Source organism: Adiantum capillus-veneris, chromosome 2 (assembly GCF_014529385.1).
Source record: "Adiantum capillus-veneris isolate H3 chromosome 2, ASM1452938v2, whole genome shotgun sequence".
Classification (NCBI taxonomy): domain Eukaryota; kingdom Viridiplantae; phylum Streptophyta; class Polypodiopsida; order Polypodiales; family Pteridaceae; genus Adiantum; species Adiantum capillus-veneris.
Window position 1 is genome coordinate 47,360,735 of NC_140932.1, and position 144,179 is coordinate 47,504,913.

Here is a 144,179-nt window from a genome sequence, read left to right on the forward strand (position 1 = left end):
CCAGATGTCAGACACAGTGTTTCCCACATAAGTTCAACCTCACAAGAACTACAGGCCGTTAGCTATACCCAGTATCATTCGGGAAGAGAGTGAGGGTAGGACATCTGAAAGTGGACACACACCTTTCCTACTAGAGAGAATGTTTGGTGAGGGAATGCCCAACCCCCTTGAGGAAGTGGAGATTCCATCTTCACCATTCTCTTGTCAGGGTCCTACGTCCCACAAGATGCCATTAAATGTTGCCAAATTGATGGATTTCATGTCTTCAGAAGTTAGAACCACCATCATGTCCAAACTATACAAAGACCCCGAGCTAGTCTCAGCTCTTCGAGCCTTCCTCAATGGAGAATTACAGGTCGGATTACCACAGTTTGCACATATGAACAAACCTAACTCGATAATGAATGATGAGGAACATTTAGCACCACCATCTGGCCTAGCGAGACATGAATCTGTAATTGAAGTACCCGTTAATAAGTTGGGGCAATACTTTGAAGGTGATGAATCTAATGCTACTCTGCCAATCACTGCTAAAGGATTAACGGTAAAGGGAGTCCTTGACGGTGGTGCGGGAGTCAGCATGGTGACAAAGAGTTGTTGGGAGTCTATGGGGTGACCTCACCTTGAAGCCACAAGCGTAGTGGTAAAAATGGCTAATGGATCTATTGTTACGCCTATTGGAATGCTTAAGGATCTCAGGATCAAGGTCTTGGGACACAAGGTAAGGCAGACTTTCATTGTTATGGATTTTTCTAAGCATCCTATGTCATTTGAGATGATCTTATGGCGTCCATTCATGAGGGAAGCAAAAATGGTGCATGACTGGTCCAAAAACCACGTCTACTTACAGTTCCAAGACTCTATCATTCGAGTTGATCTTTTAAGTGGTCGAACGCATCCTCTAGGAAATCAATTCATCATTGATAATCGATCAAACACAACAATTCACTCATCTCCATTACAGTATTGTTACACATGTAACGAAGACACGGATATTGGGGAGAACTCTCCTTATATGGATATCCTACCCGGATTGGCTGAGTCCGACAATGTCAATTGGGTACACCTAGTGGCAACTATAGATACATGGGGAGCTAGAGGAACAACCTGGGTAACACCAGATGGGGAAGAGATACCACACATTGCACCAGTAAACATGTTAGGTGTAGCGCATGTAACATCCGATGATAAGAAAGAGGCACACCTACTTGAGAGTGAAACCGATGATTTCTCAAAGGCTTCAGGCCAATACACATCGGAAACGGAATCTGAGAAAGAAATGGATTCAAAACCTGAGAAACTGAACACTCAAGGCCTAGTACGACCATCTATGGTAATTCATATGAGAGCGAAGAAGATACAAGCAAAGACCTATTAGGCGAGTCGAGTTCAAACATTTACCAAAATCAAAACCTTAACAAGAAACAAAGGTCATATAAGAGACGACGATATCGAGCAAATGTGAGAGCTAGGATAAACAAGGAAAGATCTACTGCAGAATGGCTTAGCTATCTAGGGGCATGTGATGCTCATCGAAAGCTAGTAGACAATTGGGGTGAACATCTCCAGAGTGTCATGTGGTGCAGCCCGCGACCCATTGACCTCGCTCAATTGGAGGTTACAAAGCTGAAATTGAGTCGAACTATAAGAAGACGTTAAAACCGAGAGTTAGCACAACAACAAAAAGGCAGAACTAAAAGAAAGGTCTCCGTCAGGACAAGAGCCTGTTGATTTACATACGGCTCCTGAACGTTTTAAATCTTATACCACGGGGGAGCGAAAGGTTGTGTATGCCAAAGCCCAACGAATACCTACCAATGGAAGCAGTGGAGTCTATGATGGTCTAGCGGTAGTTAAAGAGATAGAATTAGCAGAACCAGGTGAGGAGTCTAAACCAGTCTTTATTGCTCAAGACCTTACCGAAACTGAAGAGGCTGTACTTAAGGAGCTTCTCAAGGAATACAAGGATATCTTTGCTTGGACATATCATGACATGAAGGGCGTTCCACCTTCTGTGGTATAACATACAATTCCCATGATCAACACTGTTAAACCCGTCCAGCAACGACCCTATCCAATGAATCCTAAGTATGCCAAAATTGTACAAAAGGAGATTGAAAAACTTATCCAATGTGGATTCATATACCCTATTGAGCACTCAGAATGGGTTTCTCCAATAGTCATTGTGGAAAAAAAGAATGGGAAACTAAGAGTGTGCGTGGAAAGCTACTAGGAGAGATCATTATCCCTTGCCATATTCAGAACATGTGCTTGAAAGAGTTGCGGGCAAGGAAGCTTATAGCTTTTTAGATGGGTACTCTGGTTACAATCAAATCACAATTGCATTAGAGGACCAAGCTAAAACTGCTTTTATCACAGAGTTAAGAGTGTTTGCATTTCGTGTTATGGCTTTTGGCTTAACGAATGCCCCTGCTACATTCCAACGATTAATAAACAATGCGTTTAAAGAATTTCTAAGGGAGTTTTGTGAAGCTTTCCTAGACGACCTTTGTGTTTATTCTTCTTGGAGAAGCATTTGTTATATCTACGAAAAATATTTGAAAGGTGCAGATTTTATCGCATCTCATTGAACCCTTTCAAATGCCAATTTTGGGTTAAGCATGGAGTCATTCTAGGGCATATAGTGTCCATGAACGGGATATCCACAGATGAAAGTAAGATTAAAGCCATTGCCGATTTGCCACCACCTACTAACCATAAAGGAGTTCAAATATTTATGGGCCATGTTGGTTATTATCGAAGGTTTATTTTAAACTTTGCCAAGATAGCGCGTCCATTGTACAAGCTTCTTATCGAGTTTCACTGGACGGAAGAATGTCATCAATCTTATGAGTTATTAAAGAAGGCCCTAACAAGTGCTCCAATCTTGCGAACACCTGATTGGAATGTACCTTTTCATGTGCATATTGATGCATCAAATTTTTCTATTGGGTGTGTTCTAACTCAACCAGGAGAACATAAATTGGACTACCCTATTAGCTTTGCAAGTCGCCATTTAAATGATGCCGAGATGAACTACACTACTACAGAGCGCGAAGGTCTAGCTATGATTTACGTAGTAAAGAAATTTCGCTATTACCTTCTTGCTACCAAGTTTGTGTTTTATGTTGATCATCAAGCATTGCTATATTTGGTAAACAAGCCGTGTTCCACAGGTCGAATTACACGATGGTTGTTAATTCTTCTTGAGTTTGACTTCACCGTTGTTGTGAGGCCTGGGAGGAAACATGTCATGGCGGATCATTTATCTCGTATCCCTAATGGCGAAGCTCCTACGGGGGTTGATGATGAATTGCATGATACTCCTTTGTTCATTGTTGAGACAATGCCTGAATGGAGTGAAAAGATTGTTAACTTCTTAGTTAATGGTTTTCCACCCAAAGAACTGCGAAAAGATATAGCTCGAAAATTAATCAAGGAATGCGAACCCTATTGCTTACTGGCTGGAACTCTCTATAAGAGAGGAAAAGATGATGTTCTTAGACACTGTGCCCGCGAGGATGAGTATTTATATATTCTACAAGAGGCACACATGGGCGTAGCTAGTGGTCACTTTTCAAGAAAGTCAGGCTATTGGTGGCCCACTCACTCTGTTTAAGGATGCATCACTTTTTGCAAAGGGATGTGATGAATGCCAACGCTTCAACAAGCCACAAAGAAGGGATAGGATGCCTCTACATCCCATCAAGGTAACCCAACCATTTGAAAAGTGGGGCTTAGACTTTGTAGGACCGATTAGTCCGGCTGCACATAACACGCAATCACGATATATCATTGTCGCTACCGACTATATAACCAAATGGGCTGAAGCAAAAGCAACACGAAAGGCGGATGCAAAAACAACAGCTAAGTTCCTCTTTGAGAACATTATCACACGTTTTGGATGCCCCTTTGAACTTGTGAGTGACAGTGGAACTCATTTTATAAATGAAGTAATAAAAGAACTCGCATCAAACTTCATGATATCCCACCACAAGTCTACACCCTATTATCCCCAAGCAAATGGCCAAGCTGAGAGTACCAACAAAACTCTCATCTCCATTTTGACAAAGACAATTGAGGCTCATCGCACTGATTGGGACCTAAAGCTTACATTAGCTTTATGGGCTTATCGTACTGCATATAAAGTTGTTATTAATTGCACACCGTTTAAGATGGTGTATGGCCAAGAAGCAGTTATGCCATGGGAGTTTGTCATTCCTAGTCTTCGAGTAGCTTCTCAAGAAGGTTGGGATGGTAACCCCTTAGTGGAGCGATTATATATCCTGGAAAGGCTAGATGAAGAAAGGCAATTAGCTGTGCAAAATGCTCTAGTGGAGAAGGATAGGAGAAAGAAGTGGTTTGATAGCCATTTAAAGGATAAAGACATCAAGGTTGGTGATAAAGTTCTTATGTACGGGGTACGTAATGAAAAGAAGAAATTGAAATACGCTGGTAAGGGACCATATCGAGTGTGTGAAATTACTCCGCAAGGTACCATTCGTGTGGAGACTCTAGATGGAGTTGAAACCATTGGATTTCTTAATGGGAGTAAATTCAAAAGATATTATGATCCTCTAAGCCAGGAAGAGTTGCAAGCCATCCATCAAAAGAAGGCTGCCAAGGAACAAGCAGAGCTTTAAAAAATCCAAGCAAGAGTTGAGGCTCGAGAACGACAACAACGCCAATGAGAGGCTAATCTGGGAATCACGCAAGCATTTTTTGAGGACACAAATGACGTCTCATTAGAATGTGAGCCACCCCTACGATACCCAATTGAGCTAAATAGCCCCTATGGGAAAGTACTATACAATGCCTTATTAGATACAGGAGCTAAACACAATTTGTTATCCTATGGAGTTTGGTGTCAATTAGGGAAACCGACCCTATCCCCAAGTACGATGCAAGTCAAGGACATTAATAAAAAGAAAAATGCTATTCTTGGAGTCCTTCAGACCCCTGTTGTCTATGACAATGGAAGCATAGTGCAGAGGTTAGTCATGCCCGTAGGATCTATGGAAGGCAACGTAAACCTGGGACGCACGTGGATGTTGGCAACCAAATGCACTATTGATTGGGATACTGGTAGTGTCACGACGCGACCACCGACTCTTATCCCTATCATTCAAGAAAAGTCACCTACGTTGAAAACTCTAGCAAAGTTGAAGGATAGCCAACATTCACAAGCCAAGGTGGTTAACTCGTCTTTGCCGGCTACCCATGAATCTAGCACTTCAACACTTGTAGTTGCAGCAAGCAGTAATATTGCAAGTACTCAACCTGCACGACCTAAGAGTACATATCAATGGGTCCCCAAGGCCTTACTTCCAACTACCTCAACCCTCCCATCCATTCCAAGAAAACATTTCCCGGGAAAACCAAGAGCGCGCCCTAGGAGAGTCAAGACCAAATCACGATGGATTCCAAAACAACTATTAGAAGCCCAAGGCTACTATGATGGAAATGAGCAAATTTGGGTACCTAAACGTAAAATGTGTCCTTCCCTATCGACAACAAACCCCTATGAGTCAAACAGTGTAACGCTAAAGCCAATGGCAGACCGTGGGAAGGGAAAGATCACAGAATGCTACACACCTAGTCCAGAGCTAGTTTGGGCTCCAAGGCAAAACCAATTTATTCCACCTAGCTCAGGAAGGGGGGAGTTCCATAAAGCTTCTAGCTCCTCATGTAATACATCCATAGAGGTAAAAGCTTCTACACAGCCTCCATCTATAGTAGTGGACCTCCATGAAGCTACAAAAGAATCCACACCTCCCAGTGTTCAAGAATCACCTGATGAACCACTTCAAGTTCGATCCTGGGAGAGTACCTTACCACCCTTGCAACTTGACGAGGCACCTAGGGTAATAGAAAACTACTGGCAAAAATCCTCACCTATTACCAACTGGAACAATTGGTTTCAAAGGGTGACGACATCATTTCAAACGGTATGATCTACCCAAGGAAGAGGGGAGTGTTTGTGGACATCCATCATTCACTTGCTTCCCTCTCAACCTTTCTCCCTTACCTCTTAATCTCCGATCTTAGGGAATGTATATATAAAGCCTTATACTCACAAAAACAAGATAAAAAAGTAAAAGAGCAAGAGCCATAACACAAATCATAAAGACAAATTATGCACAAGAACACGACCCTTGTAATATTTGCACTCTAACCATCATCTATTTGCGTGTACAGATATGGCTAGTACGCTAGAGTCATCCACTCCTGCCTTGGGTGAGAGGTACCCTCGTTACTTTTCACAAATATTTCACATGGTCTTTCCAGTGCTTGCATGTGAATGGGATTTGATAGGTACGCTAGCATGTGAGAGGAATTTTGAGGAGTTAGAATGGCTGATACGTCTCTTGACCACGTCTGATCCATACTTAGTAGAGAGCGTTTCTCCCATTGCACAAGCCTACCCTTTTGACCAAGATGACTATAGGCGTCTAGTGACCTTCTTAGTAAACATGGGCACCTATGATGAAGAAGAAAATTTACACGATTACACGGATGGCACATATGGTCTCTTGGATGATGACTTTGTTTATCTCGACGACGAAGATAGGGGTTTAGCCTTAGGGTTTCCCCCCAACCTCTACAATATCCTATTCCCTTGACTCTCTAGGGGGAGTGCAAATAATTAGGTTAGGGTTCCTTATGTTTCTTGTTGTGTTCAATAAGTGTTGGTACCTTTTTCCACTAATGTGCCTCCTGGAGGTATTCCTTTTGTTTCCTAGTGTGTACAGGAGCGTGTTGCTATTGGTAGGATTTGGACCTTCATGGAATCTTTATCTCAATTCACTCTTCAAATCAAGCGCGACCATCGACACAAACAGGTGTTTCTTATCCATTAGCATTGCCCCTTATCTTTTTTGCATCTATGATTGTCAGCTTTAATTGTGATTGGTAGCCTAATATTCACCGCATTTGCTTAGTATCAAACATTTAATTCAATGTAGTTTTTTGTCATAATCACTTGTCTAGGTTTAAAAATCAAGCAGTCCGACAAACTAGTTTGACCAAGTTAGGTGTTAGAAATCTTCTCTTAATACCATGGGGAATGCCTTCCTAATAATTAATGGTTACTTAGGTTCTTAATCCGATTTAGGCAGCATTGTGTGAAATGTACTAGGGCTTTCTAGTGGGCTTGACCCTATTGACCTTTACCTTAAGTATTATAAAGGGAGTTTACTAGTGTGATGAGTCTGGGGAGGTGTATTAGTGTTATATGACCCCCCAAAGTTACAAAATTAAAATGCTGAAAAAGAAAAAACAAAAAATCAAAGTGCCACACTGTAAAATCTTAAGCTGGAAGATAAATCTCAGCTTGATTTGGTACTTCACTCACATGTATTGCCTATGGTACTAGAGCCCTAGAGGTTCCCAGTATGGGCGCTTTTACTTGAAAAGCAAAAAACCCAAGGCATACAAAATAAGCACACACATCAAAATTGAATCACTATGAAAAGACTTTGGGGGGTCAAAGAAAAAGTAATCAGCCAAGCGATGATTTCATGAGAAATTCCTTTTATGGTAGCTTAACTACAAGGTCTTCTAGATATAGCCTCTAGTCAGCCCTTGAACATGAATACTTGGCTCTCGCGATTAAACAACTTAATTGACCACAGAAAATTAAGAAGCTTACCCATGGTATTAATATTCGATCTCTAGTTCCTTTCGACTGTCAAATTAGCGACCCCAGACTTGTTTAATTTTTTACCTTTACATCTATTTATGCATTTGATTACATTGCAATTTAATGTTCATTGCTGACAAATTGTTTGAAATTCTTTTACCAATCAATTTGTCTACCTAAAACTGCATATGCTTTTTAATCACTTATGAGAATGCAATTACTGTGCCAATGTTGTTTGATTTTGCAGTGACTGAAGAAGGCTAAGGACATTCATCTCAAATGCTCTTCCACCTCGACGAACGAGCTTCAACTCAATAGCTTCCGAGGACGGAATCTACATCAGGAAGGGGGGCATGTTAACCCTCACGGCTCACGGACACCCCATCACCTACGACAGACGTGTATTATGTATTTGGTAGAGTCAGGTACCGGGCTTGTCGGACCAATAGGAAAAGGGTAAGAGTGATCGCCGATGAGAGGCGCACTCTAACTGGGACATTCAAGGGATTAGTTGGCTAAGCATGGGCGCCCAAGTGTGAATGGGGTGAGCTCATATAAAAGCCAACTAAACCTAAAATTCACTCATTCTCTCATTTGTGCAATAGAAGAGTGCTCTTGCTCCATCTCCATCTCCATCTTCTTCTTCTTCACCTCCTCGTGTGTGTGTGTGTGTATGTGAGAGAGAGAGAGAGGGAGAGTGTGTGTGCAATCAAGCATTACGAAGGCACGACGGCGGCGAAGCGGTTGAGCGCGGCACGACTGCAGCTTCTTCTTCATCGCGGCGAGGAATCCACCACGAAGGCAAGCGTAGAGCGGTGAGTGACACACCCTTTGCTCTCTTGAGCTTGCTAGATTAGTCTTTTTGTGTTCTTGGAGCCATTTGTGGATCGCACACGGTGTATCGGCAAGTCCCTTGCTTCGACAGTGCGGCAAGGAGTGCACACATGCATGCACTTGTGTATTATACATACATGTATGCATCTACCATGCATCTACATATGTATGTGTGCATTAATACTATACATACAAACTTGTATCTACCATGCATGTATGTTGAATGCATATCTACATGCATATAGGAATATATGCATGGTGCACTACAGTTTATATGCATGTATGTTGAATGCATACTATTACATACATATAGGTTTATTTGCATAGTGCACCATACAAGTATGCATGCCGCATCTAGAATGCATATCTACATACATGAATATGCGTCTACATGCATGCATGTCTGTATGTGTTCACAACAAATGTACAACAATGTTTGGTTTTTAATCAGACAGCTACTTGAGCATTGATCAAAAGGTGGAATAGTCCATACAAGTATTCTATCAATCCACATCATGTACACATATATTAAAGATGCATATTAATATCACCTTATCTTGCTTTCAAGATGTTTTTTCAAGCATTTCTCCATTAACACACACTCTCTATCTTACATGCAAGCAACCCACAGCCATAGGAACAACTTGGGAGCTAACTCAATGTACTCTCTCTCTCTCTCTCTCTCTCTCTCTCTCTCTCTCTCTCTCTCTCTCTCTCTCTCTCTCTCTCTCTCTCTCTCTCTCTCTCTCTCTCTCTCGCGCGCGCTGAGAGAGGAAACCGTACTCACACTTACATGCTTGAGCCTATTCCCATGTTCGCGATACGCACTATCGCAGCAATTCGGCTTAGCTCCCATTTCCTTCGATGCGAGATAGGGCGTTGGGGCAATGGAGAAGAGTCAAATCGATTGTGCACATTATGCTCACTGCAAGTTTGAGAGTCTGAGTACCACACACTACTAGAGTGCTCAGCTTTTGATCACATCCGAACTTGCTTCTCTCACATTTTCAGCCATAACTTAGACCTACACACTTTCCTCTCCCAGCCAAAGTGTGGGCTCTCCATTGCGACTCTCATCACTACAATTTTGGAGCATCGAGAGTCACTCATCAGCCATACACATACTACATCACATGTAACTTTGGTCCCATAGGTCATATTTGACCTCGGAGGACGATAATAAAATAAAATCTATCTCTCTCTCTCTCTCTCTCTCTCTCTCTCTAAGAACCATACAAATCACTTAGAATCCACACTTGACTCTTTTTAAAGTATGTGTGTGTGTGTGTGTGTGTGTGTGTGTGTGTGTGTGTGTGTGTGTGTGTGTGTGTGAGAGAGAGAGAGAGAGAGAGAGAGACAGAGAGAGAAATCCTATCCAAAAATCTGATTGTGTTTGTATATGTGTGTGAGCATGTTTTGTGTGTGTGTGTGTGTGTGTGTGTTGTGTGTGTGTGTGTGTGTGTGGTGTGTGTGTGTGTGTGTGTGTGTGTGAGAGAGAGAGAGAGAGAGAGAGAGAGATGCTTATCATCAGATAGCTGCACTGCCATCTGCATAGAACCAAGACTCCAATGCTAAACTTTGATAGAGTTGATAGCGACCTCAGAGAAGCAACGCTTCTTCAATGGATTCTGTGAGTTTAATTGTGTGAAGCATTGAGTGACTTAATGAATTGAATCAACCATTGAGCATCTACAGAGAATCCTTTCTGCATGGATGTTGGGGTCTTCATACAAGAGTTACCAATGCTGCAATGCGAATTGATTTACTCATCTTCATGAGAAAAAAGAAACAGGAGATACTCCCACGTTGGATTTTCTATAGGTTAATGCATTCAACCACTTGATATGATTACTGGCCCGGTTATTGTTAGTTGGAGCTGTCTTTTCATAAAATAGAGACTTAAAAGATATCATCACACGACCATTTTAAATGAGAACTTCCACGATAAAAGCTTTCTTTGATACTATTTCTCTTTATATTAAATCACCTTCTCTCGTATTTTCCAAATTTTAAGGAAGAGAGAGAATGATCTTATAAGGCCCTTTTGTGAGTCTATTTTTTTCCTAATGTTTCTCCACTTGGGGTGGATATCCTCTGAGCCTTCTGCCTACATATCCTTGTATAGTCTTTCCTTAACCTGTAGTAGCTCCACTTTGATCAATGTGTAGGGTAGTGTTGCTGATGCCACCCAGCATTGATTTGGTTGGGAGTGAGTTGAGTTATATTTATTGAGTGAAGAAATCTCAACTCCCAATCCATTGTTGCTTTCCATTCAACATCTATTTCTTGGACAATCTGCTCTTGCTCCCTCAGTGCATCTTCCTCAGCTTTAGAAAGCTAGACCATTGGCACTTGCTCGGTTTCAGCGAGTGGTACTTGAAAATCCAACTCTCCTGCTAGTGGCTGTGTTTCCATATCAGCAAAAGAAACTAAGAGTACGTTGATGGTTGGTTGTTTAGAGGTTCCTACTTCATCCTGAGTTTCTGGATGTCCCTCTCTTAGCAACTGATTGACTCTCTTTAATTTATCTATTTATTTGAGTAATTGCTCTTCTCTTTTGACCCGCATCAATGCAAGGTCTCGTCTTTGCGTTTGCTCTAGCTTCAGCTCTAGCTCAAGGTCCTTGTTCCTTTTTTCTAAAGTCTTGTAGACTTCATCAGTTTCCTTGATTGAGGTGACGGTAGGGTTTTCTCTTATCTCTCTTAAAAATGTTGCTTGATCATTGATTCGTTGCTCGGAGTACTGCAAAGAAGCATTAGCTACATCAAGCTGTACTTGGATCTTTTGTACTAATAGAGTAGTGAATAGAATTTCATTCGTTACTTCTGTCAGTTGTTGATCTTTGCTTTTGCTTGCATCGGATAATTTAGTCAAAAGCTCTCCCAGCTCTTCCATCTCTTTTTGTTGTTTCTCCTTTGCAATTTGGTGTTCTTCTACTTCATTTTTTAGCTCTTTGATCTGTCTTTAAAGATCTCTAATGATGTTCATTCGGTCATCCAGCTCTCCTTGTAGAGCATCAATGATGAGTTCAAGCTCCTTAGCCTTAGCGCTGCGGCTAAGTGTTGTTGTTCGCATCTTATTTGTCATCAATTGAATTTGCTTGGCATATTCATTCACTTGCATGATGACTTCATCATTTGTTTCCAAATCTTCAGGCTCTACCTAGGGTTGTTTAGAGGTTTGGGCCGTTTCAATTTGTGGCTCTTTGGTTGGTGTTGTGGCTTCTGCTTGTGGCCGTGGAGGTGGTTTTACTTCTCCTTCTTGAGGTTTTGTGGATGCCTCGGCTTCTTTTGCTTCTTGAGTCTTCATGGATACCTCGGTTGATTATGGTTACAATGCTGTAGAAGGTACAACTTCAATCTTTTCTACTCCCTTAGGCTGTTCAAAATTGGCCTCTTCCTGTTGCTTCTCTTTTCCCTTTGCAGCCTCACCTTCATTGGGTTTAGCAGTTGGTGAAGGGCTTGGAATTGGCATGGGATGGTCTTCTTGCTCCGTAGTGGGTGAAGTGGGTCTTCGAGACATCTCCTCGTGGTCATGATGTGACTCACTTTGTTTAGCAGCTTCTGCTTGTCTCTGTTGCTCAAACGTTTCTTCATTTGATTTCCTTTGAGCCTCTTGAGCTTCCTTCAGCTTTAGAGCTTCAGCTTCTGCATACATCCACTCAAGGAAATCTTTGGGATCCTCTGGTCCTCTCCTTGCAGGGTTCTTGGTTCTTCGTTCCCTTATATCTCTTGGACTCCATCTTTCAGGGTCCTCAGCTCTACAGCTTGGCAGCTCCTTTCGTATGTTTCTTTCAAATCTCGCCTTCTTTTGTTGCGGTTCCTCTTGGTTAGCTGCTACTGCTTTCTTTTTCATTGCTTCAATCCTTGCTCATCTTTCTTTGTTGTCAAAGCTTTCACTGCTATGAGCTTCATTGGAACTTTCTACATATTTCTCATCTGACTTGTACACTCTCTTTATTATTCAAGTGGTACTTGGAGAAGGTTGAGTGGACACGATCCATGTGTTCTGATTTGGGACTGGCGGCAAATTGTTGGTCATTCCAATAGCGTGATATGCTATTCTTGTTAGCACTTCTGGAGCACCCAGATATGTGATCTTTCCCTCTTTCTTTGTGCCCTTCAGTGTTGTAAGCACATATTGCGCATGATCAATTTCCTGCCTGGTTGTAGACTTCAATACTTGAGTGAAAGTAGTCGCAACCGCATGGTTTGGAGTTGTGTACCGTGGTGGTCTCTTTGATAGGAAGTGGAAATGTTGATGGTAGAGGCGAGTTTCCTCCTCCACTTGCCTTTGGATGAGATCAAAAAAGGTGGCAGCAACAGTATCTTTGGTAAAAGTACCTGCTGTCTTTGTATCTCTGGCCAGCATCATCATACCTTCTGTTGGAAGCTTCAGTGCCTTAGCCACTATTTCTTTAGTGATTACCACTTCTACCATTTGACCTTGTTGATCAGTGATTTGGGCTGACCCATCTTCTTTGATTGTGGATGGTAATTCATGTGCCATATTTAGGCCTTTAAACTCTAAAACAGTAGATATAAAGAGATTTTGAGGTTTTGAGATCCAAACTTACTCAAACTTGATTTGTGGACTTGGGACATCATGTTCTTTGGTCCCATAAGGTTAACACTGCAAATTGCATCCATTTTGGTAAAAAAGTATATATTATTAACTTTTTCATCAAATTGTACATTTTTTATTGCAACTTGGTTCTAGGCATGATGTAGAATTTGTGTATGAGATATGGGACGATTTGGCTCAAAAAATATGACCGTTAACTCAAAATTTGGATTGAAAAGACTTTAGTGCGTTTTTTGACAATTTCAAAGTTTTTCTTGATCATTTTGGCTCATACTTGACATGTCGCATGTAATAGATGTGTAAAAGTGATAGGTGAAGTGAAGAGATCAATTTCAAGCCAAATAAGAATAAAAGTAAATAATCGTGATTATTTACAACAGTCACTTTTTTTGCAAGGATTGAGAATTTGATGACGTGAACATATTCAATACATCTAAAACAAGTCCTAAAATGAATTTGGTAAAGTTCGGTCGTGTCGGCATCACTTTGTGCTCTTGTCGACTCTAAAATCACCAATTTTTGTGACTAGATGGCATGTGGAGTTGGTTAGTCCGCTACATAGTCCTGATGCTACTCATCCAATGTTGGCCCATTTGGAGTCACTTCGACTTCATATGTCAAATTTGATGCTTTGTAGCCTTCAAGCTATTTTTTGCTGTTTGAGAGCTTGCCTTTACTGTTTCCATGAAACCATCTAGGTACATTGTGTAGACCCAGTCTATAAGCTGCCTGTGGAGTCAGAATCCAATTCTAGCATATGGAAAAAACCTAGATTATCTACTTGGGACCACTGCCAAATGGTCATATGGTGATATGAAAGTGTTCTATTATATAGGGGCATGCTACAGTTGAAGTCTCGTCCTATTCGATTGAGCTGACAGGCCGTTATGGTCAGTTTTGTGTCGTGGGACTTCGTGCACTATTGGGTTTCTAGGGTTTTTTCTTGAGCCTAGAATTGCTACCCAGTCATATATAATTTTTTATTGATAAGTTTAGAACTTACCCCGCATGTCTCGTGTGAGACGGCGCTATAAATGGACAATTATAGACTCCAGAAATTGTGCGCGAAGAAGGCAGAAAGCTCTCCCCTCCAAGAGTGACTAGTGGAAATGAGGTGATTTTGGGCTACCTTGGATATCTATACTCGGACTTCCCAAACTATTTTTTTTCCAATTTCCCTTGTTAGTCCTAATAGGCCATGAAATCTATGTTAGACTCAAAAATTTCTTCAATCGGATTTCGTTAGCTCATTCTGCAAGAATTTGCAAAAGTAGGCCTTGGTAGCCTAATTTAGGCTTCCCGCTTTCATCTGTCGATTCTATTGAATTTTTTTTGCCTAACCACCTTGTCCTTCTGATCATTTTTGTATCTTCAGTTTCTCCATCTGAGATCATTTGTTGTTTATTATTAATTTTTAACCTCTTTATTGAAAAAATCAAGAAAATTAATAAAATGCGGTAAAAAAGAAAAGTGAAAAATCAATAAATAAGAAAATCCATTGATAAACACTGCAATATTGTTTTCTGGTGGATTTTTCCATTTTTAAGTCCCAATATCACGAAAAATGATAAAAATAACCAAAAAATGATATTTTTTATGAATTTCTGATAGTATATACACTATTTACACTCATTAAGGAGATGTTATTAGTTAAAATTCCCCTGTTGATGATTTATTAAGGGCATTATTAGGTAATTTTGCAAAAAATCACACGTTAACGTCAAACTTTTCCTCCCTCTTCAAACATTGCCCTTAATTACTTAGTTCCCTTCCATCCCTCCTAGATGGTGTACTCTGGGACGACTGTGTGCATGGGTTGAACAATTGTGTCTATGCATAGCCTTGGTTGTCTCTATCATGCTACAAAGATCAATGCAATTCAAACCATTATGTTGTGCAAGAGTTAGGTTTTGAGTAATTAACTCAAGGGTTTCTGAGGTGATCGAGGTTTTTTGTTGTTGTCTCCCAAAGCAAATCTTGTAGCTTGTGTGCTCTTTTCTTTATTATACCGTCAGGATGCTTTGGCACGCTAATTTCCTAAGCTGGCTGTATCAACGATGATGGTTGTTCAGCTTTAAGTTGCCATTGTTATCTTGTTTTTTCTTCAATAAAATGTCGTGGTTGAGTGTTTTGAGACTTAACTCTCCACTGCTTCATCGTTTGTACAGATTGCAGAGAAGATAAGTGCTCTTTTTTCCTCCAAATCCATCTTGTTTTAGGTTCCCTGCTCATAGATTTTGTGTTTTGAACCTTGAAACCATCTTTGGTACATTAGATGATGTTTTGGGCACCCAAATTTGAAACGGCTTGTCCTTAAGTTGTGCTTTTGGTACCCAGATATACGTGACTCCTTGCATGCTACTTGTGGAATTTGCTTGTCGATAGGATGGAGAAGATTGATTGCTTCAAGGTTTGTTCTGCCGGTAATCTCTTTTCCATTCTTCTTTGCTTGGTGAAATTGGAACAATGAGTTGTCTGCCTTTAGGTGATAGCTTGAGTTGATTGGTATCCCAATCTGGTACTGCCTTGTACGTCCACATCCATGAGATTCCAAGGATCATTGTTTCATTCATGTGTTTATCCGGTAAGCATACAACCTGATGAGGGCATGAACATCCATGTACTACCACATTTAAGTTGACTACTCCCAAAGTCGGTGTTGGGTTCTTGTTGCATCGTTTAATAGCCGATATTCCTATTGTCAAAGAGTGATCTTTTGCTTTCTTGTACATGGAATAACTGACTGTATTTACTCGAGCTCCTGTATTGACCAACAAATTTGTGCTATGATTCAGTTTAACTTTGATGCGAAGGTCCATTCCATCTAGTCATTCATCATCTATTGACACTGCATCCTTCTGTAGTTCCAATGGTTGTTCATCTAGTTCCATAGTAGGTATTTGTTGATTTTTGAGAGGAGCTTTCCTTTTTAGTACTCAAAGCCGAGCTTCCTCTTGGGCTTCATCAATAACCTACTGTCGTTTTATCTTTCTTTGCTTTGTTGCATGCATCTTTTCTTGCAATTCATTGATTAATGGAAAATTTCACTTCTTTAAATGGTATCCACTAATCCAAATAGCCATTGGTTCACCATCTAGGGTGGACAACTTAGTTGCTCCACTTGGAGATACGTCTTCAATGATAAACGGTCCGTTTCTTTTTTTCTTAAACTTGGGAATGTGTTGCTTAAGGGAATATATTAAAACTAAGTCTCCTTTTTTGAAGATTTTTGTAACTAGATGGGAATCAAAAAAACTGTTTTTGTTTCCGCTTTTGTGCATAGATGTGAGCTACAGCTGTTAGCCTTTGTTCATCAAGCTTTTCTAAATCTTCAAGCCTCTCTGTCAATTCATGTCCAGTCCACTCAAGATTCTTAGCTACCCTTAGTGTTGGCAATAGAAATTCTGTTACCATAAACAAGATTAAAGGGTGTAGCATTTAAAGCTGTCTTGAATGAAACTCTATAAGACCACAGAGCGGCATGGAGATTCATTTCCCAATCAGTCTGTCGTGAACTAAGAACTTTAGTCAATACAAAGCTAAGAATTTTGTTTGTATGCTCAGATTGTCTATCTGCTTGTGGGTGATAGGGAGCTGATTTTTTATGGATGACCATAAATTAATTAAGCAAATACTCAATTACCTCATTGAGGAAATTAGTTGCCCTATCACTGATAATTTCTATTGGTAGTCCATATCTTGCTAACACATTCTCATACAAGAATGCGATTGTGGTTCTGGCATCATTCTTTTGGGTTGCCTTAGCCTCTACCCACTTGGTCAAATAGTTCGTAGCTACAATGATATATTGAGCTTGGGTTCTATAAGCAGGTTGTTGTATTAGCCCAACCTTTGCAAAATCTCTAGCCCCCATCATTGGTCTTAAAGGCATGCTATCTACACGGTTTTCATTTTTGCTCATTGACATGCAATCACACCTTCAACATATTCTTTTGGCATCATGCTAAAGTGTTTGGCCACCATATGCCTGCCATTAATATTTCTCTTGCGGTGGTTTCACTAGAAAAGTGACCTCCAGCTAATCCAGCATGTGCTTGTTCTATAATGGGAATATATGCTTCTTCGTTTGCATAAATACGCAGATGTTGATCCTTTCTTCTTTGATACAACTGGTTTCCAATAAGAGCATAGTCCTTTACTTTAGTTTCATTGCTCTTTGGTAGTGTTTACTCATATCCGCAGGAAATGTTTAGCTTGATAAGTAAGCAAATAGATAGTTACTCCACTTAAGAACGAGTGATATTTGGAACAATGCCACATGAGGTATGGGTGCTTGTTTCTGGCATTGAGGGCCTCTTTTACAAATGAGTGAGCATCACTCCTCATGGTTGGCCAACATACTCCAAGTCTCAAGATCCATTGCATAGTTTGGTCTTCCACAAAGTGTAGTCCCACTATGGTAATATGTGCTTGACTTAGGTATTGGGTTTTCTCCTTTGGATTAATACACAAAAGCAATATTCCATCTTGATTTCTTTTATACAAACTTCCAGCTAGTAATTGATACATAGCTGATTGCTCAATTAATCTGGTTGTAATAGGAAGTGGTATTTGCAAATCCACTTGAGCTATGGTCATCAATGATACCATATTTTTGACCATCGGGATATCATTTCCACGGAGAATAGATATGCATTTGGTATCATCGTCTACTTCCTTTGGTGGTTCTCCTGATATAATCCTTGACAAATGATCTACTCTTTGGTGAGTGGTACCCTCTTTCACAACTACAGTGAAATCAAATTCCAAAAGAATGATGAACCATCTCAATATTCTTCATGTGTTGCATGGCTTGTTGACCAAGTACAATAAGGCTTGGTGGTCCACAAAGAACACAAATTTGTTAGCTAACAGGTAATGTCTGTACTTTTTTATGGCATAGATCATTCCTAATCCTTCTCTTTCGATGGTTGTATAGTTTTTCTCTATCATATTCAATTGTCTACTAGTATAAGAAATATGAAAATCAATTTTTCCGTCTCTTGGTTGAGCTAGTATGCATCTCATGGAAAAATTAGAAGCATCTACATCTATGTGGAATATATTATTCCAATCTGGTGCTTTCAATATTGGGGCTGAAGTGAGAGCTTGCTTAACCTTCATGAAGGATTCTTCACACTCATCAGTCCATTCAAATAGTGTAATCAAGTTGTACATGGGTTTTGCAATTATAGCATACATGTAAATCAATTCTCGGTAATATCAACAATGTCTCATGAAAGATTGAACCCCTTTGACTGTTGTTGTCAATATTGGCAATTCAGCAATAACATGAATTTTTATCCATATTAGTAGCTATGCCATTTGTACACACTATATGTCCAAGAATTTTTCCTTGTCTGCCCATAAATGTGCACTTTTTTAGGATTTAAGAAAATCCTATAAAGTCTACATTTTTTGAAGACCTTTTTGAGGTGTTCAAAATGATTGGGTTGGATTGACGAATATACACATAGATCATCCATATATACTTCCAAGAAATTCCAAAGATATTCCTTAAAAGCATGGCTCATCAATCTTTGAAAGGTGGCTAGAGCATTAGTTAACCCAAAAGGCATAACCGGATAGGAAAAAATACCCCATTCAGTTGCAAAGACAGTTTTATGTTGATCTTTGGGGTCAACCAAAAGTTGATTGTATCCCAAAAAGCCATCTAGAAAGATTTAAGCTTCTTTTTCTACGACTCATTCTAGAACATGCTCAGTGATTGGAGGAGGAAAGTTGTCTCTAATGGTGGCTGCATTAACTTTCTTGATATTGACACACACCCTTAATTTTCCATTTTTCTTGGGTACCACCACTATTGGAGACACCCAATCTGTGTGTTCAATTTCATAAATGAATTCGGCTTCCTTTAGCTTTTCTATCTCTTCTTTGATCTTTCTAGCAAATGTCTCATTATAAGTTTATGGCCTCTGTCTACTTGCTTTTGCATCATCATGGTATGTTGACAGATTTCTAGATCAACACCCTTAAGATCCTTATAAGACCAACAAAGATATCTCAGTATTCTTTCATTTAGCTTAACAAAAGCTCTTCTTCTTCTTCTGTCAAGTTGTTTGCAATGTAGGCAAGTCTAGGCTCTTCTTCTGGTTCGGCTAGATCTATCTTTTTTGCATTTTCAGGTCCTTCGTAGGACTCGCTCTATTTTTGTAGTTCCCAAACAGGTTTTTTGACTATGATTTTTCTATCTTAGAGAGTATATTTCTTGTAATGGGGTGGAACACACATTACATATTTACCTTCCTCCTCAGTGATTTCCATTTCACTTCTATATATCTCCTTTAGATATTTCTTCAACTCTTGATACTTCTTTCTCCGTTCAACTCGTGTCATGGTTGAATCCTTGTCCTGGTATTTAGGTTTTGCTTGATTTTCCCTTCTTGTTTTTCTCAATGTTTTTCTAGATCAACACCCTTGAGATCCTTATAAGACCAACAAAGATATCTCAGTATTCTTTCATTTATCTTAACAAAAGCTCTTCTTCTTCTTTTGTCAAGTCGTTTGCAATGTAGGCAAGTCTAGGCTCTTCTTCTGGTTCGGCTAGATCTATCTTTTCTGCATTTTCAGGTCCTTCATAGGACTCGCTCTGTTTTTGTAGTTCCCAAACAGGTTGTTTGACTATGATTTTTCTATCTTAGAGAGTATATTTCTTGTAATGGGGTGGAACACACATTACATATTTACCTTCCTCCTCAGTGATTTCCATTTCACTTCTTTATATCTCCTTTAGAGATTTCTTCAACTCTTGATACTTCTTTCTCCATTCAACTCGTGTCATGGTTGAATCCTTGTCCTGGTATTTAGGTTTTGCTTGATTTTCCCTTCTTGTTTTTCTCAATGTTTTTTATATTTCTTGCTTTTCGTTTAAAGTATATCTACCAATGATTTTGTCCTTGACACAATCATGTGCATCTATCTGCATCAGAAACTGTGTTCTACTGGTGGAGGCTGATGGCATAGGTCTAGATTTCAAGTTTCTCGTGTCCCTTTTTCTTCTATACCATTTTTGTCTTCTCGGTTTCTGGTTTGGAAAGTCAAAAAACTTTTCCTCCCCTCCTTTCATGGGTAGTTTAGCTCTCACATGTTCTTTTTCCGACCCTAAATCATCTGAGGTACTTGAATGTTCTTCTCGCTCATCTATCGCAGCATAGTAGAGGTCCGAAAAGACTTGTTAAGCCTTCATCAAGTCCTTGGATTCTTGAATTTTGTCTTCAATGTGAAGGTTTGAGATCATTTGTATGGGAATTATGTCATAGCCATCATCATTGAAAAATTGGGTAGGCATAGACGTATTTACACATACATCCATTGTTGCTAAAATTTGCATCCACTCAAATGGCTCAAACAAATGCTCTGAAAAGGATTTAGGTACATAGGCTTCATCAATGTAATCCCTTTCTTAGATACATTCTTCTTGTTTTATGTAAGAACTAGGGATGCAAGACCATAGGATCCTCCTCCCAACCCCCCATTATATAGGCGGGCTCCTAGACCCTTGCCCTAGATGGATCTCCTGTCCACACTGTCTAGCCCACCCCCTGACCGTAGTCCATGACCGCCCTAGTCCTTAGGTTTGGACCTTGCCCCTACGGAACCCTTGTCTTGACATTTTAAGCTCCCATTTTTTGAGGCTCCGCACATCCAAATAGGTGTGTCCTTGTTCAACCAAGATGGAATCTTAGTCTCAGCCAAAGAGACCGAGTCAAATTCTTGTATTGGTGTTTTCATGAAATCTCTATAAGTGTGATCTTTTAGATTAACTCTTGTTATTGATCCCACTTGCTTCAAGTACAGATAATTGTGTCCCCAATCTTGGATGAGTTGTACTTGTTGCATGAAAGGTCTTCCCAAGATGATTTCATAATTGAGTTTCTTTCCAAAGTCCACTATTGCAAAAGTATGTTGATAATCAATCCCAAGGAATTAACTATCACCTTTTCAAGCAATCCTAATGGTAATGGTTGGTCTTCCCCATGATTCCCATACTGCTTTCGTGGCTATGGTCATGGCTGCCCCACTATCTAGTATTGCCATGGTTTCTATATCATTATATCTCACTGGAAGGGTTGTGTTTCCTTGTTCCCCTTTGTAGTATTCTCCGACTTTGTTCATTGGAATGGATCGAATCTCTTTGTTATCCACTTCATGTTTTAGTTTTTTAAAATTTTTCATGATTAGCCTTGTTATCTCTACCTTCTCTAGAGTTTCTTGTAGATCATTCCATAGATATGGTTTGATTTTTAACAGTTCTCCTAAAGTAAGAGTGCATTGAATGGGTGTAGACATGATTGAATGGATGTTATCTACCTCTAGAGTCTGTTCCCCTCTTTTTATCTGAGTGGTTTGACACACTATGGATTCATCTTTGTCATCTCCCAAGTAAGAGAGTAGTGTTTTCAGAGTCATTGGTTTAGACATTCCTGAAGCTTTAGAGCTGCAATCCCCATACAAGGATTGTACTTCCACATCCATATCACAAGGTAGATTGTCTAACCAAACTTCCTCTATAGGAGCTAACTTCAGTGTTAGGCTCCCATCATTAATCTCTCTAAATGTTTTCCATAAGTTTCCTTGCCAGTCTTCTTCTACGAATGGAATTCCATCTAAGGCATCTTCACTATCATGCACTATGAGTTCTAGTTCTTTAGTTTCAAGGTGGGGTTCTACCACCACTTTGGATATCTCTTTACTGGTTTCTACCACAAGCTCCTCAGGTTTTTCCATACCCTCGAGATTGGGTTTTTGTTTTTCCAGCATCTCTTGAGTAATTCTTACCAGATTTTGATAAGCTTCAAGCTTAGCTGCTTCCATATTTGGAGAAGCACAGTTTTTTCATCTGTTTTTCATGTTTTGTCCTGCTTTAAGTCTCACTTGTAAGCTTCCAAGATTGCATTGATTGGCTCAAAAATTATGTCTGCCAAAATTGATCCTCCATTTTTCACTGTGGTTTCCTTGATTTCACTTCTAGTTTCTTTCGCTTTCTCTTGGAATAGTTTCTTAGCTTTCTCCTCGATTTCAGTCCTTTGTTTCTGTTTTCTCATCTCATACCTTAGGCTTCTGCTTCTCTTGGTCTTTTGAGAGGAAGTTTTAGTCTTCTCTGAATCATCACAGGAGTTATGTTTCTTTTTCTTATCCTGGGCTCTGGTGATTACCTTGATTGGAACAATAGGTTCACTCTCCAATGAGCTACTAGGTATTACTTGGACTACGTTCACTACTTCTTTACCTTTGTTTAAAGGATTTTTTGGACAATCTTTAAAGTGTCCTCCCTGTTTGCAACATTGCATACAAAAAGCTTCAACTGGCTTAATGTTCTTGTCAGGCTCTCGGCATTCATTTTTCTAGTGATCATTTGCACCACAGTTATGACAGTTTCCAGTTCTTGGCTTAATCATGGGTCTTACCATCGGAGGTCTAACACCTTGATTAGCTACATAGTACATCGGTTCAAGCTTTGGTATAGTATAAGTTGCAGGTTCTTCCATTGGTGGTGGATGTGAATTATACCACTCTCCCTCTACCATTACTATAGATGGGATAGGCTCAACATAGGATGTAACAGGCACTAGTCCTTGTTCATCTATGACTCCCTCTGAATGCATGTACTTTACAGGCACTGCATTATGTCTTGGATATGGAGGTTTTTGATCCAACACGGGTTGAGGTCTTTCCATACCCATTGATGGTCTTTGAGCTAGGGCCATATTAGGCTGATATTTGTACATGGCTTGTCCTTGTGGCCTCATAGGCACGTATTGAACATTCCCATCATACTTTGGTCTGTAATAGGACTCATCGGTCTCATGATTGGTCCATTTACCCTCGATTGCATACCATTTTTGCGGCCTAATTGGTTGTCCCTATTGAAGTATCCCTTGCCCTGGTTCCCCTCATAGGTGCTTTTTGTATGTTATTCATTCATCCTTTTGAGCATGTCTTCTATGGCTGTAAGCGATACTGTAGCAGCAGTTCCCACTTGATCTGGTTTGGTGGATGTTGTTTTCTCACTTATATTATCCTTAGGGATATCTTCTTCATTGAAAATATCACAATTGTCTCCTAAGTCGATAGCATCTGACACACACTCTTCTAGGGTCATATGTTTCTTGCTATACAATATAGCATGAAGTTCTTTGTTTAGCAGTCCCTCTAGAAACAATGATACTAATCTTTCTTCTGCAGGTATTTTTATTTCTAGGTATCTTGCAATGTATTGTTTCATTCTAGTTGCATAATCCCTAACAGACTCACCTTCTTTCTGTTTTGAAGCTATAGATGTGAGCTAGCGTATTATGTTTGATTCCGTTTTAGAACATGCAGCTACAAATCTGTGACCTTGGTGGAATGTTTTGGAACCATGTCAGTGCTTTTCCTTCTAATGTCATTCCAAATACCTCAAATTGAGTATGGAAGTCAAATATGCGTTCTACTCTTAGCACTTGTTTAAAGCTTGCTAAGTGGTCAAATGGATCCCTAGATCCACTGTATTTTCTGACCCATTTTTGAAAATTAGTTGGTCTGACACGTCTTTTTAGTTCAACTCCCGATCTCTTGGCAATTGGTCATGTCCCAAGTCCTTCAAACCAGAGTCTATTGGAAATAGTGACTCATGTAGCCCTGGACTGGCTTTAGTGTCACCTCGTCTTCTTTGTGATGAGGTAGTTTTGGGGTTTTTTAACATTACTTGGCCCAATATCCAGTCTCTTATGGAGTACCCTTGGTATTTGGTTTGTTCCACCTCCTCAAGACTCGTCATAACAAAGTTATTGTTATAAAAATCCCTCAATAAGTAGTTGGTAGATCTGTTGAACCCTTGTGTTTGATTTTGAAGATATAGATGATCTTCATGGGTGTTAACTGTCTTGATTTGGCATGAGAAGTCCATAGAAGATCTTTGATGTTTCTATCCTCCCAACAATAGACTCCGATCCTAGGATTATCCGTGCTAAGCCGTTTCAAAGGCTTCAAATCAACTTGATCATATCCCTCAAATTCTAAAGTCGGTGGTCCTTCTTTTGCTGCCATATCTGGAATTATGGTATTTACTTATAACCCCCATTTTTCTATCACATCAGGGTTTTCAACGTGTAAATACCAAGTTCCATTTTTATCCATATACATTTTTCCTTGTTTGTTTGCTCAATTTTCTCTTCAAACTCTATGTCATTGTCATCAATTTTAATAGCATACTCTTCATTAGGATCCAAGAGAACCTAAGCTCCATGGTGATTAGTCTTATAAAAGGTGAGTATGTGCTTATAACGCACTGTCGTTACAGTTTCTAAATGAGTCGAATAGGAAAACATTTCAGATGTTGATTCTAAAAAAGTATCGAAGACTTCTTCAAAGATAGTGTCCAAGTGATCGCCTTGAGTCACACTCTCTTTAGTGGATACTCTACTAGAGATCTCTCCAAATATGCCTCGGTTAGCTAGTATACAACTAGATCTAAGGTTCATATAGACTTGTGAAGCCCTGGATAGAGTACTTACCGTCAGATTGACTTGTTATCAGCTTCTTCCACTTGACTTGATTGCACTTCTATCAAGCTTTCAATTCCTTGTTTGTAACCTAATTCAGGTATCAGTTTTAATCAAGTTAGCCATTCTTTCACAAAGAGTGTACAATTTTTAATAACTATTGTGACTGGTCTATGTGTATCTTTTCAGTTCGAGCTAAGTGAGTCAGCAATTGAGACTTCCAGATTCTACTTTTGCAAAAATCGAAAGACTAATCTGCAACCTGGAAACTGAGTGAGCATGTACCAATTTGGATCCGATTGAAACCAAAATTGACAGTGGCCTTGTATTATGTTGTTCTAACACTATACAAGCTCAAAAGTCCAAATTGGTGTCTCTGTGCATCAGAAGTAAATAATCGCAATTATTTACTTTTCTTAATTTTTTACACTTTTTGGCTTGTTTTGCCAAGTACTCAACTTTTTAAGGTCTATGGACAAGTTTCACTTAGTTTGAGAAAACTTTGTTCAAGTTATCAACTATTTCATGTCCATAGACTCAGTTTTTAAAAATCTGGCTTAAGTCTCACTTTTGTGATCCAAATTTCACCAAATTTGACTTGTGTGGTCTACTTGATATGCTTGACCTTGTGGTATACTCAAATGTGCAAAAATGTCCAATTTTGTGCAAATGTAAATAATCACGATTATTTACTCCTGTTATTTTTATGAAATTTTTTGCCACAATCTGGGCAGAGAATGGTTAAGAAGCTCAACTAAGCTCCCTAGCCCAGTTTCATCAAGTTTGGATAGTCTCTGTTCAAATGGTCAACAGTTTTATGCTTGCAGACTGACTTTGCAAATTTGGCCACAATTTTCACTCCATTGATCCAAATCTTATCAAATTTAATTTGTGGGCTTAATATAACATGCTAAAACTAGTGGTATGCTGGGTTGGTCAAAAAAGTTGAAAAATGGGACAAAAGTAAATAATCACGATTATTTACTTCAAGCAATTTTTTGCATCTTTTTGGTCAACAAAGCATGTACACTTGTTTAACACATCAATATAAGCCTATGAGTCAAGTTTCACTGAGTTCGAACAAGATTTTCCCAATTTACACTCAAGTTCTTGACATAATCAGTACAGATTTTAGTTTTTTACCATGATTTTGATCAGTTTGGTGATCCAAATTCTATTGTCCTTTACAAAAAATGTTTGTACATATGAATAGAGTCTCTGGTACCAACCTTGGTCACTTTTGAGCTGAAAGTAAATAATCATGATTATTTACTTTAGACCTAAAATGAGCACTTTTTTAACTTTTTCACTAGACAGTCTTTTTATGATCTATTTTAAGCCTCTGAGTCAAGTCAAAACTTAATTTGTCCTAAAATGTCAAGAAAAAGTAAATAATTTGAGTTTTTGCAAACTCTTGAAATTTTACCTCAAATGCATCCTTAACTGTGCCCCACTGGTCCATACAACTTTTTAAGCATAATCTCCAGTCGGATTCAATGGTAGAGAGTCTTTTGGTGCTATTTCTAGTTGTATACTTAAAATTCTGCAACTTCACATAAACAACTCACAATTGATTCTTTTGGATAGAGCAATGTTCTGAGATTCCACTTCGGATTCTACTAGCCCTACTCCTAGGTTCTACCGCAATGGGGTTGTGGAAAGTGTCCACAAACACTTGTTTTCTTGTTTTTTATGATTTCCTGAGCCTTGTTCTTAAGACTTGTCTCGTCCATCAATTATTCTCAAAATCCTAATCTAATCCTATAATCCTAAAAGGTACTTAGCAAGTACAACCTACTTCCAAGCTACCTCTACACAGCAAAAGACGACAACCTTAAGCTATACGGTTTAGAAAAGAAAGTTTTGACTCTAGGTGGTCCTAAAGGAATTTATTGGATAACTTCACAATACGCTCATGTTTTTCACTAGTTTAGGTCTCTTCGATCCCCGGTAGCGGCGCCAAATGTGGGACGGGTGTCTAACCTCACTCCTATCTTACTGCAGACAAAGCGAGAACCACAAATATAATTGTCAATCCATGGGACGAAGCTGACTGGACTAGTGCATAGAGTCTACAAGAGGTTTTCAATCTCTTGGAAAACAATAAACAACACACATATAACTCAAGCTACACTCGAATGATAGAAACCACCCGAAGCTAGTCGCTAATCAACAAACAAATCATAACCGTTATAGCATCAAACGACATCAAAACGTTACAAAACTTCTAAGACATGTTTATAAGACCTAAGCACACATGCTTATGGTCTCATATTTCACTTTAGTTCAAGTGAAAAAATCATGATTATTAACAGTAGTAGTGAGTTTTTGACCTAGTCGTTTTCGACCCAGAATGTATCTAAATGCTTAACAATGATGGCTTAGAAACCCACCTATACTTATTTTATGATTTTGAACTTCAATTCCTACTTATGATGAGATTATTCCGCGGGTCGACAATGTCAAAAGCTACGGATTACCATGAAATGCTTACGTCAATGCATAGAGCTCTTACCTGCGGTTGCAACGAAATTGACGGCACTGCAATGTGATAATTGGGAAGGGAGTAGGAAGTGCGAGAAGGAGAGAAGTGAGCGTTGTTATCTCATGCTGTGATTCATTATCCAAAACTTACAAAATACTTACAAAAATTGGCTTTTATACCGTAGCCAAGGTTTTTGTAGTCAAAACTAATAGTCTGGGAGCTTTAACTAAAGATAAGCTGGTACAATCTGGAAGCTTGTAGTCCCAGCTCCTCAATTACACTACTAATCTGGAAAGTAGGAGTTACAAAATTCTTGATTTATCAAAATAATAAATGTTTTTACAATAAAAGCTCCGAAAAATGTTATCCGAGTTAGCTTGCTGCTAACAAGCCACTTCTCACGGTTCTTTAGTGAGTGGAAAATCACATATTCCTAATGCTTTTGTTGGGAGGAATGCGTTTGGGGATTCTAGTGAAAAGGGAAAAAAGAAGATGTATTTACATTATTGCAAGGCCAATTGTCACTTGATTAAGCAATGTCCTAAATTGAAGGCAAAAGAGGTCAAAAAGAAAGAGATTGGTTCCACTACAAGTGCAACTAATGTAGAATCTTTTGTGAAAGAAGATTGTGATGTTGGTGTAGATGCAAAATGAAAATTTAGTGTAAAAAGCACTTATGATCCTTCTGTCCATGATGCATGTATGTCAGTTGCTACAGATTCACATGTGATAGTGGTGATACAAATCACATTACCTACATCGGGACTTGTTTGCCTCTCTCAAGGCTGTCCCTCAAGGGAATACAATCACTTATGCCAGCAATGCCTCTTATCCAATCCAAGGAGTTGGAAAGATTGTGTTGAGTGTTGCGAATGCTAGTTATTTCAAACTTGTTGATACATTCTATGTACCTAGGATCAAGAAGAATCTTTTGTTTGTATCTGCACTTGCTAGACTTGGTCCTGTTGTGAAATTTGTGGACAACAGATATACTATTCATGATCTCAGTTTTGGTGATGAAATTGTTGCATCTAGCATTTTGTACCATGGGTTATATAAGCTGACTTTGTATGACAAGTGTAGACAAAATTTTGCAAATGCATTTGTAGATTTGAAGGCTATTTCAGATGCAACATTTTGGCATGCACATTTTGGGCATCTGAATTTTATCAGTTTGTTGCGTTTGTAAAAATTTGAAATGGTTTCTTCTTTACCGCTTCTTGGAGCATCATCACTCTAGAGCACCATCACGTCGTTCTACTCCTTCAACGTCTCCCTGTGTTTCGGAGCATTCAACACGCCCTGAAGCTTCGATGTCGACGAGACAATCTTCACACTTGTCTAGGCACCGACACTCTAGTGTTGGTGGCAGTGGTTGTTGTGGGGATGCCACCGCTGATGCCTTGGCACTGCCTCGTGTTCAACGAGGATCTTTACCTTCCCCTTCTTTGCCCACCCCACACCAACCACACGGCATCGCCATCTACGCCAGGTTTTGCGAGCCTGATGGCCGTTCCTGGGTACACACCACTACCTACTCCTCCGAGAGTCACCCCAGTCGACACTCCTCACTTCAGGGCCCAGACTCTAGTGGAGACATCTGACGTCTGTATCCCCATCAAAATGCCGCTAGAGACCCCTGTCTCAGGACACCCAGTTTCACACATCACAGGCGAGAGGGCTTGCCTTACTCCGTTGACTTTAGCAGCGGCATCATCTTGGATGATGAAGGCAAGAAGGTGATATTGCACATGCGTGGTCTTTGCTCTCCGGTGTTTAAACACTACATACTAAACACCTGAATTGAAGTACCAAGTGAATTAAAATATAGATTCATTAGCATGCTGCATGACGAATTTCCTGTGTCAACATAGGATGACCGCTTCAATGAAGACATGTTGAAGGTTCAAATGCACAAATATTGCAAGCACAAGCGTTATGAAGTGCAAAAAGCAATAAATGATGGGTGGAACAGACAAGATTGGCTGGCCAAAGAAGATTGGAAGAATGCGAAGCGAGCAACGTGCGAGAATCCTGACAAGTGAAAGTAAGAAAAGGAGGCAACCAAAGCGTGAGTAGAGGCAGGGAGCTCGCACCACTTGGGGAGTGGTGGATGGTCATCATTTGAGGCCGATTTTGTAAGTTTTTTATAATTATTCTTTAGGTTTGATAGTTTAGGGTTTAGGGGTTTTTAAATTCTAACATAATGGATTCTTTGTATGTTTTGAACAGTGGTCGATGACATGACGTTGTCGAGAAATTTGCGGTCTTGCCAGGAAAGCACCGGGCTTATGGCTGTGAGAGTTTGTGAGAGAACTCAACAAAAACTATATGAAGGAGTTAAACCATGGATGCATGAAGACTAGGGTTTGGAAAGAAGTGCAATCAAAGAAGACTCACTCTTTCTCTCTTGCACTCACACACACACAAAGAAAGAACGCAAAAGAGAATGTCAAAACAATACGAAGATGAAAACATCAAGGCTATGGTCATATCGTATCATGGGTAATATGAAAGGGTTAATGGATGAGTTAATGGCATTCAATCTTGGCTGACCAAATAGGCTACGAATTGTTCTTTGGAATTGTAGTTTTGTGCTTACCATAATATATATATTTTGCCTAGTGATTGGGATTAATTGTGTGTACAAATCCTCTTGGTTCATAGCAAGATAACTACGCTTACATCAAAAGAAAAATTATAGTCTATGAGAGGTAGTATGATGGGATCCGGTGATAGAAGTATTTCATTGAGCCTTTCAGGGCCGAAGAGAAACACTATACGTTGTTGAAAGTGTATTTTACGGCTAATCCATACGTTAATTCTAATAGATCGTACAGAGTGAAAGCGATAGAAATGATCATCATGTGGGTTATTCATCTAGGATAGTATGTGAGAAATGTAGATACGAGAGAAGTGAAGAGATGAGAAGTTTCCCTCCCAAGCCCTATTCTTGCTCGTAGGCAATAAGGATACTGCGGGGAGAGATGTACCTGTAGCAAAGAGAACCTAGAGAGGATGAATTACTAAGAATGAGAGAGATAGGTTTGGTTAAGGAGATGAGATTAGGTACATATATATATGTTGGATTAGAGATGAAAATGAAAACAACAAGAAATCAAGAAAACATCAATGTAGAACACATCTTACTTGAAACCCTTCGGCACCATTATTGATGGGAGAGAGAAGAAGAGGGGAGAATTCAACGTTGATTGATACGCCAAGTACAACACCTTCTTTGATTATAGTTGATCCTCCAAGGATGGCGTACAAGAATGGCTAGTTTTCCTCTAGGAGAAAGTGTAGGCTTGGGCTTATGTTAATGGGGCTAAGTACAATTAGGCATTACTACTCACTCCCTCAAGAATTCCTCTCATCAATGGCTTGAATGCTTGAGTTCCTTCCAAGGAAGAAGAGGTCCCCTTTTATAGGTGAAGGGAACCCACAAGGGTTTACACAAGAAGAGAGGAGCCAGTGTGAACAGGAATTGGAAAAGTTGGAAATGAGCTGTCCCTGCATGATGTGGGCAGACTGGGGTCCAGTATTTTGATCATATCTCCTCAACCGTAGCTCCAAATAAAAAAGTAAAAATATGGGCAGAAACTTCAGCTCATTAGCTATGATTTTCATTTTAAAATCATTCTCCAATTCGGATTGGAACCTTGTGTAAAAAATTCATCAAAATAGGGTCCATTTCTGGCAGCAAAAGTCTTCATGTGGTCCCCTTAGCCTAGACTTTCATTTGATTCCAAAGGACACCTCATGCCATATGAAATCATGACATTGCTCCTTGACAAAGTTTTGTAATCATGCTTGAAATAATGCATTAAAATAAGTGTATCTTTGAAATCATGCCACCTAGTGTCCCACTAGGATTTGATTCTCTCCTAGTAGCTATTTAAAAAGAAATATAAGAAAAGTATAAAAAATACATAGAATATATATATATTGGAGTTTACCCTAGATATAGGCTCTAGCTAGGGTGTGAGATGATAATGAAATAGTAGAAATAAAGAATCAATGTTTTTTTTGCCCCAAGTTAAAGAGGCGGAGCTATTGACACTTTTCCCATAGTATTTTTTTGATGGTAAAGTAAGAATACATTACCCTTGAGATAAATAATAAGATGAGATAGAAAGCTTATTTTTATACTTACATATGCATATGTACATTATAGGAAATATAATTATGTATCTAAAAAAAATACAAGATAGATTTTGTAGCATGCGTTCCCACTATGTACGTGTCACAGCACGACATCCACCCCCTCTAAACCTGCACATCCTCTGGTATGTGCCACATTGTCTCTTTGTAAGATTGTACATCTTCCTTGTCTTCTTCTTCACTGGATGATTCCAGGGCTTCATGTTCACTTTGATCTTCACCTGTGTTTCTCTCTTCTTCCTCATCCATATCTTCGAGATCATTGTCTCCTCTTCTCTTAAACATTTTAATCCTTTTTCCTGCAATGGGAATCTTTACTTCTGTACCATCTAGTTCAGACAAGCTGTAAGTAGCATTTTCATGCACATGCTTTACAACATACGGTCCAAACCATCTTTTTGAGAACTTACGCATGACTGTATGCTGGTTATCAAGGCTACTATCATACACTAAAACCCAGTCACCTTTGTCAATTGCTTTGCTCCTGAGTCGATGTCGCTTATCAAAATAGTCCTTGTTTTTCAACCTTGCATTTTTGAGTCGTTCTTTTGCAGCTTCAATGTCTCCAGGTCTTCTCTCTAGCTGCCTTATACGCAGTGCAAGGAGATCTTCCCTACTAAGCCCCTCTTGCCAAGGTAGTACATTCCATGTAGGAATTGTATCTTCAATCGGCATCACTGGCTTTTGACCATACATTAGCTCCGCAGGCATGTAGCCAGTTACTGAGCTATGTGTTGTACGATCAGCCCATAAAGCATATGGTAACAGTTTTGGCCACTCACCAATTCTTCCTTCGCAAGCCTTGGCCAAAGCTTTGATGATTGGAGGATGCCCTCTTTCACTCTTTCCATTGCCTTCAGGGTTGTAAGCTGTAGTAAGAGAAAGCTTGATCCCTAATCTAGAAAAGAAATCCCTTGCTTCTTCGGCATCCAGTTCACCTCGATCTGCAGTGATTTTTCCCACACAACCATAACGGCAAATCACCTCATCAAGAAGGAATTTGCACACAGCTTCTGTGGTCTTAGCTCTTAATGCTCTTCCTTCAACCTGGTTAGTTAGGTCCTCTCGTGCAAGAACCAAGTATCTCATCTGCCAGAGTCCTAAAGGCATCGTGACTAGATCCACAACCCATTTATAGTGCATGGCTAGTGGATATGTAGGGTGCAATCCATCACGATGTCGAACATTTGAATACATTTGACAAGTTACACATGACTCTACAAACTGAGATACATCTTTATACATACCCTTCCACCAGTATTTTTCTTTCAACTTGGAGAAGGTTGCCCACACACCCCTGTGTCCAGCCCATAGACTCTCATGAAACTCTTGCATGAGCTTTACTTGAGTCTCTTTTTTACATATAACCCGTTGTGGTGTAGCACCCTTTTGTTTAGGATGCTTCCACAAGTAACCATCCCTTAAAAAGTACCCATATGCTTTCCTGCGTATTCTCTTGAATTCTTGTTCAGACCAATCATCCTGTTTTGTTAGAGTACTCAAGTACCTTCCAATAGAAAGCCAATCACCTTCATAAAGATCTTTCAAGAACAATTCAAGTGAATTAGTCATGCAGACATTGTTACCTTTGACATGAGAGATAGAATAGAATTTTGTGCCTACATCATCTCCCTCATCAATCATTTGTGACTCATCTTCATACCTTGCCCTTGATAGCATATCTGCCACTGTATTGTCTTTACCTGCAATGTGCTTAAACTCGGGATTTAAGGACTTAATGTAGGCAATCCACCGCAACATAGCAATGTCTGGTGTTGAGCAGCTTGTAATCATCCCAAGAAGTGGTAGACAATCTGTTTCTACAACCACACATGCACCAATTAGGTACTCTTTCCCACTTTTCAAGGCTGTAACCATACCCCATAACTCTCTCTTTATCTGTGGATAGTTTCTTTGGCGAGCACTTAGTACCTTTGCTCCAAATCTTACCACATACCTGTGTCCTTCTTTGTCATCTTGCCCTATTGCCCATCCAATCCCTGTAGGACTGGTATCAACTGTCACAATCACTGGCCTTTGACACTCATAGTCTACCTTTCTTAAAGTCGTTGCTGACTGGAGTAACTCCTTTAGCTTTTTCATGGATTTTACATGTGCTTCTGTCCATTTAAACTTTTGATTCTTTCTAAGCAGCTGATAAAGAGGATCAGCTACATGTGCATAATGTGGAATCCAAATAACATAGAAGACACATGCTCCCAGAAACCTTCTAACCTCAGTGATGCTAGAGCATGTTTCTTTCATTCTTTGGATGGCATCTACCTTTGATGGACAAGGTTTCCTACCATATGGCCCGCACATGTGCCCCACAATGAGCACTTCTTTGACACCAAACATAGACTTTTTCCCTGACAATGTAAGATTCACTTCTTTCAACCTAGACAAAATTTTATCACAATCATTTATGTGATTTACCACAAACCTGCGACATCCCTTGAGATCCAAAGCTTCATCTTTGTCATTTTCTTCACATCCTTTGATAGGAAAATCATCAATGAAAGGCATTGTGATTTGAGGAATAAAGTCACGTAAGACCTTATTCATCCCATTCATCATATGTGCAACCGAGTTGGTTGCTCCCTGTGGCAAGGTACACATCCTTACCAAACCCAAAGGTGTCCTCATGGTTGTCAAGTCTCTGCTTTCGATTGCAAGCTGAAATTGATCATACCCTGAGTAGAGATCCCCCATTGAGTAGATTGCCCTCCCTGCAAACGCCTCTGCAAATTCATCCACAATTGGACCTGTTCCTACATTTCTAATTGTAACCTTGTTCACTGGTTGCATATCTTGGATGAAGCGTAGAGAACCATTCTTCTTTGGAACTGTGAACCACCTGTTTGAGTATGGAGCACAAGAAGGCTCCAAGATTCCCATTTTGATTTTCTCATTCAGTAGCTCTACCAACTTTGGCAAATGAGCCTTTGGAACCGGAATAGGCCGCAGATTCCAAGGCACATGAGGTATTGTGAAAATTACCATAGGAGCTACAATATAAGGATCAACACATCCTATCTCATGTGGCTCAAATGCAAAAGCCTTACCATGCTTTGAAAGCATTTCTTTAAAGCACTTTGTCTCCTCCTGTGTTAGAAACTCCTCGCAACCAATCTGCAACTCTTGAAAAGACTCCTTTGTGAAGGTATGCCCGATCTTTTTAGGATTCCGCAAACTTGGTTGTAAAGAAGCCTGTTCAATCTTTTCCCTGTTGTTGGGTGGTAAGGGTGAAGCTACTGGTTTCACCTTCTTTGCTACACTCTTGTATTTAGTTTCAACATGGACTTCTGGGCCTACTGTTTGGCTTTCTTTAAAGGCTTCTATTACTTGATACATTTCCATAGAGAAAACTTCCACAACTTCATTTTCAAGATGCAAACTAGACCTCATTATAGCATCAAGCTCACCCATAGTATCTACAAAAGAAACTTGTTCACACAAACCCAAAACATTTTCAGTAGGCTCTAGCAACCCACTCTTTTTCATGCACATTTGTACATTATGCACATATTGCTTATCACATCTCTTCAAATATTCAAGTTTTGTAAAACATACTGATCCATTCTTTGTTACCAAGGAGCTCTTTGAAAATGCTTCACCTATTTTTGGATCAGGAGAGACCCTTTTTCTTTCTGTACCACTGCAATCCCGCTTTACAATGGTACTTGGCCAAAACCCATCATTTCTCTATGATCATGAAACTCTTTGCTCACCTTTGGTAGAGGGTGTTCTCTGAGGTTATCACGATTTCTTTCATGGTTTACACAAACTGTGAGAAATTGGACAGCACGTTTACCATCTTTGCTACGTATCCTAGCATATGCTGAACCATCGTCCATTACCTTTGTTTCCATTCGAACTCCCACAATGTAGGGCTGTCCAAGGATGAGATGATATGAAGATGTATCCTGTACAAAGAAGTTTTGGTCAATCTTTACATCACCTATTGTCACCTTCACACCTGGACATGCTGCATACAATTCACCGGATGAATTGTTTGCCACTTTTACCATCCAACCATGATCTGTGTCCATTGGCCATTTGCACTTGTTGTAGAGACTCTTTGACATTATGTTTATTTCTGAACCATGGTCAATCAAGGCAACAAATGGCTCTTCAAGATCACCTACCTTGACCAAAGTTTCTGTAGTAGCCCTTGCCCAATGACTTCGTGAATAGTAACTCCTAGGAATATCTTCAACTTCTTCATCATCATTTGAGAAATGCACTTGCTTCACTCTCCCACTAGATTGGTAGCATCCTACCACAGCTCCATCATTCTCCTTATTTTGCAGTTGCATCCCTTGTGTCTTTGAGGTTTCCCCTTCAACCTGTGGACGAGAAACTTCAGCAAGGGTTTGCCTCTTTCTCTTGATGATGTCAATGATCTCCTCATGGAATTCACGCTTTGCAATGCCAAGAACTTCTCCCAAAGTAAACTCAATCTTGCTATTCAAGATCCTTTCCTCCAAGACTTTCTTTAAATCTGTAGCAACCTCAATATCAGATTGTAGTTTATAAGTTGGGCCTTTTGTCTTACCTTTCGTTGGCTCTTTCTTCTTTCCTATTGTAGACTCCTCCATGAGTACTTCAGGTGGAGATGCTCCTTGTGTTGAGGGTGTTTGAGAAGGCATTGAGTCGCTTCTTCCCCCACTTCTAGAAGCTCTTTTTGATGGTCCTTCATCAGCATTCTCACGTCTGCGCTTCTCTTCTACAATTGCCTCATTTTGTTGGCATTTTGTAATGTAGGCATGCACTGACAATGAGTCCACTGGATCATTCCATCCCGTTTCTAGACGTATGCAATCACCTGCTTCATGTAGAATCTCTTTTGTAAGCTTTCCCTTTTTAGCTAATTGCATGACATTTGGCCAAATTTGACCATGATGGTCACTCACCTCTTCATCACAAAAATGTTCAATTTTTACTCCATAAGTAGCTGCCTCAACTGAAGAGGTGGCATGCTTGGTTGCCATATCTTCAACTAAGGTTTGCATTCCCCCCTTCCCAAAGTTAGTTCTCAAGGGTAGACCTGTCTCTCTTAAGTGGATTTTACCATCCTTAAAAAAGACAACATCTTTTGACAAAGCATCACTAAAATCATCACAATCCCTTCTTACATGGTTTGTACTATCACACCAAATACATCTATTAACAAACCCTTCTTTGGGTTGTTGTCTTTGCCTAGGAAGTGGCCCTGATGGTTGGCCTTTTTCTTCAAGCTTTGCAAACTTCACCTTCAAGTCACGCATTCCCTTCACAAGCTCATCTAGCATGGACTCATCAAACTTAGGAGCGATAAAAGTAGGATTTACCATTTTGTCAGAAGTTGAGGTGGAAGGACTTGTAGTGTTTACTACCATCTTGTCCCTTCTTCTTTGTCGTTTGGCAAGCAGTGAGACAGCACCTTCAACCTCATTCCAGTTGGTCTTTAGTCCTTGCTCAGCATCTTTATCTTCAAGAAGAAGCTCCAAATTTTCTTGAAACTCTTTACCTGCAGCTTGTAAGAAAAGATCTGTCTTCTCTGCATCTAGTGTGGCCCTTTCTGTCCTAGTGAGTTGTGCATAGCGCCGCTCAAATTCCCTAAGTAGCTCTGTTATTGATAGTCCTTGCTTTGGCTTGACTACCCATTCTAAGAATGTCCTTTTGGTCACTCTCTCCGAGTCCTCCATGAAATATTCCTCCTTTAAAGCTACTTTGAGTTCTTCCCAATTTCTCCCATGCCCATTTTTAATTGCTCTAACATGCTCCCTAATTTCTGGAGCAACAACTAGCTCAAAGCTTTGAATCATCTCACCTTCTGACACGCGATGCAGCTCCATCTCCTTCACATACTCGCGTAAGTACTTGGTTACATCTTTGCCATTGAACTGATCCATTCTGTTGACGACCGCTTGTATGGCCTTTGTTGCTGAAATCTCCCTTCTTTCAGTAGCATGTTGTTGTTGCATGAACATTGCAAATGCTCGAAACATTTGCATTGTTGCTGGGTCAAAATGCATACCCTGTTGCTCAACATGATCACCCATGGTTACCCACAAACTCTCACCCTAGCAGTTTCGCGTCGGGTTCACCAAAAATATGTCGAGAAATTTGCGGTCTTGCCAGGAAAGCACCGGGCTTATGGCTGTGAGAGTTTGTGAGAGAACTCAACAAAAACTATATGAAGGAGTTAAACCATGGATGCATGAAGACTAGGGTTTGGAAAGAAGTGCAATCAAAGAAGACTCACTCTTTCTCTCTTGCACTCACACACACACAAAGAAAGAACGCAAAAGAGAATGTCAAAACAATACGAAGATGAAAACATCAAGGCTATGGTCATATCGTATCATGGGTAATATGAAAGGGTTAATGGATGAGTTAATGGCATTCAATCTTGGCTGACCAAATAGGCTACGAATTGTTCTTTGGAATTGTAGTTTTGTGCTTACCATAATATATATATTTTGCCTAGTGATTGGGATTAATTGTGTGTACAAATCCTCTTGGTTCATAGCAAGATAACTACGCTTACATCAAAAGAAAAATTATAGTCTATGAGAGGTAGTATGATGGGATCCGGTGATAGAAGTATTTCATTGAGCCTTTCAGGGCCGAAGAGAAACACTATACGTTGTTGAAAGTGTATTTTACGGCTAATCCATACGTTAATTCTAATAGATCGTACAGAGTGAAAGCGATAGAAATGATCATCATGTGGGTTATTCATCTAGGATAGTATGTGAGAAATGTAGATACGAGAGAAGTGAAGAGATGAGAAGTTTCCCTCCCAAGCCCTATTCTTGCCCGTAGGCAATAAGGATACTGCGGGGAGAGATGTACCTGTAGCAAAGAGAACCTAGAGAGGATGAATTACTAAGAATGAGAGAGATAGGTTTGGTTAAGGAGATGAGATTAGGTACATATATATATGTTGGATTAGAGATGAAAATGAAAACAACAAGAAATCAAGAAAACATCAATGTAGAACACATCTTACTTGAAACCCTTCGGCACCATTATTGATGGGAGAGAGAAGAAGAGGGGAGAATTCAACGTTGATTGATACGCCAAGTACAACACCTTCTTTGATTAGAGTTGATCCTCCAAGGATGGCGTACAAGAATGGCTAGTTTTCCTCTAGGAGAAAGTGTAGGCTTGGGCTTATGTTAATGGGGCTAAGTACAATTAGGCATTACTACTCACTCCCTCAAGAATTCCTCTCATCAATGGCTTGAATGCTTGAGTTCCTTCCAAGGAAGAAGAGGTCCCCTTTTATAGGTGAAGGGAACCCACAAGGGTTTACACAAGAAGAGAGGAGCCAGTGTGAACAGGAATTGGAAAAGTTGGAAATGAGCTGTCCCTGCATGATGTGGGCAGACTGGGGTCCAGTATTTTGATCATATCTCCTCAACCGTAGCTCCAAATAAAAAAGTAAAAATATGGGCAGAAACTTCAGCTCATTAGCTACGATTTTCATTTTAAAATCATTCTCTAATTCGGATTGGAACCTTGTGTAAAAAATTCATCAAAATAGGGTCCATTTCTGGCAGCAAAAGTCTTCATGTGGTCCCCTTAGCGTAGACTTTCATTTGATTCCAAAGGACACCTCATGCCATATGAAATCATGACATTGCTCCTTGACAAAGTTTTGTAATCATGCTTGCAATAATGCATTAAAATAAGTGTATCTTTGAAATCATGCCACCTAGTGTCCCACTAGGATTTGATTCTCTCCTATTAGCTATTTAAAAAGAAATATAAGAAAAGTATAAAAAATACATAGAATATATATATATTGGAGTTTACCCTAGATATAGGATCTAGCTAGGGTGTGAGATGATAATGAAATAGTAGAAATAAAGAATCAATGCTTTTTTTGCCCCAAGTTAAAGAGGCGGAGCTATTGACACTTTTCCCATAGTATTTTTTTGATGGTAAAGTAAGAATACATTACCCTTGAGATAAATAATAAGATGAGATAGAAAGCTTATTTTTATACTTACATATGCATATGTACATTATAGGAAATATAATTATGTATCTAAAAAAAATACAAGATAGATTTTGTAGCATGCGTTCCCACTATGTACGTGTCACAGCACGACAACGTGACCCCACACTGTACGAGCGCGAGTACGCAGGTAGGAAGGGCTTAAATTCCTTGATGGACATTCTGAGTTGTCGTGGTGGCATGGTTAGTATTAGGGTTTACTCTTTTCTATTTGTTGTATTGTTTTGTAAATTATATGTTTATACTTACAGAAATCTGTCTTATTGTTTTCTTTTGGAGAATCCGATAGATACGCCACTTGGACGTGATGAGACGTTTGATTAGACGATGTCAATCTAGCCGTAGCTAGATAGCATTAGTTTCCTTTTGTCATAGCATATGTATCATGAGATGACGTGTATATGTCTTTTTGTAACTACTGGAAAACCATGTATATTTTCTCAATAATGACAATGGTGTTGTAACTATTACATTTGTAAAGCTTAACAATCAAGTGAATTACCTATGATGTGTACAATTGTCATTGATTTACTTCCATCAATCTAATTTTGTCAGTTTTGTATCTTTATTCTGCAAACAATAATATGGATGATGGAGTTAATAGTTATATTGTCTTGTGGGTGACTACTTTGGGTCTATACCTAAGCTTGCACTTTCTTTCAAAGGTGAATCTGGGCTTATCTTGGATTCATTTAGGTTTACTCTATTATTGAAACATTCAATAATTTTTACTCTCAGGCATTGCTATAAGCGTCACTATATAAGCCTCTGCAACATCGCTACAAGCGTCGCTATAGGTCGCCTGTAAGCGTCGCTATATAGCAACAGTGATAGCGATGCATATAGCGACGGTTATAGCAATGCTCATAGCGATGTTCTCATATCGACGCTATTAGCGACACCGGGGAGTGTAAAAACCCAATGTATTTCCGCCGCTAAAAACGTCACAAGTGCACACAACCTCTTGTAGTGATGCAAAGAGTAACAATGAAGTAGAATACATGGTTCTTGAAGGCGGTTTGCATATTTGCTTACAATTTGGGAATTTGGGAATTAGACACTTGCAAATTAAAGGAGATTCTTTGTTGGTTGTGAAGCAAGTGTTGGGAGTATGGAAGAATAACAACCCTAAACTGAAGAATTTATGCTTCAAAGTGAAGGCGTTGCTCAAAAAGCTTGAAGAATATTAAGAGTTCTCTAAATGAAGAAGCTCATGATACTACCTAAGAAATGATCACTTGTGCGTTTGTAGTAAAGGCAAATGCCCCTTTATATCATGGGAGTGAAATCTTATCAAAGGAAGTGGATTTTTTATTGACAGGTGTTCTACCTAAAGGTTTACTGTTTTCTAAAAAGTATGCGTTCATAAGGAAAGCCAGGAAATACAAAATGCTTGATGATGTGCTTTACATGAAAGGAGGTGATTTGGTTTTGCGTCGTGTGCCTTGGAAAGAGAAAATCTACAAAATCTTGGAAAAAAATCATGAAGGATCTTGTGGAGGCCATTTTTCTATGAAGATCATGTTGGATAAGGTCTTGCAAGAAGTTTATATATGGCCGAGTATTCAACGGGATGTTAATCATTGGTGCAAGTCGTGTTTGCCTTGTCAGAGGATGAGAAAGATAATTTTGAAGCCTGAATTGCAAAAGACAATTCTAGCTTTTGACGTGTTTGAGAAATGGGGTCTCTATGCCATTAGACCCTTACCTATGACTAGCAAAAGAAATGCTTACATCTTGACCATAGTGGATTATTTGTCATGATGGGCAGAAGCCAAGGCTGTCAAATACATTACCAGCAAAAGAGATGGAAAAATTTGTTTATGAGTACATATGTTGCAAATTTGGTGTGCCACTAGAGCTACTTTCTGATAGAGGACCAGGATTTTGAGGAGAGTTGTTTGATTTCTTATGCGAAAAGCTTAATATACAGCATAGGTAAAGTTCTCCCTATTATCCACAATGCAATGGTCTGAAAGGTTCAACGGAGAGTTGATAAAGATTTTGACAAAGATGACTCAGACACATGGAAAGAATTGGGATTCAGAGTTGCCTCATGGGTTATTGGCCTACAGAACTGCTATCAAAACGAGCACATGATTTTCCCCTTACCACTTGGTTTATGGCAAGGAAGCTTTATTTCCAATTGAAGTGGAAATTCCTGCTCTCAAGTTGTTGTCATTGGAAGATGAAGAGCAAACAAATGCATGGCAGAAAAGATTATTGGATTTACAATGCTTGCAATTGGATAGAGCTTTAGCTTTGAGCTACTATGAGGAAATGTCAAGGAAGTCTCAGCTAAAAGCCAATGAGTGTGTGGAGGATAAAAAATTTGAGAAGGGTGATTTGGTGTTGCGATACAATAGTAAACTGAACAATACCTTTCAGAAGAAATTTCAAGTCAAATGGGAATGTCGTTTTACTGTTGTAAACAAATTTGAAAATGGTACATATCAGTTGGTAGACTTAAATGGTACACAACATATATATCGTGTCAATGGTTATAGACTGAAGAAGTATCCGGCACGTTTGATGACAATTGTGGCTGATGAAATGCTATCAATAGAAGGAGACAATGTGGAAACATCTAAAACTGTGGATGAGATTTCTGGGGATGAGATGCAGCAGTTGTTCACCCTAGACACCTCTGCTTGTCACATGAATGATCAAGTATGCTAGGGGGTGCTCGGAGAGAGAAAATTACTTGGGATAAGAGCCAAAAAATCCCCTTTTTAATAGCTGCAATTCCCTGCACACCATTTTTCCTAACAGAGACTAGTTCTTTTGGAGCTTTTGAGAGATACCCCAACTTCGAAAGCTTGTAATTCTCTCATCTGTTGTCTGAATGAAGCATATGGATAATCTACGGAGGTCTACATGACACGAGATTCATCTTTATGGTCTTGTTTTTCATCAATTTTAATCATGGTTTGGGTTAGTGTTGTTCCCTGCCCGACTTTACACGTGTTCGATATAGGTGTTTTCCGCAGCTTTATGGTGTTTTCTTCCGGTGTGGTGTGTGCAAGGCTATAGAGGTTTTCGTTTCCTTCTTCTTTTCATGCTAACATCATTATATGATATACATATAATACGTCATATACGGGTGTATTTTACATGACCTCATATTATACAGACGTATTATACGATGCCACGTCAATAAAAACGGGCAACCGTTCTTTTTCCTAGTTTTTTTATTGAAAAATACTTTGCACAAAGTATTTTTCAATCAAAAAATACATTGATAAAAAAAGTATATATAGAGGCAGTGCGCCTTGTTGAGACTAGTATTCATCACAAAAGGTATTCCATGTCATTATTAGAAAAATTAAATTTAAAAAATTATAACTAAAAAATCATTGAAATTTAGAATAGTTCTAAAATCAATTGTTTAAAATCAATCTAATGTTTTTTGAAATTTTGATTGATTATTTTTTTTAGGTTTAAATTGTGTAAGCTTTATATGTTGTGTAGAGCTCAAACTCTAACTCAAACAAGGTGTTTATTTTTTAGGAGTCACTTGTTACGTGCTCAGCTTACTAACATGTGGAAGTGAATTAGTGATATAATTTAGAGGTTGTCGTTGTGCAGAGTGTACTCTCACATAAGGTAATTAACCTACAAAATATAATAGAATAGAGGTCAGTTTTATTTAGGTAGATTCAATTTTGATGTGTAGATATTTTCTCACCTCAAAGTGAATATAGGTAGAAATTTTTATGTTTTGTGTAGAGTCATCACATTATACTCTCACTGGAATTAAAATTTAGGAATCTCATGTCCAAATACATTGATATTAAATTGTCTTTATTTGGATTGCTACGTCTATCATATTATTATGACCTTCTCACAAAAGCCGTATCTTTGGTTCAGCATGAGGGCCTTTTACTAAGTATGAGTTCTCGACTTGGTATGTCCAAAAGAGAATATAGGTTAAGGTAAAGAACATATCCTTGCACTTTAACATCACCTTCTTAGATTTTTTCCTTTATCCAAAGCTGTGGGTTGGTCATAAACCTATCAGGCACTTGTGTTCGATGTTCAGGATGAGCTTCAACATATAACTCCCATGCTACATAAGCGTTCGGTACAAAGTAGTCTCTAGTCCCCTTCGGAACTCGAACCACTTCAATTCCCCAATGGAGACTGAATCCAACAACATAATTGAAAAATACTCTTTGTGCAAAGTCAGTCGTGAGCTCATCTAGACAATTTAGAAGATCCATCTAAAAACAAGACAAGGAGAGAGAAAATTTAGTGCACATGTAATCCGAAACTGAGTCTATGCTTCTTTTATTCATCAAAAATTGATTTTTATGACTTCATTACAATATTATGGGTGTCTAGGAGCTAATTCTCTAAATATTCTTTTAACTCGCATGACAAGGTATTCTCTCAGACCTCCCATGCGATAACACGTGGTTTGTAGTTATCTTCTAGCTTTTCTTTTCCTATGACAGCTACAAGAGCTTCAAATTTCTTAGCAACTTTGGCAATCCTTAACATTTGGGAGCACATTGCCAAGTAGTAGAACATGTCTTCTACGCCTAACCATACTCTAAGTTGAAGTAGCATGAGGTTAGCAAATTGTGTGATTGTATACGTGCAGCAACTACAGATAGATAAGCTCTCAAAGATCTATCATGGAGAGTGAACTTCATGTTCACACTTCAGATAGATGTGACAATTGTCAAGGTTTGCGATTAATCCTCATGTTACAATGAGAATCAATTGCAAGATTTTATTAATATTATCGATTATGATAATGTGTGAAAGTTGTAAGCTTGCATTTTAGATAAATCAATATAGTGCAACGTGATGATGATATTTATTTGTATTGTTTTAAATAAATGATTAAGATCATCAATTATCGTAATGTGTGAAATCCAAAAGCTTGCACTTTAGCGGAATCAATATAGTGCAATGTGAGCATTGTGATTGAAATGTTTTGTTTGAAATGATGAAGTTATTTAGCGCTTGAAAATATAATTTGATTGACATGAACTTATACATGAAGAACAATAAGACTATCATTGTTTATTGTTATTTGATAATGTAGAGTGAGTCTAATTGATAATGTGGATAGATTTTGATCACTATATTGATCAATAGAACATTGCTTATGTAGTTTGTTGCTTTGCATTAATTTTGACCTCAAAATTGACAACTGGATTTGTTGATTCTAGCAGATAAAATTTATTTGTCAGCATGGTGAAAGGACCTGAGTGGAGTTACGTCCACGAGCTGTGTGCCGAAAAGATTACATCTCGATTGAAATGAAAGACCTGCAGTCACAAGTTCAGTGGTAATGCGACTAGAATCAAAGAGCATTTGTTTAAAGTCCTTGGTAATATGTCCGAGTGTACGGCTTTGCCAAGATATATTCATGCTAGATTTTCAAAGTATGCTCGCATATTAGAGCAAATTCTTGCACGTAAGAAGAAAAGTTCTACTGCCAAACAAGTTGCATCGAATGTTGAAATGTCTGTTGTCAATGAGAGAACAGAGCATGTGCCTATGGAAGCAAATGATCACACTCCCCAATCAACTCCTCTTCATAGACATGCTTCAATGTCAGCAGCAACAAGTCCTAGCTCAACTGAGGTTAGTAAAGCATCATCCAATGGCCAAAAATTGTATGAAGCATTAGATAAGCAATGGTTGCTTGAGTTGCACTTGAAATAGACTCAAGATTTTGTGGTGTGCGGTATACCATTCAATGCTATATGCAGCCCCATATTTCAAGATGCTTTAATGAGCACAGTTAGAAAAGGGTTTGTGCTTCTGGATTATAATAAGATGCACATAGAGTATCTAGATAAAGTGAGAGATAGTACTGAAGCCATCCTCAAGCGCATGGTGGTAGAATTTGTTCCTGCATATGACTGCACCATAGTGTTGGATGGATGTATCAATTGTCAGAAGAAGCCTCTCATCAATGTGATGCTTATCAAACCTAGAGGGTTTGTAGAAGTCATTGACACCTCTTTAAAGAGAAGACCAGTGATTATCTAGCAAGGAATTATGAGTGCACCATAGCAAAGGAAGGTGGGCCAAAGAATGCGACTACAATTGTCACAGATAATGCATCCAATTACAAGTCTACAGGGAGGGCTATCCAAGTTAAGTACCCAGAGATTACTTGGGTGCCATGTGCTACGCATACTCTTAATTTTCTATTAAAAGACATTGGTAAAAGGACCGTCATAAAATAAACGCTACTAGATGCAAATTATATGGTGCAATCTATTAGAGAGCATCAATTTTTGAATGCTCTTTTTTGAATAACATCACCCAATAAAACTTTATAGATATTTGTGTGACAAGGTTTGCAACTGCATACTATGTTCTTGCCACCTTGCAAGAAGTGAGTCCTGCTTTGATTGAAATAGTAGCCGATTCTTTTTGGGTCCTGGCCATTGTGGCTCATGACGATCTTCCTTGTTGGTTTTTTTCCTAGTGATCGTTTTGGTCTCCATGGTTTCACCCGAATCTTCAACGTCAATCATATATACAGCATCATCACCATTCCCTGTGTTGGTCTTTGAGCTGGGGTCTGAGTTTGCTGCTTTTTGCGATCCCTTCCTTCCTGTTTTCTTCTTTTGAGATTGGGAAATTGATCTCGTGTCTCTTTCTTCAAGAATATAATTTTGTTTTTGGAGCATCAATTGTGTGAGTACATCCACAGGTGTACTTTGTGATGGAAAAATCCTCATTCTCTGAGGTGTAAGCTAAGAAGTGCTCTTGCTCCATCTGTGTCTCCTTCTCCTTTGTGTATGTGTGTGTATATGCTAAAGAGAGAGAGAGAGAGAGAGAGAGAGAGAGAGAGAGGGAGATTTTGTGCATATGTGATCAAGCATTGCGGCGACATCGGTGGCGATGAGGTGATAGAGCACGGCATTGGTGGAAACTCCTTCTTCTTCGCAGCAAAGGATCCTTCACGACGGAAGCATTGAGAGGTGAGTGACACACCATTGTTCTTTGAGCTTACTAGGACTCTCTAGCTGTGTGTTTGCAGCCTTTTGAGGCTTACACACAGTGCACAGGCAAGTTCCCAGCCTTCCACACATACAACAAAGCATACATTTTAGGCGCCACTGCCGGGGATAGCCTTGCATCAAGCTTGAGGAGAACTCAATGCTACCTATGGAAGAATTCCTTCATCTGTTTTCTGTTTTTTGATGAGTTCTATGAGAATTGTTAAGTGACTATAAAGGACAGATTAGCAGGTTTTTGTCAAAGTTTGTTAGTAGTTGTAAGCTCTGTTAGTACTGCATTGTACATGTTTTTGTTAGTTTTGCAAGATTTGTATTGTGCAGGTGTTAGTAGAGCTGTTAGTGAGTGTAGACAGTGAGAAGTAGAGTAGACAGTGAGTAGCAGAGTTGACTGTGTGTGAGTGTGTAATTTTGTGTTAGACAGTTAATTAGCTATTAATTAGTTGCAAGGAGGCTAGAGAGAGCTCCTAGGAGCTGCTATGTGCACATGGACACTGAGCTTCAACACGGGGCCACATTATCCTCAACAACAAAAAAAAAAAAAAAACTCTCAGGATATTTGGCCCAAGCCTCAGTCCTCAGTCTTATGATATATTCCTCACACTACCTTATATATAAAGACTAGGATCTCAAGTGAAGGGAGGACATGTGGGACAAGTTCCTCAAATCCTCCATCATCTCCTTCACACTCACCCTTTGGACTTACTAATTCTAGCCCTCTCCCCACCTAGGAAAAGATTAGTTTTAGGATTTTGATGGTTGTACATAACCAAATTGGGGACTGTAAAGCATGGCACATCCCCTAGCTAAGACGCTCGTTTTGAGCTATCATACGCCATATTCTGTGGCTCCGTTAAAAAAGGGACCAAAAATACCCAAAAAAATTTTGGGTTGTAAACACCTAAAAAAACTAGGTGAGTGTCTTTACGGGCACTCGACAACACTTCTAGAATGTTTAGGTCACATGCACCTACGCTCTGGTCGTGTGCTAGAGGACAAGCACATCGAAAGTGTCTCCATTTACGCGGGCACTCATTATTCCTCTACCTTAGACTCTAGGCCCTCAGCGAGAACCCAAGGCAGTACCACTCAGGACTCGCATACTGCATCTAATGACTCTTCCTCTGACTACGATGTCATGGAGGGTTACCCAATGCCTAATCCCAATAGCTCAATCCAAGACATGCATGCCATGGGCCCATGGATTGGGCCGAGCGTGCTTAGCTGCTTGAAGCAAACCTTTAGTAGAGCCACTCGCTTTGAACATGGAGCTAATGATGTAAATAAGGGGGGTGGAAAATTAAATTTGCCATTCATGACCAACGTAGACCCCATGCTCCTAGAGAGTGTGCACGTGAATACTCCATTCACTGCACCCCCTGACTCTTCAGATCTATTCCCCTCCGAGGTTATATTACCTGATGGTAGAATCCTTGTTGAAGTGCAAGAGGTTGAGCAGTATATCATTGCGGCTAGGAAAAAGGAAATCAAGAGCTTACGCAAGGCAGAGCAATGAAGAGAGTTAAAAGAAAAAGCCCCTATGTCAATATTCTTGTTAGGAGAGCAATCGAGTGCTTGAGAATTAGTGACCACTAAGGGTCAACCCATAGAGAGCCACATTGCATCTAGTTCAAAGGACACCCCTAGCACCTCAATCCTAGATGGAGTGTTACTAAATGAGAATTGGGAGTGCGAACTACAAATGGAAACTCTGACCAACCTATACACATGTCACACCTATCACATGGGTTGGTTATATGACCTACAATTCACAATGGATGCTAATAGTGTAGAGGATCAACAACAAAGATTTTGTGAGATCATCCATAGGGTTATTGAGCTCGAAAGACAAAACAAGGGAATCCACATGCCTTCAACGGGTCTCATGAGATTCTTGGATACAAGGCAAAACAACCATCCTTATCGCAAATAGAGACTCCCTCAGTAAGTCCGATGGATCCTCCAAATGTTGTTTTTCCAGGGGTCTTAGTGCAATCTGAGCCCACAAGTGATAGCTTTACCTTTCCAAGTCTAGCTCATCTTTCCCTTGATGACACCATGGCTACCATGCCTACCCCAATGATGGGCATACCAAGAAACACGCTTAGTAAAGCACCACTACATGGTAGCTCAATGCCTGCAACAATACCTACAATTGTGTACTAATCATATACACCTATGGGTCCTCGTACTCATGTAGCTCCTATCCCTCTCATTGTTTCAACAACATATGCTCCACAACCACAACACCCAAGCTTTAATTTCAATGGGACCATACCGGATAGCATTAGCATGTCACATCCAACATCTTCTTTGCCTAGGTCCATACATACGAGCCTTGGACTGCCACATGGTACAACACCGTACCAAACTTGGAACCTAAGGGCTTCCTATGTGCCAAGCCCAATGCCAATATCTACTCCACATGTAGTCTCTGGAGCGCCTTCACCCACAGTGCCTGCTCACTTAGGTGACTTGGAAACATTTTCTCAAGCTACCGTTCGATCTATTGCTGAGAATATGTGTAACACACCTAATAGAGAGCCTAGAAGTAAGGCAGTACAAATATCCAAGCTCACACAAAACTTTAGTGGAGACGGGGATGTGAGAAATCATATCAAAGTTTTTGAACAAATATGCGAACACAATGAAATGTATAAGAGTAATGCTTTAAGCCTAACCTTAAGTGGGAAGGTTGAGGATTGGTATAGAACCCTAAGGGTGGAAGAAAAAACAATTTACCCTACCCTTCGGAGACTGTTCTTGAAAGAATACATACAAGAGGGAGTGCTTTGGGGTGTAGCATCTCAGCTCCAAAAAGCCCAACAAGAGGAAGGAGAGTTGGTGAGAGACTTTATCAGTTGCTTGAAGCATTTGAATTCTTGTTGTAATCCAAATGAGAGCTTCAATAATAATCAATTTCTTGATAGACATGAGGATATCTAAAATGGCCTAGTCATTAGAGGTATCACCACTTGGGAAGCAGTCACCACTGAAGGACTACGAGCGGAAGTGCGACGCAAGAGAGAGTGCGAGAAGAAGAGCACGACGATATGGTGAACTCGCTCTACTGTAATGTGTAGAGCATAGTGAGTTCTTATTAGGTTTTTACAAAAGAATATGTGTACATACCTGGCGGCCCGCCCACTTACCTGGGCGACCACATTGGGCTTTATACCCCAACAACCTCCCACTTAAAGTCCAATGTGGTACTTTAAGTGTGAGAGAAGCTACTATACAAGCTAATATACAAGAGATGTAGAGAAGTGATGTACTACCCTACACCTAACTGCTTGAGAAAATGCGCAAAGCTCTCTGAGGGAAGTCCTTTTGTAAGTAGACAAGGGGAAGTCCCCTTACAAATTCACGCCATCATTGCCCGACACTTCGTCCTGTCTTCCCCTTGTTTCAAATTCTCTCCTAAGTCGAAACCAGGTGCCATATGAGTGTTGCGGTAAATTGGACCCTTGTCCTAACCCACACTTTCTTTTCATACAGGTTGTAGCAAGAAGGTAAGTTGCATGCCCCAAAAGGTAGAAATGAAGAAACTACCTTGTCAGCCACTGCAATTTTGATTTCCCCCAGAAAATTTGGGAAGAACTCCTTCAAGAACTTGGCTGCATATTCCTCAGACTCTTCCTGCGGGGTTACCCAATTGGAGAATTCCCTCACTGGTCAAGGTCAACTTGCATATCAGTCCCCTGTGGTATTCCTGATTGCCATACGGTGCACGCGGAATCCGAACCGTTAGTAGGATCGCCAAAATGTTAGGGGCTTATTGCCCTAACAGTAATTTAAGATAAAATACACAATAAACTGCATTATTACATAGATTTACTTCACAATTGAAAATTGCATATCACCATCGACACAAAAGATACTAAAACTGTATTACTGTATAGTATTCATCTCATAGGAAAACATGCTATAGCCCTTGCTGAATACAGTTCGACATCTCTACATACACACATACTACCAAAAACAACTAACGACTAACTCCTTTCTAACTGCCATGCAACACCAAGAACATAATCAAAATGTCACCAACCATCATAGGTGTAAACAACACCCTTAGAGTTCTGTTTACTGGTACCACATGCGTACTTTGTGTTGGATCTTCCATAAGATCAATTAAATTCAATGGCGTTATCTTTGGCGCATTTGGATTATTAGGACATTGGGCAATCAAATGATTTACGCCACATTGATTACACATGAGTATCAACATTGTAGACGTGCTCGCTTGAATGGTTTGCATTAGTGTAGCATTCTTTTGTAGCCTAATAGGACACTCGGCTACACAATGTGGACCTCCACACTCATAGCATTGAAGAGGTGGTCTCTTGGCAGTGTAATTGATATTTTGGCCTGTTGCAACAAGAGCAACTACTTGATAGACAAGTTTGAGTGTCCCCAATAGTCTTCCATGTAGTATCGTGGACTTTCTTCAAGCGCATCAATCCCATAGGCAATATTAGGGTCTATATCTTCCTCACACCCTTATGAACAAGAAATAGATGACTCACAACCCACTTGATTCACATAAGTGATTCTCGGATGTGGTGGTTGCAGTCCTAACACTGGAGGTGGTAAGGGTGTTGTTTGAACAACATTTTGGGCCCTAGGGACCATGTGTTGTGACGTTTGTTCAAGAGGTGGGGCCGGCATCAATGCAAGCACTCGAGGTGCATCCATCCATGCTAAGGTCAGTGTATTGTCCATCGCACACTTAAATACTATGCAATCCTTAGCTTGATGACCATACCTCCCACATGCATTGCAATTCCCATTGAATTTTACTCTAAAAGTAGGGCATTCACTGGTACTATGTAGACCAAAGCATACTGAGCACCATTTTTGCTCCCTTCTTGGATACATATGATTGTTTTGCAGAGCACAATTGTCTCTAAGACTCTCTTGAATGGCCTTGGTGAGATCTGCTAAAGTCATCTCATATATCTTCATCTCCTTAGCAATAGGCTTTAGGGTCATTGACTGATGCCTTGATCCTTGCGAGCTAGTAGATTTAGGCTCAGTAGACACTCTTTCTCCTTGAATCATTAAATTATCCTCCAATTGGTTCGCATTGGTGGTTGTTGGGGTATAAAGCCCAATGTGGTCGCCCAGGTAAGTGGGCGGGCCGCCAGGTATGTACACATATTCTTTTGTAAAAACCTAATAAGAACTCACTATGCTCTACACATTACAGTAGAGCGAGTTCACCATATCGTCGTGCTCTTCTTCTCGCACTCTCTCTCGCGTCGCACTTTTGCTCGTACTCCTTCAACTGGTATCAGAGCTCAGATCGAGGCTCGCGGCAGCACTGCAGGAGGCTAGAGTCACCAACTCAGATTGGAGTGAAATTCGACAGGCGAAGACACGGCCCCGAATCTCGTGGGCAGGCCCGAAGAGCTCGGTGTTGTCAAAATTTCATTCTGAGGTCATCTCGGCCACCGTTCGACTTCGACAAAGGTCTGCGCAGGCCATTTTTGACTACGTGGTCTCAACGGGTGCAGATCTGACTCTGCAAATTTGGGGTTTTTCGGCCTACGATTGCAGGTGCTGAGGATATCGACACTCCCAGAGTGTTGATTTGTGGTTGTCTACACATCGAAGGACGGCTCACAGTTCTTGGAGGCGTGTCACATACGACACGGGCGCATCTACACACAGACTGTAGGCGACATCCACTAGTTCATCAGGTAGCTTGTGTTTGTTGATTGATATTCCAGATTTCATCCTGACATTGCAGGTACTTCCACATGGATGTATTGTCAGAGATGATGTATGTCTGTTGAGGGTTTGCTGGCTGTGAGTCACGCAGGAAACAACCGCCGCAACGGTTATAGCATACAGTGGGAAATTTGTGGATGTATGACTTTGTGGGAAGTCTATGTACTGTCAGATTTACTGCAGCCTTTGTTGAGGGTCGAGTGAGGTTTTATTGAGCTGGGGGATTCTCGAATGTTGAGATCCTTTCGGTGATACAGGTCTTGGAGCGATCCCTCGAGCACCCTTAGATAGGCACCTAGGATGTATTGACTGTGAGTTAGACAGTTGGGATTGCATCTTTGCTTTACTGCCGTTGAGGCATTGTCGTAGTCTATGCTTATAGGACAGTGACAGGACAGTGAGAGACAGTACAGGTGCAGGACAGGTTTACCCGCAGCTTACAGTGTCAGAGAGAGTGTTTTTTGGTCTGTTTTTAGTACACCAGAGCCATTTTACAAAGGAGACTCTGCCAAAATTTCTGCAGAATCTGAAGCTTTCTTGGTTCATTTCACAGGTTGATATTGGTTCAGAGGTCAGTTTACAGGGGAAACTCTGCCGAATTTTTCCCAGGAAAGTAAACTACTGTGAAGCGTAGCTATGGCTGGATCACAGGACACTGCTCTTTACAATATCAAGAAGCTGGATGGAACCAATTTCCCATTGTGGAAGCAGCAGATTTGGCACGTGTTGGTACAAAAGAAGCAGATAAAACCTATAAAGCTCAAGGGGATAAAACTAGAAGATATGGACGAAGATGAATGGAGCGAAATGGATGAATTGGCACTTTCTACCATTATGCTGACTTTGGCAGAAAGCGTTTACTTCAATGTAGCAGACGAGATGTCGGCTTATCAAGCATGGTTAAAGCTGAGTGATCTTTATGAGAAGCAGAGTGCAGTTTCACAGGTATACTGGCTTAAGAAGCTTGTTGACTTGAAGATGAAATAAGGGACACCTATGTCCAATCATCTGAATGAATTCAACACAATCTATAGTCAATTGTCAGCTCAAGGTGTCAAGTTTGATGAACCTGTTAGAGCTATGTTCCTGTTGATCACATTGCCGGAAAGTTGGGACACTTTTCGCACAGCTTTGAGTAATTCTGCACCTCCAGATGGTTTGAACATAGCAGGTGTAGAAGGAAGTCTGCTTACTGAAGAAACCAATAGAAAGACAATGGACAAAGGCAAAGGAACAGCCTTAGTTGTCAGGGGAAGGACCAAAGAAAAGTACAAAGGTGGAAAGAGGAATCAGTCTCGTAGCAAGTCTCGCAGTGCTAAAGGCAAGAGTGACATAGAATGCTACCATTGTGGCAAGAAGGGTCACATGAAAAGAGAGAGCAGAGAATGGAAAGCAGAAAAAGGCAAAGAGAAAGCTGAAGACCATGGTGAGAAGAACAAGTCCTCAGTGAAGATTCAAGAAATAAATGTCACACACTGTTGCAGAAGATGACAGTCTAGTGTCAGGAGACATCTACTTCTTGAAGAATACAATGGACTCAGCTCTTCTTACAGGATCTGATGGAAATGCACTAAGTGACTGGATTACAGACTCAGGGGCATCACTTCATGTGTCTCCAAACAAGGAGTGGTTTACTTCTTATGTGACCACTAAAGATCATGTTCGGCTAGGCAATGGGCAGACATGTGAGATCTTAGGTGTTGGAGATGTTCAATTGAAGTTTCAAAATGGCTCTTGTTTCACGTTGAAGAATGTGAGACATGTTCCCGCAATTACAAAGAGCTTGATCAGCACGGGTTTACTTGATGATGCTGGCTACGTCACCACTTTTGGACAGAACATGTGGAAGATATCCAAGGGTTCTATGACAGTAGCACATGGAGTAAATTCTGGAGGACTTTACATGATTTATGTATCAAATGTCTCTAAAAATGTAATCAATGTAACCGAGCAGCCGAACGTTTCTTTGTGGCATAGCCGGTTAGGACATATGTCCAAGAAGGGAATGGAAATCTTGTCTCGTTCTGGTTATTTGCCTGGCTTTTCATTTAATGATTTTAAATTCTGTGAACATTGTCTATATGGTAAGCAAACACAACAGCCACATAAGCATAGAAGCAGTAGAAGAGATACACAGTTGGCACTTGTTCATAGTGATTTGTGTGGACCTATGCCTAACCTATCTCTAGGGGGAGCTTCTTACTTTATGACATTTATAGATGATTACTCGAGGAAAGTATGGGTTTACTTTCTCAAGCACAAGGATGAAGCGTTTAGTGTTTTCAAAACGTTTGTGACACTTGTGGAGAATCAGAGTGGCAAGAAGCTTAAATGCTTACGCACTGACAATGGTGGAGAGTATGTTTCAAAGGACTTTCAGGACTTTTGTGAGTCAAAAGGTATAAAACGTGAACTTACTGCTCCTTACAATCCTCCTCAAAATGGTGTTGCTGAGAGGATGAATAGGACCATACAAGAGAAGGTCAGAAGTATGTTGTCTAATGCACAACTGCCACATGGGTTTTGGGCTGAAGCTGTATCAACAGCTGTTCATCTTGTAAATAGATCTCCTAGCAAGGTTTTGCAGAAGGATTCAGTGCCAGAGATGGTATGGTCAGGCAAAATGCCCTCATACAAGCATCTCAGAGTCTTTGGCTGTGAGGCATATACTCACGTTCCAAAGGAATTTAGGAACAAACTTGAGCCAAAGAGTAGAAAGTGCATCTTTCTAGGCTATGGTAATTCTGGTGGGATGGGGTACAGACTTTGGGATCCCTAATCTAGAAAGGTTGTCCGCAGCAATGATGTTCACTTTAATGAATCCAAATATCATTCTAAACCAGAGAGGGTTGAGGAGATTAGAAGAGTTGTCTTCCAAGAAGATGGACCTGCACGTGCAAGACAAAATGTCAGAGCTCAAGAGGAGCAAGGACAGGATAGAGTGGAACCACCGGTTGTGGCTGAGCCTGAGCCACCTATTGTGCGTAGATCTGGACGTGTCACGCGACCTCCTGATAGGTTTGTTCCATCTATGAATTATGTCATGTTGACTGATTGCAATGAGCCTTCATGTTACAAGGAAGCAGTGCAAATGAAGGACTCCAGGAATTGGCAATTGGCCATGCAGTCAGAGGTGACAGCTCTGCATAAAAACCAGACATGGAAGCTAGTTAAATTACCACGGGGCAAAAAGGCTCTACCCTATAAATAGGTTTACAGGTATAAGATCACCGCTCATGATAGTCAACCAAAGTACAAAGCAAGGATTGTTGCCAAGGGCTTTAAGCAAGAACAAGGCATTGACTTTGATGAAGTCTTCTCTCCGGTGGTCAAGATGACTACATTGAGATGCTTTCTTGCATTGGTTGCCATATTAGATTTGGTGTTGCACCAAATGGATGTCAAGACAGCGTTCTTGCATGGTGATTTAGATGTGGAAATCTACATGCAGCAGCCAGAAGGGTTTGTTGAGAAAGGCAAGGAAGATTGGGTATGCCAGTTGTTAAAGAGTCTTTATGGCTTAAAACAATCACCGAGGGCATGGTACCATAAATTCCACAAGTTTATGCTTTCTCAAGGCTATAAACGTAGTGAGTTCGATCACTGTCTATATACAAAGAAGGCTAAGGATGGCAGTTGGCTGATCCTTATTTTGTATGTGGATGACATGTTGATTGCTGGCAAGCACTTGGAAGAAATTTCAGCTTTGAAGTCAAAGATGGCAACAACGTTTGACATGAAAGACATGGGTGAGGTAAGTCATATACTTGGTATGCGCATTGAGAGAGACAGATCAAAGAAGTTGATTTGGTTATCTCAAACAGAGTATATTGACAAGGTTTTGCAACGTTTCAATATGGAGAAGGGAAAGGCATTGAGTGTTCCATTGCCACCATATGTGAAACTTAGCAAACGAGATTGTCGTGTGTCTGAGGAAGAACAAGCTGAAATGGATAAGATTCCATATGCGTCTACAGTGGGTAGTTTGATGTATGCAATGATTGCTACTCACCCAGACATTGCATTTGCAGTGGGAGTAGTAAGTCGATACATGTCAAACCCAGGAAAGAAACATTGGGAGGCAGTGAAAGGAATATTGAGATACCTGAAAGCTACAAAGAGCATGCGTATATGCTATGGGAGTCAGGAGCTAAGTGTAAAGGGTTTTACAGACTCAGATTATGCAGGTGACTTAGACAACTGAAGGTCTACGTCAGGGTATGTCTTTACATTGGCTGGTGGAGCAGTATCATGGTGTTCTAGATTACAAGATTGTGTTACTTAGTCTACTACAGAGGCTGAATATGTTGCAGCATCAGAGGCATGCAAAGAATCAATTTGTCTTAATCGACTAGTAACAGATTTGGGAATCAAAGAAGAGATACCTGTGTTATATTGTGATAGTCAAAGTGCTATACAATTGGCTCGCGATCCAGTTTATCACTCAAAGATTGGTGAATGCATTGTTAGCTCAGACAATCTTTCAGGCAAGAAGACAATTATAGTTTATAAGAACAGGGACATCTTCTTTACCCTTCAATCCACTTCCGGTAAGAGTACTCAGAACACTTCCGATACCTCCAATGGCTACACCAAATCCCGAAGTGGGCGCGGCAAAGTTCAGCAGAAAAAAGTCCCAAGATGCTGACAGCCACGTGGGTCAATTTCAAACAAGGTGATCTGCAAGTGGATATGAGGCAATACACCCGGATGGAGTAAAGAAGGAGCATTTTACAGCAACACTACAAGGAAAAGTTATGGATTGGTTTCTGTAGTATGGTATGGCTGCATTTGCTAATTACAATGATTTGAAACAAAGGTTTTTGTTAAGGTTCAGGGAAGACAAAACACTTGAGGACATTTTGAAGAATTGAGAAAGTTGAAGCAAAAAGACTTATTGGTTGAAGATTATGCCCAAAAGTTTAGGAATTTGAACAATAGATTGGAAGCATCCCAACAGCCTTCTATGGAGCAATTGGGAGATTATTTTTGTAAGGGACTCAAGGAGGAGTATAGGAGTGCAGTAGGAGACCCCTCTTAGCAAATGCACAGGATTTTACTGATTTGGTTGAAGCAGCTGCCAAAGCTGAAAGAAAGTATGGAGTTAAAGTTGTCTTATGGGAAAAGAAGAAAAAGAAGAAAAATGATGACTCGGACTTAGAATCTGAGGATTCAGGGTCAAAAACTGATGATTCAGATCAGGATACTGAAGTGGATACTGACAATGATTAGGATGAAGATTGGTCGGAAAAGAAGAGGCAAAGAAAAAGGATAAGGACAAGAAGAAGCAGAAAAAAGATAAGGATTCTCATAAGAAGGATAAAAAGCAAGGAAAGGATGCAGTGACTGCAGATGCAGTCCACAAAATTATTCAGAATAAGTTACAAACTCTGGGCATGAACCAGCTTGGCATGTCAGAGAAACCATATTGTCAGGTATGTCAAAGGTTTGGACATGACTATGATGGTTGTTTTTACAACCCGGATTTCAGGGGAAGACGACTTGAGTACTTTACTCAAAAGATGAGGGAGGCCGCTGCGAGCATGATTGCTCCTCAGGGTCCTAATCGGAGATATCAGGGACCTGCACCTCAAAGACGGTTTTAGAATCCAAATAATTGGGGATATCAAAACAGGAATCAAAATAATATGCCACAGTCACCATGCAATTATTGCGGAGTCATGGGTCATCGAAAAGGACCTGATTGTGAACTTTGGTGTCGACATCGAAATGATAGGGAAATTCCTATTATCAGGTACAACAATAACAATAATAACAATGATAATCAACCTCCAGAACAGAATCAACCACTTCTACCACAGCAGCAGCAGCAGTAACGACCTCCGGGTCAAGCTAATTTAGTGATATTGGAGGAATAGACTGAAGAAACATGGACTGAGGAAGAATGGATTGAAGAAAAGGTAGAGGGTACCAAAGAAAAATAGCAAACTGATCAACAGGTGGTGCAGGAGATCAAAATTGCTCAAGAAACACCTAATCATTATAATTGTGATTGTACAGCTTGCATTCTGATTGAGGATATTTCAGAGACCAGTGGGTGTACTGATGCCATGATGGTCACTAGGGCAAAGGCCAAGGTTGGAAAATCCACTTTGGAAGAACTTGACAACCTGGACAGCTTGAATTGGAAAGATCAGAAAACAGTAAGGACAGGGGTACTCAAAGAAGTGCAAAACTCTCAAAGAGGGGGTGTACCACCTGAGGAATGGAATTTTGTTATCAGATCCTTGGATGATCAAGGGAGAAGAAATTCAGATAACAGTCGAACTGAACTGCAGGAACAGGTTGGCGGTGATCACTTTTATGAAGCCTTGTTGACAGCTCCAATAACCATAACAGTCAAACAAATGTTGAGGCTAGTACGTGCATTTTCACAACAATTGTTAAAAATACTTACTCAATAAGTGGTAGGAAACGAATAGGATACCGGAATGAACCCTGAAGAAACCATTTGTGGAGAAGCTTGTGAAGTTCAACCTTTGGATGTTGATTACAAGGTACCCGTGGTTAGGGCTTCTATTGGCAAAGTGTTCTTTCCAGGTGTACTCTTGGATGGAGGGTTAGGAATTAATATTCTCCCGGAGTCAACCTACAAACATTTGAATCTCTTAAAGTGAGATCCAGCTCCTTTTCAGGTCAAAATGGCAGACCAAAGGCGGGTTCAACCTTTGGGCATTTTGAGGAATTTGTAGATCTCAATTGGGGGACTGCAGTTTGTGGCCAACTTTGTAGTACTCAGATTGGAGGAATCTATTCGTTCTTATCCAATCATGTTGGGAAGACCATGGTTAAGAGCAACGAGAGTGAAGCAATTATGGGGAGCAGACACCATTGTGATCAAAAGAGGTAAGAAGAAATTTAGAATGCAGATGGATGCCAGAAAGGTAATCCCACCAGGTTTCAGGGCATTACATGCAGAAGGATTGAACATGGTAGAAGAAATTGGAGAAGATGTTGAAGAAGAATTTCTTAGAATTAATTCATCAGTGGTACCTATCTTTGAAGTAGATGTGCAAAAGATAGTCACTAAGTATATTTTGCAGCATCAGGATAATGGGCTAAAGTCAATGACTCGGGAAGCACTGATTACTCAGGGTAAGCAGTCAACAACAAAAATGGGTGAAGAGTTGTTGAAAATTTTTCAAATTCAAAATAAAGAAGAATTGGAAGCCATTGAACCAGTAAAGCAGGCAGAAAGAGCATTTGAACACCAAATGGAAAGGATCGCAAGAGTTACTCAGGATGAATTGCAGGAACTGAACCTAAATACTCAGGAGGAACCTCAAACAATAAAGGTTTCAGCAGAAATGGATAAGGAGTTTAAGCAGAAATTGAAGCAGTTATTGCTAGAATTCGAAGATGTTTTTGCATGGAAATAAATTGATATGAAGGGAGTAGATGCTAGTTTTTTCCAACACAGAATTAACTTGAAGGCAAATGCAGTTTGAGTTGTACAACAAAGGTACAGGATGAATCCTAACTACGCCAAACAGGTGAAAGAGGAAATTGACAAATTATTAGCTGTGGGTTTCATTTATCCATTGGATGAGGTTACTTGGTTGTCGTCAATTGTTGTTGTTCCAAAAAAGAATGGAAAGATCAGGGTCTATGTAGACTACAGGAAACCGAATGTTGCTACAGTAACGGATCCATTTTCTTTACCTTTTTGTTAAACTTTTATTGGATGCAGTAGTAGCAGGACATGAGATTTATAGTTTCCTGAATGGTTTTAGTGGATATAACCAAATTTTAATGGCACTTGAATATAGAGAAAAAACAGCCTTTGTGACTGAATGGGGAGTTTATGCCAGTAATGTTATGACATTTGGTTTTAAGAATGCTCCACCAACATTTCAGAAAGTGGTTCAGCATGTATTTGAAGAATACCTTACAACATTTATGAGGGTTTTCTTGGATGATTTTTGTGTCTTTGGAAAGAAATAGGATCATTTGGAGCACTTGAAGTTATGTTTTCAGAAATGCAGGGAGTTTAGATTGTCACTAAACCCACAGCCAAGTGTGCTTTTGCAGTTAAGAGAGGAATTCACTTGGGACATGTGATTTCTAAAGAGGGAGTGTCAATTGACCCAAATAAGGTGGAAGCAATTAATAAAGCACTAAAACCAAAAACTATCAAGCAATTGGGTAGATTTTTGGGTCAAGTGAAGTGGCATAACAAATTTTTGAGATATTTAGCACATGTTTGTACACCACTAACCAAACTTACAAGGAAAGATGCTGTCTTTGAATGGGGAGAAGTGTAGGGTAAAGCATTCATGATACTAACGAAAATGATGACTGTAGCACCTATTTTGATTGTTCCTGCTTGGAATTTACCATTTTGTATCTTTGTAGATGCATCTCATGTGGCAGTGGGTGCAGCATTGATGCAAGAAACAAGAAGAGGTTGGTTTAGACCAATTTACTATGCCAGCAGCGTATTGACACCTGCAGAGAAGAATTATTCAATGACTGAGAGAGAATGTTTGGGGATGATCTATGCATTGCAAAAATTTAGACATTACCTTTTAGCCAATAGGGTAATTTTCCATGTGGATCATCAAGCTCTTATTTATTTGGTGAACAAACCCCATTTGTCAGGAAGGTTGGCAAGATGGATATTGCTATTATAGGAATTTGATTATATGGTTATCCATACTCCTGGATGACTTCATGTTTTGGTTGATTATCTCAGTAGATTGGAAACAGTTGAAGATGATTCTTTAGGAGTACCTGATCAATTACCTAATGCAGATTTATTTTTAGTAAGGTGACTGAATAGTTAGGGGATTGGTATGAAGATATGCTTTAGTTTTTGCCTGAAGGAGTATTACTTGAAACAATGACCAAAGATCACAGGAAGAGGATGGCATTGAGAAGTAAACCATTTACAGTTATTGTAGGACTTTTATATAAGAGAGGCATTGATCAGGTGATAAAGAGGTGTGTGTCACAGTTTGAGCAAAAAGCAGTTTTGGCAGAAGCTCATGCAGGTAATGCAGGAGGTCACTTCTCAGGAGAGGTTACTGTAAGGAAAGTTTTTCAAGCAGGACTCTGGTGGCCAACAGTGATCAGAGATGCTCAGGAATTCAGCAAAAATTGTTTGGTATGTCAAAGAGACGGTAGGCCATTGAATGTGGACAGAATGCCATTGCAACCTATTTTGCCTCTAGAGCCATTTCAAAAATGGGGATTGGATCTTTTTGGTCCAATTAAACCACCTGCAAGATTTACACAAAACAGATATATTTTAGTTGCAACTGATTACTGTACAAACTGGATGGAAGCAGTGGCTTTGAGAGACAATAAATCCAAATTTGTAGCTAAGTTTTTGTACAGGAACATTATGACCAGGTTTGGTTGTCCCATAGAGTTAGTTTCTTATCAGGGAGGACATTTTATTAACAAATTGATCAATAAACTGACTAAACTGCATATGATTTTGCATAAGAAGTCAACAGTGTACTATCCCCAGGCCAATGGACAAGCTGAAAGTACCAACATGATTTTGGTAAGGATTATCAAGAAGCTGGTCAATCAATACAGGACAGATTGGGATGAAAAATTAGATTTTTCACTGTGGGCTTTTAGAACAGCTTACAAAGTAACTACTGGGATGACACCATTCAAGTTGGTGTATGGGTTGGAAGTAGTAGTACCCATGGTATTCATAGTGCCAAGCCTCAGGGTTGCAATTCAGGAAAAGTTATCTCCTGAAGACTCACTCAATTACAGGAGGGAGGCTCTACTGAAGTTGGAAGAGGATAGAATCAATAGCCAGTACATTGCTGACATTATCCAACAAAGGAGACAAGCTTGGATTAATAGAAATATCAAATTTAAATTTTTTTCTCTAGGTGATTGGGTATTGGTCTACAATAGTAAATTGGGCTTGAGGCCAGGAAAATTGAAACTTAGGTATGTGGGGCCATTCCAAATTGAAAAAACAGTGGGACCCTATACTGTCTTACTGAGAGATCAAGAGGGTATTATTATTCCCAAACCCATCAACGGATTCCGACTTAAACCATTTTTTGGGCATAAGGTCCGGAAGCAAGAATTATGTCCTATAAATGATGAGCTTTTGACAGTGACTAGTTACGCGTGTGAAAGAATAGCTTGTAATCACTTTGTGAGGTACAACCCACTCCTGCGTTTTACGAAAGGGCTAAGCATTTCTATAGTACGCAACTCCTCTGCAAGTTTTGGCCAAGAAGCAAGAGCCGATAATGAAATTTCCTCAGCTCTGAGAAGTTCTGCAAGAAGGACTCTATTTCAAGGCATCATGGTGCAAGACCCAAGCTCTGAGGATGAACCGGAGATGGTAACCCCTACCCGGTTGTTACATCCCAAGGAGGAAGCTTTGTCAGACTATACGTTTCTGGATTTCAGGCACGACTTGGAAAATAATGAAGTAAACAATGCATGGCTGAAAAAAATAGGTCTTCTTGATTTTTTAAGACTCCCATGGGTAAGTTGGAGAAATATTGAGATGGCAACAGTTTACTTGAGGCAATTGCAGTTGAATGATGGATAGGTTTTCAGGGATGATTATTTGACTGAAGAGATGGTAGCCAAAGTCTTTTATCTCTCTACTGCAGAGGATAATGAATTCAGTAAGGCAAGTGAGAAGGATATGACAAGGGCTTTTGGTCCACCTCAGGGTGAAAGGCACTATTACCAACTTTCAGGAATGAAGAATGCAGTAAGACTGCACCAAATTAAGTGATTCATTGAAAGGGTCTGTTGGTAAAGTCTGAATACATAAGCAGGGAGAATTATGGTAATCTATTAGCTGCAAGAAGTGGTAGACAAGTGGGCTAGGCTAATATTTTGTTTGACAGGATGAAGTTTGAAATTTACACGAAACAAAGGAGGAAAGATACAACTACTAAAGTTGGACCTTATCTTGCAGTTGTTTTTCAATTTGTAAACAACAAAACCATTTTGTAGGGGAAGCAGTCACAAAACTCACTGGAGATCATTGAAGATGTGGATTCTTCAGCAAGAAGAGAGAAAAGACAGAAATTGTTTTTGGATCATAGATCATTGCAAATGGATAAAGAGATCCAAGATCTTGTCTACAGATTACTCTCAACATGAATCCTTGGATGCAGTGAAGGATAGAATGGACAAGGAGTTTGGAAATTTATTTTCTGACACTCTAGCAGGTATAGCTGAAAAGCCTATAATACCTTCAACTGCCAAGACAGGTTTTAAGAATAGAAGACTGCGTAAGTTGTCAGAGAAGGAGCATGCAACTGCAATTGAATATCCTCTTGTGGAGAGGCCTATAGTTTCTAAACCTCAGTGTGCTACTATATCTTTTCCTGAAGTACAGAGTGCACTCACCTTGGTGAAAGATTATGTAGAGCAACAGTCTCTAGACCTCACCTTTTTGACCAAGGAAAAGGAAAGCCTTCAGAGACTGAACTAAAACAGGTCAAGGAAGGGGCTTTGAGAGATAAGAAAGTGAAGAATGACACAGAGCTTTTGGAGAAAAAAGTACAAGACCTAAACAAAGCTCAAAAACTGATGAAGGAGGAGTTAGATTCTTGCAGAGAGGTATTTTTGGTCAGATAAGAACTTCAACAAAAATTTCTGAGTGGAAAGAAGAATGGTTTCAGGTGCTACAAGATCAGTTGACTGAAATGGAAAATGTTAATGCATCTTTGGAGAGCACCCAACAGAGTAATGTTAAGCAGGGTTGCAGCTTGTAGAAAAGTGGAAGAAACATTTAGACAGATGTCAGAGGAAGAACTGGATGCGGAAGGCTAGTATGTCAGTTCAGGGGATATTGAGAAAATGAAAAATGAGGTCATGGACTATATGAAGGGAATTTGAGAGCAAATTAAAATTAAGATGTATGATGTGGTGAGTAAACCCTACAAGGATTTTGCAGAGGAGTCCAATCAAGAAATTTTCCTATTACAGAAACAATTAGATGAATTGAAGGAGCAGAATGCTCAATTGCAATAGAAGGCGCAATCAGAGGTTGAGGTGAAAACTGCAGAAGTGAGCCAGTGCAAGAAACAGTTGAAGTAAAGGATCGGGATACAGTTCAGTTGCCACTTCAGGAAGTAGTTTAGGGATCAGTTCAGGAGGCAGGGTGGACTGCAATTTTATTTCTAGATAAACAAGTTGATGATACTGAAGATCAAGAGAACTTTGAAGAACTTTTGTTGAAAAGTGATGAGGCAATGTTTGAAGAACCAGGTATTGATGTAACATTGCTTGAAGCTGCTCAAGACATGGAGGAACAATTAGGAAATCTTGCTGGTACTGAGGATTTAGAACTTCAAGATTAGTTATCAAAAAAACTTCATTTTCATTTTCAAGCTTGTTTTGTCAAGGGATGTTGTGGGTTCTTACAATGTTTTGTAAACATTGCCCACCAGATGTGCCAGGTGTTAGGACCTGAGGCCTCAATCGTAGTTTAATTTTTACTTTTTCTTGTAGTCAAGGTTAAAACCTTGGAACTCTAAGGGTGTTGGTTACACCTATGATGATTTGGGACGTTTTGATTATGTTCTTGGTGCTGCATGGCAGTTAAAAAGGAGTTAGCCGTTAGTTGTTTTCGATAGTATGTGTGTATGTAGAGATGTCGAGCTGTATTCAGCAGGGGCTATAGCGTGTTTTCTTGTGATGAATACTATGCAGTAATACAGTTTTAGTATCTTTCGTGTCGATGGAAATATGCAGTTTTCAATTGTGAAGTCAATCTATGTGATAATGCAGTTTGCTGTGTATTTTATCTTAAATTATTGTTAGGGCAGTAAGCCCCTAACATTTACACTTCAAAATCAAAAACTAAGCATAGGTGGGGTATTGGAGCATCATTGCTAAGCATTTAGATGTATTCTAGGTCGAAAACGACTAGGTCAAAAATCCATTGTTGTTAATAATCGTGATTTTTACACTTGACCTAAAGTGAGATTTGAGACCGTAATCATGTGTTCTTAGGTCTTATAAACATGTCCTAGAAGTTTCGTTACGTATTTGGATGTCATTTGATGCTGCAATGGATGTGATTTGTTTGCAGATTAGCGATTGGCTTTTGGTGATTTCAGTCACTTGAGTGTAGCTTGAGTTAGATGCGAGTTGTTTGTTGTTTTCCAAGAGATTGACAACCTCTTGTAGCCTCTATGCACTAGTCGAGTCAGTTTCATCCCATGGATTGACATTTTATTCTTGGTTCTCACTATGTCTACAATAAGATAAGAGTGAGGTTAGACACCCGTCCCACATTTGGCACCGCTACCGGGGACGAATAGACCTAAACTAGGGAAAAACACAAGCGTCTTGTGAAGTTATCCTTTACCTTCCTCTAGGATCTTCTAGAGTCAAAACTTTCTTTTTTTTAAAACCGTATAGCTTAAGATTGTCATCTTTTGTTGTGTAGAGGTAGATTGGAAGTAAGCGTACTTGCTGAGTGCCTGTAGGATTGTAGGATCGTAGAATTAGATTAAAAATTTGAGAATGATTGATGGACAAGACAAGTCTGAAGACCAATGCTCAAGAAACCATAAAAAACAAGAAAACGAGTGTTTGTGGACAATTTCCACAACCCCATTACAGTAGAACCTAGGAGTAGGGTAAGTAGAATCGAGGTGGATTTCAGAACATTGCTCTCTCCAAAAGAATCAATTGTGAGTTGTTATGTGAAGTTCCAGAATTTCAGGTCTACGGCTAGAAATAGCACCAAAAGACTGTGAACCACTCAATCCGACTGGAGAGTATGCTTTAAAAGTTGTACGAACCAGTGGGTAAGCTCAAGGACACATTGAGGTAAAAATTTCAAGAGTTCGCAAAAACTCAGATTATTTACTTTCGCTTGACATTTTTGGCCAAATTAAGTTTTGACTTGACTCAAAGGCTTAAATAGCTCATCAAAAGACTGTCCAAGGTGTTGGATTTTTTTTTGGCCGAGAGCATGGGGGTTTTGACCAAGAGATGAGAGCATCTGCACGAGCATTCCGCATTAAGATAAGCTATTTTGTTTTCATAGGAAATGGAGGGAGGCTCTGGCCATAGCCGAGAGAGAGGTCTTGTGATAGCCCAGGCCGAGTTTGACGAGCAAGAGACGGCCGCTTGCGAGGATGATAAGGGGCGGTATTTTCTAGTTGTGTCGAGGGTGAGAAGGGACGGCATCTGTGGGCTGTACCAAAAACGAGGAGAGAGATTGAGCCCTTGTGTGGCACCAAAGAGAGAGAGTATTTCTCTACAGCACATCAACCGAGGAGAGAGAGTGATTCTCCCTGTAGCGCTCCCTGTTTTGAATCGAACGAGAGAGAGAGAGAGAGAGAGAGAGAAATTCTCTCAACGCAAAATAGCCTCAAGGGTATCGAGAGTGAGGGCTGAAGAGAGAGAGCCAAGCTCTCTGCACAGATTCAAAGGGAAGGAGAGAGAGAGAGAGAGAGAGAGAGAGAGAGAGAGAGAGAGAGAGAGAGAGAGAGAGAGAGAGAGAGAGAGAGAGAGAGAGAGAGAGAGAGAAGAAGCTAGCCATTTGAAGGGGCGTCAATGAGCACATCTACAAAATTTAGATAATGAAAAGATACCATCTTGAAGCTGGCGTGAAGAAGCCCTTGGTGAGATGTGGCGACGAAGCCGAGCCATCGATAAGTTTCTTCTTTTTCTCATAACATTGGATGTAAATTTATGTTCATTGATAAACACACATAAAATACAAACACTTGCAGTCTCTCTCTCTGCCTCTCTCTCCATTTTCATAATAAACACATAAGCGCCTTCATGATTTTGGTTCTTGAGTCTAAGCAAGTATACGCAGCTCGAGCATTGTGTGGGTTAGAGAGAGAGAGAGAGAGAGAGAGAGAATTCGATAGATGTTTTGGCAGATGATTTAGCTGCACTTACATTGTCTAGGCTCCTTGTTTTGGGAGTGAGTGTAGCATATAGCTTGAGCTCTTTTGTTTGCTAGGTTTTCCTTGGTCTTGGTCTGCTCCATGGCCAAGGCCTAGAAAAATATCTATCACAAGGAAAAAGTTCAAAAAAGTGTTCCTTTTGGGCCTAAAGTAAATAATTGTGATTATTTACGTTTAGCTCAAAATTGATCAAGGTTGATACCATAGACTCTATGCATGTGTACAAACAACTTTTGTAAAAGTACATAGAATTTGGATCACCAAACTGACCAAAAACTGGTAGAAATTATGTACTGACTTTTGAGAGCTTGAATGTAAATTGAGAACTTTTTTTCAAACCAAGTGAAACTTGACTTATAGGCTTACATTGATGTGATAAACAAGTGTACATGCTCAGCTGACCAAAAAGATGTAAAAATTTATCAACTATAAATAATCGTGATTATTTATATCTGCCCCATTTTTTAACTTTTTTGACCAAGTCAGCATACCACTAGCTTTATCATGTTATACTAAGCACACAAACCAAATTTGGTAAGATTTGGATCATTGGATTGAAAATTGTGGCCAAATTTGCAAAGTCAGCCTGTAGATATAAAATTGATGACTATTTGAACAAAAATTATCCAAACTTGATGAAACTTGGCTAGGGAGCTTAAGTTGAGTTGCTTAACATATATGTGTCAAGATTGTTGTCAAAAAGTGCACAAAAATAGCAGGAGTAAATAATTGTGATTATTTACATCTGCTACAAAAATTGATATTCTTGCACATTTGAGTATGCCACAAGGTCAAGCATACCAAGTAGACCACACAAATCAATTTTGGTGAAATTTGGACCACAAATGTCAGACTTACACCAGATTCTTGAAAACTGAGACATGAAACAGTTACTAAACTTGGACAAATTTTGTTCAAACTCAGTGAAGCTTGTCCAGAGACCTTAACAAGTTGTATATTGGGCAAATCAAGCCAAAAGGTGCAAAAAGCTAAGAAAAGTAAATAATCACGATTATTTACTACTACTACACAGAGATACCATTTTTTTATTTTTGAACTTGTACAGTGTTAGACCAACATAATACAAGACCATTGGGAAATTTTGGGTTCAATCGGATCCAAATTAGTACATGTTCACTCAGTTTCCTGGTTGCAGATTAGTCCTTTGACTTTTTGTAAAAGTGGAATCTGAAAGTCTCAACTATTGACTCACTTAGCTCAATTTGAAGAAATACGCATAGACCAGTCACAATAGTTAGCAAGAATTATACAGTCTTTGTGAAAGAATAGCTAACTTAATTAAAATTGATACATGACTCAGGTTGTAGACAAGGAATTGAGATCTTGACAGAAGTTGCAATCAAGTCAAGTGGACGAAATTGACAACAAGTCAATCCGACGGTAAGTACTCTATCTAGGGCTTCACGAGTCTATATGAACCTTAGATCTGGTCATATACTAGCTAATCAAGGCATATTTGGAGAGATCACTAGTAGAGTATCCACCGAAGAAAGTGTGAATCAAGCCAATCCCTTGCACGCTATCCTTGAAGAAGTCTTAGACACCTTTTCAAATTCAACATTTGAAATGTCTTCCTATTCGACTCATTCGGAAACAGGACCGACAGTGCGCTATAAGCATATACTCTCTTTTTATCAGACTAATCGCCATGAAGCTCAGGTTTACCTAGATCCTAATGAAGAGTATGCTATTCACATTGATGACCATGGCGTTGAGTTTGAAGAGGAAATCAGGGCAAACAAACAAGGAAGAATGTATATGGATAGAAACGGAACTCACTATTTACAAGTTGAAAACCCTAACATGATAGACAAATGGGGGTTAGAAGTAAATACCATAATTCTAGATATAGAGGTAAAAGAAGGACCACCAACTTTAGAATTCGAAGGATACGATCAAGTTGATTTGAAGCCTTTGAAATGGCTTAGTACAGATAATCCTAGGATCGGAGTCTGTTGTTGGGAGGAAAGATCTTCTTTAGACTTCTCATGCCAAATCAAGACAACTAACACCCATGAAGATCATTCATATCTTCAAAATCAAAGATAAGGGTTTAGCAGATCTACCAACCTATCTGTTTAGGGATTGTTATAACAATAACTTCGCTATGATGACTCCTGAAGAGGTGGAACAAACCAAATACCAAGGGTACTCCATAAGGGATTGGATATTGGGCCAAGGACCAGAAACTATTCCAAGGGATGAAAACCATGAGAGATCTTCTGAGAGTAATGTTAAGAAACCAGAAACCACCTCATCACAAAGAAAACGGGGTGACACTAAAGCCAGTCCAGGGCTACATGAGTCACTATTTCCAACATACTGGTTTGAAGGACTCGGAACAAGACCAACTGCCAGGAGACCAGGAGTTGAACCAAATAGACGTGTCAGACTAGCTGATTTTCAGAAATGGGTCAAAAAATACAGTGAATCTGGGGATCCATATGACCACTAAGCAAGCTTTAAGCAAGTGCTAAGAGAGAAACATATATTTGATTTCCATACTCAATTCGAGGGATTTGGAATGACATTAGAGGCAAAAGCACTGACATGGTTCCAAAACATTCCACCAAGGTCAATCATGGGCTTGAATACATTAGCTCAAGGATTTGTAGCTGCTTGTTCCAAAACGGAGATCAAACACAATACGGTAGCTCAAATTAATAGCTTTAAACAGAAAAAAGGTGAGTTTGTCAGGGATTGTGCAACTCGAATGAAGCAATACATTGCCAAATGCCCAGACCTAGAGAAACCTGCAGAAGAAAGACTAGTATCATTGTTTCTAGAGAGACTGCTTAACAAAGAACTTCATGATATACTCTATAGCAAAAAGCATACAACCCTAGAAGAGTGTATGTCAGATGCTATTGACTTAGGAGACAATTGTGATATTTTCAACCAAGAAGATGTCCCTAAGGATAACCAAAGCGAGAAAACAGCATCCACCGAACTAGCACAAGTGGGAATGGCTCCTGCAGCACCGCTTTTAGCCATAGAAGACATGCTCAAAAGGATGAATGACATGATGAATAACATACAAAAAGCACCTATGAGGGGACCAGGGCAAGGGATACCTCCACAGGGACAACCAATTAGGCCATAGAAATGGTGTGCAATCGAGGGTAAATGGACCAACCATGAGACCAATGAGTGCTACTATCGACCAAAGTATGATGGGAATGTTCAATACGTTCCTATGAGGCCACAAGGACAACCCATGTATAGATATTAGCCTAATATGGTCCCAGATCAAAGACCATCACAATGGGTATGGAAAAACCTCAAACTGTGTTGGGTCAACAACCTCCATATCCGGGACATAATGCGGTGCCTGTAAAGTACATGCATCCAGAGGGAGTCATAGATGAACAAGCACTAGTGCCTGTTACACCCTATGTTGAGCCTAGTCCATCTATAGTACTGGTAGAAGGAGACTGGTATAATTCACATCCACCACCAATGGAAGAGCTTGTGACTTATACTACACCAGAGCTTGCACCAATGTACTATGTAGTGATAGCCATTTTTCGGCTCTCCATAATTGCCATATTAAGTTACTCCACCCTTCCAAATTCACCCAAACGCTATGGCTATCCCTACCATTTCACTGTAAATAGGCGTGTGTGAGTTAGGGGGTTTTTCCCATATCTTCTTAAAATCCTCAGCTAGCTAGTCACTGGGCTAGTTGACTCAAAAAAATAAATAAAATCAAAAAAATAAAATATATTATGGCCCATTTGTGGGTAAATGTTGCATTATATATATGGCCTAAATATAGGGATTTTTATAATTACTCTGGTATTTTATTTAAATATTTATACTTAGGTGTGTGTTTTATTAAACCTGTGTATGCCTTCTTTCATCCTCTTACACCATAAGTATATTTTTCCAATGTGTACATACTCTAACCTCATATTTTTCTTTTACACGAATCACCCCCACATTTTCACCCTCACCCTCGTGAAAACAAAAAATTGATTTCTACTCATTGGTCATGTTTATTATATTATTTACTTGCATACCTTTTCCTCTTTCACCCAAAATAATACAAAGAGGGACCATATCATATGATTCCAATATCTTTCCATATCGATAATTCCTCCATATTTTTATTATTATTTTTACTCATTATTCTAACACCATGTGCTCATTGAGCTAAAGTCCATGAATAGTCCATACACTAGTCCCACCATGTATATATTTCTTTATTCACCAATAATCCTCCTCCATGCATGGGTCAAGGGCAACTTGGATGCTTTGTATTATGATATGACAAAGGAGGGGCTCACTCTTGGATGCATTGTACAAATTCAACAAAGAAGGGGGCCATTAAAAGACTTTTGCAGGCATAAAAAAAGGCTTTTTGGTGAGAATTTTGGCACCTATCTCCACTCCGAATTTGGAGCGGTGATCAAAAGCGAAAATATAGCCCACGCTTTGAATAATCACCTCAAATGTTTCATGATTTTTGGAGCTACCAGCGGTGAGCTATGATTTTTTGAGTGGACCCCAGTCTGCCCACTTTTCTCACAAGTAGCCCATAGTCTTCTCTCACCTCTTTCCACACTTCTACACACACACACACACAAACACATATTCCTCTCAATCCCTCATTAAAACCTTCACCTTCAATGGTTTCTCTCACCTTCTTCCCATTAACCTCCCCATTTACTCCCATAGCTCTCATATGAACTCTCCATGTACATACACCATCTCTATGCCTCTCTCTATTATCTCCAAAGTACAATTCCATCTTACTCCTTATATATATACATAAATTCAGCATGTGTACCATGCTTAACCTCTGCAAATCACGAGATCTCATCAACAAAATTACCATTTTCATCACAATAATCAACCTTGGCGGCGGTGGCGTAAAGAAGGGAAGACGAAGAAGAAGATCGATAGTCATTTTGAGAACCTACATAAGTAAGTCGAAAACTTCTTCAAGCTTCACCATCACAAGGATTTTCTCACTTCATTCAACCATCTTACTTCAACCATCCACCTCATTCTACCCATTGTAAATGTAACATTAACTTTCTAGTGATTACTAACACTAACCACTAACATACTAACACAAAATAGCATTGACCTAACCATAAAAGACACCTCACCTCAAAACATGTACAAAGTAACTCTCTCTCTCTCTCTCTCTCTCTCTCTCTCTCTCTCTCTCTCTCTCTCTCCCCTTACTTTCACCTTATCTACCATCAATAATGCTCTCTTTTGAGCCCACACCCATGACTCAAGCAGACAAAGAAGGCCCGCAATGTTTTGATATTCAAAAAAATCATAATCCTGATTTGTTAGCTTGTAAATTAGGATTTCCAATAATCTTAATGAGGGGTCTCCAACCTATAAATAGGCCCCTCTCCTTCTTGTAAAACAACCTCCAATATCTCACATAGCACCCCAACACTCTATGCGTGAGGAGAGACTTAGGTGTAGCAACCACTTGTGATCTTCACTCTTGGTGTGAGAGAAGCCTTCAAGCTACACATTGCAAGTGAGAGAGTGTGAGTTCCACAAATCTCAAAACCACTATTGTATATGCTCCTTCATCATCAATAAATTGAGGTTTGGTGCATCAAAGGCGTGATTCGACATTCAAATCTTCGTCCTTCCATTTGTGCAATACGGTTTGGTGAATTCAAGGTGACTTGTGTATTTTGAGTTTTTATTGGTTGATCTTGATTTTAGAAAGTGTTTTAGTGTGTTTTTCATTGCCAATTTTTGTCCATTGTAAGAGGGTATTGTGGTGAGAGGTCTCCCACACCCTAAGACAGTGTGTGTGTGTGTGTGTGTGTGTGTGTGTGTGTGTGTGTGTGTGTGTGTGTGTGTGTGTGTGTGTGTGTGTGTGTGTGTGTGTGTTTTGGCAATGTTTAGCAATCACTAAGCATTGAGTGAGTTTTGTACAAGTTCTACGATAGCATCATAACGAACCATCTCCATTTGCAAGTCACAAATAAGGTATTACGCAAGATCCTTTCCTCTCTCTCTTCCCTTTGCTCTAGCTCTCTCTGGTCCATTGCATGTGTGTCTTGGTGTGAGGTTGCTTGTGTGTGTTATGTGGTGCATCTTCTTGGTTGTGCCAAAATCTCTTTTGCGTCCTAGTTCGCTCTTAAACTAGGTGGTGCCCCTTGTGTAGTTGGGATTTGGCTATGGGTTTGTTGTTTTGGTTTGTGTTGTGTTGTGCCCCAGCCCCATTGAGCAGCACGGGAGCCTTGAAGGGTGTCTAGAGGTTGCTCTTCTTGTTGCCCGCCGCGGATCGCCTCAGTAGCTAATCCAAGTGTTAGACCTCCTATGGTAAGACCCATGATTAAGCCAAGAACTAAGAATTGTCATAACTGTGGTGCAGATGACGATTGGAAAAATGAATGCCCAGAGCCTGACAAGAACCTTAAGCTAGTTGAAGCTTATTGTGTCATTAATGCTTGAGAGTCATTCCACTGCCTGCATCATCGCCTATGTCATCGCCTACATCATTTCTAGAAGGATCTAGAAGATTCTAGAAGTTTCTAGAAACATGGAGAAGATTTTGGAAGAATCTAGAAGTTTCCAGAAAGCTCTAGAAAGTTCTAGACGGATCCAAAAGGCTCTAGAAGAATCTAGAAGGATCAAGAATGTCTAGAAGCTTGGAGAAGATTTCGAAAGAATCTAGAAGTTTCTGGAAATCTCTAGAAAGTTGAAGAAGGATCCAGAAGGTTCTAGAAGAACTAGAAGGATCAAGAAGGTTCTAGAAGATTCTAACCTCCCCAAGAAGATCATAGAAAGTCCTAACCTCCTCAAGAACTATTATAAATAGGGGTCTTGGGCCACAAGCCCCTCAGTCTTGCCAACACCAGTTGTGAGGATCCTATGAGGAAAGCCCTCTTCTAGTTCTTGTCTTATGTTCAAGTCTGGTCCTTGCAATCAATCCTTGTCTTGTATTCAAGTCATGTAATCCAAGTCTTGTATCTAGCTCTCTTAATATAGTATTAAGTCTTGTAATCAATATTAAGCTTATCATCAAATCCAGGTTCTTGTACATTGGCACCTCCTCTTGATCTCTTCTAGCTCTATACGTGCTCATAACATATTGCATACAATGTTCCAAAAAGGGAGGACACTTCCCAGAAGATTGTCCAAAAAGTCCTTTAAACAAAGAAAAAACAGTCGTGAACGTAATCCAAGTGATACTTAGTAGCTCATCGGAGAGTGAACCGATTGTTCCAATTAAGGTAATCACCAGAGCCCAGGCTAATAAAAATAAGCATAACTCCTCTAATGATTTTGATAATACAAAAATTTCCTCTCAAAAGACCAAAAGAAGTAGAAGCAAAAGGTATGAGATGAGAAAACAGAAACAAAGGGCTGAAATTGAGGACAAAGCAAAGAGGTTATTCCAGGAAAAAGTGAAAGCAACTAGAAGTGAAATCAAGGAAACCACCATGAAATCTGGAGGATCGATTTTGGTAGATGAAATTTTTGAGCCTATTAATACAGCCTTGGAAGCTTACCAAGCGGGACTTAAAGCAAGCCAAAACATTGAAAACAAATGGGAAAACTATTCTTCTCTAGACATAGAAGCAGCTAAGCTTGAAGCTTATCAAAATTTGGTAAGAATCACGCAAGATATGCTGGAAAAACAAAAACCCAAGCTCGAGAGTATGGAAAAACCTGAGGAGCTTGTGGTAGGAACCAGTAAAGAAGAATCGGAAGTGGTGGTAGAACCCCACCTTAAAAAAAAGTGCCAGAACTTATAGTGTTGGACAGCGAAGATGTCGTAGATGGAATTCCATTCGTAGAAGAAGACTGGCCAGGACACTTATGGAAAAAAGTTAGAGATATTAATGATGGGAGCCTAACTCTAAAGTCAGCTCCTGTAGAGGAAGTTTGGTTAGACAATCTACCTCCTAATATGGACATGGATGTAGAATCCTTGTATGGGGATTGCGGCTCTGAAGCTTTAGGAATGTCTAAACCATTGACTTTGAAAACACTACCCTCTTACTTGGGAGATAACAAAGATGAATCCATAGTGTGTAAAACCACTCAGGTAAAGAGAGCGAAACAGACCCTAGAGGTAGACAACATCCATTCAATCATGTCTACACCCATTCAATGCACTCTTACTTTAGGAGAACTGTTAAAAATCAGACCATATTTATGGAATGATCTACAAAAAACTCTCAAGAAGGTGGGGATAACAGGGCTAATCGCAAACAATCTGGGAAAATTGAAACGCAAACTAGATAACAAAGAGATTTGATATGTTCCAATGAACAAGGCAGAGAATACCACGAAGGGAAAGAAGGAAACACAACCCTTCCAGTGAGATATAATGATATAGAAACCATGGCAATACTGGATAGTGGGGCAGGCACAGCCATAGCCACGAAAGTAGTATGGGAATCATGGGGGCAACCATCCATTAGACAAACTCAAATGAAATTTTCAATTGGCTGACGGACATATCAAAAGACCCTTAGGACTACTTGAAAAAGTGATAGTTAATTCCTGTGGGCTTGAATATCAACACACTTTTGCCATAGTAGACTTTGGAAAGAAACTCAATTACGAAATCATATTGGGAAGACCTTTCATGCAAGAGGTACAACTCATCCAGGATTGGGGAAACAACTTTCTGTACTTGAAGCAAGTAGGATCAATAACAAGGGTTAACCTAAAAGATCACACTTATAGAGACGTCATGAAAACACCCATACAAGAATTCGATTCACTTTCTTTGGCTAAAACTAAGCTTCCATCTTGGTTGAACAAAGACATGCCTATTTGGATGTGCGGAGCCTCAGAAAATGGGAGCTTAAAACGAGAAGAATGTATCTTAGAAAGGGATTCCACAGATGAAGCCTATGTACGTGAACCCTTTCCAGAGCATTTATTTGAGCCATTTGAGTGGACTCAAATTTTGGCAACAATGGATGTATGTGTAAATACGTCTATGCCTACTCAATATTACAATGAAGATGACTATGACATAATTCCCTTACAAATGATCTCAACCCTTCACATCGAAGACAAAGTTCAGGTATCCAAGGACTTGATGAAAGCTCAACAAGTCTTTCCAGACCTTTACTCTGATGCAACCGATGAGTTAGAATAACATTCTGCTACCTTAGATGATTCGGGGTCAGAAAAAGAACATGTAAGAGCAAAGCTACTCATGAAAGGAGGGGAGGAAAAAAAATTGACTTTCCAAAAACCGAGAAGACAGAAATGGTATAGAAGAAAAAGAGACACAAGAAATTTGAAAGCTAAACCTATGTCATCAATCTCTAGTAGAACACAGATTTTTATGCAAATAAATACACATGATTGTGTCAAGGACAAAATCACTGGTAGATATCCTTTAAACAAAAAACAAGAAATATCAAAAACATCGAGAAAATCAAGAAAGGGAACTCAAGCAAAACCTAAATACCAAGACAAGGATTCAACCATGACACGAGTTGAACAGAAAAAGAAATATCAAGAGTTGAAAAAAGCTCTAAAGGAGATATATACAACGGAAATAGAAACCACTGAGGAGGATGGTAAAGATATATAATGAGTGTTCCATCCCATTACAAGAAATATACTCTCCAAGACCAAAAAATCATACTCGAACAACCTGTTAGAGAACTACAAAAACAAGGTAAGTCCTACGAAGGACCTGAAAACGCAAAAAAGATAGATTTGGTCGAACCAGGAGAAGAGCCTAGACCTGCCTACATTGCAAATGACCTGACAGAAGAAGAAGAAGAGCTTTTGTTGAGCTTACTGAAAGAATACCAAGATATCTTTGCTTGGTCTTATAAGAATCTCAAGGGTGTTGATCTAGAAATCTGTCAATATACCATACTCATGAGAGATAATGTGAAACCAAGCAAACAAAGGCCATACACATATAATGAAACATTTTCCGGGAAAATCAAAGAAAAGATTGAAAAGCTAAAGGAATCCGAATTCATTTATGAAATTGAACACACAGATTGGGTGTCTCCTATTGTGGTAGGATCCAAGAAAAATGGAAAATTAAGAGTGTACGTCAATCTCAAGAAAGTGAATGCATTTATCATTAGAGACAACTTTCCTCTTCCAATCACTGAGCATGTTTGAGAACGAGTTGCAGGAAAATAAGCTTACAGCTTTTTAGATGGATTTTCATGATACAATCAACTTTTGGTTGACCCGAAGGATCAGCATAAAACTACCTTTGTAACTGAATGGGGTATTTTTGCCTATCGGGTTATGCCTTTTGGGTTAACTAATGCTCCTACCACCTTTCAAAGATTGATGAGCCATGCTTTTAAAGAATATCTTCGGAATTTCTTGGAGGTATATATGGATGATCTATGTGTACATTCATCAATTTGGGATGATCATTTTGAACACCTCAAAAAGGTGTTTGAAAAATGTAGACTTTATAGAAGTTGCTTAAATCCTAAAAAGTGCACATTTATGGGTAGACAAGGAAAAATTCCTAGATATATAGTGTCTAAAAACGGCATAGAAACTGATATGGATAAAATTCATGTTATTGGTGATTTACCTAGATCGACAACCGTCAAAGGGGTTCAAGCCTTCATGGGACATTGTGGATATTACAGACGGTTCATTTACATGTATGCTATAATTGCAAAAACCATGTATAGCTTGATTACACACTTTGAATGAACTGATGAGTGTGAAGAGTCCTTCATGAATCTTAAGCAAGCTGTCACTTCAGCTCCAATATTGAAAGCACCAAATTGGAATAAGATATACCACATACATGTAGATGCTTCCAATTTTGCCATTGGGTGTATACTAGCTCAATCAGGACATGGAAAAATTGATTTTCCTATTTCTTATGCTAGTCGACAGTTGAATATGGCAAAGAAAAACTACACCACCACCAAAAGGGAAGGACTAGGAATGATCTATGCCGTAAAAAAGTATAGACATTACCTATTAGCAAACAAATTTGTGTTCTTTGTGGACCACCAAGCCTTACTGTACTTGGTCAACAAGCCATGCAACACAGGAAGAATACTGAGATGGTTCATCATTCTTTTGGAATTTGATTTCACTGTAGTTGTGAAAAAGGGCACCACTCATCAAAGAGAAGATCATTTGTCAAGGATTGTTCCAGGAGAACCACCCAAGGGAGTATATGATGATCTACTAGATACATATCTGTTCTCCGTTGAAATGATACCTCGATGGTCGGAAAACATGGCATCCTTGATGACTCAAGTGGATTCGCAAATACCACTTCCTATTACAATCGAATTGATTGAGCAATCGGCTATGTATCAATTACTAGCTGGAAGGTTGTACAAAAGAAATAGAGATGGAATATTTCTTTTATGCATTAATTCTGAGGATAAAACTCAATACCTAAGTCAAGCACATATTACCATAGTAGGACTTCACTTTGCGGAAGACCAAACTATGCAAAGGATATTGAGACTTAGAGTATTTTGGCCAACTATGAGTAAGGATGTTCATTCATTAGTGAAAAATTGTCCTCAATGTCAAAAACAAACATCCATACCTCATGTGACATTGTTCCAAATGTCGCATGTTCCTACGTGGAGTAACTATCTAGTTACTTACTTATCAAACCAAACATTTCCTCAGGATATGAGTAAACGACATCAAAGAGCAATTGAAATGGAAGCAAGAGACAATGCTCTTATTGGAAACCAATTGTATCAAAGAGATAAGGATAACCACTTGCGTCTTTGTGAAAATGAAGACGAATATATTCCCATTATAGAACAAGCACATGTTGGATTAGCTGGAGGTCACTTTTCTAGTGAGACCACCACAAGAGCAATCTTAATGGTATGCATATGGTGGCCAACACTTTTTGCAGATACCAAGGAATATATTTGAAGGTGTGATGCATGTCAACGAGCAAAAATGCCAACCCATGTAGATAGCATCCTCTTAAGACCAATGATGGGGGCTAGAGCTTTTGCAAAATGGGGTATAGACTTTGTTGGGCCAATACAGCCACCTGCTTATAGGACCCAAGCTCAATATATCATTGTAGCTATGGACTATTTGACCAAGTGGGCTGAGGCTAAAGCAACTCAAAAGAATGATGCCAGAACCATAGCCGCATTCTTATATGAGTATGTATTCACAAGATATGGACTGCCAATAGAAATAGTCGGTGATAGGGGAACTCATTTCCTCAATGAGGTAATTGAGTATTTGCTTAATGAGTTTATGGTTATCCATAACAAATTGGCTCCCTATCACCCACAAGCAAATGGACAAGTTGAACATACGAATAAAATTCTTACATTGGTATTCACTAAAGTGGTTAGTTTAGGAAGGACGGATTGAGAAATGAATCTCCATGCTGCTCTACGGGCCTATAGAGTTTCATCCAATACAGCTTTAAACGCTACACCCTTTAATCTTTTTAATGGTCTTGTTGCCATATTGCCAATAAGATTTCTATTGCTGACACTAAGGGTAGCTAAGAATCTTGAGTGTACCGGACATGAATTGTCAAATAGACTTGAAAATTTAGAAAATCTTTATGAGCAAAGGCTAACTATTGTAGCTCACATCTATGCACAAAAATAGAAACAAAAATAGTTTTTTGATTCCCATCTAATTACAAAAATCTACAAAAAAGGGGACTTTGTTTTAGTATATTCCCTTAAGCAACACATTCCCAAGTTTAAGAAAAAGGGAAACGGACCGTTTGTCATTGAAGATGTATCTCCAAGTGGAGCAGTTAAGTTGTCCACCCTAGATGGTGAACCAATGGCTAATTGGATTAGTGGATGTCGTTTAAAGAAGTACAATTTGTTACTAACCAATGAATTGCTAGCAAGAATGCATGCAGCCAAGCAAAGGAAAATAAAACGACAGCAGGTTATTGATGAAACCCAAGAAGAAGCTCGGCTTCGAGTACTCAAAAGAAAAGATGCTCTCAAAAATCAACAGAGACCTATTCCCATCAACACTCTAAAACTAGAAGACCGGCATTGGGGATTACAGAAAGATATAGTGTCAACAAATGATGAATATTTAGATGGAATGGACCTTCACATCAAAGTATAGCTGAACAATCAAAGCACAATTGCACTAGTCGACACAGGAGCTCGAGTAAATGGAGTCAGTTATTCCACGTACAAGAAAGCAGGAATAGCGACTATTAAAGGATGCAACAAGAACCCAACACCAACATTGGGAGTAGTCAACTTAAATGTGATAGTACATGGATGTTCATGCCCTCATCAGTTTGTATGCTTACCATATGAACACATGAATGAAACAATGATTCTTGGAATCCCATGGATGCGCACGTACAAGGCAATACCAATAAACTCAAGCTATCACCTAAAGGCGAACAACTCATTGTTCCAATTGCACCAAGCAAGGAGGAATGGAAAGGAGGTTACCAGTAGAGTAAACCACGAAGCAATCAATCTTTTCCATCCTATCGACATGAAAATTCTACAAGTAGCATGCAAGGAGTCATGCAAATTTGGGTACCAAAAGCATAGCTTAAGGACAAGCCGAATCAAATTTGGGTGCCCAAAACATCATCTGCAATACCAAAGATGGTTCCAAAGCTCAAAGCACAAAAAGGAGCATCTTCGAGCAGAGAACCTAATACAAAATGGATTTGGAAGAAAAAAGAGCACTTATCTTCTCCGCATACTATAAAACCAATCAAGAAATGGAGAGTTAAGTCTCAAAAGACTCAACCACACCATTTTACTCAAAGCAAAACAAGATACCAATGGCGGCTAAAATCTTGATAACAATCATCATTATTGGTACCAAAGCTTAGAATATTAGCGTGCCAAAGCATCCGGAAGGTACAATCAAGGAAAGAGCATACCATCTACAAGATTTGCTCTTTGGAAGACAACAAAAGAAAACCTCGACATCAGAAACCCTTGAGTTAATTGCTCAAAACCCAACTCTTGCACAGCATAATGGTTTGAATTGCATTGATCTTCAAAGCATGATAGAGCCAACCAAGGCTATGCATAGACACGATTGTTCAACCCATGCACACAGGGAATCCCGGAGTACGCCATCTAGGAGGGGTGGAAGGGAATAAGTAATTGAGGGCAATGTTTGAAGAGGGAGGAAAAATTTTGATGTTAATGTGTGATTTTTTGCAAAATTACCTAATAATGTCCTTAACAAGTCATCAACAGGGGGAATTTACCTGATAACATCTCCCTGATGAGTGTAAATAGTGTATATACTATGACAAAATCATTAAAAAATAGTCTTTTTGGTTATTTTCATCCTTTTTCTTGATATTGGGACTTAAAAATAGAGAAATCTAAGAAAAAACAACAAAACTATGTTTTTCATTTGATTTTCTTAATTATTGGATTTTCACTTTTCTTTTTTAGCGTATTTTGTTATTTTCTTTGATTTTTCCAATAAACATGTCAAAAATTAATAATAAATAGCAAATGAGCTCAAATGAAAAATTTGAAGACACATTGATAATCAGAAGGACAAGGTTGACAAGCACAAAAAAAGTCATTCAAATCGACAGATGGAATCGGGAAGCCCAAATTAGGTGGCCAAGGCCTACTTTTACAGAATTCTTGCAGAATGAGTTATAGGAATCCGATTGAAGACATTTTGAGTTTAACATCGATTTCACGGCCTAGTAGGACTAACAGGGGAATTTTGGAAAAAATAGTTCTAGAAGTCCGAGTATAGATATCCAGGGTAGTCTAAAATCATCTCATTTCCACTTGTTGCCTTTGGAGAGAGACCTTTTGACCTTCTTCGCACGCGATTTTCGGAGTCCACAATCGCCCGTTTACTGTGCCGTCTCACACGAGACATGAGTGGTAAGTTCTATACTTATCGATGATTCATTTTGTATGGCCGGTAGCAAGTCTAAACCCCAGGAAAAAACCCTAGAAATCGAGTAGTGCACGTAGTCCTACGACCAAAAATTGACCATAGCGACTTGTCATCTCAACCAAATCGGACGAAACTTGGACTATAGAATGTCCCTACATAATAGAACACTTCTATATTAACAATTGACCACTCGGCAGGGGTCGAGGGGGGTCCCAAGTAGAAAAGCTAGGTTTTTGCCAGATGCCAGAATTGGATTTTGACTTCACAGACAGCTTCTATACTGGGTCTATACACAATGTATATGGTTGGTTTTATAAAATCAATCAAGGCAAGCCCTCGAAAAGCAGAAAACAGCTCGAAGGCTACAAAGCGTCAAATTTGACATACGGAGGCAAACTGACTCCAAACAACTCGAAGGCTACAAAGCGCCAAATTTGACATACGAAGGCAAACTGACTCCAAAACTGGATGAGTTGCTTCAAGACTATGTAGCGGACAAGTCCATAGCGTCAAAAGTGACTAATCAACTCCACAAGCCATGTAGTCAAAAAAATCGGTGAATTCAAAGTCGACAAAGCATGAAGTGATGCCAACAAGACAAAACTTTACCAAATTCAATTTAGGACTTGTTTTAGGTGTATTAAGTATGTTTAGGTCAAAATTTGTCAACTTTTTAGCAAATAATTATAATTATTTACTTTTGCAATTTTTTGGCTTGGAAATGGTACCTTCACCTCACCTATCACTTGTATACACCTATTACATGCCACATTTCAAGTATGAGCCAAAATTATCAATGATAACTTGGAAAATTGTCAAAAACGCAAAGAAGTTCTTCATCCAAATTTTAAGTTATCAGTCATATTTTTTTATCCAAATCACCTCATGCACAAGGTCTACATCATGCCTAGAACCAAATTGCACCAAAAATTGTTCATTTTGATATAAAAAAAGTTAATAAACGTGATTATTTGCTGTTTTGCCAAGATGGGGGGAAATTGCAACTTTGACTTCATGGAACCAAAGCATATGATGTCCTAAGCCTACTAACCAAGTTTGAACAAATTTGGATCTCAAAATCTTAAAATCCCTTTATATCTAGTGTTTCATAGATGGAAAGCCAAAATCTGGCACCATTTTCACCCTGTGCACTCAAATGAGTCCACACTTCACTCAAAGTGTCTAATTGATATATATTTCAAGCCTATGATGCCAAAATTACAAAAAGTTGAAAAAATTCCTCGGTTGTAAATAATCGCAATTATTTACTTTTGTTGTAAATTTTGCTTGGACTTTATGAATTTGATCTTTACATGTTTTTATGCATCTATGCATGTTTGAAGTTAATTTGGAGCAAATTGGACTCAATTTGTAAGCAATTCAGACTAAAGGGCATTTCAGAGCAAAATTGCAGAAATTTCCTAACTTTGGTGCTCTATTCACATGCAAGCTGCGGAAAAGGCCAAGAAGAGGGTCTCTCAAAAGGAGAACCTCTGCAAGAGCTGCCACCCTACCAACTGAATCCCAATTGAGTAAAGACGGCCAAGGTAACGTATCTATCGAGAGAACAGCTTGAGGAAAACAATACAACGGTTTTCACAGTGTAGGTTTAAAACTGAAGAAGGACATTAGGTAGAGCTGCAACTGCTACCTAAAGAGATCTATGATGTCGTGGAAAAGCTAGACACAAAGGAGGCCAATCGAAGGCTCCGCCTCAGAGAAGTCTTCACACTCGATGTTCTTGGAATGTCCACTCACGCCAAAACCAGTGCTCCAAGAATAAATGTTGACAAGACCTTTAAATTAACAAAAGAAGAAGGAGTGAAGTGGTTTGTGGATATCCACGATACAGATGCAAACTACAAAGGTGACATCCATCTATATTTGTCACAAGATGATATGAGATATGGAGACATGGGGAGTGTTGTGGGTGTCAAAGATGATGTGGATGCAACAGCAATGCCATGCTTTGCATGTAATGTGCTACCTATTGGAGAGATCACAAAGGCAAACAAGTTTTGCTTATCATTGGGCACTTTTCATGTAGCAGACATGAATGGTAGCAAACTAGGAAAAGTAAATTCTATTGTAAAATTAAGATTGAAGATTCTATGACTAGGAGCCATGCGGTGTAGACTTCCAGAAAGCCTATGAGCTCTTATCTACAATTAAGGAAGATGGAACAACCCAAATTACTGACCAACAAGGGCAGAAGTTCGAAGTGGTGATCACAAAATAAATTGTGACCGAGGCTTTGAAGTTTCCAACAAAGGGCATGACAATGAGGGCCCGTGAAAAAAAGACATCAGGCACTTTCACCAAGGAAACTGTTGCGGCAACCTTTGTTGATCTCATCCAAAAGCAAGTGGAAGAACCATCACGGTTATATACAAGACCAAATCATGCAGTTGCGACTACATTCACAGAAGTGTTGAAGTCAACAACCAAGAAACCCATTGATCACGCACATTATGTGTTATCAACATTGAAGGGTACCAAGAAAGAGGGTAAGATCTCGTATGTGGGTGCACCTGAGGTATTAACAAGAATAGCATACCATGCTATCGGCATGGCAGACAATTTTCTGCCTGCCCCAGATCAAAACACATGGATTGTGTCAGCATAGCCATCTCCAAGAACCACAAGGTCGACAAAAAGAGTTTACAAATCTGATGAAGAGTCTGCAGAAAGATCTCATGAAGCACATAGCAGTGAAAGCTCGGACAATGAAGAGAAGAGAGCCAGAAGAGAGGAAATGAAGAAGAAGGTAGTGGCTGCACATCAAGAAAACCTCAGCAAAAGAAGGCGAGGTTTGAAAGGGAAAAAGAAACCTACAAAAGAAGCCACCAATCTGCAGATGAGAACCTGGCAAGGTGGGTTCCAAGAGATATAAAAGGTCCTTGAACCAAGAAACCTACCAGGAGAGAACCAGAAGATCCCAAGGAGTCTCTTGAACGCATGTACCAGGAAGCAAAAGCCTTAAAGCAAAAAGAAGCTCAAGAAGCAAAAATAAAAGCAAGGAAAGATGAGGTGGAGCAGTAGAGACAAGCTGAAGTGGCCCAACAAAGTAAAAGCCAGCATGAACAGGGTGAGATGTCTCCCAGACCATCATCACCATATACAAAATAGGCAGACCATCCCATGCCCAGCCCTCCACCTTCACCGACAGTTAGACACACTAAGGGCGAGCAAGCCAAAGAAAAGGAGCCTAAACCTGAACCTGAGGAGGAAACAAAGTTTGAGCAACCCGTCAACAGAAATTGAAACCACTCCTTCTACAACCAACCAGCAGGAAACAACCAAGTCAACCACGAAACCTCACAAAGACAAAACAGCCGAGGCAACCACATAGCCACAAGGAGAGATACAACCCTTGCCACTACCACAAACAGCTGCCATAGCCCCACCCAAGGAGCCACGCACAGACACTACTGAAACATCGAGGCAGCTCATAGAGCAAGAAGACTAGCAGACAAATTAAACCATATGCAAAACAAAAGTAAGAGATGACTGAAAAAATGTGAACAGCAGCACTTAGCCGCAGTGCTAAGGCTAGAGAGCTGGAGATGGTTATCGATGCTCTACAAGGAGAGCTAGAGGAAAAAATGAATGTCATCTCCGATCTGCAGAGATAAATCCATGAGCTGAGAGATGAGAGTTGAAGCTGAACAACACTAGCTAACTAGCAAAAGAGAAACAAAAAAAAGAAATGGAAGAGCTAGGTGAACTTCTCACGAAGTTAAACAAATGCTTGTAAGACAAAAGATAAACAACTGATAGAGATTACCAATGAACTCTTAACTACAACTCTGTCAGTACAAAAGATCCAAGTGAAGCTCGACGTAGCGAATGCTTCACTGCAATACTTAGAGCAAAGGATCAATGATCAGGAAACCTTTTTACAAAAAATAAGGAAGAATCACGCAGTTTCCTCGATCAAAGGTACAGATGAAGTATACAAAGCTTTAGAAAATAAGAACAAAGATCTTGAACTCGAGCTAAAGTTAGAGCAATCACAACGAAGAGACCTTGCATTGATGCGCGTACAAAGGGAAGAACAACTGCTCAAGGAGATAGCAGAGCTGAAGCGAATTAATCAGCCGATGCACGATGGACAGCAAGGGATGCAAGAAGAAGCAGGTAAATTAGAAGAACCACACATTGATATTCTCTCAGTCTCTTTTGCGGAGATGAAAACACAGCCAGAAGGGTTAGGAGGGGAGGATGATTTCTAGGCACCAATAATAGATGCTGAACAAGTGCCAATGGTCCAACTATCTAAAGCTGAAGAAGACGCACTTAAGGAGCACGTCGCTCAAGAAACTGACAAACAATGGAAAGCAGCAATGGATTGGGAGTTGAGAGTTCTCCATTCAGTCAATGTTACTCAACTCACTCCCAACCAAATCAATGCACAATGGCATCAACAATCACTGCCATATCCCTTGATCAAGGTAGAGCTGCTCTATAGGTTAAGGACAGATTATACAAAGACATGCAGACAGAAGGCGCAGAGGAAGTCCACCCAAGTGATAAAGAGTTGGCTGAACAAGAATCCCAGATACTTGATTTTTTTCACAAGAGCACCTGCAACACTTTAGAAAGACCCGACCTTTGTACCAAGAGTAAGGACATGGCAAGCACATGAAGCATTGACAAAGAAGCGGCCTACACGGCTGAATTATCCAAGATTTTCAGGTTCAAAAAAGGGAACACCGACAAAGGAATACATGGTGAAAACCCTAACGGGCGCCATGGCATTCTTCAAAAGTCTCCTTGATCTCTCATGTGCTATGCTCTACAAAATTTGTCGAATGCTGCTCACCTGCAGTGAAGTTTTTCACGAGCCAGGGCAAGCAAGAGCACCGTGGCTGTCATTCCTCGAGGGCAATAAGGGTCTTTGCTACGACGTAAGCGGGCAACCTTTTAAAGAAGTCCTTTATGGCTTCTACACCCGGTGCATGTTCTTGCCATCTCACAATATGTTGCATTTGAGGAAGAGTTCTATACAGGGTTTTTCACTTGGAAAACAAAGATTTTTGGGCCAGTGATCAACAATCTAACCTCCAGATTCATAGGCTACTCAGCCATTGAGCTAAAAAACAGGGTCACCATGCAATTTTTGCATGTTCCAGACAAAGAAAGAAAGATCAGATATGAGAAGTCACTCCATGCTCTTAAATATCGCCTTGCCAACCATCAACCCGAAGATTACTTCAGCCCATAAAGTTGTGTCAAGGGTGGGAAATGTTAGCAGCAAGCTAACTCGGATCACATTTTTTGGAGCTTTCATTGTAAAAACATTTATTATTTTGATGAATCAAAAATATTGTAACTCCTATTTTTGGATAAATTTTGTGATTGATGAGGCGGGTCTACAAGCTTCTAAATTGTATCAACCTGTCTTTAGTTAGAGCTCCCAGATTATTAGTTTGTACCACCAAAAACATTGGCTAAGGTATAAAAGCCAATTTTATAAAGTTATTATTAATTTTTGGATAATGAAACACAGTCTGAGCTAACAACGCTCACTTCTCTCCTTCTCGCACTTCCTACTCCCTCCCCGGTTGTCACATTGCAGTTGCATCTATTGTGTTGCAACCGCCGTAGGTAAGAGCTCTACGCATTGATGTAAGCAATTCACAATATTTTGTAGCTTTTGGTGTCACCGATCTGCAGCCTAATCTCATCATAAGTAGGAATTTACACTTCAAAATCAAAAACTAAGCATAGGTCAGGTATTGGGACATCATTTCTAAGCATTTAGATGCATTCTGGGTTGAAAACGATTAGGTCAAAAATCCACTGCTGTTATAATCGTGATTTTTGCACTTGACCTAAAGTGAGATTTGAGACCATAAGCATGTGTGCTTAGGTCTTATAAACATGTCCTATTGGTACGTTTCGATGTCATTTGATGATGCAACGGATGTGATTTGTTTTCCGATGAGCGATTGGCTTTTGATCACTTGAGTGTAGCTTGAGTTAGATGCGAGTTGTTTGTTGTTTTCCAAGAGATTGAAAACATCTTGTAGCCTCTATTCACTAGTCAAGTTAGCTTCATCCCATGGATTGACATTTTATTCGTGGTTCTCTCTATGTCTGCAATAAGATAGGAGTGAGGTTAGACACCCGTCCCACATTAATAAACACCACTTTTAGAGAATATTTAAGGGAGTTTTGCAAAGCTTTCTTAGATGACCTTTGTGTTTATTCTTCTTGGAAAGAACATCTATCTTGTTTACAAAAAGTGTTTGAGAAGTGCAAATTGTATCGCGTCTCCTTAAATCCTTTCAAATGCCAACTTTGGGTTACACATGGAGTCATTTTAGGGCACATAGTGTCCAAAAATAGGATTTCCACAGATGAGGGCAAAATTAAATCCATTGCTGAATTTCCACTACCTACAAACTATAAAGGAGTTCAAAGGTTCATGGGCCATGATGGTTATTACCTGCGGTTTATTTATAAATTTGCCCAGATAGCTCGTCCATTGTACAAACTTCTTATTGAGTTCCACAAGACCGTTGTTGAGAAATTTGCGCTCTTGCCAAGAAAGCATCGAGCTTTTGACTGAGAGAGTTTGTGAGAGAAGTCCAAAAACTATATGAAGGAGTTAAAGCATAGATGTCATGAAGTTTAGGGTTTGGAAGAAAGTGCAATCAAAGAAGCCCCACTCTTTCTCTCTTGCACTCACACACACAAAGAAAGAACACAAAAGAGAATATCAAAACACCACAAAGATGAAAACATCAAAGCTATGGTCATATCGTATCATGGGTAATATGAAAGGCTAATAGATGAGTTGATGGAGTTCAATCTTTGCCGACCAAACAGGCTACGAATTGTTGTTTTGTGTTCACCATAATATATATGTTTTGTCTAGTGATTGGGATTATTGTATGTAAAAATCCTCTTGGTTAATAGCAAGATAACTACACTTGTGTCGAAAGAAAAGTTATAGTCTATAAGGGGTAGTATGATGGGATCCAGTAAAAGAAGTATTTCATTAAGCCTTTTTGGGCGAAAGAGAAACACTATATGTTTTTGAAAGTGTATTTTACGCTAATCCATACGTTAATTACAATATATCGCACAAAGTGGAAGCAATAGAAATTCACATCATGTGGATTATTCATCTAGGATAACTCTAGTATGTGAAAAATGTTAGGAAATATGACGTAGCTAAGTAGATAATTGAGTAGATTACTTAATGGAGAGAGATAATTTTTACACACAAGAGATTATAGAGTAGAGAGAGAGAGAGAGAGTACACACGATATACGTCCACGGGAAAGAAGCCACTCAATGGCTTTAGTACTTCAAAACAAGAAGTGGTTACAAAGGAATTATACCCTTTTGGAGTTCCCACCTTGCTTCACTCTCACCACCTCACACCCACCTTGTTGCATCAACTTTACACTGTGAAATGTGTGTAAAAATGGCCTCCTTTTATAGGCCAAAAGGGTTGCCCTCTCTCATAAGAGACATCCATGTGTAGCCGCCCTTGTGTAGATAAGTCCAAATCGGACCCTCCAATACGTCCATGTGTGGCCGCCCTTGAGAAGACAAGTCCTCCTTTGAAATCCGCCACCGGCATTGACTTCCGACCATCGGCCATCGTCCAACCGGCCAACCCACCGGTCGTTTTCCGACCACTTTTCGACCGCGCCGTCCAACCATAATATTCCAGCAAAAAGGAATATTTCGGTGGTGTGAAAATTTTGGTTTCCGGTGAGTGATTTATTTTTGGCGAGTTATTTTTCTTCATGCATAATGGCTTCTCCTCATACTGGGGGCCTTACAAATGTGCACTTTGAACACAAAAAATTACAAGAGGTAAATCAAGCTCCATAGTTAACAATCTCCCACTTGGAGACTGATCTCCAAACCAAACCTATGACTGCTTTCCATCCTGGCTCTTATCCTTGAATTCCGATTGAAGATTAGCAAAAGCTCAACTTCTCCTTGTTGACCACCTTTGTAAACATGTCTGCAGGATTTTCACTTGTATGCACCTTTTCTAGCTTTAGTTGTCCCTCTTCCGAAAGAGTGCGTATGAAGTGATATCTCATCTCAATGTGCTTTGTCCTTGAATGAAAGGCTGAGTTCTTCGCAAGATGGATAGCGCTTTGGCTATCACTGTACAAGACACAATTGTCTTGTTTGAATCCAAGATCTTCTAAGAATCTATGAAGCCACATAATTTCTTTTCTTGCCTCCATCATTGCTACATACTCTGCTTCCGTGGTAGAAAGTGAGACCACTTTTTGCAGCTTTGAATCCCAGCTTTTCTTCCCAATGTAGCTTACTCATGTGCCTCCAACCATGAAGACTAGTATGAGATCAAGAGATGGTTGAAGGAATAGGTTGAGGCTCCTCATTTGGTTGACGTTGTTGCATATTGTCACCGTTTGTGGTCCTTGAGTCTTCACCGTCCTCAAGCTCCATGTACTCATCACCTGTTTCTTTTGTTTTTTTTCTTTCCAAGTAATCTTTGTACATATTTTGATCGTTAAAAGTTACATCCCTACTCCTAAAGATTTTACCATCTTCAAGATTACATAGGTGATACCCAAATTCACCTTCTCCATAGCCGATGAAGAAACACTTTTTGGACTGCATCCAGCTTTGGTCTTAGGCTTCTATATATGTGCATGAAAACCTCACACCCAAACACTTTGAGAAATGCATAATTTACCCGTTTACCTGTCCACGCCTCTTCTGGAACTCCCCCATCTAATGCCGTTGAGGGTGACCCGTTGAATAAGTACATAAACGTACTTACAGCTTCCACCCAAAGCTCAAGCGGTAGGCCTGCATGTAGACGCATGCTTGGTGCTCGCTCCATGATTGTCCTGTTCATCCTTTATGAAATCCCATTTTGTTGAGGTGTCCTTGGGATTGTCTTTTGCCTCTGAATTCCATTGCTAGCACAAAAGCTTTCAAAAGCTTGGCTGCAATATTCGCCTCCATTGTCGGATTTGAGACATTTAACCTTGGTACCTGTTTCATTCCCCACAAAGGCTTTCCACCTTTGAAATATGTAAAACACATTGGACTTATTCTTCATGACAAAAACCCATGTTTTTCTAGTCGCATCGTCTATGAATGTTACATAATACAATGAGCCACCAAGTGATGATGTACTTGCGAGACCCCAAACATCAGAATGAAGCAACTCAAGTTTTTTATTTTTTCTTTCATTTCTTGATTTTTGAAATTTCACCCTCTTTTGTTTACCATAAACACAATCTTCACATAGCTCTAAGTCCACTTCTTTCAAACCTGGCAGAAGCTTCTTTGTCTGAAGGATTTGCATTCCTTTGGCACTCATATGCCCAAGCCAGTAGTGCCACACCACACTATCGACTTTTGTAGTTGTTGCACAAGCTGAAGGTTGCGTGCTAACAGTACATAAGTAGAGTGTACCAACCTTTTCTCCCTTGGAAACCACCAAAGATCCCTTTGAGATCTTCCACCGTTTGCTTCCGAATGCAATGTTGTGACCTCCATCGTCCAATTGTCCTGTAGAGATCAATTTTTTTCAAAGAGAAGGAGCATGCCTAACATCTTTAAGCTTCCACTCATTTCGGTTAGCGGTTTTGACACAAATTGTACCTTTGCCGACCATTCCACAAGCTTCATCATCTCCCAAGTATACATACCCAAAATTACCTTTGGTGTAATCTTGGAAATGTTGCTTGGGTGGTGTTGCATGGAATGAAGCCCCGGAATCTACTATGCAAGAATTAGACACATTGTCTAATGAGAGAATTAGAGCATCTTTCTCTACTTTACATGCCACATTGGCCTCCAATATTGGCTTGTTGTCTTGAGACTTCGACTCCTTCTTCTTCTTGGACGAGCAATCCTTCTTGATGTGGCCCTTCTTGCCGCAGTTCCAACATTCAAGAACTGACTTTGTGCGTGACTTGCTCCATCTTAAGCGATCACGACCCTTTTGGTTTCTGAACCTCTCCTTAGGCCTTCCTCTTGTTTTCACTGACAATGCAGCACTTGATGATTCTCATGTGGTTCTCCTTCGCATTTCCTTGCTTAGGAGAACACCCACAATATCATCAAACTTAAGAGTATCTCTGATAAAAATAGAATTACTTACAGCCATCACAAGGTTGTCCCAAATATCCAGTAGAGACGATATTATAAGGAGAGCTCTCACTTCGTTCATCAAAATTTATTTTCACCGATCGAAGTTGACTTATGTTGGTGTTAAAGTGATTTAGGTGTTCTGCAACTGAACCATTCTCTACCATCTTTAGGTTGAACAAGGGATCCATGAGAAATACCTTATTGGATGCTGATGGTTTCTCATAGAAGTCGTCAAATGAATTCATCAAGTCCTCTGTGGTCTTCATCTTCGAAACGTTCAAGGCCACCATTGACGCCAAGCGTAACCGGATTGTTTCCAGTGTATTTCAATCAAGGACAATCCATGCTTCATCTACCATCGTTGCACGCTTCTTTGCAAGACCCCCTAGTGGCAACTAGAGGTCCTTCTGGTAGAGATAGTCTTCAATCTGCATCTTCCAATGTTGGTAGTTTTTGCCGTTAAACTACAATCCATGCTTCATCTACCATCGTTGCAGGCTTCTCTGCAAGACCCCCTAGTGGCAAATAGAGGTCCTTCTGGTAGAGATAGTCTTCAATCTGCATCTTCCAATGTTGGTAGTTTTTACGTACTTAAAGTCTTAGTTAGTATTGATAGCCGTTTTTTCGGCTCTTTGTAATTACCACAGTGAGTTACCTCACCCTACCAAAATCACCCAAACACTGTGGCTATCCCTACCATTTCACTGTACATAGGCGTGCGTGAGTCACGGGACTTTTCCCATATCTTCTTTAAAAACCCTCAATTAGCTAGTCATTGGGCTAGTTGAGCCAAATAATAATAATAATAATAATAAAATATAAGTATATTATGGCCCATGCGTATGTAAATATTTCTTTATATATAGGGCCTAAATAAAAGATTTTTTCATAATTATTTTTGTATTTATTTAAATATTTCTACCTAGGTGTGTGTTATTTATGCTCTGTACATAGCCTCACCATTACCATAATTTTTTCTTACCATTTTTCATACTCTTTATTCCATATAGAAATATTTTCATGTAAGCTTCTCTTATATTTGGTGTAACTCCACCCCAACAAAAATCCAAAAAAACTAGTTTTATTTATGTGTATACTTTTTCACTATTTTGATTTTTCCCTTCCTACATCTATTTTGTTTTTTTCTAAAAAATTAGAACACCAAAAATATTTATCTTTTTATGGTAGCCTCATAATGAGCGAGATTTCTTTTGACCCCTTTATATTTTTTCCACTTATATTATTTATATTTGACATGTACATATTTTTTAAACCCCTCAATATTTGATTTTCTTGATTGTACTATTCACTTATATCCTAATCTCAACAATATCTTCAATTATAGACCTACCAAATAAGGTCAAGGGTCGGTGGCATGCATACATGCACTATGGAGGGCTCACTCTTGGAGGTATTCAAAAGAATCATCCAAAGAAGGACCCCACAAGGACCTTTGCAGTGGAAAAAAACGGTCGGTTTTGCTGAATTTTTAAAGTTCACTTGCGCTCTGAATTTGAAAAGGTGATACAAACAAAAGTTGTAGCTCGTAGGCTGAACTTTTGCCTCAAATGTTTTCATATTTTTTTGAGCTACGAGCTGTGAGCTATAATTTTTTTAGTGGACCCCAGTTTTCCCATGCTATGCAGCCACACTCTCTCTTCCACTTTATCATTTTCCTCTTTCACACACACTTCTCCACTCATCATCCCCATCTCTCTCACCACTCCTCTCTGCACACTACTCACCTTCTCCTCAACCTTGAAGAATAAGAGAAACCATGGTGAACTCATACCTCCCACACACAATTCCATTCCAAAATTGACCACCTAGTCTCATTTTTCCTCCTCCAAATTACCCATATCTATAAAAAAACCACAAAATTCAGCCTCTTCTCTTAAAAGACAGCATCATGGTGGTTGATTACTCAGCTTTAATTACCTTGTCTCTCAAGGAAGGTCAAGAGTGGAGAAAAAATGTACCGTCAAAGCTAGTGGACAGTCAACAAGCGTCAAAATTGGCCCTACTCAAGACACTTGGAGCATCAACCTTGTAAGAAATCCACCTTTTCTTACCTCTTAAGAGTTTTTCTTCCTTATTTGTATCCTACATGGATACTCCCATTGTAAATATCCAATTCCATTTGTAAATTAATACTAACTCTACTAACACTAACCCACCATGAAAAGTCCTATCACCTCCATTTCTCTCCTCTCTCTTTCCCCACCAACTTCTTGATAATTCCAAGCAAAAGAAAATGGATAAATTGCTGAAAATCTAACCCAACCATGGTTAGAGGAGTAACCCTAGCCTTCAAAATTGCTATAAAAGGAAGGTGTAGCTAGCACAAAAGGGGGAGCCATAATCAAGAGCACTATGCTATAGCTTGAGAAGCCAAGCTCAACCTCTCTAGAAGGAGCTCTTGAGTGGAAGCTCATTGTCTTATGCACGTGCATGTGTTGTAATAGGGGATTAGCAAGGGAACTCTATGCCATTGTAAGAGAGAGAGTGATCATTAAATTGAGAGTAGGAAATCTATCATTTCTCCTACTAGTGTAAGCCCAACATTTGTTGAATCAAGGAGGGTGGATTTGGACTAAGCTTGGATACTTTTTCTCCCTTCCAACGTGAAGTAATGGACAACAATGATGTGTAAGTGTCTTGGTGTTTTTTGTTAAGTTCTTGATAGCTTGTCTCTGGTGTTGTCATCAATCTAGCCATAAATCCCACATACTGTAAGAGGGCGACAGGGTGGAGAGGACTCCCCTGGCCTTAAGACAGTGATTGGGGTGGCTTTTCTTGTGATGTGTTGTGGTGAAATTTACGCAAGCTATGTTGAACAAGTACTAATCTCACTTTGATTTGTCATGACAGATTTGTAAGAAGGTATTAATGCAACAAGCACCCCCTCCCCCTTTCTCTCTCTTTCTTAAATATATAGTTGTATTTGCTTGATCATTGCCGATACGTTTCAAAGAAGCCCGAGCACTATCTCTCTCTCTCTCTCTCTCTCTCTCTCTCTCTCTCTCTCTCTCTCTCTCTCTCTCTCTCTCTCTCTCTCTCTCTCTCTCTCTCTCTCTCGTGTTTTAGGGTGTGAGAGTATTCCATTGGTGTTAGGGTTAGTGTAAATTCCTTGCTTGTTTGTGGGTTGCTCTAACGATTCTCCTCTTTTGCGTCCTAGTTCGCTCTTAAACTAAGTGGTGCCCCTTGTGTAGTTAGGATTTGGCTGTGGGTTTGTTGTTTTGGTTTGTGTTGTGATGTGCCCTAGCCCCATTGAGCAGCACGGGAGCCTTGAAGGGTGTCTAGAGGCCACTCTTCTTGTTGCCCACCCCGGACCGCCTCAAATTGGTGCCCCCACTGAGGACGGCTTGTGTATTTTTGTGTAGAATCAACCTTTAGCATAGTTAAGTAGTTTGCATGAATCACGAAAATTTGTATGATCCCTTCATTCCCATTGCAAGGCAAAAGGTACACATAATTGTTAGTACTAAGTTGCAATTTCAACGTGTCATTCGTAGAATTTTAGGTCCTCTTAGGTTGGCCGAGATAAACGCTTCAGTAAATCCTTTTATTTTGCCTCTCATTAGGTACGACCTTAGTTTGGACGTCTATATTTTTGTTTTGTTTTAAGCATAAGGACATGCATAGGCCATGGATAATGGCCCAGGAATAGAGGTTTTTCCCTTTCATTTTACTCCACACATTAGAATAAACGTTGCAATTAGTAGAAAGATCCATTTTCAACAATGAATGGTGTTCATGTTTGGTGCCCAAAGAGCAGGAGAAATTCTTGCATCACCAAACCCTGTCATTCTACCTCTCATCAACTACCACACTTCTTTTGATGTACATGTGTTCATTTTATTTTAAAATGAAGTGCAGCCCGGCAAAATAGTGTGTATGTTTGTTTTTTCTTTGTCCAAGTTGTTACAAGAAACAAAAAAACGATCATTTGTTCTAACTGGGAATGTGTGTGCAGTGAAAGTTCAATCCTTAGAGATCTAGCTCTATTACCAATTGAGTTGCAGGAGCAAGTAGTAAGGCGTCTCCCTCATAACAAGAGGGTGGTGAAGTTAAGACGGAAGGTCCTACGCGTGGATTCCATTTTCCTCTTGTTGTTGGGCACTAAGGAAGACCGCGCATTCATCCAACTAGTGTGTGCCCTAAGATTGGTAAAAAGAGTGAAATTTGGCGTTTGGCGAGTGCATTTCACTATTGAGGAAGACTCTTCAGGAAACTTGCGGCCAGAGTTCATGCTTCATAGACTCACATTTGGTGAATTTTTCCCTCATTTGCGTCTTATTAATAGTCTTCCTTTCGCTTTCAACAAAGGAGATAGGGAGCTATTCAGAGCTTGTCTTAATAAAGAGAGCATAGAGAAGATTGCAAATTTGTATAAATTCTCATCCTTCTCTACTTTCTATGACACTTTGTTCATAGAGACATTGTAAATCTCTTTATGCTTTGGAATGATTTAACCATAATCCTAAGGAGTTTTTGTCCAGGAATTTTGTAGCACAAGTGGAGTCTTTAAATCTTGCAAACTTGATTGGACTTGATGAGGATGTTCTTTATGAAATTGTGAGAAGGTTGCCTCACTCCGACTGTGTGGAACTTGAAGGAAAGGAGCTCCTAGTCAATTGCTACTTTCTCACGGCCTTCGACGAGCATGAAGATCTAGTTTTTATACAAACCGCTTGTGCATTGGGAATTGTAGAGCAAGTGCAATTTATCACTTGGGACGTGGTTGCTCTTTTGGATCCAGAAAATGAAGTTCTAGAGATTTCTGTTTATCGCCTTAGCTTTGAAGAATTTCAACCCTTCTTAGAGCTCATCAATAGTCTACCCTTTTGTTTTGATCAAACAAATCGAGACCTTGTTGAAGCTTGGATAGCTGAAGAAGAAGACCTAGAGTGGTATTTTCTCACTTCTTCATTTGCAGGCGAGTGGTTCTAAATCTCTATTGTATCCCTTATTGTAACTCGTGTTGTAATCTTTCATAATAATGGAGAGCCAACGCCAAATGTCTGGATATCCTCTTTTCTTTGGAGAGCCTGGAGAGGATGCAGAATTATTTTTAGAAAATTTCAAGATGTCTTGCCGTATCAAGAGGATAGTAACCGATCAAGAACGTGTAGAAATGTTTGAGGTGGTCCTTAGGAAAGATGCTAGTACTTGGTTTGACTCTTTGCCTGAGGAAGTTAAGGGGAATTACACAGAAGTTTTGAATCGTTTTAAGAGATACTTCTTTGATCCCCAAAACACTCAAAAACTATGGCAAGACATTGTTTCTCATAAGCAAAAAGACTTAGATGACTACTACTTGTACAAGCAAGAGTTTCTACGTCTTTGGCCTCTATGGATACGAAATGTTGCTAACCCTGGTGATGGTGCAGAATTTTTAAAGAAGGAGAGGTTCATAGCCGGACTCTTTCCTGACCTTAAGGTAAAAGTTGAGGCGGGTGCACCTGCTACTTTTGATGCAGCTGAAACTAGGGCTGCTGAGAAGTATAGGAAACTCAAGTGCTTAAGGGGAGAGGTTCCAATAGAAGGTCTTAGACAAAGGTAAGTCACAAGCATCAACATCGAGGGAGCTTCCTGAGGTAACGGCGGAAGTAATTGAGAAGTTAAACGAATCTTTAAGCAGCCTGTCAATTCACCTTGCACAAGCTGTAGGTCCAAAGGGACAAGCAAAGAAGTCAGAAGAGAGAGAGCCACGAACTAGGAGAGTCTTGCAATGTTGGAATTGCGGAGAGTCTGGACATGGGATGTATAATTGTCCTTGGCCCCGTGGAGAGCCAGGGAGACCTAACTTGAATTACCCAGTGATGAATGCAGGTGAAGGAACTAGTCGGCAACCACGGCTTATACAAAGGCCAAATGGAGCAAGACCACCTCCACAAGGAGTGGAAGGAGTTCCACCTTTTCCAGACCCAAACGTGCATGTGGTAGAGGTGACAAATTCAAATGAGTTTGACATGGAAGCCAATGGCATTAAGCGTGGCCGAGGAAAAGGTAAAGAGAAAGAGGGTGTCCCATCACAGAGTGACCATGGACAAGGCAAGAAGGCAAAGGAGACCAAGGAAGCTAAGAGGACTCGACGTCGTATCAATCTCCAAGACTTCCCTCTTGGACATGGTATGGCTCCATACAACCTGTTGGAAGACATGCGAGGTAAGGGTCCTGATATCTCATGGCCTCAGTTTCTTGCATTATGCCCACAAGTTAGGAGGGATTTAACAAAGGCAGTTAGCACTAGGAGAAAGGTAAAAGAGAGTTTTCCTGTTGTAAAAATTGCACATGCTGAAGTGAACGAGGATATTACACCCGTGCCAGATTGTTACATAAAAGGAAGATTGGTTAGGAAAGGTCTAGTGGATGGGGGTGCACAAATTTGCATCATGACAGAAGGGCTCATGCAAAGACTAGGCATGCACATCCATGAGACACCTGAAATCAAAGTGAAAATGGCAAACAATAGCAAGGCTAGGTGCGTAGGCATTTGTAAAAATGTTTTTGTGGAGGCCTTTGGCATTAAGAAGGCAGTGGATTTTTATGTTATGTCGACCAAGGGAAGTGGTTATCCATTTATCCTAGGAAGACCATGGCTAATGAAAATGCGAGCTTTGCAGGATTGGGAGAGTGGGAAATTAATTTGCAGGAATGAAAATCATAAGAAGGTTGTCTTTGACATGAAGGAGCAACGCCAAGAGGAGCTCCATGAAGAATCATCTCAAAGTGAGACGGAAGAAGGTTGGACCGATAGCACTTCAGAAGAAGAAAGTAGTAGCAGCATTACTGAAGAGGAGTCTTCCATCGAAGTCATGGGGCTAAGGTTTAAGCCAAGCAACCAAGAGACCTCTTGTCAAGGCTTGGAGGAGGTAGGTCCTCAAGAGAATGAAGGTGTTCAAGATGAAGGGATGCTGGAAGGTATGCTATCAACAACACTTACAAAGGATGAAAGAGAGGAGTTCAAATGTGTGCTAAGGAAATTTCCTAGGATTTTTGCTAAAGACTACACCGATGTGCGTGGAGTAGATGCTATTCAACACAAAATTGAGTTGAAGCCAGAGGCCACACCTAAGGCTCAGAAGCTACGAAGGCTAGGAGTCATCAAGGAGCAGGCTCTACTCAAGGAGGTAAGAAAGCTTTTAGCAGCAGGTTTCATTTATCCAGTGGAGAATTCAGAGTGGGTCTCTCCCGTTGTTGTCACTCCTAAGAAAAACGGCAAGTGGAGGGTGTGTGTGGATTACCGTCCCCTCAATGAGGCAACAAAGAGAGATCGCTTTCCCCTCCCATTCCAGGATGAGATACTAAATGAGGTAGCTGGTCATGAGAAGTACACTGTGTGCGATGGTTACTCAGGTTACTTTCAAATAGGGATTGCACTGGAGGATCAATTGAAAACAACCTTTATCACTCCTTGGGGTTGTTATGCTTTTAGAGTCATGCCATTTGGTCTGACAAATGCTCCTGCAACATTCCAACGTTTCATGAATATGGTGTTTCAAGCATTCTTTGGAAAGTCAATTAGGGTGTTCATTGATGATTTCTGTATTTATAGCTCAAAATCATTGCATCTACAAAGGGTAGAAGAAGGTTTAAAGAAGCTCTACGACATGGGAGGTCAACTCAACCCCGACAAGTGCCATATAGGTGAGGATGAAGTAATCTTGCTTGGTCATAAAGTTTCTTACAAAGGCATTGAAGTGGATCCTTCGAAGGCAAAGGCTCTTATTGAGCTACCATCACCCAAGAGTCTTAAGGAGGTCATCTCATTCATTCAAAAGGTGAAGTATATGTCACGCTTCATTCACTTAGCCTCGGAGTTACTTCACCCTTTGCAAAAGTTGACACAACAAGTAGAATTTGCATGGTCTGATGAGCTTGAAGAGTACTTTTGTAACATTAAAGTCATTTTGTCAGAGCTACCAACACTCATGCCTCCTTGTTGGGAGTACACATTCTTTGTTAGCTCTAGTGCTGGGAAAGAACCAATTGGTGCTGTGTTGCTACAACAAGATCCCCACAGTACAAGGATGCGACCCGTCTACTTTGCTAGTAGGGTCATGAATGCTTTGGAGAGAGACTACACAGAAGCAGAACTCATGATGCTTTCTCTCATGTTTGCGGTGAGAAAGTTTAGATCCTACCTGCTACCAAAACCTTTTGTAATTCTCACTGCAGAAAATTTGTTCCCTTGGGTGTCATCTCAAATGAATCTTAGTACTAGGATCTCAAAGTGGATTATGGAGTTGCAAGAGTTTCAATACTCTTTCAAGGTAGAAGATAGTGTGCGTGCACAATTGGCAGGGATTCTCACTTATAGGGTGCACGAAAAGGAGATTAAGGTGCCTGAAGTAAAGACCCTACCATTGCCACCACCAAAAAGTATTCCTAATGCTTTTACCTTGTTCTTTGATGGAGCTTTTCGTCGAGCCACAGGAAAAGCAGGGGGAGGGCTAGTGTTGCTCAACCCAAGTGGAGAGGTGGTCATGAAAGAGAAGTTCAATCTACCAAGTTCAGCTAGCAACAATGAAGCAGAATATGACACTCTACTTCATGGTTTGAAGATGTGCATTGGCCAAGGGATACAACGTCTCATGGTAAAAGGAGATGCACTTCTCATTGTTAAACAGATTTTAGGCATTTGGGCATGCAAGAATGAAAGCTTAAGGACAAAAGTTCATGCCATTCGTAGGCTATTTAATCAATTTGAGGAAGTGCAACTATATCATATTCCTAGGAAACAAAATGAGGATGCTGATTTACTTGCACAACAAGCCGTTGCATGTGTAAATAAAGAAGTGCAGGTCATCATGGTGGCGGCTGCTGTGAAGCAACCGAGGTACCAGGGATTGGAGTCGTTGGCTCCCATCATTGGCTACATTTTGGAGGGTGAGTTTCCACCAGACTTCACAAAAGCTCAGAAGAGGAGACTCATGAAGAAGGCAAGCATGTATCTCTTCCTAAAAGGCTCCCTCTATCAAAGAGGGAAGGATCAAGTATGCAGAAGAGTACCAACTATTGAGGAAATTCCAGCCATTCTAAAAGGTTTGCACGAAGAAGCATGCGGTGGTCATTTTGCCCAAGAATTAACTGTGAAGAAGATTTTGCTTGCGGGGTATGTTTGGCCAAGCTTGCATGTGGATGTTCAACATTGGTGTAAAAGCTATCACAATTGTCAAATAAATGGAAATAGAAGGTTGGTGCATGGCCCGAGGCAAATAGTGATTGCAAATGGACCCTTTGAAAAGTGGGGCATTGATGCCATGGGTCCTCTGCGTAGGACAAAAAATGGTAAACTCTACATTCTAGTGGCTGTAGACTATATGACTAGGTGGGTGGAAGCTCAAAGTGTGGCAAGAGTGAATGAGAGGACAGTTAGCAAGTTTGTGTACAATCACATTTGTTGCAGATTTGGCACACCTTTGGAGATTGTTTCTGATAATGGTCCAGGGTTTAGGAAGGGTTTCTCACAGAAGTCTGTGAAGTACTTCACATTCTACATCGTCACAGTACACCCTACTATCCCCAATCAAATGGTTTGGTAGAAAAAGCTAATGGTGTCATTGCAGGCATCATTAGAAAGATGGTGAAAAACAAGACAAAGTTGTGGGATGACTTCTTGGATGGTGCCTTGTGGGCGTATCGAACCACATATAGAGAAGCCACGGAGTTCACACCATTTCACTTGGTCAAGAGGCTTTACAGCCAATTGAACTAAACATTCCAACAATGCGACTTCATGGAAAATCAGCACAAGATGATCAAGAAGCATGGATGGATCGACTTCTTACCTTAGCTGAGCTTGAGTGGAAAAGAGAGGCAGCATACGAGTGCTACAAGAGGAAAGCTACGCAGGCGAAGGAGAAGCTTGACAAGAAACTAAAGGACAAAGGCATCAATGAAGGAGATCTGGTGCTAAGGTATGACAATCAACTCGATAATCGTTTTGATGCCAAATTTGAAACAAGATGGCAAGGGCCATACATAGTCAAGAAGGCTTTCAATTCTAGTTACTATCAGCTTATGGACTTGAATGGTAAAGAGCACTCCAGGAAGGTAAACGGGTATCGCTTGAAGCCCTATTTGAGTCGCCTTCTACCAAAGGATCTACCAAAGATCTGTCCAAAGGCCGCTGTCTCATGTAAGTATTGTTACATGAAGCATGAGTGTAACTCTAGCAAAAATTCTGAGGGGCCAAACAATGAAGATCTTGTCAAGGACTCTGAAGCACTCTCTTTGGAAAAGATGCTCTATGATGGTACATGAATATACCATCATCCAGGGGGAGGGCTAATGATAGCCGTTTTTTCGGCTCTTTGTAATTACCACAGTGAGTTACCTCACCCTACCAAAATCACCCAAACACTGTGGCTATCCCTACCATTTCACTGTACATAGGCGTGCGTGAGTCACGGGACTTTTCCCATATCTTCTTAAAAAACCCTCAATTAGCTAGTCATTGGGCTAGTTGAGCCAAAAAAAATAATAATAATAATAAAATATAAGTATATTATGGCCCATGCGTATGTAAATATTTTTTTATATATAGGGCCTAAATAAAAGATTTTTTCATAATTATTTTTGTATTTATTTAAATATTTCTGCCTAGGTGGGTGTTATTTATGCTCTGTACATTGCCTCACCATTACCATAATTTTTTCTTACCATTTTTCATTCTCTTTATTCCATATAGAAATATTTTCATGTAAGCTTCTCTTATATTTGGTGTAACTCCACCCCAACAAAAATCCAAAAAAACTAGTTTTATTTATGTGTATACTTTTTCACTATTTTGATTTTTCCCTTCCTACATCTATTTTGTTTTTTTCTAAAAAATTAGAACACCAAAAATATTTATCTTTTTATGGTAACCTCATAATGAGAGAGATTTCTTTTGACCCCTTTATATTTTTTCCACTTATATTATTTATATTTGACATGTACATATTTTTTAGACCCCTCAATATTTGATTTTCTTAGTTGTACTATTCACTTATATCCTAATCTCAACAATATCTTCAATTATAGACCTACCAAATAAGGTCAAGGGTAGGTGGCATGCATACATGCACTATGGAGGGATCACTCTTGGAGGTATTCAAAAGAATCATCCAAAGAAGGACCCCACAAGGACCTTTGCAGTGGAAAAAAAATGGTTGGTTTTGCTGAATTTTTAAAGTTCACTTGCGCTCTGAATTTGAAAAGGTGATACAAACAAAAGTTGTAGCTCGTGGGCTGAACTTTTGCCTCAAATGTTTTCATATTTTTTTGAGCTACGAGCTGTGAGCTATGATGTTTTTAGTGGACCCCAATTTTCCCATGCTATGCAGCCACACTCTCTCTTCCACTTTATCATTTTCCTCTTTCACACACACTTCTCCACTCATCATCCCCATCTCTCTCACCACTCCTCTCTGCACACTACTCACCTTCTCCTCAACCTTGAAGAATAAGAGAAACCATGGTGAACTCATACCTCCCACACACAATTCCATTCCAAAATTGACCACCTAGTCTCATTTTTCCTCCTCCAAATTACCCATATCTATAAAAAAACCACAAAATTCAGCCTCTTCTCTTAAAAGACAGCATCATGGTGGTTGATTACTCAGCTTTAATTACCTTGTCTCTCAAGGAAGGTCAAGAGTGGAGAAAAAAATGTACCGTCAAAGCTAGTGGACCGTCAACAAGCGTCAAAATTGGCCCTACTCAAGACACTTGGAGCATCAACCTTGTAAGAAATCCACCTTTTCTTACCTCTTAAGAGTTTTTCTTCCTTATTTGTATCCTACATGGATACTCCCATTGTAAATATCCAATTCCATTTGTAAATTAATACTAACTCTACTAACACTAACCCACCATGAAAAGTCCTATCACCTCCATTTCTCTCCTCTCTCTTTCCCCACCAACTTCTTGATAATTCTAAGCAAAAGAAAATGGATAAATTGCTGAAAATCTAACCCAACCATGGTTAGAGGAGTAACCCTAGCCTTCAAAATTGCTATAAAAGGAAGGTGTAGCTAGCACAAAAGGGGGAGCCATAAGCAAGAGCACTATGCTATAGCTTGAGAAGCCAAGCTCAACCTCTCTAGAAGGAGCTCTTGAGTGGAAGCTCATTGTCTTATGCACGTGCATGTGTTGTAATAGGGGATTAGCAAGGGAACTCTATGCCATTGTAAGAGAGAGAGTGATCATTAAATTGAGAGTAGGAAATCTATCATTTCTCCTACTAGTGTAAGCCCAACATTTGTTGAATCAAGGAGGGTGGATTTGGACTAAGCTTGGATACTTTGTCTCCCTTCCAAATTGAAGTAATGGACAACAATGATGCGTAAGTGTCTTGGTGTTTTTTGTTAAGTTCTTGATAGGTTGTCTCTGGTGTTGTCATCAATCTAGCCATAAATCCCACATACTGTAAGAGGGCGACAGGGTGGAGAGGACTCCCCTGGCCTTAAGACAGTGATTGGGGTGGCTTTTCTTGTGATGTGTTGTGGTGAAATTTACGCAAGCTATGTTGAACAAGTACTAATCTCACTTTGATTTGTCATGACAGATTTGTAAGAAGGTATTAATGCAACAAGCACCCCCTCCCCCTTTCTCTCTCTTTCTTAAATATATAGTTGTATTTGCTTGATCATTGCCGATACGTTTCAAAGAAGCCCGAGCACTATCTCTCTCTCTCTCTCTCTCTCTCTCTCTCTCTCTCTCTCTCTCTCTCTCTCTCTCTCTCTCTCTCTCTCTCTCTCTCTCTCTCTCTCGTGTTTTAGGGTGTGAGAGTATTCCATTGGTGTTAGGGTTAGTGTAAATTTCTTGCTTGTTTGTGGGTTGCTCTAACGATTCTCCTCTTTTGCGTCCTAGTTCGCTCTTAAACTAGGTGGTGCCCCTTGTGTAGTTGGGATTTGGCTGTGGGTTTGTTGTTTTGGTTTGTGTTGTGTTGTGCCCCAGCCCCATTGAGCAGCACGGGAGCCTTGAAGGGTGTCTAGAGGCCACTCTTCTTGTTGCCCGCCCCGGACCGCCTCAGTATCATACTCATCTATCATAAAAGATAGATCATTGTGAGTTGCTATAGACACCAACTTTACCCTTGGTCGTTATAAAAGTGCATCGACCACTTGATTGTGCTTGCTAGCAATGTGAGCAATATGAAATTTAAATTGCAAAAGAAATTTTCCCACCTCATTTGTTTGTTGGAGAGCTTAGTTTGCATCATGAAGCTCTTGAGGCTTTGTGATCCATTTGCAGGATGAATGAAGTCTCCAAGAGATAGCGTTTCCACGTGTCTAGGTCACATAGAACAACTAGTAGCTATTTTTTGTATTTGCTCAATACCCGCTTATCGGAGTTGAGTCTTTGACTCTCATATGCTATGGCATGCCCTTCTTGAAGCAAAACGGCTCCAAGGAATCACCACAAGCATCACATTGGACCTCAAATGGCTTTGAAAGATCTAGTAGTGTGAGCACACGTTGAGAGATAAGATTCTCCTTAAGCTTCTTGCTCTTTCACAGCCCATGAATACTTAACATCCTTTTTTGTTAAGTCATGTAATGGGGGCACATACCTACAAAGCTTTGTACCTCCTATAGATTCCTTGAATTAGGTCATCTTTTTATTACCTCTAACTTTGTTGCATCCATACGGGTGCCATCTTTAGAGATAATGTGACCTAAGTATTGAATCTCTTGTAGGAAAAATTCGCTTTTCTTTTGATTAATGAAAAGCTTATTCTCTCTCACAACTTGAAAGATTACCTCGAGGTGTCGCTTGTACTCCTCATGAGAATTTGAATGGCCTAAAGATTTTTGTCCATTATGAGTTTGAATGCATCTGGAGCATTTTCCAGGCCAAAACTTGTATCTTATCAAATAGATCTTCTAAACGCAGCACAGGAATCTATTTTTGATAGTGATCTTATTTACTGCTCTATAGTCGACACACATGTGATATGTGTCGTCTTTCTTTTGCACTAAAAGCAATGGTGAACAAAATAAAGAGGATCTAGACCTCACCATCCTTTTTTCCACCAATTCATGCACTTGCCTCATGATCTCCTCTTGTTGATCTTGTGAAACTCGATAAGGAGGCTTGTTAGACGATGAGGAGCTCAATTGTATGGTCATCATCCTGAGTTTTGGAGGTAGCTCACTAGGGATGTCATCAATGAAAACATCTTGGAATCCATTTAGGAAACTAGACAACTCTAATTCATCTTGATTCCCTTTATTGCTACTTGTAAAACCATTGGAATCATTTGCAGATTCTCCAACAAAAATCATATACGTAGAAGTAGAGCTTTTCATGGACTTACCAAAAGCAAGCATTTTACTAGAGATATGATGTTCCCCGACTCATTAGCATGTATGTACATGCTCTTTTTGTTGTAGGTAAAGTAGATTCTCCTTTCAGGGAACTTCATGTTGGAAGCCATGCGGTTAAACTATGGTGCCCCAACGATAACATCCTCATGTTTGAGAGGGGAGATGAAGAAATCCTCTTTGTCCACATAACTTTGGACATGAAGCCTCAATATTTCAATTAAGGGAGTAACTGAGAGGACTTGTCCCTTGATAGATCCATCGGATTTCAATGTATCTCCCATCTTGTGGGCCTGTATGCCTAGCTTGGTGGTCAACTCCGTGGATATGAAGTTGTGAGTTGAACTAGGTCAAACAAAATAAAGGCATCATGCTCTTGCATCTTTTTCCAAGCATAGGAAAGGAGAAATCCTTGGCAATGAGCATCCTCTTTTGGAGCTTCAAACATAGAGGCTCTAGGAGTCTCATTGCGGGCATTTCTCTTGGGGCAAGAACGATAACCATGGCCTTGCCCCCCACACTTAAAACATTTGTGGTCCTTACGAAAATCTTCTAGCTCTTTAGGAGAGAGTTTATATTTACCTTTGTAAACTCCCTTCTCCTTGGACCGATTGTTGTTGTTGTTGTTGGAATGACCTTGGTAAGAATTTTGGGCATTGGTTTTCCCCTTGGCATTACTTTTGTCTTTATTTTCCATGGGCTTGACATTTCGTCTAGCCCCTTGTTGGAAATTGTTTCACGAAGCAACCATAGTGTGGTGGATTACTTCGATGATAGAACCAGGCTGTTGAGAGTTACCATACTTGGCCATCTCTTTGGGTAATCCCGCATAGAATTGTTTCTTTTGCACAACGAAGTCTATCTTTTGAAATATAGTGGCCTTGAGATGTAAATCCCAAAACTTATCCACATATTTGTAGATAGACTCATGAGAGAGAAGCTTTAAACTTTTCCATTCGATCAGCACTTTGTCCTTTGCATCAGTTGAAATGAATTTCTTCATGATGGAAACTCGTAGAGTTTTCCATGTCTTTGGGGCTTCACCGTTGCCACAAAGGCTAGCCACCATTGACGAGCCGATTTTTGGAAGTGCATAGCTACATAGCGTAGCTTGGAGGACTCCGTGAAGCCCTCATCTCCAAAGGTCGCATCTAATAGTTGGATGAAGGCCAATGCTTTGTCAGTAGCACCAAAGGTGCCATCATAGGTGAACAAAGAGATACTCTTTCCTCCCTCTTTGAACTTCTTGACCTTTTGTGACCTTCGCCATGCAGGGTAAGATTTGCGATGTCCTCCCCTCTTGTATTATCTAGGAGAATAGCCATAGCTTTCGTCAAAAGAGGACGAAGGTGAAGAATTAGAAGAAGAGGGTGACCTCTTTATTCGCCTTTTCTTCCTTTGTTTCCTCTGTTCCCTTTCGGAGTGATGAAGAGAAGGACTATGGGTTGACCGTTTCCTCTTAGGAGGAGTTGGCGATCGTCCAGGCCGTCGTCTTCATGGAGCCACATCTTTTGAGGAACTTAGGGATTCATTACTTTTGCATTATTTGGATTCCTCCTCTTGTATGGGAGAGAGTCGTCTTTTGGGGGTCTCATCAAGAGGCCTCCTAAGATCTCTCTCCTCTTGGAGAGGAAATAAAATCCCATAAGCACGAAGTTATTGAGTAACTTTGGCTTGCAAAGCGGGGTTGCCCATAGCTTGTTGCAACCTAGTAACAAGATACTTAACAAACATGGGGGCATTATCATTAGCACCTTCATGTGCAAAATCAAAGTTATCAATGTTCATTCTACTCTCTTGGTTATTGTCAGCCATGTTAATTAAACTTATGTGTTTACTTAGTGTATGCTTTGGCAATTCAAACCGTTAGTTGCTACTCCTCTTATCCTTTCAAACTAGGCACTTAAGTATCCACCCACGGCTTGAATTGGTCAATTATAGAGAGTAGTGGAGTGGGTCTAACATAGCAAAGTCGCCGAGGAACAGCTCCTTTCAGACTTCTTATGGCTCAATAATGGTAAATCCGTAAGCAAGTCTAAAAAGTCTCCATTATTAAGACCAAAGCTCCCGAGGTATGCACCATATCCCACATAGTGGGCTCATCAAAACCGATAATAGATCCCAGTCCCACTTACCCTAATATAATTAACACAATCAACCATTAATAGGCTACTTAAGGACCTCTCTTCTTAAGCAAGAAAAGAGAAACCAAATGCTCTGATACCAATTTAATGTAAACGGCCTATGAACTTGGAGAGTAGCAAAATTAGGAAATTAGATAAAGCACTTCTGTGAGATTGCTTTGTGAGCATAGCAGGTGAACTTGATTGATGGTATCCGCATAAACATGGTACTTAGTTATCTTTGCATGAACAATACTTTTGCAAGAGAGAGAGTTTAGAGAACATGACAACATTGAGGACCGGATTCATACGGAGCCGGTCCCCCCTCCAATAGGCATTTGTATTATAGTTTCTCCCATCAAGAGGGACTTGGTACAATACGATATTTGTGTTCCTTTTGGCCTAGGTGATGCAATGAAGATGGAAATCTTCATGCATCACAAGCATAACATAAACTTTGTAGAAAGCATTAACTATCACAAGCCTCAATCCCAAGGCCTCAAACACCTTCGAAGGTGGAGAGAGCTAGCGGGGAATGAGGGTAGGGAAGAGTAAGAAGAAACATTCCATAGGAGAAATAAAAGGTTCCTCACTTATCATCACTCTTCTTGCTAGCATACATAATAGCATAGTAATGAAGATGGAGAAGATGGCAAGCTTAAGCATTGAAGCATGGCTCTTTGTTGGATTTTCATTCCATAGCCAAGAGTGTTGATGTAGGCTCTCACTTCTTACAAGCTTGGAGAATGAGGTGGAGTTCCTCTACTTTTACCAAGTGAGAATGAATCCACAAAATGTGTGTGTGTGTGTGTGTGTGTGTGTGTGTGTGTGTGTGTGTGTGTGTGTGTGTGTGTGTGTGTGTGTGTATACCCCCCCCAGCACACCCCTTGCTTGCTTGGGGCGAGTTCTACCTTTTTCTCATGCCTCAAGCTCATTGGACCTCTCCCCCTAGCCAATCATATGCACCATGCATTTCAAGTACATGGGTAGTCTTTGGACAAGTGTCCTCCTTACCCCTTAGAGAGAGAGAGCTTGAAAAATCTAGATATTTGTTGAATGGAACTAGAAGCTCATTAGACCTCTCTTTAACCCATCCAATAGCATTCAAGCACACCATGTGGCTAAGCATAGGGAGAGTCTGACATGTGTCCCATCTGCCCCTTGAGAAAAGGGTTCCCTTTGGGTGAGTGGGAGGTTAAGTCAAATATTCCCCTAACTTTGGGGCTTTCCCCCTCCTTTGTAGGGTCTCTTTTTGACTCAAGCACCTTATCCCCCATGCATAGGAAGCTTCTCAAGCACATTCATCATCAAGCATGACAAGCACCTCAAGCACCTTAGTCATCAAGCATGACAAGGACCTCAAGCACCTTAGTCATCAAGCACGACAAGCACCTCAAGCACCCTAGTCAGCAAGCACAACAAGCACCTCAAGCACCTTAGTCAGCAAGCACATCAAGCTTAGGTCAGGTTCCCACCTCAAGCTCAACCCTAGCTTGCCTAAGGACAAAGTACTTTTAACACTAACTATTGGAGATCTTTAATGAAGCTAGCCCTAAGGTCTTTTAAGCTCCATTAAAGCATGTTGCTCTTTGATAGACTACCTCCTTTTGGACCCGTATTGAGATGTAACCATCTCTCCTCTTCGTCCCTTGTTGAGATAAGTCTAGAAGAACTTATTGCACATTGCTCTTTGGTAGCCCATCTCCTTTTGGACCCCTATTGAGATGCAACCATCTCTCCTTTTGGTCCCCTATTGAGATAGGTCTAGAAGCACATGTCTCTATTCTAACTCTTGTTCCGGTTTATTCTCCCACATTAAATGATCAGTTTAATATGAGAAAATCATTTGGGTTAGCTAGATACTAGATTTTATGACATAGAAAAACATATTTAACATAGACACAAGGGACAGATTGTCTTGGTTTACGTGTTGGAAATATGGTTGCAAGGATGCATTGAAAGATGTAGAAGATGAAAGAGAAGCTCAAGAGAACACAACACAAGAAAAATATTATTATGAAGTGCACTAATGCAAAGATAAGTCTTGTCCTAGAGTGATGGGCATAAATACAAACCGGGGAAGTAAAAACCTCCTAATGAGCGAAAAAAGTGCCCCTACGATCCTACGTGTGTTCACACGTGTCACTATCATAATATATTAACAATCCCCCCCTAAGAGTGATGTTGTGAACATGAGCCAGCACTAATGTACAGAGAAGTGTCAAAACCTATGTGATCAGCCCGTAAAGAGGATAAAGCCCAAAGATTTGAACATCTCATGAGATAGAGCCTTTGTGAAAAGATCAACACGATTGTTTTGTGTAGGTAGATAACCCAAGCTCACCTCTCCTACAGAGAGTTTCTTCCTAACATAATGATAATGCACCTCAATATGCTTTGTATAAGCATGGAACATTGGGTTCCTCACAACAACTACCAAAGCACTCTAACAATCAGTAAAAATCATGGTGGCAGCTAACAATCTGCCACCATACACAAGTTAGTCAAAAGAAATTTGAGCCAAACACGCTTCAACAGTAGCTGTGAAAGTTGCCCTGTATCAAGCCTCAAAACTAAAAGTGTCCACTATAGGCTGCTTCTTGCTCAACTTGACACCACTGTGAATACCTCTCTCAAGGTCTTCTTTGACCAACACACACAACAAGACTACCAAGTATTGTGGTGCTAGCCCCATGCAATGAACAAACTCATCTTGATGCACTCTATGAGCTACAACATCATGACCGATGAACCTCAAGCGTGGCCACACAAGGCTTCTCACATACAACCCTAAGGGAGACACACTCAACCTCACTCCCTTCCATTGTAGCATCTCCCGAGAGCTTCCTCTAATCAGTATGAGCTTGTTGATCCTCCTACCTTTCCTCTTTCTCCCCTAATGCAAGTTTCTCTCCTTGAGCTCCACTTGCTTGCATGAAACATAGTCACATTCCTCTCTCTGCCATCTGCACAAGGAGGCACACACAAAGAAGGGAATGCATGCCCTTCCTTCTTTCTCTCGATCATTGTTTTTCTTAGATAAGTCTCCTTTTTTCACTCAATAGATAGGAGGCAGTGACGGGGCCTCCATTATTGCCATCCCCTCAATTTTCATATAAAAAACCTTTTCTTCATGAGGCCCTCAAGGGTACATAGAGTACATATATGATCAAATTCATAGAGGTGGATTTTCGTAGGACTTTCCTGGTATGCCTTGATCCTCTCATCATATTATATCCTTAGAGCATTCGCTTTTTGTGGCGGACGGCCTTTGACGGGCTATCTCACCATAAACTCTCTCTTATATCAACATCATGATGAAGCCCGCTCACTTTAATGAGCACATACTATAAATGCATACGATGATAGCAAAGTCTATCATTACCTTACATCACTACAAAAAAACAATCATGTGTACACTGTCTATGGGCTGCATGCTTGGTACATTGCCAAAAGTGGAAACTTTTCATGGAATTTTACCAACTCTATGATATCAAATCACCATGTATGGTGATACATTGAGATGTAGACAAACTTAGTAGCATCATCATTGCCCATGCCTCATGTTGGGCATTCATCCTCAACATGTGTAACTAGCAAACAGGGAAAATTGATCAACGTTCAACATCATTTAAGAATAAAAAAATTGTCAGCAAATTCATATTGTGCCTTTTATAGAACAATGATTAATTGAACCATCAAACTAGCCCAAAAAACAAGGCTTGCACAATATGCACATAAGGTCATCTGACCATTAGTCGGCGACTTGGATCAAACTTGGATACATTCTATGAGAGTGTACAGTCATGGTGGCAACTAGAAGCATCTGGTCAAAAGCCTTTAGTGCTTTCTTGCCATGACCATACTCCAAAGATGTTGCAATAAGTGCATTCCAAGATCCTAACTCCTTATAGGCCAACTTGCCACAATTGTTGTTCCTTTGAAAATTTCTTGCCAGCATCCTCTTGTATTTCAACAACCGCATAAATGTTACTCATAGAGACATAAGTAGCAATAGAATTTGCATCAAACTTTACTACATGCTCAACAGCCAGCTTTCCAAGATTCACATTCTCCATTTTTGGCAAGCATTCAATAAGGCAAACCACATTGTGAGACAATCAGATTTTGCTACCTTCTCTATCATAGACATTCCCCTCCCAAATTGACCAACATGATTGAAAATCTCGGCAAGGCACGCGTAATGTTCCAATGTGGAGATGGTGTCATAGCTTGTGGTCATAGTCTCAAGGTACACGTGAGCCTCATCCACCACATAAAGGTATTTACATGCCTTGAGGACCATTGTATATGTAAGCACACTTGGTCACTATCTCTCATTTCCTAGAACAAACTAAGCACAATCTCATGCTTCCTAGCTTGGATAGATCCTAATAAAAGTGTATTTCAAGAGGTAACATTGTGACTCGAGAGCATATAAAACACCTCTTGTGCCTTGAATATTTTACCGCATTTGGCATATATATCAACAAATGCATTGCCACACCCTCCCTGCTCCCAAATTCTTGTGTGTTTTCTTTCACCTTTCTTAGGTGCTCCTAGGCTTCCACAACCTTTCAAAAGACATGAGAATGTCATTCCATCTAGAAATATTTCCTCATGGTGCTTATTATCCAACTAGTTAAACACTTCCTTGTCAAGCCCATTTAGACAATACCTTACAAAAAGTGGATTCCAAGCTACCAAGTCTTGTACAAAAAAACTATCAAACATTGCTTGCACCTTTGGAAAAGCACCACACTTAATATACATGTCAATTAGGAAATTTCCAAGGATGGACTCTTCTTCTAGCAATCGTGCCTTGGATATCTCAGTTTGTATCTCTTGCCCCTTGTGTAAAGCCCCTACATTACCATAGGATTTCAATGTGCAAGCAAAAGTAGTAGAATTTGGGGACAAGCCTTCATGGTAGATCTTTTCAAAGAGAGTTGGTGCTTTCCAATATTGGCCAAGATCTGCATAACCTAAAATCAAAGCATGCCAAGAGATGGGATCTTGAGCAAGAAGCTCCTCACGGAGTGGTGTGCCTTTAATATAGCACCCCACATGCCATACATAGACATCAATGCACTTGCTAGCATGGCATGAGTTTCTGGAAGCCCCTAATCACTATAACTACATGAATTTGTTCTTCAGTACTGGATATGCCTATCCTACCATACACTTTCAATGCAATCACAAACATGTTTGGATTCATGCCTTCCATTTTCATTTCTCCAAACAACCACAAATCCTTTTCACCATAGCCTTGCTCTTCCTCATCACCTCTTTCTTGGATAACCACATGCATGCCATTATTGGCGCCACTATCCACATCTTGTGCACATATCCTACCTTCCCCTAAATAGAACTCCAAAGTGCCCAACTCCTTGTATTGTAACATTCATTTCACATGATTAGGTCATAGCATTAGCACCATCACACATAGTGGCATCCTCTTCACTTAGCAAAGACAATTTTCTATCCTTTATATTGTGCTCTATATGCTGGTTTGCCAACTTACACTTGGCTCATCTTACTCCTCATGTAAATTTAGCATCAATCGCCCAATCAAATTATGCTACTCAAAGTCACCAACGGAGACCTTATTTCCCTTCATCATAAAGGCCATCAACATCATAATCAGCCCCTTGCTTTTGTGTGTCAGATTTGTCAACATCTTCTTGAACCCCATCTCCACAACTCTTGCCTCAGCCTTCAATTGATGGCTACTAAGTTTACATGACACCTTCAGGCGTCCCATATATACAAGCATCAAGCACATGGCTTTGGCACAATTCTCTACAAAAACACCTTTCCTAACATGAACATTTGAACCCATGCTCTTAGAGGTCATCTACCCTATCAACACCTAGTATAGATGAAGGATGCTTTATACCAACAATAGTACATCGCCTTTTCTTTATTCACAACACCATCTTCAAAAATTTTCTCATAAACGTTTTCTCCTCTTCTTCCACCTTGGATTTGAACATGGGTAGCCATAAGCTAGTTAAAACTTGGATGCACTTGCTAGCAAGGTGTATAGAGCTCCTCCCTTGACATGGCATCAACATGTAGCACAACATCTTTCCAAACTCTACATGCATCATCAAGCCACGACCAAAATTTTGCAACATACTCATCCTCTTGCATGAACAAACTCGTCACTTGCTTCCATGCTTCTTGATGTGTGTTAGCGAGTCATCGCGAGATGGACGTTTGTAGCATAGCTATCTGGCACTAATATAATGTCAATACTCAGGGAAGCGACTTGGATGGGGCACAAAGACTCTTGAGGGTGTCAACCTACAAAATGAAACCACATCTAACACTAGAAATCTATCACTCTCAAATCTGGTAAATTGCCTATGTCCTATGTCCCTGCACTCGGTCGGCATGCCATTTCGGTACTCAAACAAAGTTCGAATGCAACAAAACTTTGGGAGGAGGTCTAAGACACCTAGGGGCACTATCCTACCAAGTTTGGTTGCAATCCAATGAGGTACCAAAATCACGATCCATCATGATCAAGATCCTGAAAACTACAACGAGACATACTAGATAGGTTGCCCTATGGCCTAGGAACACTCTCCTATGGAAACATAAAAAAACAACCATTAAAGCACTCAAAACAATCAATTTAGCTAGCTAACACGTAGTTGTGAACCATAGCAGACTGAAGTAGGTCTACCCTTGCAGCTTATCAAATAGGTCTTCTTCCCGTGAAACAGGAAACCTATTCTTGATAGTGACCTATTTAATGCTCTATAGTCGACACAGATATAATATGTGCCGTCTTTCTTTTGCACTAATAACACGGGTGGACAAAATGGAGATGAGTTAGGCCTAATCATGCCCTTCTCAACTAACTCATGCACTTGCCGCATAATCTCCTATTGTTGAGCTTGAGAAACTCTATAAGGAGGTTTATTAGGCGGTGAACTCCTTGGAAGAAGTTCAATTGCATGGTCATCATTGCCTTGTTTAGGAGCTAGTTCACAAGGGATGTTGTCAATAGAAACATCTCAAAATCCCTTGAGAAAATTGGATAACTCTAATTCCTTGTGATTGTCTATATTTTCTTTTGCTAAAGCATTAGGTTCATTTTGAGAATCTTTAACAAAAATCATGTACACAAAATAGAGCTCTTTATTGACTTATTGGAAGCTTGCGTATGTACAATGGGTATGGTGTTACCCAACTCTTTGGCATATATGTACATATCTTTTTCCCTGAACCTAAAGTAGATTTGCCTTTCAGGGAATTTAACATTAGCAGCTATGCAATCAAACCATGGTGCCCCTAGGATTACATCCTTGTGCTTGAGAGGAGAGATAAAGAAATCCTCCTTGTCCACATAGCTTTGGACATGGAGCCTCAATTTCCCAATTAAGGGAGTGACTGAATCTTCTTGCCCCTTGAAAGCACCATCGGCGGGTAGGACATCTCCCATCTCATAGGCTTGGATTCCTAGCTTGGTGGCCAACTCTGCGGATATGAAATTGTGAGTAGAATTGGATTTCAATCAAGGTAGCTCTATGAGGCTCATTTTGTGTATTCTTGTGGGGGCAAGCACGATAAGCATGCCCTTGCTCCCCACACTTGAAACAACGGTTATCTTTACGATAACGCTCAAGCTCTTCAAGAGAGAGTTTATTTTTTCCTTTATAAACTCCCTTCTCCTTAGCTTTGTTGTTGTTGGCGTTGCCTTTAGGAGACTTTTGGACAGTGTCCTTCCCCTTAGGCTCATTATTATGGTCCTTGTTCTTCGTGGGCTTAAGATTTCTCTTAGCCCCTTGTTGGAAATTGATTCATGAAGCCACCATGGTAGTGTGTATGATTGCAGATATGGTGCGTGGCCTTTGGGAGTTGACATACTCCACCATATCTTCAATTAGACCCGTACAAAATTGTTGTTTTTTCTCTCCAAAATCCATCTTTTTGAAGGTAGTGGCTTTGAGACGTAGGTCCCAAAACTTGTCTACATATTTATGAATAGATTCGTAGGGAGAGAGCTCCAAGCTTCACCATTCGGTGAGTACTTTGTCTTTGGCACCGGTAGCCAAAAACTGCTTCATGATGGAAGATCTTAAAGCTTTCCATGTTCGTGGAGCTTCAACGTTTTCCCGTAGGCTAGAGCACCATTGACTAGCGGACTTTTGAAAATGCATAGCTACATGGCGTAGCTTAGAGGGCTCAGTGAAGCCCTCATCTCCAAACACCGCATCGAATTATTGAATGAAGGCCAAGAATTTGTCCGTAGCACCAAAAAGGTGCCATTGTAGGCAAGGAAAGAGATGTTCTTTCCTCCCTCTTTAAATTTTTTGAGCTTAGGCAACCTCTTCCACGCGGCATAGGATTTCCTATGGCCTCTTCTTTTTGGTGGTTTGAAAGATGCACCGTCACTTTCTTCAGAAGAGGAAGAATTTGAGGATGATGGAGAAGAAGGTGACCTCTTTCTCGCCTTTTTCTTCCCTTGTTCCTCCTTGTCTGCACCATCACTTTCTTCATAAGAGGAAGAGGATGAAGAAGATGGAGAAGAGGGTGACCTCTTCTCGCCTTTTCTTCTCTTGTTTTCTGTCATCCCTCTTTGAATTATGGTGTGGAGAAGTGTGCGATGGTCTTCTCCGTTTAGGGGGTGATGGAGAGCGTTTTTCCCCCCATCTTTGTGGAGCCATCTCCGTCGAGGTGGCAAGAGACTCACTTCTTTCTCGTTCTTTCAGTGGGGGCTCTACCATTGAAACTTGAGCTCTCCTTTGGGAAGGAGATGCGTCGTCAAGTAATAGATTTTTGAGCCCTTCATATGGATCCTCTTCTTCTTCCCTTATCGGAGAGAGGCCTATTTTGGAAGTCTCACAAGGAGGCTTCCTAGGTACTCTCTCTTCTTGGTGGGGAGTTTGGAGAATCCCATGAGTACGTAGATATCGTTGCACTTCACTTTGGAGGGATAGATTGCCCATGGCTTGTTGAAGCCTAAAAACAAGGTAGTTAATAAGCATAGGGGCATCATTAGTAGCCTGCTCATTAGCAAAATCAAAGCTATCAACATTAATTTCACTTTTTTTACTATTGTAAGCCATTCTAACAACTTTTGAGTGTGATATTTTTAGGTGTACTTTGGCACTTCAAGCCCTAGTTGCTATTCCTCTTAACTTCTTTAGAAAAGCACTCAAGCTCATGTACCCGTGGCTCAAATATCATTAATTGCAAGTAAAAGAAGAGAGGGTCTTTCAACACCAAAATAGTACCAGCTCCTATCAAACTTCTAATATCTCAATAGTGGTTAAGCTGTAGGCAAGCCCTGTAGGACTCCACTATTAAGACCATAGCTCTCGAGAGTAATGCCCCGTATCTGCACAAAGCAGGCGCACTGCAAGGCTGAAAAATCCCTATTCTACTTACTCAATTGCAATTAATAATACCAACCATTTATAGCTAGCTTGAGGACCTTTCTTCTTGAGCAAGAAAAGAGAAACCTTGTGCTTTGATACCAATGTAACATTTAATGGTCTAGTAACTTGTGTGTAGCGGAAAATAACATAGAGATAGTGAGCATTTCATTAGAATAGATTCCTAATGAGCATAGCAAGAGTGCTTCGATGGAGAGAGCAACAAAAGAATAACACCTAGTTAGATAGGCATGAACAATACTTCAAATAGAGAGAGAAATTAAGCTATTGACAACATTTGAGGACCGCATTTACATGGGGCCGGTCCCCCCACCAAAAGGCTTTGTATTATAGGTTTCCCCCATCAAGGGAGACATTTTTACAATACAATACTTTATGTTCCTTAAATAACTTTCTCGTGCAATAAATATGGAAGCTTCAAGCACCAAGCTCACACTTGTAAAACACAACATCAATTCCATCATGGTCTTAGACCCAAGACCTCACACACCTTCAAAGATGGTGAGAGCTAGTGGGTATGAGAGTAGATCGAGAGGAAGAAGGAGTATTCTTACGAGAAAGAAGTATGTCTTATCACATAATCACTCATAATAGCTTAGCATAGATTAGTAATTAGCATGGTAGAGGAGATGAGCATGCATTGGAGCTTGGCTCTTGGTTGGATTTGCATCACAAAGCCAAGAGTTGTTGGTGTAGGCCTCCCTTTTCACAAGCTTGGAGTAGATAATGAGCTTTCCATTAAAGCTTGAAAATGAGATAGACTTATTTACTCCACACATGAGATTTTATGAGTGTGTGTGTGATAATGCCTTGCCAAAATCAGCCCCCTCTCTCTCTTGGTCGACCCCTCTTGCTTTGTACTCATGGTGGCATCCTATTGGACCCTGCAAAGCTTAGCCAATGATAATTAAGAAGCATAAGTGATAGCTTGTGACATGTGTCCCCCTTTACCCTTTTGTGAGAGCTTTAGGTATTTAATTAATGCAATTAAACTCTCATTGGACCCCTTAGTCTTCTAACCAATAAAAATCAGGCAAGCCATTGGGATGTTGAATGCTCATTGGACCCCTTGGGAGACTGTCCAATAGTCTTCTAGAGAGATTAATTTCTATTGGTTCTTTTATCAAGTGTTTTTAAATGAATTAAACTAAATGTACTCTAGCCTAATTCTCATTGGTCCACCTCGATGACCATCCAATAGGATTTGAATGCACCTTGGGGGCAACTGGGATAGAGAGCTGACATGTGTTCCCTATTCCCTTTGTGTAAAGGGATCTTGCTAGAGTGTGTGTGTGTGTGTTTCTCTCTCATCCCCTACTAAAAGGCCTCGCCCCCTCCAAGATAGGGATGTGGGAAGACTTTTGAGTCTTCCCACAAGCATCCGTTTTACCTAGAGTTTGACCATTGAACATAACCTTTGAATTTTGGAACCTTAGCATTTTGTAAGTCTTAATGGGCTGAACCTTAGGGTCTTTGAAGCTCATTGTTGCACATTGCTCTTTTGCAGATGTCACCCCCTTTGGATCCCTACTATGACCGGTTTGCTAGCTTAACCAATATCTCTAGCTTTTTCTCCCCTAGTACTTCCCCATATTAAATGATCAGTTTAACATGAGTCATTAAGGAGGATTGAATATTGGTTATTATGACAGTCAAAATGTCTGACATTGAACTCTAGGCCTCTTAGTATGCATCAATAGCACGTTCGCATTGAAGTTGAGTGGCCTTCATCATGACGTTGATACAAGAGAGCAGGGCATACGAGGAAAATACTAAGAGAAGCCGGCTATATGAATTTGATCATATATGTCCTCTATGTACGCTTAAAAGCCTCATGAAAAAGAGATTTTTTATATGAAAAGTAATGGGGTGGCAATAACGGAAGCTATCTCGCTGTCTCCTATATACCAAGTGAAAAAAAGGAGGATTTATTGAGGAAAAGAAGGATCAAGAGAAAGAATGAAGGGCTTGCATTTCCTTCTCTATGTGTGTCTCCCCATGTAGGCAAGTGGAGATGGCAGAGAGAGATTGAGAGAGGATTTTGTGGGAGCTTGCAAGGGTTGTTAGGGTTTTGACATCAAGCTAAGAAGAGGCCCTGGATAAGGCCACCTCCGAGAGGTGGTATCAATTGGGTACCATGGCCAGCTAAGGAGGTGCGGAGTTTAAGTAGCACTATCAAGGGAATTTGAGAAGCAAGAGAGATGGCTAGCTCAATGAGAATTTTCTTTGTTAGAACCAAGAAGCATCTTGCATTCCATAATGTGACTCTATTGCCTACAAGTAGGTGGAGCTCAAGGAGAGCAGCTTGCATTAGGGAAGAAAGAGGAAGGTAGGTAGGAGGATCAAGAGGCTTAGGCCGATTAGGGGAAGCTCTCTAGAGAAGCTACAATGGAAGGGAGAGGGGTCGAGTGTGTCTCCCCTAGGATTGTATGTGAACAGTCTTGTGTAGTCACCCTTGAGGTAGAGTAGTTTCAAGATTGGATGATGGAGTGTGTGCATCTAATTGTCCCTTCCCTCATCAATTTTTGGCAATCCTACTAGGGACGAGGGTTTTTTGGGTGGTGCACCCAAGAATCAAATAATGGTTGTTTTCAAATATGAACTATGAAAAGTCAAGATGGTTATGATGTTTCAACTATCTTTGTTTATAGGTAGCAAAGATGCTAGGGATTAGCTTGCATAATACAAAATCTAGTTGATTCCCTTATGTCAAGGAGTGCTGGCTGCAACATAGAAGCTTGTCGGTGTAAATTTGGTAGTTAGAGGTGATGCTCGAGACTAGTTTGAAATCTTGACGCAAGATAGAAAAGGTGACTTGGAAAGCTTCACGAAGTGTTTTCTTGAGTGATTCAAGCGAGTGATTCCACATTGTTAGTAGATGGACCAGATGAGCATCCTCATAGTCGACCCCTTCTTCATAAGCCCTAAAATTTTGATGTCCCACCATTATTTTTTTGGAAAATCTTCGTAATCATTTGCGAGTCTTTGAGTTAAGAGTCAGACGATTTCTAAGCCAGCTTACTCCAAATCCGAGTTGTAAAGTCTGTAAGTGAGTCTGAGCCTTGCAAAGCTGATCGCTATCCAAGTAGGTAACATCTACAACCATCAAACTGGGCATCAAAACCATCAAAACCATATTCTGGTAGCCGACACCATAAACTCTAAAATTTTGGAAATTTGATGGGCAGAACTCAAAAGCTGATAAAAACCCAAAAATAAGTGCGAAAAGAGGTAAACCAAGCGAGGGAGAGCTGAACATAAAAGTTTCAAGCCAATTAGTGCAGGAATATGGATCGCGATCCATGACCCCTTGACACCTTGTCAGGGAGACATTTTTGGCAGAAACTGATACCAGAGGATCGAGATCACTAAATATACACTTTTGGTAGAAAATTGACACAAAAAACTCATTCAAATCAAGAATTTGGGCAAAAGGCACAAAAATTTTGGAAATTGACCAAAATTTGGGACTTTTTGACTTTTTGGAATCCAAATTCAAAAATACATAAAAATCTAACATTTACAAGGTGCAAGAATACAATTGACCAAATTTCATGTTCAGATGTGATCAAACATGGATCACGATCCATGAGCCCCTTGTGGAGTTGAGATTGTAGCAGTGAGTAGTTGACAACATTTGGGGAAACTTTTGTAAAGGGCACCATAAGAAAAACAACAAGAAGTTGATAAAATCACCTAATGACCAATTGATAGTCAAAAATCACAAGGCAAACACAAAAAATTGCTTTTGATAAAGAAAAATTTTCCAAATCCAAAAATAAATGGTTGGGGTAGACTCCTTAGATAGCAAATTTGGGGTTCAGATCTTATGGAACATGGATCGCGATCCATGACCCCCTACTAATTTTTTGGACAGAGAGTATACATTCTTGTAGCAGAGACCAATACAAACAAATTATCCAAAAGCAAGGGTCCCAAAAAAATTCAAGAAGTGGGTCAAACTAGGCAAGAGTCATTCAAGGCCAAAAGCCGCCAAACAGACCTAGAAATTGACTTTTGGGTGATCTAAAGGGATCCAAATTGCATAAAAACCACATAGTAAGGATCAAGAGACTATGCGGGACCTGTATACCAAGTTTCAGTGCAATATAACACTAGGGTACATGGATCACGATCTTGTAAGAAATGTGGAATACAATAAGGATCTAGTAGCAAGGAGAGTAGAGAGAGATACGATGCAAAGTAGATTAATGGCAAATCAAAAACTTTAGATTAGCACACTATTACAAATTGATGGTGTCATCCACCCATACGCTCTCAAGGTAGAGCTTAGATGGTGATTTAGACAACTAGAGCAAGTAGAAATACAAGGGACTAACAATCCTTACACAAGGATGTGTTGTGTGCATCAAGTGTGCACACCATTCTACCGAATTACTCATGAGAAATCCTCCTTATATAGATGTAAGGAAGCCTCTAAGTGCCATGTGCAGTCACCCTTAGATAACCAAGTCCAAGTAGGACTCTCCCATGCACCCATGTGTAGCCACTTTTAGGTAGACAAGTCCTCCTAGAACTTGGCCACTGGCCAAGGAGATCCGGCCACCGGCCAAGGAGATCTGGCCACCGGCCAAAGACCATGGACAACCGGCCTTCGGCCACCGGACGGCCATTTTCCAATTGTCTTTCGGCCATCGTCCGGCCAAGATATTTCGGCGAAAAGGAATATTTTGGCTAAAGGAATAAGGCCCCAAAAGTTGGCCTTGAATTTGCTCCGTAGCATCCATGATCACAAATAGAGATCTCATCAGTGTGTGCAAAGCTGGAATCCACCAAATATATGTGCACCATTGGCTTCTCCTCATTTGGGGGCCTTACAAACTATGCAGCATATATTGTGGTGGCAAAACTAAGAGAGGTTGGCATTGCAAGTATACCAATAGATCTATGACCCCTTGTCACACAGTGAGCCCTTGATTCATACCAGAGCTAGCACTAGTCTCTATAAGCATAGTGTTCTTTTCAATATTCAACTTGGATTTAATTTGTGCAAATTATAAGAAAAATAGGATTTTATGTCAAAAGTGCAATAAAATTTTGATTCGAGCATATTTGACTAACAGAGCGGCTGTAGACTTATAGCGACCGAGTGTTTTTTATAAAAGTTGCAAAAGTCAGAGTTTAGAACTCAATTTGTTATTGATTGATAGGTTGGATGCACCATAAAAGGTAACATGTTAGGGTTTTGCAAGCGTAACTTTCTTGATATATTTGCACTTAGGCAAGTTGTATCAAAATATAAACTCTACTGCTATAGGCCAGTCAAGCCATATTTCTATAGAGGTAAGTGTGAATCAAGGAACCTTGCCAACCTTAGAGCCAATTATAGAGGAAGGTCTTTCTGATACCTCTTCAGAGAGATCTTATATTTATATGGTTGAGGGATCCAAAAGTGTGAGTTTCAAGGAGGAAACAAAAATGAAAGCGGGCCACCACAAACAACACCAACCACGAAACTTTTGCTCCTATAGTACCAGTTTGAAAATGAACAGGGTGCTCATGTCTACAAAGATGGTATGGATCATTACTATGTGAAAATAGAAGAGAGACCTAACGAGCTCAATCTCATAGTACCCGTAGATTATAGTGGCAATTGGTACTTTGGCAAGGAAGGAAACATGTATCTAGTTGTGCACAATCCCTTACTTGTGGACAAGTGGGGATTAACAAGCACAAAGGAAAAGGTTGATGTTGAGCCTGAGGAGAAGCCGCCGAAGCTGGACATTCTGAGTGAAAAGCTTAGGCAAGTGAATGTGGCTACTCGAGTCAACATGGACAATGCGCTTGTGGGTTAAGTAAGATAACGGAGAGCAAAAGCTCTATTACAAGTGTGACGAACCCAAGGTGAAAGAGCTGAAAAAGAAGAAATTCTTGTATGTGTTTATATACAAAATGGAGAGAGATACTGAGGTGATCATGTTAGACAAGTATAGTTGGGGATATTGTGCAGTAAACCACAAAGAGCTTGAGGGATATACGTACTTTGAGCGACCACTCCACCAGTACTATGTCACCCCCCAGCACACATAAACCAATTGTCTCTAAAAACGAGGCTAGAAACTACAAGAGTGAGTATGTTGAGAACCAAAGTATAAGATTCTTTTAGTCGACCACATTTTTTTGAGCCAAGACTGATGGGATCTTTGAGTTCAAGGGTTCCTATGTCCACGCATTGAGGTAGTGTTATTAAAGACATGATTTTCAGAGCAAGGGTGCCTAATACTAGAACCAAGGGTAGAGACATACAACTTGAGGAGAGGTTAAATGACCGAACTCCCTCTAGGGCACCTATCAGTGGATATGAAGCAAGAGATATAGTGGTAGGAGAGCCTAGAATGATGAGAATGATAGCAGAGACACAGAGAATGTGACCTTCTCAAGTGGCAAAGTGTGTGCCAAAGAAGTACATCGGATTGGGAGATCTATATACGCGTGTTTCCATTTTTAAGCAACTCTTAAGAGCGAAACAAGTCACGGATTTCCATACGCAAAGTACTAGATTGGACCCAATAATGCAGCACAAGGAGGAGACAAACCGCAACTTGTGTTGGGCCAAGAGCCACCTTTGCCTCATGAAAAGCAAGCTATTGGTCAGTATGCATAGCCAATCAAGCCACCCATGAGTCAACCAATGATGCCACCAATAGTTATTATGAGGACCCTGCAGAAACCCATGTGAGAGAACCCAAGGGTGTAGCATATTCTACTGAGGATAGTCCATTTTGGGCCAACATCAACGAACGAAGCTATGGAGCCTTCATATGTGGCTTAAACAGCTAAAAATCAATTCACGATGGATGAAATACGCTCATATTCATAGCAAATACTGGATTTGACTTTGAAAAAGGAAACAACTTTGAAGTTATTTTGGGGCAACCATTTATGTGTCAACTCAAAATGGTTCAAGATTGGGGCTATGAACATCTCTATTTACGGCATAAGGGTATCACAAAAAGGGTTAGCACAAGGGACCATAGTTGCAAAGATATAAACCAAACCCCAGTAGAAGAATTTGGTGTAACTATGGATTCTGGAATACAGTTGTCTGTTTGGCTAATGAAAGATGCACATATTTGGATGTGCAGAGCGTCGAAGTGTGGAAGCTTGAAAAATGAGGATTGCATTCTAGAGCACTCTGTGGAAGATAACTACTACGTGAAAGAGCCATTTCTAGAGGAGTTGTTTGAATTATTTGGATGGGAGGTAACTACCATGACTTTTTGCAACAAAGATGGTTAGGACATAATTCCCTTCCAAATGGTAAATGCTATCATGACACCAGAAGAGGAAAGTAAAACAATAGAATCCAACAAAACAATCGATTACAAACGAGTAGTGGAAAAAGTTTCTATTCGAGATCTCAGTGACAGTGCCAAGGATGAATTACATGTTTCAATAAGCGATGATATGGGAAACGATGCTAAAGACGAGCTCTCCGGTACCTCACAAAATGAAAATGCACCAAAACAAGATGAGCCGATCTGCTACGAGTTTCCTAACCAAAAAATGAGGAGACAAAAGAGATATCAAATGAGACGAACAAATAAAATTTGAGAAAACAATGCCAAAGTTGATGACCAAAATGCAGTATCTCATGCTTGTGGGAGCAGATGACTGTGCCTGAGACAAAAAAACCATTGAAAATGACAACTTTTTGAGCAAATTTGAAGAAGCTGAGTGTGCGCTCCTTGCCGCACTGTCAAAGCAAGGGACTTGCCGTTACACCGTGTGCGAGCCATAGACGGCTCCAAGCACACAACTAGCTTAACTAGTAAGCTCAAAAGAGGACAATGGTGTGTCACTCACCGCTCTATGCTCCTGCCGTGGAGGATTCCTCGCCGCGAAGAAGAAGGAGACGCCGCTACGTCGCGCTCAACCGCTTCACCGCCGTCGTGCCGCCGCAATGCTCAATCGCTCTCTCTCTCTCTCTCTCTCTCTCTCTCTCTCTCTCTCTCTCTCTCTCTCTCTCTCTCTCTCTCTCACATACACACACACAAGGAGGTGAAGAAGAAGAAGATGGAGATGGAGATGGAGCAAGAGCACTCTTCTATTGCACAAATGAGAGAATTCGTGAATTTTAGGTTTAGTTGGCTTTTATATGAGCTCACCCCATTCACACTTGGGCGCCCATGCTTAGCCAACTAATCCCTTGAATGTCCCTGTTAGAGTGCGCATCTCATCGGCGATCACTCTTACCCTTTTCCTATTGGTCCAACAAACCCGATACCTGACTCTACCAAATACATAATACACATCCGTCGTAGGTGATGGGGTGTCCGTGAGCCGTGAGGGTTAACATGCCCCCCTTCCTGATGTAGATTCCATCCTCGGAAGCTATTGAGTTGAAGCTAGTTCTTCGAGGTGGAAGAGCATTTGAGATGAATGTCCTTAGCCTTCTTCAGTCACTGCAAAATCAAACAACATTGGCACAGTAATTGCATTCTCATAAGTGATTAAAAAGCATATGCAGTTTTAGGTAGACAAATTGATTGGTAAAATAATTTCAAACAATTTGTCAGCAATGAACATTAAATTGCAATGTAATCAAATGCATAAACAGATGTAAAGTTAAAAAATTAAACAAGTCTGGGGTCGCTAATTTGACGGTCGAAAGGCACTAGAGATCGAATATTAATACCATGGGTAAGCTTCTTAATTTTCTGTGGTCAATTAAGTTGTTTAATCGCGAGAGCCAAGTATTCATGTTCGAGGGCTGACTAGAGGCTATATCTAGAAGACCTTGTAGTTAAGCTACCATAAAAGGAATTTCTCATGAAATCATCGCCTGACTGATTACTTTTTCTTTGACCCCCCAAAGTCTTTTCACAGTGATTCAATTTTGATGTGTGTGCTTATTTTGTATGCCTTGGGTTTTTTGCTTTTCAAGTAAAAGCGCCCATATTGGGAACCTCTAGGGCTCTAGTACCATAGGCAATACATGTGAGTGAAGTACCAAATCAAGCTGAGATTTCTCTTCCAGCTTAAGATTTTACAGTGTGAAACTTTGATTTTTTGTTTGTTCATTTTCAGCATTTTAATTTTGTAACTTTGGGGGGTCATATAACACTGATACACCTCCCCAGGCTCATCACACTAGTAAATTCCCTTTATAATACTTAAGCTAAAGGTCAATAGGGTCAAGCCCACTAGAAAACCCTAGTGCATTTCACACAATGCTGCCTAAATCGGATTAAGAACCTAAGTAACCATTAATTATTAGGAAGGCATTCCCCATGGTATTAAGAGAAGATTTCTAACACCTAACTTGGTCAAACTAGTTTGTCGGACTGCTTGATTTTTAAACCTAGACAAGTGATTATAACAAAAAATTACATTGAATTAAATGTTTGATACTAAGCAAATGCGGTGAATATTAGGCTACCAATCACAATTAAAGCTGACAATCATAGATGCAAAAAATATAAGGGGCAATGCTAATGGACAAGAAACACCTGTTTGTGTCGATGGTCACGCTTGATTTGAAGAGTGAGTTGAGATAAAGATTCCATGAAGGTCCAAATCCTACCAATAGCAACACGCTCCTGTACACACTAGGAAACAAAAGGAATACCTCCAGGAGGCAGCACATTAGTGGAAAAAGGTACCAACACTTATTGAACACAACAAAAAACATAAGGAACCCTAACCTAATTATTTGCACTCCCCCTAGAGAGTCAAGGGAATAGGATATTGTAGAGGTTGGGGGGAAACCCTAAGGCTAAACCCCTATCCTCGTCGTCGAGATAAACAAAGTCATCATCCATGAGACCATATGTGCCATCCATGTAGTTGTCTAAATTTTCTTCTTCATCATAGGTGCCCATGTTTACTAAGAAGGTCACTAGACGCCTATAGTCATGTTGGTCAAAAGGGTAGGCTTGTGCAATGGGAGAAACGCTCTCTACTAAGTATGGATCAGACGTTGTGAGCGGGATGAAAACACACACACCGCCTCTATAACGACCCGACACACACTCTTGGGAAGATACACACACACACTATGGGGCACCACTCGGCTTACACAACACACCTGGCCGATACAGGGAACACACCTCTGGAGTGAGAGGAGAGAGACTATCCACTTGCCCACTCCACACAGACACACACACACACACACACACACACACACACACCCAAAAAAACTCAGCTCAAAAGAGGAGAATTTCTGATGTTTAGATACAAATGATCTTGGGCCAACACCAATGGGGCAAACAGCTCACACAATATGGGTAAAAGATACCAGATACAATCACAAACTGGAGAAGAAACTTCGCTCATAGGAGGAACTTACACAGAAAAACAGCAGGAAAAGAGTGAGGAATTTGGCAAAATGGACAGTGCCATCGCGTCCGGAACGGCCCAAAACCCCAATCTACAATGTCAAAGTGCTCAAATCCGACCTCGGATGAGCAGTTTACGGCCAAAACAGGATCCAAAATGAGCAAAAACACACCTGCGGCTGTTCCTCCTCTCTTCTCCACGTTTTTTTTTATCTTCTCTCTGTTTTTTCAGTTCCCACACTTAGATTTATTACTTGGGCACCCTTAGCCTTTTAGATGACCTCAAACGGACCCCGAACAGGCCAAAAACTGACCTCGCAGTGCATAGTTGTCACCTTTTTGCATCATTCGCACACCTGGCACTCAGCTTTTTTCCAATAATGCATCTCGCCACCACGTGAAGTGGCCCCAAAAAGTGGTCCTAACGATGACCTTTCTGCATAACTCTCACCAGAAAACACCCACGTTGTGTCCGTATTCATCCACGTGCAAATATTGACCCCGTTCGGTCTCCTGACGCCACTCGATGCCATCTGACGCACCTGCTTACCTCATGTCGTCGGCCCGCGGATAGCTTCCTCAAGAAGTTTTACGCGCTACCAACTCCTCCTTATTGTAGAAAAAACACAGTGGTACTGGTAATAGTGAAAATCGATGCACTATGTACATGATGTCCTACCTGTACACATGTGGGCCCCACGTAACCACCTGGCTCTGGAAAATGGGCAATCCCTTATTTGATGCACCATGCATGTGTATGTACATATGCGCAATTCCTTGCTCGAAAAAACTCTTGACATAATTTGCCCATCCCCTAGCCTACTAGATCATTCATGATCAGCAGCAGCAAAGAGAGATATGAGACTCGCCGCATCACAGGTCTCCTCATCCTTCACAGACATCACTCGCTCTTCAAAAAACTCATCTTGTTCCACCATCATCAACCTGGCATGATACAACTTAAGACGCAATCCATTTACCCTTGACGTATGTAAAATCCCATCCAGGTTAGCCAACTGATATGTACCATTCGGGAAACACTCCACTACCTTGAAAGGGCCTTCCCACTTAATTTGAAACTTCTTTTGGAAGGTGTTGTCCAGTTTGCTGTTGTAGCGCAAAACCAAGTCATGCTTCTTGATACCCTTACTTTTGACCTTTTCATTTATCTTTGCCAAAGCCTTATCCTGCATCTGCCCATAATGCTCCAATGCGCTCATCCTATCCAACTGGACCTCTTGTAACTGCAAGAGCCTCTCTTTGAATGCATCACTAGGCGACCCAAGCAACTTCTCTAACATCTTGACCGCAGGCAACTCTACCTCCACAGGCAATAGTGCTTCCTTTCCATACACCAAATGAAATGGAGTAAACCCTGTACCTGTCTTCACCGAAGTACGGTAAGCCCATAATGCACTAGGCAATTCCAAATCCCAATTGTTTCCTTGGTGCTCTGTCACTTTAGAAAGAATTTGTACCAACTCACCATTGAATCTTTCATTTAAGCCATTACACTGCGGGTAATAAGGAGTGGTATGCTGGTGCCTAATCTTCATCTTTGTGCATAAGAAGTCTAGCAGTTTAGCTCTAAATCCTGGCCCCTTATCTGAAAGTAGCTCTAATGGCACCCCAAACTTGCAACATATTTCATCATACACAAATTTTGCCACATCCTTTGCAGTGATCTGTTTTACTGCTATAGCCTCTGCCCATCTAGAGAGATAGTCCACTGCCGTCAAGATATAGCTTTTGCCCCTGCTTGTGATAGGTAACGGGCCTATTGCATCAATCCCCCACTTTTCAAACACATCAAACGCCATAATGGTTTTTCGTAACTCTGGCTTCAACACTCTCTTCCCAAATGCTTGACATCTATTGCAAGACCTACACCAATGGTGAACATCCTTGTGCAAACTAAGCCATACATACCCCTCTTGCAAAATCTTATGCAAGGTGATCTTTAGAGCAAAATGGCCACCACATGCGCCTTCATGATTCTCTTCCAACACTCTGTAAAGCTCCTCCCGCCAAGGTACACGTCTCAACACGAGATCAGCCCCTTTCATGTATAAGACATCACCAATCAATTTGTACCTGTATGCTCTACGCACAAAGCCATACTTCTTAGACTTCTGAATCTCCTTTGGAATGATTCCTGTTAGCAAAAACTCCTCTTCTTGAGCCAAACTTTCCCGGCCATGATAAAGAGGTAAATTGGTCCTCAACACGAATAGCTCCCCAATCATGCCTTGAGCTGCTTCATGTGCCTCTCCATTTAGAGCACGTTCAATGTGTCTGATGCTCCATGCTTTGAACTTTTTTAACAGGCCTTTAATTCTAAAGCACATTTCCTTCAATGAGGTGTTCTTGCTCTTCCACACACCCAGCACTTGCTTCACCACTAACAAGGCATCACCTTTTATGCTCAACCTTCGAACCCCATGCTTCAAACAAATGTGTAATCCGGCTTCCAATGTAGCATATTCAGCCTCATTGTTACTATGAGCATCCAATTTGAACCCTCTCTTGCATACTAGCTTCCCCTCTGGATCATAAAGTGCTATACCCCCTGAAGCTGCATCATGGCTCTTTCTGTATGAACCATCAAAGAACAACACATGTGCATTGCTGATCTGTGGCACTTCTTCAACTACCTTTCTCACCACCTCTTCCTTAACAATAAGGGGATTCTCCTTGTAGGTCAACAAATCAGCTAGGGTAGCCCTTGTACTATCTTCCACTAGAAAAGAGAACTCAAACTCTTGCAGCTCAATTACCCATTTCTTCACCACATTTGACATGTTAATACCATTAATTAACTGTGGCAAAAAGGCATAACTCGTCAAGAAAACAAAAGGCCGTGGTAGCAAGTAATGACGAAATCGTCGACAAGCAAATATTACGCTGGCCATCACTAGCTCTACTTCCGATAACTTTCTCTCCGCTACCAACTTCACTCGGCTTGCACAATACACTGGCCTCATATAATGGCTGCCCTTCCCCTTTTGCAATAGCATGGCTCCAATGGCATCATCCCCTACTGATGGATTTACATAAAAAACTTTCTCCCAATCAGGAGCCTGCATGGCTGACAACCCCCCTAACACCTCTTTCACCTCTTGAAACACTTCTTCACATTTGTCATCCCATTGCAATGGATCATGCTTTGCCACTTGTTGTAATGGATAAAGAAGCTGCGAAGACAATGGAATAAACCTTGCCATGTACTTCACTTTGTGTATAAAGGTTGCCAATTGCTTTGTACTCGTAGGTGATGGAAGAAGAATAATAGACTTAACCTTGTCTGGATCAGCCTCAATGCCATTTTCTGACACCATGTGGCCCAATAACTTCACCCTTGGCTGTGCTAGATGACATTTCTTTGGATTTAGTTGTCCTCCACATTCATCCTATCCAGCCAATACCATCTGCAGCTTCTCATGGTGTTCAGCCCTACTGCTATAAACACAGAAGTCATCCATAAAAGCTTTAACACAACTACCAATGAATGGTTCCAACACCCAATTTGCTCTCTCTTGATAGAAGGAAGGTCCATTTGACAACCCAAATGGCAATACTGTGTAGCAATAGCAGCCCCATGGCGTAATAAAAGTGATCTTTGTGCGGTCTTTAAGAGAAATCTTCAATTGAAAATAGCCTGAAAAACCATCACACACACTGTACCTCTCATAACCTGCCACTGAATCCAAGATCTGATCGATGAATGGAAGAGGATATGGGTTCTTCTTAGTGGCTGCATTTAAGGGTTTAAAATCTACACAAATCCTCCACTTCCCATCCTTCTTTGGACTGACTACTACTGGACTCACCCATTCTGTGGTCTCCACAGGGACTATGAACCCTGCCTTCAATAACTTGTCCACCTCTACCCGCAAGGCTTCCATTTGCTCTTGACCCATCCTTCTTAGCCTTTGCCGCACTGGCTTAGCACCTTCTTTCAGCTCTATATGCATCTCTTCGCCCTTGAACCCTCTGATCTCTTCATATGAAGTAATGAACAAATCAGGAAAACTAGCCAGCATGTGCAAATATATATCCTTCTCCATAGCTGAGAGGTCTCCACTAATCATTTGTGTCATTGATTCCTGCTTCTTTGACAACTCAACCTTGGTTTGCATCAGCCCTTCAATCACTTCATAAGGCCCTTCACTTTCATCTTCAACCTCATTTGCAAATGCAACTAAACCAATCTCCTGGATTTCTTTATCCATCAAAAGAAATGCAACATCAGCATCCTCATCACTGCTGGTAGTGCTATCATTGTCCTCATCTGTCACCGTGGAAGATTCTTCATCACTAGACTCATCCTCATCTTCATAAAGCTCCTCTAATCTTTTCCTTGTGTCCATATTATAAAGCTTCTTGGTACCTGTTTTTCCATAGAGGCTAATCGTACCATGTCGCCAATCTTGAACAGCTCCCATTGCACGTAACCACGGTCTGCCCAGTATAATAGGATATACTCCCAACCCTGCTGGCATCACATGAAAATCAACCACTGCCTTTGCATTATATTCCTCCACTTCTAAGCTCTTTACAACACCCAAGCATTTTACTTTTTGATGGTTTGCCAATCTGATGCGAAAACCTGACACCCCAGCCACTGTGAGACCCATCTTCTCAACACATGAGTGTGTTATGACGCATATTTGGGCTCCGCCATCCACATAACCTTGTCCCAAATTTTTCCTTTTATGCCACACATCTACTATTGGACAAATGTCTGGTAGCTCATCCATTGCCAACACCTTTACTGAACCTCTCTCTGGCTCTTTCTCCATTGGGTTAACCATCCTCTTCCACTGTCGCTTTAACTTAGGCACCATCTCTATAAGCTGCCCAAAAGTAACATCTGCCTTCCTGCTCGTCAGATCCTCCTTCAAGTCATAGCTTAATTGCCCATCCCCTAGTGGAAAATCTGAAACATGAAACTTTCGACGAGCTCTCCTTTTCCTCTTGGCCTTGACATCCTCGCCTTCATGGCTCTTTCCTTTCTTCTTACTAGGACCTGGGGCACTTCTTCCTTCCTTTTCCTCTGTGGTTCTCTTCCCAATAGGCATCACTAATGTATCCTCTAGCTTTGATGCCTTCTCCAAGGTGACTACACTTAGCACTTTTGTCTTTCCCTTTTCCTCCTAGGTCAGTCCACTGGTTCCTTCGTCTCCCTTAATTTCGATGCCATAATCATTTGACCTAGTTAACACCTGTCTTGGCAATGGATACATGTCTCCCCCCATCCTTGGTGGCTTATCACATTGCGGACTGATGTGACCCAACTCTCCACAATTATAACATGTGGGCGTCTGCCTCCAAAACCTACCATTGCTTTGTCCAACACCATTCCTAGGCCTTTCTTCACCTCCTGGATGATTTGCAAACCGCCCTCGACCGCGATTATTTCCCACTTTACCTAGCATGTTTAGGCTGAGATTCTTCATCAAATCAACCACTTGCCTCATGTCTTGCCTTAGGCCATCATCTTGCACTGCTGTAGTGACCACTGCTGGCATAACCTGAGTAGTAACAGGAACTACTGGTTCATGATGAACCCCTGACATGCGCCCTTGTAAAGACTCTATAGGCTGAAATTCAGACCTCATGGGCAAAGACTCCACCCCTAACTGGCTCATTTTCCTCAGCTTCCACTCTTTGTTCCTTGCTACCTCTAGTGCATCTTCATATGTCCTAGGCTTCTTTAGCTCCACTCTCCAACGTATATTCTCCCAAAGACCAGCCAAGAACCTGTCCTTCTTCATCATGTCAGGCGGGGGTACCTGTGGTGCTAAGGCCTTGCACATTCGCTCCCATGCCAATGAAAACTTACGTATGTACGCATCTACTGGCTCACCCTCCTTTTGCACCAAAGCCTGTACTTCTTGCCACACTTTGTCAGGATCTTCTATCTTCACAAACTCCACTTCCAACCCATGTCGTAGATTGTCCCAACTCAACCTTACAGGTGGATCAGCCACACGCAACTCCTCTTCAAATGCTTTAGACCAAACTCGTGCATCACTCTTCAAACAAATTTGGAGAAGGCGTAAAATCTGCGCAGGGTCATGAATCTGGTTGCTAATGCAGGCAACCTCCATCTTTTCCAAAAATTCTTCCACATCTTCATCACTTCTTCCATGAAACTCCGGATAAGAGAAAGCCATGGCTAGAGAACCCCTTCAAACACACGTGCAAGAACCCAAAACTTTTCACTACCCAATCCCCAGAAACTTCAATGGAGCTCAGGTTTAGATGAGAACAAACACATGCACATCAAATGAGTTTTCATAGTTGATCATCGGAATTACAACAGGCAAAGGACATTCCAAGATCTCTCGTAACCTTCTTGGCCCAAACATAAAGACTATGCGCTGCTGAAAAAAGATCTTCCTGGACACATGAACATTAATCTGAATCCTTTGAGTTAAATGAAAAGGAGTGAACTGAGGGCCATTTTGATCATCCATCAAAGCCAACCATGAAGCTCCCAAGAAGGCACACCTGACTTATCCTCTGATTTTTTCCCAAATTTCAGCAGCATAACAGCATAAAATGGCTCAAAAGACCAAAAGACTAGCCATCATAACTTGGAAAAATTTTGACAGAGTTTCCCCAGAAGTAGAGCAATGAGAACCCAAAATATAGATTGTATCTGTATGCATAAACTGCCAACAATAGAACCCGAGCATCAAATAGGACTCACTAGTACATAGCCTATGGCGAGGTCACAAAAAGGGTGCTCCAGCTACCTGTATCACCGAAAGGATCTCTACATTTGAGAACCCCCAACTCAATAAAAACCTCACGCTATCGACCCTCACACGAAGGCTAATGCAAATCGCGTATAGTCAAGTCTCAGAAATGACTATCTTCCAGACCAAGTCTCAGAAATGGCTGGGACTGCCAAATACAACCAAGTATGGCTCCACAAATGTGTACAATGGCAGTTTCCACAAGTAATGTACAATCCAGCAGACAATGCGCTCAAATAGGCGCCAAGTGATGCATTCCCACAACAACTGCAAGTGACATCACTGCTAGTATATCACTGTACTCCAGCTACCTGTACCTGTGTGAATCACTTGTACCTGTACCTGTCTCTGTAACCTGTAACCTGTAATCTGCAACCTGTAACCTGTAATCCCGAAGCTCGAAGCTCGAAGCTCGAGGAAGAAGGTACTCGAAGAAGATCCTCAGTGGGGGCACCAAAAGAATGTGAGCGGGATGAAAACACACACACCGCCTCTATAACGACCCGACACACACTCTTGGGAAGATACACACACACACTATGGGGGACCACTCGGCTTACACAACACACCTGGCCGAGACAGGGAACACACCTCTGGAGTGAGAGGAGAGAGACTATCCACTTGCCCACTCCACACAGACACACACACACACACACCCAAAAAAACTCAGCTCAAAAGAGGAGAATTTCTGATGTTTAGATACAAATGAGCTTGGGCCAACACCAATGGGGCAAACAGCTCACACAATATGGGTAAAAGATACCAGATACAATCACAAACTGGAGAAGAAACTTCGCTCATAGGAGGAACTTACACAGAAAAACAGCGGGAAAAGAGTGAGGAATTTGGCAAAATGGACAGCGCCATCGCGTCCGGAACGGCCCAAAACCCCAGTCTACAATGTCAAAGTGCTCAAATCCGACCTCGGATGAGGAGTTTACGGCCAAAACAGGCTCCAAAATGAGCAAAAACACACCTGCGGCTGTTCCTCCTCTCTTCTCCACGTTTTTTCTGGTCTTCTCTCTGTTTTTTCAGTTCCCACACTTAGATTTATTACTTGGGCACCCTTGGCCTTTTAGATGACCTCAAACGGACCCCGAACAGGCCAAAAACTGACCTCGCAGTGCATAGTTGTCACCTTTTTGCATCATTCGCACACCTGGCACTCAGCTTTTTTCCAATAATGCATCTCGCCACCACGTGAAGTGGCCCCAAAAAGTGGTCCTAATGATGACCTTTCTGCATAACTCTCACCAGAAAACACCCACGTTGTGTCCGTATTCATCCACGTGCAAATATTGACCCCGTTCGGTCTCCTGACGCCACTCGATGCCATCTGACGCACCTGCTTACCTCATGTCGTCGGCCCGCGGATAGCTTCCTCAAGAAGTTTTATGCGCTACCAACTCCTCCTTATTGTAGAAAAAACACAGTGGTACTGGTAATAGTGAAAATCGATGCACTATGTACATGATGTCCTACCTGTACACATGTGGGCCCCACGTAACCACCTGACTCTGGAAAATGGGCAATCCCTTATTTGATGCACCATGCATGTGTATGTACATATGCGCAATTCCTTGCTTGAAAAAACTCCTAACAACGTGGTTAAGAGACTTATCAGCCATTCTAACTCCTCAAAATTCCTCTCACATGCTAGCGTACCTATCAAATCCCATTCACATGCAAGCACTGGAAAGACCATGTGAAATATTTGTGAAAAGTAACGAGGGTACCTCTCACCCAAGGCAGGAGTGGATGACTCTAGCGTACTAGCCATATCTGTACACGCAAATAGATGATGGTTAGAGTGCAAATATTACAAGGGTCATGTTCTTGTGCATAATTTTTTTTTATGATTTGTGTTATGACTAATGCTCTTTTACTTTTTTATCTTGTTTTTGTGAGTATAAGGCATTATATATACATTCCCTAAGATCGAAGATTAAGAGGTCAGGGAGAAAGGTTGAGAGGGAAGCAAGTGAATGATGGATGTCAACAAACACTCCCCCCTTCCTTGGGTAGATCATACCGTTTGAAATGATGTCGTCACCCTTTGAAACCAATTGTTCCAGTTGATAATAGGTGAGGATTTTTGCCAGTAGTTTTCTATTACCCTAGGTGCCTCGTCAAGTTGCAAGGGTGGTAAGGTACTCTCCCAGGATCAAACTTGAAGTGGTTCATCAGGTGATTCTTGAACACTGGGAGGTGTGGATTCTTTTGTAGCTTCATGGAGGTCCATTACTATAGATGGAGGCTGTGTAGAAGCTTTTACCTCTATGGATGTATTACATGAGGAGCTAGAAGCTTCATGAAACTCCCCCCTTCCTGAGCTAGGTGGAATAAATTGGTTTTGCCTTGGAGCCCAAACTAGCTCTGGACTAGGTGTGTAGCATTCTGTGATCTTTCCCTTCCCACGGTCTGCCATTGGCTTTAACGTTACACTGTTTGACTCATATGGGTTTGTTGTCGATAGGGAAGGACACATTTTACGTTTAGGTACCCAAATTTGCTCATTTCCATCATAGTAGCCTTGGGCTTCTAATAGTTGTTTTGGAATCCATCGTGATTTGGTCTTGACTCTCCCAGGACGCGCTCTTGGTTTCCCAGGAAATTTTTTCTTGGAATGGATGGGAGGGTTGAGGTAGTTGGAAGTAAGGCCTTGGGGACCCATTGATATGTACTCTTAGGTCGTGGATGAGTACTTGCAATATTACTGCTTGCTGCAACTACAAGTGTTGAAGTGCTAGGTTCATGGGTAGCTGGCAAAGACGAGTTAACCACCTTGGCTTGTGAATGTTGGCTATCCTTCAACTTTGCTAGAGTTTGCAACGTAGGTGACTTTGCTTGAATGATAGGGGTAAGAGTCGGTGGTCGCGTCGTGACACTAACAGTATCCCAATCAATAGTGAATTTGGTTGCCAACATCCACGTGCGTCCCAGGTTTATGTTGCCTTCCATAGCTCCTGCGGGCATGACTAGAAACCTCTGCACTATGCTTCCATTGTCATAGACAACAGGGGTCTGAAGGACTCCAAGAATAGCAGTTTTCTTTTTATTAATGCCCTTGACTTGCATCGTACTTGGGGATAGGGTCGGTTTCCCTAATTGACACCAAACTCCATAGGATAACAAATTGTGTTTAGCTCCCGTATCTAATAAGGCATTGTATAGTACTTTCCCATAGGGGCTATTTAGCTCAATTGGGTATCGTAGGGGTGGCTCAGATTCTAATGATTCGTCATCTGTGTCCTCGAAAAATGCTTGCCTGATTCCCAGATTAGCCTCTCGTTGGCGTCTAAGACGTTGTTGTCGTTCTCGAGCCTCAACTCTTGCTTGGATTTTTTTAAGCTTTGCTTGTTCCTTGACAACCTTCTTTTGATGGATGGCTTGCAACTCTTCCTGGCTTAGAGGATCATAATATCTTTTGAATTTACTCCCATTAAGGAATCCAATGGTTTCAACTCCATCTAGAGTCTCCACACGAATGGTACCTTGCGGGGTAATTTCACACACTCGATATGGCCCCTTACCAGCGTATTTCAATTTCTTCTTTTCATTACGTACCCCGTACATAAGAACTTTATCACCAACCTTGATGTATTTATCCTTTAAATGGCTATCAAACCACTTCTTTCTCCTATCCTTCTCCACTAGAGCATTTTGCACAGCTAATTGCCTCTCTTCATCTAGCCTTTCCAGGATATATAATCGCTCCACTAAGGGGTTACCATCCCAACCTTCTTGAGAAGCTACTCGAAGACTAGGAATGACAAACTCCCATGGCATAACTGCTTCTTGGCCATACACCATCTTAAACGGTGTACAATTAATAGCAACTTTATACGCAGTACGATAAGCCCATAAAGCTGATGTAAGCTTTAGGTCCCAATCAGTGCGATGAGCCTCAACTGTCTTTGTCAAAATGGAGATGAGACTTTTGTTGGTACTCTCAGCTTGGCCATTTGCTTGGGGATAATAGGGTGTAGACTTGTGGTGAGATATCATGAAGTTTGATGTGAGTTCTTTTATTACTTCATTTATAAAATGAGTTCCATTGTCACTCACAAGTTCAAAGGGGCATCCAAAACGTGTGATAATGTTCTCAAAGAGGAACTTAGCTGTTGTTTTTGCATCCGCCTTTCGTGTTGCTTTTGCTTCAGCCCATTTGGTTACATAGTCGGTAGCCACAATGATATATCGTGATTGCGTGTTACGTGCAGCCGGACTAATCGGTCCTACAAAGTCTAAGCCCCACTTTTCAAATGGTTGGGTTACCTTGATGGGATGTAGAGGCATCCTATCCCTTCTTTGTGGCTTGTTGAAGCGTTGGCATTCATCACATCCCTTTGCAAAAAGTGATGCATCCTTAAACAGAGTGGGCCACCAATAGCCTGACTGTAAGATCTTTCGGGCAGTCAACTTTCCTGAAAAGTGACCACCAGCTACGCCCATGTGTGCCTCTTGTAGAATATATAAATACTCATCCTCGCGGGCACACGGTCTAAGAACATCATCTTTTCCTCTCTTATAGAGAGTTCCAGCCAGTAAGCAATAGGGTTCGCATTCCTTGATTAATTTTCGAGCTATATCTTTTCGCAGTTCTTTGGGTGGAAAACCATTAACTAAGAAGTTAACAATCTTTTCACTCCATTCAGGCATTGTCTCAACAATGAACAAAGGAGTATCAGGCAATTCATCATCAACCCCCGTAGGAGCTTCGCCATTAGGGATACGAGATAAATGATCCGCCATGACATGTTTCCTCCCAGGCCTCACAACAACGGTGAAGTCAAACTCAAGAAGAATTAACAACCATCGTGTAATTTGACCTGTGGAACACGGCTTGTTTACCAAATATAGCAATGCTTGATGATCAACATAAAACACAAACTTGGTAGCAAGAAGGTAATAGCGAAATTTCTTTACTGCGTAAATCATAGCTAGACCTTCGCGCTCTGTAGTAGTGTAGTTCATCTCGGCATCATTTAATTGGCGACTTGCAAAGCTAATAGGGTAGTCCAATTTATGTTCTCCTGGTTGAGTTAGAACACACCCAATAGCAAAATTTGATGCATCAATATGCACATGAAAAGGTACATTTCAATCGGGTGTTCGCAGGATTGGAGCACTTGTTAGGGCCTTTTTTAATAACTCATAAGATTGATGACACTTCCGTCCAGTGAAACTCGATAAGAAGCTTGTACAATGGACGCGCTATCTCGGCAAAGTTTAAAATAAATCTTCGATAATAACCAACATGGCCCATAAATCTTTGAACTCCTTTATAGTTCGTTGGTGGTGGCAAATCGGCAATGGCTTTAATCTTACTCTCATCTGTGGATATCCCGTTCTTGGACACTATATGCCCTAGAATGACTCCATGCTTAACCCAAAATTGGCATTTGAAAGGGTTCAATGAGATGCGATAAAATCTGCACCTTTCAAATATTTTTCGTAGATATAACAAATGCTTCTCCCAAGAAGAATAAACACAAAGGTCGTCTAGGAAAGCTTCACAAAACTCCCTTAGAAATTCTTTAAACGCAGTGTTTATTAATCGTTGGAATGTAGCAGGGGCATTCGTTAAGCCAAAAGCCATAACACGAAATGCAAACACTCCAAACTCTGTGATAAAAGCAGTTTTAGCTTGGTCCTCTAATGCAACTGTGATTTGATTGTAACCAGAGTACCCATCTAAAAATCTATAAGCTTCCTTGCCCGCAACTCTTTCAAGCACATGTTCTGAATATGGCAAGGGATAATGATCTCTCCTAGTAGCTGCATTAACTTTCTTGAGGTCCACGCACACTCTTAGTTTCCCATTCTTTTTTGGCACAATGACTATTGGAGAAACCCATTCTGAGTGCTCAATAGGGTATATGAATCCACATTGGATAAGTTTTTCAATCTCCTCTTGTACAATTTTCGCATACTTAGGATTCATTGGATAGGGTCGTTGTTGGACGGGTTTAGCAATGTTGATCATGGGAATTGTATGTTGCACCACAGAAGGTGGAACGCCCTTCATGTCATGATATGTCCAAGCAAAGATATCCTTGTATTCCTTGAGGAGCTCCTTAAGTACAGCCTCTTCAGTTTCGGTAAGGTCTTGAGCAATAAAGACTGGTTTAGACTCCTCACCTGGTTGTGCTAATTCTATCTCTTTAACTACCACTGGACCATCATAGACTCCACTGCTTTCATTGGTAGGTATTCTTTGGGCCTTGGCATACACAACCTTTCGCTCCCCCGTGGTATAAGATTTAAAATGTTCAGGAGCCGTATGTAAGTCAGCAGGCTCTTGTCCTGACGGAGACCTTTCTTTTAGTTCTGCCTCCTTTTGTTGTTGTGCTAACTCTCAATTTTGACGTCTTCTTATAGTTCGACTCAATTTCAGCTCTATAACCTCCAATTGAGCGAGGTCAATGGGTCGCGGGCTGCACCACATGACACTCTGGAGATGTTCACCCCAATTGTCTACTAGCTTTCGATGAGCATCACATGCCCCTAGATAGCTAAGCCATTCTGCAGTAGATCTTTCCTTGTTTATCCTAGCTCTCACATTTGCTCGATATCATCGTCTCTTATATGACCTTTGTTTCTTGTTAAGGTTTTGATTTTGGTAAATGTTTGAACTCGACTCGCTTGATAGGTCTTCGCTTGTATCTTCTTCACTCTCATATAAATTACCATAGATGGTCGTACTAGACCTTGAGTGTTCAGTTTCTATACTTGGCTCACTCGATGTTTCCTCAAGTTCTGAATCCATTTCTCCCTGAGATTCCGTTTCTGATGTGTATTGGCCTGAAGCCTTTGAGGAATCATCGGTTTCACTCTCAGGTAGGTGTGCCTCTTTCTTATCATCGGATGTTACATGCGCTACACCTAAAATGTTTACAGGTGCAATGTGTGGTATCTCTTCCCCATCTAGTGTTACCCAGGTTGTTCCTCTAGCTCCCCATGTATCTATAGTTGCCGCTAGGTGTACCCAATCGACATTGTCTGATTCAGCCATTCCGAGTAGGATATCCATATAAGGAGAGTTCTCCCCAATATCTGTGTCTTCGTTACACGTGTAACAATACTGTAATGGAGCTGAGTGAATTGTTTTGTCTGATCGATTATCAATGATGAATTTATTTCCTAGAGGATACGTTCGACCACTTAAAAGATCAACTCGAATGACAGAGTCTTGGAACTGTAAGTAGACGTGGTTTTTGGACCAGTCATGCACCATTTTTGCTTCCCTCATGAATGGACGCCCTAAGATCATCTCAAATGACATAGGATGCTTGGAAAAATCCATAACAATGAAAGTCTACCTTACCTTGTGTCCCAAGTCCTTGATCCTGAGATCCTTAAGCATTCCAATAGGCGTAACAATAGATCCATTAGCCATTTTTACCACTACGCTTGTGGCTTCAAGGTGAGGTCGCCCCATAGACTCCCAACAACTCTTTGTCACCATGCTGACTCCCGCACCACCGTCAAGGACTCTCTTTATAGTTAATCCTTTAGTAGTGATTGGCAGAGTAGCATTACATTCATCACCTTCAAAGTATTGCCCCAACTTGTTAACGGGTACTTCAATTACAGATTCATGTCCCGCTAGGTCAGATGGTGGTGCTAAATGTTCCTCATCATTCATTATCGAGTCAGGTTTGTTCATATGTGCAAACTGTGGTAATCCGGCTTGTAATTCTCCATTGAGGAAGGCTCGAAGAGCTGAGACTAGCTTGGGGTCTTTATATAGTTTGGACATGATGGTGGTTCTAACTTCTGAATACATGAAATCCATCAATTTGGAAACATTTAATGGCATCTTGTGGGACGTAGGACCCTAACAAGAGAATGGTGAAGATGGAATCTCCACTTCCTCAAGGGGGTCGGGCATTCCCTCACCAATGAGTGTTTTGTGGATCACGATTACCCCTAAGGCTTTCTTGGATGGCCTTTGTGAGATCTGCCAAAGTCATCTCAGATATCGTTTTCTCTTTCACGATTGGCTTTATCTTCATTGGCTCATGCCCTGATACTTGCGAGCTACTTGACTTCGGCTCGGCAGACACTCTTTCTCCTGCAATCATTAAATTATCCTCCAATTGGATTGCATTCATGGTGACTGCTTCCCAAGTAGTGATACCTCTAATGACTAGGCCATTATAGATACTTTCATGTCGTAGTCCCCTAATGAATCTATCGAGCAATTGGTTGTTGTTGAATCACTCGTTTGGATTGCATCAAGAATTCAAATTCTTTAGGCGACTAATGAAGTCTCTCACGGATTCACCTTCTTCTCATTGGGCTTTCTAGAGCTGAGAGGCTACACCCCAAAGTACTCCCTCTCGTATGTATTCTTTTAAGAACAGTCTCCTAAGAGTAGAGTAGATCGTTTTCTCTTCTACTCTTAAGGTTCTATACCAATCTCCAGCCTTTCCGCTTAGGGTCAAACTCAAAGCCTTACACTTATGTAGTTCATTGTGCTCTTCCAAGGAATTGCACACATGTTCAAAGACTTCCATATGCTTTCTAGCATCTCCGTCTCCACTGAATTTCTGTGTGAGCTTAGCTACTTGAACTGCCTTGCTCCTAGGCTCTCTATCAGGTGCACTACGCATGTTTTCCGCAATAGAGTGACCGATGGTTTGAGCAAACGCTGCCAAATCTCCTATTTGATCAGGTATAATGGGTGTATGTGCTCCTGGAACCACATTCGAGATGGGAGTTGGCCTTGGCCTTGGCATACGCGCGGCTCTTGGGTCCCAAATTTCATATGGTGGTGTACCAGACGGTGGTCCAAAGTTTACAAGCGTGGCCCTAGGCATAAGGGGTGCCTGATATGGCATGGTATTATTAAATGGCATGGCTCCACTTGTATAAGAGCTTGGATAATTCCATTGTGGATTGTAAGCTCTTGGAATAATCGGAGGTGTAGGAGCTACATGAGGCTGAGGTACGACAGGTGCACATGATTGATACATACATGTAGGTATAGTTGGGGGCACTGTGCTACTAGGCATCGGCACAGTGTTAACAAATGAACTCCATGGTGTACTTCTTGTCATGCTCACCATTGGGATATGCATGGTAGCCGTAGTGTCATTAAGAGAAAGTTGAGCTAGATCTGGGAAGGTAAAGCTGCCACTTGTGGGCTCAGATTGTACTGAGGCTCCTGGCGAAACAACATATGGAGGATCAATGGGGCTCACTGAGGGAGTCTCCATTTGTGACAGGGTTGGTTGGTTGGCCTTTCCCGTATCCAAGAATCTCATTAGGCCTGTTGAAGGCATGTTGATCCCTGTGTTCTGTCTTTCTAACTCGACAATCCTATGGAGGACATCACAGACTTTCTGTTGTTGCTCATCTATGCTACTAGCACCCGATGTGGATTGTAGAACATCTAACCAACTCACATGAT